The 144,179-nt window shown below is 35.9% G+C and overlaps 1 protein-coding gene across 1 annotated transcript; it reads right to left on the reverse strand.

The window, feature by feature from the left end:
* Window positions 1-41,853: 41,853 nt before the first annotated feature.
* Window positions 41,854-85,278, reverse strand: ZPLD1 (zona pellucida like domain containing 1). Its single transcript, XM_032149137.1, has 11 exons — window positions 85,239-85,278; window positions 81,819-81,932; window positions 67,277-67,497; window positions 64,060-64,241; window positions 62,515-62,587; window positions 58,017-58,114; window positions 56,170-56,250; window positions 50,371-50,542; window positions 49,009-49,117; window positions 42,431-42,460; window positions 41,854-42,029 (listed from the first exon to the last, which is right to left on the reverse strand). The coding sequence occupies exons 1-11, from the start codon at window positions 85,276-85,278 to the stop codon at window positions 41,854-41,856; spliced, it is 1,296 nt and encodes a 431-aa protein (XP_032005028.1).
* Window positions 85,279-144,179: the final 58,901 nt, after the last annotated feature.

Below are 144,179 nucleotides of genomic sequence, written 5' to 3' on the forward strand. Positions count from 1 at the left end.
CCCTACTCCCACATCTTTGTAAATTAACTATCCTCTGATTTTGACCATGCTATAGGTTTCTTGTTATGATTTTGATTGATATGCACATTCAATCAAGAATCACAAATTTGAGAAACAGCAATGCCATGAAAGAAGAAAACAAATTTAACAAAGAGAATAACTTATATCTGAGATAAACACAGTTAATAGATCAAGGAAAACAAGGTTTTTAAATATATCCTTAGAGATTTAGGCTTGAATACTACATTCTTTTTAATAATTAAGCAGAAGAATTTTGCTTCCAAATATGATGATATAACTAATACCAGTTAATCCCTCTAACATGAATAATTATAAAGCTGGACAAAATGTATGAGGCCACTGTTTTTAGATTGGATAACATGAAGTGCAATACTGCAAACCTTGAGGAAAGGGAAAGCCCATGAGATAAGTCCTATGATAACCCCAGTTTTCCTCTAGGAACAATTTCATGACCATGGCACAGTGAGCTGGAGTCCAGAGAGAATATGACAACTGCTTCAGCTACCCTACACCCTGATTTTTACCTCTTCAGCTTAGTAGGATCTTCAGAGCATCAGGAGGAAGAAGCTGTACAGTGGATGGGCAAAAGTCTGTTCGGGGGTTCCATGCAAGTCTTTCATTAAGGGATGAGTTGCACATGTGCAAGCTGAGCTCTCATCAAACTTAACAGACAAAAGCTGCTGCATGCTTCAGAGCTTGATATAAGAGACTGAATATTGCTAGAAGATGGAATTTGGCCCAGAAAGTCTCAAACACTTCAAGAACCCTGGAAATTCAGCTGAGACACTGCAAGGTTTAAGACAGACTGCTCTAGAACTGCCCAGTAAAACCAAAATCTAAGCCATGTCAAAAGTTTCAGGAGACATATAATTTGGAATAATTTGAATTCTGGCAAGTTGGAGTGACCTGGGAAACATGTTACACTGTGTCAGACCTACACTAACCAAGTGAAAACCATGTTTACACAAATTCAAGTTATTTAACAAATAATTACCTTTTTTGCTAGAATGAACACCAGGACGCTTAGAGTAAGACAGAATAATTTATATTCTTCACAATCCATTATGCAAAATGTGTAGTACACAGTAATAATTTGTGAGATATTCAAAGAAATAGGAAAATGTGATACTAATGCAATAAAGCAGTTAATAGAAATCAGCCCTGTAATAGGCATAATGTCAACTTTAACGAAGATGCTAAAGGAGCTATTATAAATACTTTCTAAGAATTCAAGGACAAGATGTTCGAAGAATTACAGAAATATATAACATTAATTAGTATACTGAAAGGGATCCTTTGCAACAAAATGGAAATTTAAAACCAAAAAATTAAAGGAGCAAATTGAAATTCTAAAACTGAAAAGTAAACGAAACTCTTTAAAAAAATTCCTGAATATCAGCAGATGGGAGATCTTGAAGAGGAACTTAGAAAATTTGATAATAGGTCTATAGAAATTATCCAGTCTCAAAAACAGTAAGAAAAAGATTGAAGAAAACGGAACAGAGCAATATTTACCTTTGAATAATATTTACATATGGTCTAGCAGATATTTAATTTGAATCCCAGCAGCAGAAGAGATTGTGAACGTAGGAAAAAGTGTCTGAGGAAATAATGGCCAAATTATTCCCAATTTTGATGGAAAAAACAAACAAACATTGACTTATAGACCTGTAAGTTCAGCAAATGCAAAATAGAATAAATACAAAGAAAGTACCCACACACATCATAAACTACTAAAAAGCTAATACAAACTCTTGAAAACAGAGAAAAGAGAAACATTACATGCATGCAGAGAGAAACCAATGTACTTGACAGCTGACAATGATACAAATTATAGCTAATTTTTCAAAAGAAATATGAAAATCAGAAGATAATGGAAGGGTATTTTTTAAACACTCAGAGGAAAATAAAAACACTATCAATCCAAAATTCTGTATCCAGTGAAAATATCCTTCAGAAACAATAATGGAATAAATACATTTAATATAAATTAAATCTATTACCAACAGGACTTTACAATAAGAAATATAAAAGGGCTGGGAGCAGTGGCTCACGCCTGTAATCCCAGCACTTTGGGAGGCCGAGGCGGGTGGATCACCTGAGGTGAGGAGTTCGAGACCAGCCTGACTAACATGGTGAAACCCCGTCTCTACTAAATACAAAAAATTAGGCAGGCGTGGTGGCGCATGGCTGTAATCCCAGGTACTCAGTAGGCTGAGTCAGGAGAATCGCTTGAATCCAGGAGGCAGAGGTTGCAGTGAGCCAAGATTGTGCAATTGCACTCCAGCCTGGGCAACAAGAGCAAAACTCCATCTCAAAAACAAAAACAAAAAAAGTACACATATATATATGAGACATATATAAATATAAATATATAAACGTAAAATATATTTATATCTACATATTTTACATGTATATGCAAAATATATTTTATATTATATAAAATAAAATATTAATATATTATAGAAAATATATTTTACATAAAAATATATATGTAAAATATATTTATATGTATATATTTCACATTATAACATATATAGGATATATATATAAAAGTATATTCTCCAGAATGAAGGAAAACAATGCCAGGAAAAAACGCAAATAGGAAGAAAGGAATAACACTATAAATGGTAGGTAAAGAGGTAAATATAAAATACTACTTTTTTTGTCATAAATTCCTTAATATACAACTGTCTTAGTCTGTTTGGATTGCTATAGCAGATTACTATAGACTTTGTGGCTTATGAGCAACAGAAATTTCCTTCGTGCAGTAATTGAGGCTGTGAATTCCAAGATCAAAGTGCCAGCAAATTCTGTGTCTGGCAAAAGTCCACTTGTTAGTTCGTACAGCACCATCTTCTCTTTGTTCCCTCACATGGCAGAAGGGGCAAAGGAGCTCTCTGGGAACTTTTTTTTTTTTTTTTTTTTGAGACGGAGTCTCGCTCTGTCGCCCAGGCTGGAGTGCAGTGGCGCGATCTCGGCTCACTGCAAACTCCGCCTCCTGGGTTCACGCCACTCTCCTGCCTCAGCCTCCCCAGTAGCTGGGACTACTGGTGCCCGCCACTAGACCCGGCTCATTTTTTTGTATTTTTAGTAGAGACAGGGTTTCACCGTGTTAGCCAGGATGGTCTCGATCTCCTGACCTCGTGATCCGCCCGTCTCAGCTTCCCAAAGTGCTGGGATTACAAGTGTGAGCTACCGCGCCCGGCCCTCTGGGAACTATTTTTAAGACACTAATTCCACTAGTGGAGGCTCCGTCCTCATGACCTAATTATCACCTCCCAAAGGTCCCACCACCAAATACCATCACACTAAGAGTTAGCATTTCAGCATATGAATTTTGGAGGGCTGCAATTACTCACACTCACCAAGAAGACTCATATGCTGGACAATAAAATATTTCTGACTATATTTCAAAAGACTTAAGTCATCAAATATGTTCCGTGACCATTAAAATGAGATACTTAATCAAAACAATAAGATATATAGAAAATGATTCCAAATTACTTGGAACTTATATTATACACTTCTAAATAACCCATAAACCAAAGCAGAAACTACAAACGAAATTAGAGAAAACTTCAAACTGAAGGATAATGAAAAAATCACCTATATCAGCATTTAGAAGAAAAATTATAATTTTAAATACCTCTATTAGATAAAAAGATTTAAAGTGATCTAACATTTCATATTAAGATGCTAGAAAAAAATTGAAATCCATAAATGAGAGGAAAGAAACAAAGATAAGAACAGAAATCAAATAAACAGAAAGCAAACATAATAGAAAATTTTAAAAGTGAAAAGTTTGTTCTTGGCAAATAATAAAACTGATAAACTCACAGTGTTAAGGGAGAAAGCCACAAATGACCAATTATCAAGAATAAAAACAGAGATATCTCTTTCACTCTTATAGATACTAAATGGATAACAAGATAATATGAACAATTTTGATAGTACATTTGATAACTTAGATTAAATAGGAAATTTAAGGAAAAAAAAATACTGATTTTACCCAAATTTTTGTTTAAAAGACAGGCAGAGAGAAATCCCACACCATTTTATGAAGTCAGCATTATCTTTATACCAAAGCTTTAAGAGATATTATAAAAAAGGAAAACTTTTGTGTCATAATGAAGACACAAAAATTCTCAAAAGTAGTAGAAAACCAATTTCAGCAATATATATATAAAGGATAATACACCATGACAAAGAATGCAAAGTTGGTTTTACATCTTAAAAATTAATTAATATAATTTGTCATACTTACAGAATAAAGATATATCATACGATAATTTCAAAAGATCCGGAAAAAGCATTTGAATTGTATTAGTCCATTTTCATACTGCTCTAAAGTACTGCCTGAGACTGGGTAATTTATAAAGTAAAGAGGTTTAATTGACTCACAGATCAGCATGGCTGGGGAGGCCTCAAGAAACTAACAATCATGGCAGAAAGCAAACGGGAAGCAAGGCACCTTCTTCCCAAAGCAACAGGAAGAAGTGCCCAGCTAAGGGGGAAGAGCCCCTTATAAAAGCATCAGATCTCGTGAGAACTCACTCACATCACGAGAACAGCATGGGGGAACTGCCCCCATGATTCAATTACCTCCACCTGGTCTAATCCTTGACAGGTGGGGATTATGGAAATAACAATTTAAGGTGAGATTTAGGTGGGGCCACAGAGCCCAACCATATCAGACTAAATCCAAACCCACTGATTAAAAAAAAAGTAGAAACAAACTTTCTCATCTAATAAAATACATTTTCTAAAAGGTCATCAAGTAACATAAAACTTAACAGTGGAAGAATAACTCCTTTCTCTTCAGATTAGGAACAAAGGCAAAAGCATCATTTCATTGTATTGGAGGCCTATCTATGTAACAAGACAAGAAAAAGTATGCATGTTGAAAACCAAGAAGTTATAAAGTTTCTATTCATAGACAGTATGATTATCTATGAGGAAAATCCTTTTTGAAAGTCTCGAAAAAGTACTACATTAATAAATAAATTTAGAGTTTACAGGATAAAGTCCAATATAAAACAATCAACTATATTCTATAGACAAGCAATAAATATCTGAAATTTGAAATTTAAAAACAACATCATCCAAAATACAAAATATTTAGGGGTCAATTTGATAAAAGATATTTGTAAACCCTACTGTAAAAACTTCACAACATTGCAGAGTGAAAGTAAAGATCTAAATAAAATGAAATACAACTTGTTCACGGATTAATCAGCTGAATATTATTAGGACGGCCATTCTCGCCAAACTCATCTATACATTCTACACAATCACAAACATAATCCCAACAGGCTTTTTATTCTGCAGACATTGACAAGTTGATTCTAAAATTCATCTAGAAATATAAAAACCTAGAATAGGCAAAATAATTTTGAGAAAGAACAAAATTGGATGATTTATTGGATTTTAAAGACATGACAACGAAGACTGTGGTAGTAGCATGAAGGCAGGAATACAGACCAATGGAAAAGAATACAGAGTTTAAAAATAGGCTGACACATACAAATCAAGTGATTACAACAAAGGTGCCAACATAATTTAATAAAATTCAGATATTCCAATTGGGAAAAGGATATTCATTGTTTTCTAAGCAGCAACAGCTACAGATAGGAGATAGAGGAACACGCCTCACAAACCCACAAGGGACAATATCACTGCCAAGAGGTCATGGATAATTAGGCAAAGCTGAGATTAATACTGCAATTACCCAGTTCCCTGTCCTTGATTTAATCCACTGAATCACTCAGTCCTTGTATTTGATTTACAGTAACATAGTCAAGTTTCTCTAATTGACTTGCAAACAACTGAGAGCCAAATTGCAGTTATAGTGGAAAAAAATGTATATGGGATGAGTATCATAAGATGGGGAGGAAATTCTTTTTTTTTTTTAATCAAACAGATTTAGGATTCACTTTTCTACTCCCTTGTTGGATGGTTGAAACTTCTTGGAAGAAAAAAAAAAATTTCCATCAATTAGATGTAATTTGCTTCTGTTATGAGTGAAGGAGCGTTAACAGCAAATTTATTTTTGTTTCATATAATGTATAAGTGAAAATAGAATATATTTTGTCAAATAAATTATCGCTAATCTAAGTTATTTTTAATTGCAGAAAGCTCATTTTGGTGGAATCATTTCTTAATGAAATTTAGCTTGATTTGAGTAAGAAAAACATTACTGCATATATGCCTCATTTGTTCCTGCTCATTTGAATTAACAGCCAAAGTAATATTGTCTCAAAGAGATATTTTTTCAAATGTGGTTTATACAGCAATAAGTTATTGATGTTAACATTTCCAGTCATTATTACTACAAACTAAATATCACCAAAATCTATTCATTTCTATTTGATACACAGGATGTGATCAAGGTTGGGAGGTCCTACATTGAACATATTATATTTTTCTCTTATCTCCTAACGAAGTCCATATAATTTAATTACATTGCATAATGTTCTGATAATATGTTAATTTTTTAAATGCCATTCTTCCCAACAAGCAAAAATACAAACCTAGTATATAGAGAAAAAGTCATGTTGTCACTGACTGCTTTTTAAACACAAAGTCTATTATTGGTGGCAGATGGATTTTTGTTCCGAAAAGCTTCATCTTCCTCCTGTTTCCCACCAACACAAAATTAAGTGGCGCTTTGGTAATCAAATATTTCAGTGAATTTGGATTGTGCAAAAGCAAATTTGGAACTTGTATCATTTAGCACTTATTGTCCATGAGAGATAAAGGTGAATGCTTTAGTCTGAACTATGCTAACCATCTATAAAGATGTTTCATGAAACAATTGTAAATCTTCCTGATTGGGCAGGAATTCCCTGCTTTAGTTACATTATTTCACCAAATACGTAAACATAAGCCTGGAAATTTTTTATTTTTATTCTCTTCATTGTGCAACTTAATTTTTTAAGGATCTAATTGCATTTACTTTTCACTATTCACTTTATTTTACTTTAAAAAAATAAATGGGCAGCAAATCATGGAGTACAGGGAACAAAGGACAATACATAGGGAGTCCATTATATATGAAATTATTTGCATACTGTTGAAATCAAGAGATCTTTACATTGTGCCTCTTAGCTTTCTCTGCCATTCTCATAATCACTTAAAGGGGATGAGTCATCATTAATGTAACCACTAAGAAGGGCAGTAAAGACCTCAGAGAAAAGGACTCAACTTGAGGAGTCATTGAATTCTAAGTTTCAAATAACACAAATATGCATTGGCATATTAATGGGCACATCACAAGGTAGTTTTATCTCGCTACAACTAGATTATACTCCATATAAATTTCCTAACTAGAGGGAACCTATTGCAAGAGAATGTCAGTGAAAATTATGCATGTCTTTCAGAAGAAAATTCTGCCCCGGAGCTTGTTTTTAAAATGACAAACTATCAGAACCTGAAATTAATCATTTGCCATGACTGTAAAAACTGCCACACCAACATGCTAAAGGGTTCTTTGAGCCAATCCTTTCAGTTGCCAATCTTTATAAATGTCTTTCTTTCTTTCTAATCCGTTCCTGGGTTCTTCTGGCTGGTAAAACTGGAATTGTGCCACAGTTTGTGACTGCATTGGACTTGCTGGGTACATAAGAAAATCCTCCCCACTTTCTTCCCCATTTGAAAGTTCCCCATTGCTAGCCTAAATATAACATTACTTAATTATAGATTGCTTTATTGTAAAGTGTTTTTTTCAGAAATTAATTACCAAAGTTGCCTAACCAGCAACTTAAATATAATTTGATGCTAGTTTCACCTTCTATAGCACAATTAAGTGCTCTAGAAATTCATGGAATTCTTATGCTTCAAATGTTTTATAAATACCATCACCTAGGGACTTTACCAAAAGCATCAAAGATTCACTTTGCCTTTTATGCCAGGAGAATTGCTTCAGTGCTGCTACTTCTTGTGTCTGGTGTTGGAAAAATTTCTTAACTCATCCTGTGTTGGAATGTGGAATTACAATTTGAGGATGGAGAGAGTTTCCATACTTACAGGTCCAGAATGAGAAAGAGCTTTGTCAGAGCAGGAATACATCAGCTTCTTGACACCAGGAGCTGGGATGTGGGTATCAGCTGTTTACAGGAGCTGTCTGAGAAGGCTAGCTGCCCAGCAGCTGGAAACCTTGTGGCGTGTAAGATGCTGGCAGAGTAAACGATTGATTAATGCCACGGGAGGTTGAGCTTGGAGGCAATGTCACCTTTCCCACCTGAAGAGAAAGAAGGCAGTCTCCCTGCTGCCTTACTGTCCAGTCAACTCGGACTCAGCCTTTGGAACCCCTTTCAAATGGTTCTGCTCAATGCTTCACACATTGTTTTAAAAAATGTCCTTACTAAAGTATTATATCACGTGGTTTGGGAAAATAAGTCAGCAAAGCTCAGGTTAATTTCCTTTCAGAACTTGGTTCCAGGAAAGTTTACTCATTGTTAAACCTTTGACAATAACAGAAAGACTCTGTTTATCTCCAAAACAAAGACAGAATGGTTTTGAACTACCAATGCTTTACCATCAAAGTAATATTGACTTACTTCTATCTGCTGACAGTTATAGAACGTAGCAGAAAATCCCTTCAAAGATGACTTTTCCCATAAAATACACTTAGTGGGCTCTATCCCATTAGATTCTACAAGAAATGTTGACTACTTTAGGGAAACATGTATTCAGTTGATTTTTATTTGCTTTGCCTTTTGATCCAAAGATTAAATTCTTTGTCAGCATCACAATTGTTACTGATTCATCTTTTGTTTTATTATGATTATCTACTTCTATGCTAGCATATATCTGTCTTCTCATCCATTGACAACTTGAACAAAGCAAGGATGAATTATTTTAGATTTTCAAGAATTCTAGGTGCGTATATTGCATGCCATTTATTCTTACCAAACCGGTTGGAAGACTCCTGGTGCCAATGTTTTCATGTTTCTGAATACTCATGAATAAATCTTATTTTATACATGTCTCCAAAGAAACTTTGAGTTTTACAAGAATTTCCTCCTCCATGCAAATAATCATGCTAGAAAGGAAATAATTACCACTTTGTTAATTTCTTTATACATTTAAAATTTAATTGCTAATATTTTCTAAAGTCAGGGTGTATGTCTCATGTCGTAAAGAAAGCAAATCATCTTTTTCAAAATGGATGCTTCTGTTTTTGAAATGGCATTTACAAAATCTTCGGGATAGGTAAGATTGAAAAAGTATCATATTAGCAGTGTTTATGACTAATAGACAGCTACATTGTATGTATTTATGCATGAGCTGTTCTGCTCCCGAACCAGCATGTTTCTGTGTGAATATACTGTAGCATGAGGCAGTGCTAAGCTGATGAGACTGTATGTTAATGTTCACAGATTTACTGAGGCATCATATTACTAGAGTGATTAGGTTTGGTATACATAATGCCATGGTGTCAGCAATGTTGATGTTGGCTCAGAAGCCTTTGAAATTAGCATTGCTCGTGGCATTTTTTATATACCAAGATGTTACTCATAATGGCAATACTGAAGAAAATACTTCTTCTGTAGGTGTCACACAACACCCCCAACTGTCAGCAAAACAGATTAAGCAGAATTTAAATTCAGCTTTTAGAAAACAAAAGGATGAAGCATTAGAAATTATGTGATCATTTACAAATGACTGTTCTAAAATTCTTATGTTTATATATTTACTGCAATTTTAGGCTGTGTTTACATTATGAAGCCATAACTCCTGTGCATGCCGTTGGGTTTTATAGAGGCTTCTTTCAGACATTTGCATTAGGAATTCAGTTTTGAAATAAAAGTCATTCCCAAATAAGGCTGATGCTTTTTATGAAAATAAAATTTATGCCCAGACCCCCAAATGGCTCTGGTGGTAATTAAGCAGAATCAAGTATTGGAATGTAGCAATTTTTAAAAACCAAGCTGACAATTTTTAAAGAGAGACAGTCACCTATTAGAGATCAAATTTTAATGCATTTTCTTCCTGCCGCCATTTCCAGAACTTTGTCAGACATTTCCTATTTTCCAAGTAGAATAAAAAGTAGCACATTAAAATGAACCTTTTTCCTTTTTACAGTGGTATTTCTTTGCTGAAACATGTACTCAGTTGAGCTTATTTACATGACCTCTTCTCTTCCAAAAGCTCATTGCATTTTATAATATAATCTAATTTTAGTAATGACAGTGTCTCTATAATACCAGGAAGTGAAAAAAGAGTATTCTCATTTTCCAGCTGAATAATTACAGAAAATTAAAAATAAAAAGGTAAGTAACTTTTCTAAGGCCACTCAAATGAGAAAGGGCATAAATATCTAAACAGAATTCATGGCCCAAACACCTGCAGTTCCTAGGATACATCCCACAACTCCCTTGAGCATTCCATTCATTTTATGATGAATGATGGTATATGATTTAATCTCATAGCACCGAAAGTTTCCGTGAAACGTTAACATATGTTGTTACATGTAATTCTTACGATGATGTGAATTTTTAATCACATTTTACTCATGATGAAAAATCCCAACTTTAAAGACATAAATTGACCTTTCTAAGGTTATATAGATGATAATTGGAAGAGCTGAAATAGGAGCTTCAAGAATAACATTCTTTCCTCTTCCTTATAACTACAGTTGCCTTTTCCTGAGTTATTTCTGTCTCTGCCTTTAAAGCATGTTTCACCCTTCAGGATCTGTCTCAATACTACCTATTCCACAAACACCCTAATGCCGCAACATTTTCACAAGGAACTTTGTACAAATACCTTGCATACAATTATAATATGTGGCTTATCTCTTTTTTCTAGACTAAAGCAGTAAAGGGAAAGGACTGATGAATCTTGCTCATACCAGGTATCAAAGAACATAGATTGGATTAATTAATGGAATGAATGAATGGATTAATGAAAAGGATGGATTAATGAGTGGAATCATTAAGAAAAACAATTTTTTTATTTTCACATAACAATAATAATAAGATGAAAGTTAAAATATTATCCTGGCCTATTCTCAAGGATCTGTGGATCTGCTATGGCCTGAGTATAGGAGAAGGCAAGGATAATGCTCAGTTGTGGAAAGAACGAGGTGAGAACTAATTCCCAGTCCCAGGATAGGTGTCCAGGAAACGTAGGAAGTTCTGGAAATTCAAGTCTAAGGAAGCAGGTAGAGATGGATCTTATATTCTGCAAAACTAGATACTAGTTACAAAAGAAGCTTGTCAAACAAGCTTTTTTTTTTTTTAATGAACCAAGAGGTGTTTCTCTAAGAAACTTATCCACACAGGTCTCAGAGCATCTCATGCATCTAAATTTGTGTTTGCAATCACAGTTGAGTCGAAATTAGGACAAAAGAAGCTTTTCTTGCTTGTTACCTCACTAGACTCTAAGCTCCTTGGTGGCCAGGACTGTGTCTTAATCATCATTATGTTACTAATGTCACTGGTACAAAGCAAAGTGCCTGACACATTTGAAATATTTAATATTTTTTAAAAAATAAATAAAATGCCAAAATCCAGAGTATTATAGAGGGGAGGTATTCCCTCTTCATCCTCTGTGTCATGACAGCATATTCTCCTCCCAAGATGTTTTTCAGGACGACATTAACTTAATAATTTTTCTAGGACAGAAAATCTGGCCCTTACCCTTGAAGAATGTGAAGCCTTATTTGTCAGCACAAATAAAGTGATCTGTCTCTCAGACGCAGATTCACATTAACTACCCACAAAACCGATGACTAATACGAGTGACAACTGATTAATTTTAGTATAAAATCTATTTGATTCAATTTCCTCATTTCTATCCAATGCATTTTCTCCCTGAAGACAAAATATATGGGAAATCCAATTATAATAAAATGTTTTTGGATGAAAATACAATTGAAAATTGGATATTCAAATAAAACCACCATCTCCTATAAAGGACAATTTTGATAAAAGAGTAGATATAGTCAAAGTCATTGGCCAAAGGTCTTCTCCACTCACCAGACTGTGCCAGCATGGGTCTTTCCTGTTTACCTCCCTAACCCTTTTTATTTGTTCTGGAGGCTCTTAGTACTTTTTTTTGATAGATTCATTCATTTTAAAAATAGTCTTTGTTAATATATTTCATTGGGTTATATCAAGTCTTGTAGGACTGGAAGCTAGACTCCTTTGTGTAGCTCTATTGATATAAAAATGTGACTGTCATAGAGAAGAGAACAAATAGATTTTCCTCATTTCAAAGTTCCTAGGAGAAACCATATTGTATTATGATGACATCACAACAATTAGATACAAGAATGATTAAGAAGAGGAAAAATTGTTTTTTTTCCTACTAAAAGAATTAAACTCTCACGATGCCAAAAAAAAAAAAAAGGAATGATGACTATTGAGTCTTACCTGGGTCCACGATGCTCTGCTGGCTTCACAGATGAAGCCTATTGACTTCATCTGCAATGCAGATTCAGCTCACCCAGGTCTGTAATCATAGGCAAACGAGATTCAAGAAGTTTTTGCCCTGCATTCTGGATATCTTCCTCAAGCCTCCTTAGAGAGCTATATCTCTACTCTTACTACAGTATGACAACTAGGCATTTTACATAAGCTGGAGACTGTATCCCCATCACGTGCTAAAGTATTAGACACTCTGAGAGAAGAGACTTGGGTAGCTTGAAATGAACCTTTAGGGAGAGATGTGGCTGAATATATACTTTGATCTCATTCCCCTCCTTCCTTCTCCTAACTCCCCTCTAATCTCCTCCTGTCAGCAAGAGTAAGGTGGAGAAGGATGCAGAGTGTATCCACAAAGCCAATAGAAGATATTTGAAACAGTAGGAAAAAGTGCAAACGGGTAGTGTGAATTTGATCAAGTCTCTTCTCTAGATCTTAATCTCCTTATTTTTGGCATATCAATAACAATAGCCACAGAATTGGTGGGAAAATTAACTAGTTCATGAAAGAATGTTTAGCAAAGCACTTGGCATCTAGTACGAGTTTTAAATCTGCCAGCTCTCATTGATGCTGGCATTATTATTATTAAAATTACTATCACAGTCCATTCTTTGGCACAAATTCACTTCAAACAATCCTGCCACCAAAATCACATCTTCCTGAGGATAATTTTGTTCCGTGAACCTTGGCTTGTGAGAAATACCTTCTTGCCTGATGATCTAAGTGATCAAGGCTGAATCCCTCCCTGCCTTCTTGCTTTACAGATTCCCCGTCACTGGTTTCCACTGACCATTATTGTTTCCCTGAAAAACATTGCCTTACTGGACTACTCACTGATGAGCAGTGCTACCCCTATTAAATATTTGTATTAGTCCATTCTCATACTGCTATTGGGAAATAATCTATAAAGTGTAATTTATAAAGGAGAGAGGTTTAAATTGACTCACAATCTGCATAGCTGAGGAGGCCTCAGGAAAGTTACAATCATGGGAAGCAAACACATCCTTCTTCAGGAGACAGGAGAGAGAAGTGCTGAGCAAAGGGGGAGAAGCTCCTTATAAAACTATCAGGACTCATGAGAACTCACTCACTATCATGAAAACAGCAGCATGAGGGTAATCACCCCCATGATTCAATTGCCTCTCACTGGGTCCCTCCCATAACTACAATTCAAGATGAGATTTGAGTGGGAACACAGACAAATCATTTCATTCCACCCCTGGCCCTTTCCAAATCTCAGGTCCTTCTCACAGTTTCAAAATACAATCATGTCTTCCCAACAGTCCTCCAAAGTCTTAGCTCATTCCAGCATTAACCCTAAAGTCCAAGTCCAAGATCTCAATTTGAGACAAGGCAAGTCCCTTCTGCCTATGAGCATGTAAAATCAAAAGCAAGTTAGTTACTTCCTAGATACAATGGGGGTACAAGCATTCATAAATGCACCTGTTCCAAACAGGAGAAATTGGCCAAAACAAAGGGGTTGTAGGCCCCATGAAAGTCTGAAATCAAATAGGGAAGTAATTAAACCTTAAAGTTCCAAAATGATCTCCTTTGACTCCACGTCTCACATTCACATCACGCTGATGAAAGAGGTGGGCTCCCATGGCCTCAGGCAGCTCCACCCCTGTGGCTTTGTAGGGTACAGTGCCTCTCCCAGCTGCTTTCATGGGTTGCCATTGTCTGAGGCTTTTCCAGGTGCATGCTGCAAGCTGTTGGTGGATCTACCATTCTGGGGTCTGGAGGATGGTGGCCCTCTTCTCACAGCTCCACTAGGCAGTGCCCCAGTGGCGACTCTGTGTGGGGGCTCCAACCACACATTTCCCTTCTGCACTGCCCTAGCAGGGGTTCTCCATGAGGGCTCCACCCAGTAGCACATCTACACCTGGACATCCATGCATTTCCCTACATCCTCTGAAATCTATGTGGAGGTCCCCAAACCTGAATTCTTGTCTTCTATGTACCCACAGGACCAAAACTACATGGAAACTTCCAAGGCTTGGGGTATGCACTGTCTGAAGCAATGGTCTGAACTATACCTTGGCCCCTTGTAGCCACTGCTGGAGCAGCTAGACACAGGGGCCGAGGCTGCACACAGTAGGGGGACCCTGGACCCATCCCAGGAAATCATTTTTCCCTCCTAGGCCTCTGGGCCTGTCATGGGAGGGGTTGCCTCAAAGGTCTGTGACATGCTCTGGAGACAGTGTCCCCATTGTTTTGGCAATTAGCATTTGGCTCCTTGTTACTTATGCAAATTTCTGCAACCAGCTTGAATTTCTTCCCCTGAAAAATTTCTTTTCTACTACATTGTCAGACTGCAAGTTTGTCAAACTTTTATGCTCTGTCACCTCTTGAATGCTTTGCTGCTTAGAAATTTCTTCTGCCAGATACTCTAAATCATCTCTCTCAAGTTCAAATTTCCGCAGATCTCTAGGGCAGGGGCAAAATGCCACCAGTCTCTTTTTTCAAGCATAGTAAGGGGCACCTTCGCTCCAGTTCCTAACAAGTTACTCATTTCTATCTGAGACCATCTCAGCCTGGACTTCATTGTCCACATCACTATCAGCCTTTTGGTCAAAGCTACCCAACAAGTCTTTAGGAAGTTCCAAACTTTCCCACATCTTCCTGTCTTCTGAGCCCTTCAAATCTCTAGGAAATTCCAAACTTTTCCACATTTTTCTATCTTCTTTTGAGCCCTCTAAACTATTCCAACCTATGCCTGTTAACCAGTTCCAAAGTGGCTTCCACATTTTCAGGTATCCTTATAGCAGCATCCACTCCTGGTACCAATTCACTGTATTAATCCATTCTCACACTGCTATAAGGACATACCCAAGACTGGGTAATTTACAAACGAAAAAGGTTTAATTGACTCACAGTTCCGCATGGCTGGAGAGGCCCCAGGAAACTTGCAATCATGGTGGAAGGGGAAGCAAACACATCCCTCTTCATATGGCAGCAGGAGAGAGAAATGCCAAGCAATGGGGGAAAAGCCCCTTATAAAACCATCAGATCTCATGAGAACTCACTCACTATTACAAAAACAGCAGCATAGAGGTAACTGCTCCCATGATTCAATTACCTCCCACTGGGTCCCTCCCATGACACGTAAGGATTATGGGAACTACAATTCAAGATGAGATTTTGGTGGGTGCACGGAGGAACCATATCAATATTACAGTCTTCTTACCACAAGGGTAGAATAGAGATAGAGATTGGCTTAGTCCCTAGGTTTTAGACCTTCTAACTCCATGTCTTTATTCTTAACTGACTACAGTTGATATAATTATATTCCATGCTATGACAAGGAAAAGAGTTTTATTTTTAATGCCTTGGTATTATTCAGAATCAAATGCATTACCATAGCATTTAAGAGTGACATTTAGAGAATGAAAGGATGCACCATTAGGAATTATGGGTCTGTACACAAATGAATACAAATGCAAACATGAAATGCCTTGGTCATCTCCTGTTTCCTTTCTGAGTCTATGGTTTATGGGAGAAAGCTTCACTGGTCACAGAAACCATTTTGGAAGGATCATTACCAATTGCATAAAAGTTTGACAGTCAAAACATATTAGGTTATCGTTGGCCATAACTTACTGAAAATATGAAAGTAAGTGAAGCAAGACTGAGACTAGGGGATTACTCTGAGACTCTGAACACCAACAATTTAGTTGAATCCAGTAATTAATGTTGCCAACTTAGTATGGCTCTCTGAAGCACTTTAAACTCTGCTGTTTGCGGGGGTGGTCAGTTGGTGGGTGAAACAGTTTTTTTTGTTGTTGTTGTTGTTTTATTTTCTAACACGTTTAGATTGTTTTTTTTCCTGGCAATGAGGTTCTAATACTGCTTCTTTTCAACCCTCGAAGCCCTACTCTTCTGCCCAGCTTGTGGTGTCAGGAAATGATATGGAAAATAATATTATTTTTACTCTAGGATTGTGCCCAAAAATCAGGTAGAAAGACTGGCTTTGTTTTCTCAAGGGCCTGGAATCACTGCCATAGGAATGAAAAAAGGATGAACTGGAGAGAGTAAGACATCTATCTCTTAAGCCGGGCACCTGTAAAATACCTAAATGGACATAATTTACACTCCAGGGTTTCTCAGCCTGATTTAATTTCTTGTGCTCTAAATGACAGGCCTATTGTGATATATTGGATATAATCTCTGTGGAAGGTAAAATTGTAATTGGGAGGACATGAATTACAATTTCTCTAATAATGGGCAATCAGAAGATGTGACATCTTCAGTCAGTGCTGCTGATTCCTGGACGAACGCCCTGCCTGTGTCTTTGCAAAGCCTCACATATGGTGTTTGAAGTATACTGACAAAAAAAAAAGAATAATTATGAGTGGTATTGATGCTGGTGCTGTGTTTAACAGTGATACAAAATCCTCTGAAAAAAATGTAAAATGGCATAATTTAAAGTTCCTTAGTATCATAAAAACAGCATGGAGGAATAAATAAATCTGAGCATTCAAACCCAGAGGAAAATAGCTATCTCAGCCATTTGTCAGGAAATTGAATGAATTCTATAATCTTTCTTTGATCTGTTGATTGGGGGTTTTAAGTAATGGAGTAATCACTTGAAAGTGGTAGGATTCCCCTAGATGCACACAGAAGTGCTGCTCACAGTGTCCTAGACAAAACAGAGAATCTAGTGGTGGGAAAATGTTTTCCAAGACCATCAAACTTGTCCCTCATAATGTGGTGCAGCACCTAAGCACTAATTAGCTGTGAGATCTTGGACCATTTACTTAGCCTTAATCTTCAAATGCAAAATAAGAGGTTTGAGAAAAATGATCTTATCTACTCTTACGATGATTCAATTATGAGATCCCAGGGTAGTTATACCTGACTTCCTCTGGAGTGGAAGGGCAAGCAAATGAGCTGATATTTATTATCACATTTCCTTTTTTTTTTTTTTTTTGAGATGGAGTCTCGCCTGTTGCCTAGGCTGGAATGCAGTGGTGCCATCTCGGTTCACTGCAGCCTCTGCCTCGCAGGTTCCAGCAATTCTCCTGCCTCAGCCTCCTTGGTAGCTGGGATTACAGGCACGTGCCACCATGCCCAGCTAATTTTTGTGTTTTTAGTAGACACAGGGTTTCTCATGTTGGCCAGGCTGGTCTCAAACTCCTGACCTCAGGTGACCTGACTGCCTTGGCCTCCCAAAGTGCTAGGATTACAGATGGGAGCCACTGCGCCTGCCCTGACCTATTATCACATTTCTAATTTTGATTCTTAAATGCTGTATTCTTGGTTGGCAATGTGATTGACAATTTCAATACCTTGGTTTCTTCAAGAGCTAAAAAATAATTCTTCCTAGAAAGTTATACTATTGTCAGTTTCAAATAAAACAAAAAGCATGCCAAGTATTACTTTAATAAACTTTTCCCAAGCCACTTGTTCCTGCTCTTCCTCCTCCCCCTTCCGTTAGTCATTTCTTTCGTTCATATCACTCATTAACTTGCTTGAATTTTCTACTCACAATTCAATGCTCATAAAAGAAATAAGTGACTTTTACATAAGCAAAGATGCTAGATTCTAATGCCTATGTGACTAAACTTTAGACCACATTACACCAACACCAAAGGCACTCAACCCTACAATGACCTACACAGCCGTTGAGGTATGTCCTAAACTTAGACATCCATTCGTTGTAGGTAGTCTATGCTGTACTATAATTATTTGCCTGACTAGATGGTTTTTCTTGAAGAACTTGAATACAAAGAATAGAGAGACTCAGAAGACATAGCAGCACAGAAGAAAAGTCATGAAGAGTTTTCAGTAAACAAGAGCCATAATATAGGAATAACTGCGAAAACAGAAGCCAGTTAGCTCAAGTCTCAGTCAATAGTAGAAACAGGTAGAAAACGAATTATAGAGAGAGATTGAAACTGAGTTGGGGGGATAATTTACTGCCAGAATTGTTGTTGGGCATCTAGAGTAGCTTGAATTCTTATTGAGTTCCAGTTCTCCATGAGACCTGATTATGTACATGCTGAGGCCTTTTTCAATGTTTCCTGGTTCTTCTGTGTGAATCCTGATCAAAACTAACATTATCTGGGAAAAAAAAAACTTGGGTACCTTTTTGTTCTTTGCCAACTGAAAGAGCCTAATATAAGGAAGTGTCAGTAAAATTAACCTGTTATTTCTGGTTCAAAATGGGCTTATTCCTGAATATGCAAAAGCGTTTCAGTAAGGGTAGGCAGAAGGGAATTACAGTAAAGCCTAGACACGTTAACCTATTTTGTTTTATATTTCAGGTTTTAGTAAAGGGATAAGTAGTCAAGGAATCTGAACCTAAAAGTTTACATGAGGTATCTATAAACTGCATGTATCCATATTATCTCTGTTCATGATTTGCAGGGATAGTCAAGGTTGAGGTGTAATAAGATTATTTTGTAAATAGAATTTGGTTAATGTTATTATTACTTTCATGAATCCCTGGTATCAGCAGTATAGTTTATCATTCCCTACCAGAGAATGGTATAAATTAGATTGCAGAATGCTTATTCTGTCTGTTAGTCATTGAAGTATTTATCAGCGTGCTAATTAGAGTCCTGTTTATGAGGCTGAAAGAGCTCAGGGCTAATTTCTCACATAGCTCCTGTTGGTGGGCATAGTTTCCAGAGAAGCATGGTTACATCTGGCGTGCATGTTGTAGCTCAGCATTGATATTTTATTCATTTTATAGCTAGCAGCAGTTTTCCAGGCAATATCTGTCTGAAATAGTGGATTCAGTAGAAACAGCAATGTAGCTATGATTTGCTCTGTTCTATCAAGTGAAAACTTTAAAGGAAAACCTGCGTGATGTGAATATCCTTGTAAATCGTGTTTAATGCATCTTTAAATTAAAGGAGAAGAGTTGATCACAGAAACAATAGCACTTAATACAAATCTCTTCCCTGTCTGATGCAAAGTAAGCCTCATATGATGTCATGAGAATGAAGCCATAATTGTAGGGCCATTTCAGGAACCAAGGAGACCAGAATAATATTTTGATCCATGGAAAAAATGGCGGTGCTTTCTCCACTTTGATTTAGTTTGTCAGTCAGGCAATAGAACGTTTACAAACTTACTTGTTTTTCTCGGCAAAAGTGTGAATTTGAGGGTGAACATACTTTCTTTTTTCCAGTCCATCTATTCTTATGTTTAAATTGAGATCCAAAACAGGAGATACTAAGATCATGCATTCCTCACAGTAAAAACTGACTAATTTTCATTGTTCATAGGTCCAGTTGAGATGCAACTTTAGCTGCTGACCAATTTCACTCATTTAGAAAAACAGGTGCCTCTAGCTGGATTTAAACATCTTTAAAGGGACAATGCTATTTATCCAAATTATTACTCTATCAAAGGTATGGCAAGTTTATAAGAGTATCTTGTCCACAGCCATCAACACTGTGGTCCCTAAATGACCCACCCAACTATATCATCGACACAGTTCACAGCAGTGTCCTGTGACTTACATGAAGCATGAAAAAACATTTGAAAAGCCTGAAGTAGTCCTCAAAATGTTACCTGCTTGATAGACATAGTAGACATTCATAAACATGCATATTTCTGGTGTTGGAAGCCAAGAAAATATTTTATAACTCTGCCCTTCTATTTTCAACATCTCACTTGGAAAAGCAAGTTAGGTCTAGAGAGAACCATAAAACATTGGGGTAAAGTTAGGATGCAGAAAATGAGAAGAATGTTCATTGATAAAATGTTATTTTGTTCTGCGATGACTTTTCTCCTTACTCTGAATATTAAACTGGCCAGGTCAGGTTAGAACAGGTTGCCATCAAATGGCAAAAAGAGAAAAAAAAAAGTCAGTGAGTTATGTATGCACTTTGTTGCAGTCGCTGGATGACAGTGGGGATTTGTTATGGGACTTTGTGAAACACTTCAGATTTTGGCCCACAGTGACGCTTTTGGCTTGGGGAGAAACTTTGTTTCTCCCTCCATCTTTTATCCATGACCTTCCCCTGACACTTTTATCCTACTGGATTCTGGTTAAAATAAATATCAAAGGAATATACAGCTTAAGAGAAATACATTTAAAAAAAGAGAAGGAGGCATCAAAGCCAACCTCTGTCCCCTATGGGTTTGGGGATTTTTTTTGAAATCCAGCTGCTGCTGTATTTTTTGTTCCTGTATTTTTTTAACTGCAGCTTAGTGTTAGTAAATACATCTAAAGAGAAAAAGACAGTATTTCCTCCCATGAATTAGCCCCTATCTTGCAAAAGATGTCCTACTCAGCATTGTAGAGAAAATGGCAACCTGATTCTTGCCCAGGCCTCTCAGATTATGTTGTGAATGAAAAACTAAGGGAGAAGGATGAATGTGAATATATTCTAGAAAATGGAAAACAGGCGAAGGAGAGATTGATTCCACCAAAGAGATCTGAGAAAGCTAAATTAAACAAAATTTAAAGGTGGAATTTGTGATTCTAGCATTTTGGGAGGCTGAGGAAGGTGGATCAATTGATCCCAGAAGTTGGAGACTAGCCTGGGCAACACGGCAAAACCTTATCTTTACAAATATAATACATAAAGTAAGCTGAGCATGGTGGCACATACCTGTAGTCCCTGCCAGTCAGGAGGCTGAGGTAGGAGAATAACCGGGGCCCAGGAAGTTGAGGCTGTAGTGAGACATGATCTTGCCACTGCACTCCAGCCTAGGTGACAGAGTAAGACCCTGTCTCAAAAATAAATAAATAGAAATAAAGGTGGGATTTGGGGGATAGAAATAGTGGAAAAGAGAAACGTTTTGGTAGAGAGAGGGGACATATGAAAAACTTCTCAATCAATATTTGTCTAATTAACTAAAGAGTTGACTAGTTATATATGTCAAGAAAAATTAGAACTAATTCAAGGAATGGCATCTTTTTGCATGCTGGAGAATAAGATGCTGGAGAGATTTCAGGAAAACATTAGAAGATGAGATAATAACAAAAGACAATGGCCACATTCAATAGAACATTATCCACTGTGCTGAGGGGCCATAGAAGTGTTTTGAGTAAGTTTTAATCTGAAAATATAGGTTTTAAAATGTACCTCTGCCAGCACCATTAAGAATGGATTAGGATGTGTAATGACTAGTAGGTAGAAAATCAGTTAATTAGTTACTATACTTCTGGTAAGTTTCAATAAAATGTTTAAAATTCTATGGTGTGTTGTAATTTACAAAGTTCTCACACACAGCAAAATTAAAAGTTTGCTCATTTGAATAGTACCTGATTTAGGGGAGGAGGATGGGACTGAAAAGAAAGCACAGATGTGAGAGATATTGTAGAGGCTGAATTGAAGTATCTGTCTGCTGTTTAAACATGGACAATACAAAAGCTATCAAAAGATTTCAGTCTTAGCTGAGAGCTACTTATCATCGTCACCACCAACAATATATTGAGGACGTCCTGAGTGTTAGGCCCTGTTCTGAGATGATAGCCTTTAATCCTCACAACTGCGTGTAGTCACTCCCATTTTAGAGATGAGGAAACTGGGCATTAAAAACTATGAGGAAATTTGTTCAAAATCACATTACTGGCAAGTGACAGAGTCAAGATTAGTTTGAATTTGAAACTGTCAACCACTTTAACATTTAGTGCCTTCTTTAATACTGGTTAGTGATGGGTATAGAAACACTCTCTTTGTTTATATTTTCCTGATTTTGTGCAAGAAATAGAGGTCTTACAAAAAATTTTAATTTGACTTTTTAAGTTATTCATTATTTGATTCAAGATAGACAGTACTTTATTTTAAATTAGCCAGAAGCCTGTCAGAATTGATTATAATGGCAACAGATCCCACTTAAAGAAACTTGGCAATCTCTTACCACACTAGATTTTAAACATGATGGTGTGCAAATAATGGGAAGCTTTTCTGCCAAGGTGCTGCAGCATCATGATAGAGTCACCTTTACTCTCAGAAACTGTTATATCAAAAATCCTCAAGGCTTAAGTGACAAAAATCATTTTCCTCTTACCACCCATATGCATATGACAATATTTGCATTCTCAAAGTTATTGTTATGCAGTCACAAAATGTATTTCCAACATGTCTCACTTTTAGCAATCCCGTATCAACTACTGTAGATTTCTTTTGGAGCCCAACTTAAATCTTTCAGGCCCCTGGGATCACTTAATAGGTTACTGCTTCAATGCACTAAGTGGGCCCTGGGTGGCATGAAGCAATTAATGAGTTGTCCAGAAATGCCTGGTAATAGCTTAAATCAAGAATACAAATGAGGCTCTCAATTGCCACATCTTCTACAATGTATTTTCATGTAAGTGTAAATGTGCACTATCTGATGGTTTCTCTATGATTTCTTTCTATGCTGTGCTTGAAATCACAGTACAACTAGCACAGATTTCTTTTCCTCTATGCACCTCATTTAATTATACAATTATACACTCACTCTCAAGAGAGGCTGCATTGGAAATGATCTGTGGAAAGAAATGTTTAAAGGTGCAAAGTCACACTATTATGAGAATGTAGGGTTCTTAATTCAAATGATAGGGCCATTTAGTCACAAATACTTTTTTAAATAGTAAGCATTTATTCACAAAGTAACCATTATTATGTTTCTTGTCTTGTCTTTCCCTTATATGGTGCATTTCTTTATTTTATTCATAAATTTGTCCTGAAGTACCGGAGAAAATACAACAGGCTGTATTAAAACTACTTCTTTCCAGAGAAAGCACTGGCAGGGGAAAATCTATTTAAAGAGCATTGTCTCTTTGGTTAAGCAGGAAATGAATTTGCTACAAAGGGCTGTGGAACCCTGCTCTGATAGAATTGAAGGTAATTAAAATCTAATGGTAGAATCTAACCATTTAAATTGCAATTTAAATTGGTCAAATAGGATTGAAATCAGAATATTTGACAACCTTAAAATGGGACTATACGAGATTCACTGTGTGCATATGAAATATTTTGCTTACTCTGGATGGAAATTAACACTGCATGGATGAAATGAAATAGTTTTTACATTTATATGATTTTTCATTAGTATAAAAATAGAGTTGTGAGCATTTTTATTTTACAATATATCATGACAAAGAACAATTGGCAGTAAATTAAAAGCTTTCAATAACAAACGAAAGATGATTAGATATTTGTTGTTTATGAGCTCTTATTATTTTAGCATGTATACTTTATAAAGTCTGAAGATGAGAAGTTTATATTATCATATTACATTTATTGCTGGTTTAACTTAAGGCTGCACGGTTAGGCCTAACAGTTTTTCTCTCCCCAAGTGTGGAAAACTTAAAGTTGCAATGCATATGTTTCCACATGTAATTTTACTATTTTTATTAAAATGTTAATATATTAAAGTGGTTTGACACATGAAATCAAGGTAAAGCTAATTTTACTTCTTACAGGAATTAATAAAACACAACAATAAAGACTAATGGAAGTTTAGAGAGATTATGATTTGCCAAAATGAATAATTCTTCCAAGTTTTTGCTCAACACTTTTTTAAAAAATTATTTTAAGTTTAGGGTTACAGGTGCAGGTTTATTTCATAGGTAAACTTGTGTCATGGGGGCTGGTAGTACAGATTATTTCATTCCTCAGGTATTAATCCTGGTACTCATTTGCTAATTTTCCTGATCCTCTCCCTCCTCCCACCCTCCCACCCACCACAGTCCAATAGACCCCAAGATGTGTTGTTCTCCTCTATGTGTTCACGTGTTCTCATCATTTAGCTCCCACTGTTCTAGTATATCACTAATTCTTACTATTTTGCACATTATATAAGGCCCTGGGTACAACTACTCTTTTTTTTTTTTTTTTTTTGAGACAGATTCTCGCTCTGTCGCCCAGGCTGGAGTGCAGTGGCGCAATCTCGGCTCGCTGCAAGCTCCGCCTCCCGGGTTCACGCCATTCTCCTGCCTCAGCCTCTCCGAGTAGCTGGGACTACAGGCGCCCGCCACCACGCCCGGCTAATTTTTTTTGTATTTTTTTAGTAGAGATGGAGTTTCACCATGGTCTCTATCTCCTGACCTCGTGATCCGCCCGCCTCGGCCTCCCAAAGTGCTGGGATTACAAGCGTGAGCCGCCGTGCCCGGCCACAACTACTCTTAATACCACACCAAACACCAGATATCCAGTGTTTTTGAGGGTATGATCCACTGCATCTACATCTGTCAGACTCCATCTTGTATCAGAGGACCATAGAGAAAGTTTTCAGGACTTATTGGCCACGTAAAACCTACATCTCTGAATAGGGCTAGGAATTGAAATACACTGATAGAAGAATGGCTAGCTAAAGTGTTAACAATAAAAGACAGATGTAGGTAAAGTCAATTTTATTTTATATTTCAATAGCTTTGTTCTTCATTAAAATTGTTTTCTAATTAAGGATTTGGGGAGGGGGACTGTAATACATTTATGCAAACAATTCTTTCATACATCCCCCAAACACACATACAGGCACATTTTTTTTTTTTTTTTTTTTTGAGATGGATTCTCGCTGTGTCGCCCAGGCTGGAGTGCAGTGGCGCGATGTCGGCTCACTGCAAGCTCCGCCTGCCGCGTTCACGCCATTCTCCTGCCTCAGCCTCCCAAGTAGCTGGGACTACAGGCGCATACAGGCACATTTTAAGAAATTTAGTTTACTGAGAATTTTGTATCTCAAGGAAATGTGTGCTTAACTCATAGTAAAAGACTCCACCACTACATAAAGTAACTACGTAATTTTAAGTGAAATCATTATTTCAAAAAGGAAACATAGGGAGGAAATAAAGTTCTAACAGCAAGAAGAAAAACTTGGTTCTCCATCCATTAGCTTCACTGAAATTATAGACAAGCAGATGTTCATGTATTTCCCCACAGAAACAATGTTAAATTTGAGAGTTCTGTTCTTGACAGGAGATTTGGCATAAAAGTAAGTCTAGCTTAGGCCAACGATGTCATAAAAACACCATAAAATTCTTCCATATATTTAATAGTAAAATTATGCTCAGAGCCCAATAAAATGAGCATGAATATCCTATACACATTGATTATACAAGAGGGCACTTTATGCTATAAAGTATACATGCTTCACATAAATAAAATTATAATATACTATAAATTAAAACTACTTAAAATTAATATGCTAGCTATAATACAGATTGAATATTTAATTAACAATATTTTTGCTTGCCTTCTTAGAAATGTTATGATGTGAACAGCTTGGGTATCTTAAAGTGCTGTCTAAGGAAGATTGAAATGACTTCTTTTCTTTGAAAGGTTCCCTGTGTTAACCCACACGATCCAGGCTGCAAGAGATGGTGAGACTGCTCAGCAGACTATAGCATAAGAGAAGTAAGCTGAGAATAGTAATGGATAAGAACACACATGCACTGGACTCTATGGCATTGGCCGACCACCTAAAATTCAAAATCAGACCTCAGACAGATTTAGACATGATTTGGGCTAGTGTGAAATTCCAAAAGGGGGAAGTGATGGAAGAGACACAAAAGAGAAATCTTGCAACATTTGTGATACTTTTGGTCAGGAAGCACTGCAGCTCATGATTCCCCTATATAGCAGGAAATACAGCTGGGGAGCAATGGACAGAGGCAGGGAAAAGGGCTATGGAGATTATCTGAAAAGTGAATAAGTCAAAGATTAGAGCTAAGGTCTAGTCCTAAGAGGTGACAGTAACAGAAAAGGATGCTACTTGATGGATATACAGATGTCCAGAGAATTCCCAGAGATCTAATGGAAGCTCAGATGTCATCCAGTGACCCTCACATGATGCTCAAAAATTGAGTTCTCATTTTCAGAACAAGAATTTTATTTTAGTCCATTCAGATGTCTATAATAAAAATGTCATAAACTGGGTGGCTTATAAACAACAGAAATTTATTTTCACAGTTCTGCAGGCTGGAAAGTCCAAGAACAAGGCACCTGCAGATTCAGTATCTGGTGAGGACCCATTTCCTTATAGACCATGCCTTCTGGCTGTCTCTTCACTTGGTGGAAGGGGCAAAAAGCTCCCTTAAGCCTCTTTTATAAGGACGCTAATCCCATTCATGAGGTCTTTGCCCTAATGACCCAATCACCTCCTAAAAGCCCTACCTCTTAGTACTATCGCTTTGGAGATTATGTTTCAACATATAAACTTGAGGGAGGGAGACACAAACATTCAGATCATAGAAATCTTGGTGACATATAAATGCTCATTCCAAAAAATAAACTTAGTAATATAGATCATATTTACAGCAGTAAATCATTTGCTTTTTCCCCTCATCTCATTCTACCAAGACCACTAAGGCTGCCAAAAAAATGCAAATAAGTTGTCTGCTTATATTATTGATTGTTTATTTTGCTGTTCATAAGTATATTTATTGGAGCACTATTTACAATAGCAAAGTCATGGTGTCAACAATGTGTCCATTGGAGAAAGAAAAATGTGGTGCATATACACCATGGAATACTATGCAGCCGTAAAAAAGAATAAAACTGTGTCCTGTACATCAAAATAGTTGGAACTGGAAGCAATTACCCTAAGGAAGTAAGTCAAAAACGGATACTCAACTATAGCATGTTCTCACTTATAAGTGATAGCTAAACAATGGGTACATATGAACATAAAGATGGAAATTATATACTCCTAGGACTTCAAAAGGAGGGAAGCTAGAATGGGAATGAGGGTTGAAAAATTGCCTTTTGGGTACAGTGTATATTATTTCGGTAATGGGTTCACTAGAAGCCCAAACTCCAGCATTAGGCAATATAGCCATGGAACAAACCTTCACATGTATACCATGAATCTGAAATAAAAGAATAAAATAAAATAGAAAATGCAAATAGCAAACTGAGGAATGTGATTTGAAATGAGTAGCTTTAGCTATCTTTCTCCGCCTTCATGTTGTATAATCTGGGGAGGTGTTGATGGTTCAATTATCTGCACATGGCCTTGGAGCTTTTTATTTCAGTTTTTTGGGTCACATTCATTACTTCATTTTATTCACAATGATCTAACATAGATACTGAGATAATTATTATTATCCCCATTTTACAGATTAGGAAACTAACTTGAAGAAGTACAAAGTAATAAATGCAAATTTGTGCTTCAATAGTATTAGGCAAAGGATCTGTCTGTGCTCAAGTCCTCTTGCAGCCCGCCATGCCTGAGCCCCCAGAGGTGGGCTCCCGCGCTGCCCAAGCCTCCCCAACAGACACCGCCCCCTGCTCTGCGGCACCTGGTCCCATTGACTGCCCAAGGGCTGAGAAGCGCAGGCATGTGGCGCGGAACTGGCGGGCAGCTCCGCCCGCGGTCCTGGCTCAGGATCCACTAGGCAAAACCAGCTGGGCTCCTGAGTTGGGTGGGGACTTGGAGAACTTTTATGTCTAGCCAGAGGATTGTATATGCACCGATCAGCACTCTGTCTAGCTTGGGGTTTGTGGATGCACCAATAAGCACCCTGTATCTAGCTAATCTGGTGGGGACTTGGAGAACCTTTATGTCTAGCTAAAGGATTGTAAATACACCAATCAGCACACTGCTTCTAGCTGAAGGTTTGTAAACACACCAATCAGTACCCTGTGTCTAGCTCAAGGTTTGTAAACACACCAATCAGTGCTCTGTGCCTAGTTAATCTAGTGGGGACTTGGAGAACTTTTACTTCTAGCTAGAGGATTGTAAATACACCAATCAGCACTCTGTGTCTAGCTCAGGGATTGTAAATGCACCAATCAGCACTCTGTCAAAATGGACCAATCAGCTCTCTGTAAAATGGGCCAATCAGCTCTCTGTAAAATGGACCAATCAGCAGGATGTGGGTGGGGGTCAGATAAGGGAACAAAAGCAGGCTGCTCCAACCAGCAGTAGCAACCCGCTGGGGTCTCCTTCCACACTGTAGAAGCTTTGTTCTTTCGATCTTTGCAATAAATATTGCTGCTGCTCACTCCTTGGGTCTGCACCACCTTCCTTTATGAGCTGTAACACTCACCGCGAAGGTCTGCAGCTTCACTCCTGAAGCCAGCAAGACCACGAACCCACCAGAAGGAAAAAACTCCGAATATGTCCCAACCTCAGAAGGAACAAACTCCGGACACACGATCTTTAAGAACTGTAACACTCACCGTGAGGGTCTGCAGCTTCGTTTTTGAAGTCAGTGAGACCAAGAACCCACCGATTTCAGACACATTCTCACGTGGTAGATTCTCGAAAATATTTATTTGCTAAATGAATGAAGTAATGGATGACTTTTTTCCACCAAAGTATTATGTTTTAAGGTACAAGCAAAGTAAGGTAGAGATGTGAAGTCATACCAACCTGATGAATGAAGATGATAGTCATAGTTAACATTAATTACATGCTTACTATATGTCAGTCATTTGATAAGCATCTTATGCTAATTTATTCCTTGGAAGAACTTACGAAGGTGGGTAGTAGTATTTTTTACATTATACACATGAGGAAACCACAGGATGTGTTTTAGAGCTGGAATTCACACTCAGGGTGACGCCACAGCCCATGCTCTTAGCTCCCACTGCTCCAGGTAGAATCAAATTTAAAAGCCAGAGGTCACAACGATGGCAAAGAGCAGCCTTTGGAATAGCAAGGGGAAGCCTGGCAAGTCGGGAGGTCCAATATCTACCATGTGCCTGGCTTTCAGCTTGCTGCTTTACATAGATTATCCCTAGTTCTCAAGTTAACCCTAAAAATTTTTATGAGAATCTTACTTCATAGACAAGGGAGCTGAAGCTCAGAGACTAAATGACTTCCTCAAGGTCATTCAACTAACAAATGACAGAACTGTGGTTCATATCAGGTCCAATTCCACACCAGGTCATTTTTTTTCCATTATATATGATAGTCTATGGAAGTAATCTGCAGAGGTATTCATATAAGTGTATTTTTCACCAAAGAGCAGTCTTTCTCAGTTTTAAAAATTCACCCCTTTTAATGGAACATATATATTAATGCCTCCCAAGAATAAACAAGGAGCTATGAGGAAAAAAACACTCTGTTGTAGACATTGCGTGGTGTGTATACTTCTTTGCATTTGAGGATATACAAATGATGCCATATATCTATGACGATCTCTTTTTAGCTTTTTGGAATTGACTTCAACTTTATTCTAGAGCAGTGGTTCTCAAACTTTAGGATCAAGTGGAGGGCTTGTTAAACAGAAAATATGGGGTTCTACCCCCAGTTTCTGATTGACAAGGTCTGAACTTGGTCCTGAGGAAGTGCATTTCCAGCAAGTTCCCAAGTAATACTTATTGTACTGGTCAGGGGACAATGCTCTGAAGACTATGGTTCTAGAGTTATTATAAGTTTCCAATTTATTCCTCTTTACCCCAGACACAATATTAGCTTTTAGAAATGAGCAATATGTTCTTTGAGCTAAGTGCTGAATTCCTTGACTTCAAGTATAACAAGACCTCTAGGAAACTAAGTACTGATTTGCAGATCTTATGCATTTCATAGTGAGTTCCACATTTTCCCTAAGCTAAAAACATGGATATAGATGATAACTAAAAGTTAAAAATAACAATGCATACAAATGCAATGTGTGCATAGGTCCTATACTTTTTAGATTACTTGAGGTAACCCTGCAAAATAAACATAATATAGAAAGCTTCACCTAATCAATATTGTAGAATTTGTTGATTTTTCTGCCAATAATCAAAAAGAAATAAGACTTTGCTCATGTTTTGCAATTTTTTTTAAAAATAGTTTTCATAGCTTCACAGCAAGCCTTGGACTTTTAGAGTTATCAACATTCAGCTAGGAAAAGCTATGACTGTTTCATTCTGACAGTTCCTTTGGAACAATTATTTAATGTGAGAATTATTTAAATATGAGGGTAGAATGAATATAGCTTGGTGTGGCTTTTAAAATTTAGTCTCAACATCTTATCTTCCATCTACATTTAAAACAGCACATTATCCTTCGCTTCCTGCCTTCCATCTAGAGTTAACCCAGAGTTTACATAATGGGAGAAGTGATTTTGATTAAAGAGCAAAGGATAAACACATTAATGTGCTCTCCTTGGCTCTGTTACTCTGTTAATCCCATATGAAGAAAAATAATGTTGATTTTAAGCTGAGAAAAAAATGTGATCCCTTTTGAACTGTACAGTTGACATCAGAAAACCACACAGTCTTCAAAGCACTATTTTAAATCCCTGGGTATGTATAAAATTACTTTTACTGGTTGCCATTTTGAGGAAAAACACTGACGTGAATAGAGTCAATGAAGGAAAGCTGCTGTAGCCTTTCTCTTCTGACATGCAGGAATTACGGTTATATTACAATGCAGTTATATTATAGTTATTTTTATAATGGAGTCCTGGCCACCCATTCTAAGATATTTAATAGGTAATGAACGAAACATTTGAGAGTTGACAAAGCAATTTTCACTGTTCTCATGGGGAGATGGGGTAAGGTGGAAATGCATAAAAAAGAGTTAGTCGTTTACTTCCAAAAAATGGGTAGTGTTCAACTGAAGGGGACAATCTGAAGAGTTGCTGTATCTTTTCCACATGCCATTTCTCTCAAAAATCGTCAGGCAGTGGTGTTATACTCATTCTGGAAATTGCCTTTATGTACAAATAGCATTCATGACATGCAGCTTTTCTCAGCTCTAAAGGGCAAGGGGAAAACAAATTATTTGTAAAATAAAAAACAATAACACTGGCATGGATTTTTTTTTCTGGATGAGCGAGAAAATGCCTGGATGTTGTTTTCAAACATTCTAGCCATCAGCTCCCGAGAGCATGGACAAACATAATTTTCATTGTTGACATAATGAAGATGATGATGCTTTTCAACCATTTCCCAAAGCATAAACTCATTTCCTGTGTGAGCTTGGCAGTGTGACCATAACAAATGCCAGTGATGTGGGAAAAACAAATGCACAAATGAAAAACAATGAGTCAGATAGCTCATTCATTGCTGTCAGTAGGAGCCACAGCTCCCCAAATCTGCTTAATATGCTGCTATTGTATAATCTGAAGTTCATTACAGACCATTTTCACATTGAGTAAAATGTTAGAACTGGTTAGGAACAAACAAAGCCATTGTGTTTTCAGTATATCTCAAAAAAGATTTGGAAATTTATTTGCTTGCTGTATGTACTCATTAGATTAGGTAAAAAATAATTTTTTTCAGTAGGCAAAACTAAATGAAGTTGAAAATTGATGTAATTATCTCAACAGTATAGATAAAACACTTTATTCTGCTTATCAATTATCAGACAACTAAAACTGTTCTGATTTAAATTACCTGAATATTTTCTCATAAAAAGATAGCATCATAGATAGTATCATAAGAAGACTAGTATTAAAACCAATTCTTTTTCCTTACTGTTCATAGTCAATATTTTTATCAACTTCCTTCGTGTCTTATTTCTGTGTGAACTCCTATTTTTTATATAGTTGTGTATCAGTCAACTTTCACACTGCTCTAAAGATACTACCTGAGACTGGATAATTTAAGAAACAAAAGGGGTTTAATTGACTCACAGTTCCACATGGCTGGGGATGCCTCAAGAAACTTACAATCACAGAGGAAGGTGAAGGAGAAGCAAATACTTTCTTCACAAGGTGACGAGAGAGAGAGAGAGAGAAGGGGGAACTGCCAAACACTTTAAAAACCAGCAGCTCTCATGAGAACTCACTCACTGTCATGACAACAGCCTGGGGAAACCGTCCCCATGATCCAATCACCTCCCACCAGGTCACTCCCTCAATACCTGGGGATTACAATTCAAGATGAGATTTATGTGGAGACACAGAGCAAAATCCTATCAAGTTGTTTATCCTGCTTTTTTCTTTTCAGACTATAGCATAAACATTTTCTTATTTGCTGAAAATTTTTATAACTGATTTTTCAATGTCTACATATTACTATATCACAGAAAAAATCCTGATCTAGCTATGAATTCTGTATTTGGGAACATGTGTTATCTAATACTTTGTTATTAAAAACCATACAGCGATAAACATCCTTGTACATGAATCAATGTGTATAACATTTTACAGCCGTGAGTAAATGATGACACTATGTGAGTAACATAGGTGTAAAACAGAGCCTCTGTTGATAGCTGGGCACAAGGACACCCACAATAAAGACTACTTTACCCAAACATCCTTGCCAGTAAGGTGACTTTATCACTAACTGCAATATGAAAATGTCCTGTGGCAGCTTCCAGGAACCTTCCTTGAACTATTGATGGTGTATACCCTTTGATTCTTTGTGGATCTTTCTACATTTTAAACCATAACACAAGGGCTACAGGCCAGAGATGGCACAGCAATGAGCCTAAAGGAACATTTGTCACTGAGGGCTTCATGGGGCAGAAATGCATGTCTGCCTGAGACATTTACATGGAACTTCTATTTTATTTAAGTTATTGCTACTTTGCATCTCTTTTACTTGCAATGGACTGTAATTCTAACCAATACAAAAATATGTACTTTAAAATGACATGAAACTAACAATCAAGTAATCTAACACAAATTAATGCTATCTATAATAATTAAAATTTTACTAAACAGCTAAGTCGTTATTAGTTTACCCAGCTGTCTATTAATGGTACAATATCTATAAAACTATATTAATGCTAACGAATTTCCCTGTAATCAATGTTCAGCTCTTCAACCTTTATCTCTCACTCACACACACTAACCCACACCTATTAATATACAAGGAACTTTGATCAACTCTGTAAACTGGAGTTCTTTATTCCCTCCACTTCTCTCACGTCCCAAGTGGTGAATGAGAACTTAGTCAAGGGAAACAATTAAAACATTAAAAGAACGATGACTCCAAAAAGTTAACTAATTAATAAAACTTAGAAGGCATATAACACCTCCAATATATTCAAATAAAATATGACTCAAATTTTTCTAAGTAAATTAGGAAAATATCATCTACTTTGTGAAGTTATTACAATATGTACTAGATATAAAAAGTATCTACAAATGATAAGTATTCCCTTCTTCTTAGTTTTCCTCTATTACATATAGATTAAAATATCACTTATATAATAGGAAAAGCTAGATGATTCAATTATAACTCACAATTTTTCTTAAAAAATCTAATTTGCAAAAAAATTATGAGATCAAATTAAACTGTATGTAGATTTTGCCTTTTGTCTTTGCCTTAGACTAAAAATAATATAAATTTAAAAACTCAGATTTAAGAGTGAAACATAATTTTTTAAAAGCTGTTGAAATATATAATTCTCTAGTAGATAAGTACTTAGATTTCAATTACACTAAGGAGATTTTATTGCCCCAAGGCTTCTGAAAAATGTGATATTGTTACTAATCCCCTAAGATAAGACTTTTAAGAGAAATTCAGTGTAATTTATTTACAGTTCCTTTATCTCTCAAGGAGGTCAGGAAATTTGGAACTTTAATGTAACCGTAAGTGTTCTTTGATAATCTGTGGGAAAAGCAATATAAGTTTTAACAACTTGTAAAATTTATCTTACAAACTGAAAAAAATGGGTGATTTGTAAGTGACTACCTCTAGATAAAAATATATAAAGGCAACCAGCCTTTTAGTATTTCCCCATGTCCTATCAACCTGAAGAGATTAAAGTGAGGGAACAAGAGTCACCATCATGTAGGCATCAAATAAAACATGACACACTGAGTCAAGCACTCACCAGCATCACTACTGGGCACCTAGTGGCCCAGTCTGTTACTTCCCAACTTTGTTGCTTCATCTGTTCCCTCAGCAAATGTGGGCTGAGAAGTCCGCCCCTGGCCATATGTGCCTGCCCTCTATTCCAACATTGCTTTCCTCATTAGAAGAGACAGATGGCTAATCTTAGTACCTTAAGTGACCCAAGTGCATGGACTGTTTCCCTATGGAACTCTTCATCCCTGTCAACATCACTTGGCTTGGGATGAGTGCTAAGGGGCAACATATGCAGCATGTAACTCATCCTCATTGGCTCATGGTACACTAATACCCACCTCTGAAAGCAAATTTTAAAACATAAGGTAAGTTTGATGAAAAAAATAATAACAATCAACATATATGTATTTACCAAATGCATCCACAAATATCATAACATTTATGACTCATGTAAGAGCTGGCAAAAATCAATGTCTTCTGATCGCTGTCATTCACCTACTTCTGCCAGGCAGAGTTTGACTTTCAGAACTAGCCTTGGGCTAATAACACTTCCAGAAGTTCCCCATGACACAAAATACTTTCCTGAATGACTAACACTATTTAGTAGCACTCCAAAAAGCCCTTTGGAGAAACCTTCATGTAAGAGATAAAGATAATAAAATGTGATTAAATAAAAAATTTGGGCTGGGTGCAGTGGCTCAGGCCTGTAATCCCAGCACTTTGGGAGGCCGAGGTGGGTGGATTGCCTGAGTCAGGAGCTCGCTCAGGACCAGCCTAACCAACATGGTGAAACCCCATCTCTACTAAAAATAAAAAGTTAGCTGGGCATGGTGGCACATGCCTGTAATCCTACCTACTCAGGAGGCTGAGGCATGAGAATCACTTGAACCCGGGAGGTGTAGGTTGCAATGAGCTGAGATCATGCCACTGAATTCCAGCGTGGGCAACAGAGCGAGAATCTGTTAAAAAAAAAAAAATTCTAAGGATGTTGCTGAGAAAAATAAATGATACTTTGAATGAAAGCGTTTGGCTCCAGGGCCTCATTGTGGCCTTTGCGTGCCCTGAACAGATCTGAGGGGATCCACAGACAAAGGGTTATAATACAAACCTGACACTCTGTCAATAGTGGTAAATAAAATATAAAAACAAAATCACTAACATTTGTATCCAACAGCAATATGTCATTAGAAAGTTTAGTTTCTAGAAAAGATTTCATTTACAATAGCTGCCAAAATGTATGATACCTACAAATAACTGTAACAAAAGTTGTATATTATGAACTTTTATAGAGAAAGTACTAGACTCGATTGAAGGTATTACAGGAAGACTTGAATAAATGGACCAATAAAACAAGATCGATTATGGAAAAATCCCTCAGTATCAAAAATGTGGCAATTTTTCCCCATTAATCTACAACTTCAATGAAATCCAATCAAAGTATTTAACATAATTTTTCTCATGATGTCAGCTTTGAATAAAAGTAAGATGCAAAAAGAGCCAAGGCAATTTTGAAGGCCAAAGAGGAGAGAGGAAGAGAAAAGGACTTTCTTATAAGATACACAAAGTAATAACTATTGGAGCATAATTCAAGCCAGAAGTTATTAAGGCAGGAATGTAAAGATGTCATGAAACTGATCTGTCTCCAGATAAAACGATTTCAGTAACATGCTGTTGACTTCAAAAATCAGCATGCAAAAGAAAACATATAGTGTGATAAGGAAGTATAAAATATGATAACATTAAAACTCTGTTGTTTGAACAATACCCACATGTAGTAATTATTTTTTAAATGGATGGAAAGAAAGCATGCAACTTACTGACAGTGATTCCTCTGGACACACAGTTAGAAGAATTAGAGTAGAGAGGAGGACAAAATGGACTTCAACTTACATGCAAATTTTTTTATAGATCTGAAACAATTAAAAAAATGCATATTTGTCAATCCAAGATAGTAAAACTTCTGTGGTTGCTACATTGCTGTCTGCAGTTTTCTATAAGTTTGAAAGTTTCAGGAATCAAAAAAAGAAGAAAATTATGGAAATTATGGAAGACAAGTTTGAGGAGAATTCCTATGGGTCTGTGGAAATACCGTCTTTGGGGAGTGGGCCGCATGGATTTGGAAACCACTGCGATGGTAACTAGGCAAAGTTCTTTACTCATCCAGCTGTTAATCCAAGGCCAAATGTGTGCACACTTATTCAGCCTGGCATATCTTTGTAAAAATAACCATAGGTCCTACTGGTTTAGTCACAATATTCATGGTAACTTTCAAAAGAGTTTCTGATCAAGTCTTAGAGGTATCAATCATCCATGTTGATGATTAATTTGTGAAATAAGAGAAACTCTCAATATATATCCATTGACAAGGTAGAAAGAATTACAGTTTTTCTTAATTTTTAAATTTTTTAAATTTTTAAATAGACACAGGGTCTCACTATGCTGCCCAGGCTGATCTTGAACTCCCGGGCTCAAGCAATCTGCCCACCTTGGCCTCCCAAAGTGCTGGGATTATAGGCATGAGCCACCATACCCCGCCTGCATTAAAGTTTTTAGTGAGCATTAGTGAATTGCCTTTGTTCCACATTGTATTTATAGAGTAAGATGAGATACCAAAGAAGTACCCATGTCTTATCTTTACAGGATTCAACAGAAGTTATTGGGTTCCATTTTCTTTACAATGAGAATCCTACATCATTTTCTGCCATCTAATTTTATCAGCCACAAAATATACATTAGCAAAACGATAGCTTTTAAATAAATGAGTTCTAATTTCCAAGTTATAAATAATTGCTAAACACAACTATATTTCCTCTAGAATAATTTTTCAGTTTAGCCAGTTGTTTACTACTATAAAAATAAATAAATAAGTTACAAAACTACATATAGGAGAAGAAATAGCTTCAGGACCTGTATAACTTTGAGTCAGGGTTGCATGAAATTGTCAAACCACAGCTCTCCCAAGATCTTCTAGTGTTAGTTGATTAGTCAAACCAGCAGGATTATTCAGTAATGGATTTTGCTCTGGGCAATGCTAACACAGCTATGCTCCTGATGAAAACTAACCTCGAAATCTGGGCCGCATTGCCTTTGACTAAAGCTCCATGTAATGATTAGCACTGCTCCTTTCTACACAGAAAATGAAAGAGAAAATTGAAGTAATTATGTTGGCAATTTAAGTAAAAAAGGAAATATCCAGATACTTGAGGCAAAGGGGAATTGGAGATTTGAACTAAGTAGATAACAACCTGAGTTCTCAATTTCACTTTGCCAAGAATATAAAGCATTTTATAAATGAAGATTACTGAGCAGAGATTTCTAAAGATTATGTCTAGTCCACATGAGCAGAAGTCCCCAAACGAATCCTCTTCTGGCTATCTCAGCAAAACGTGGCATTAATTAAGGCTATTTCAGTTTTCTTGTGTTATTCAAATTTTCAGAGACTGTGTTGGCCAATAAGCTGTCAGGCAAGATACCCTCGCAAACATGAAAATATAACTTTTTTATTCAGTTTCCACTTCCCTTTGAACTTCTGGAGGATGGGCAGCTGTCATGAGGAATGTGGGTAACAGCTGTCAGTGATTCTCATTTTGTCTCCCACCAAATAACTAGTTCCTACTAAGAAGTGGCAGAGGCCTCTTCTCCCAGAGTCCAGTGGTCCCTTGTTGCATTTGCCCCCTATTATCTCAGCTACTCTGTTTTATGTTCTTTACTGCTTCTAGCCTGTTGTCACTGCTGATGTCATTATTCTTCTTCTTGGCTGCCAGCACTCCCAATGCGAACCCTGTAGGATATGGGTCCAATAAATACCGCCTGGCCATGTATCCTTGTATTCTGTTTCTCTTGATGCTGTGGAATAATTTTGTATAACTTTAGAGTTCATCACTCCCCACCTACTCGTGGCCCTGTCTTTCTTTCATTTGATCAATATTATTCAGGTAATATAAAAGAGGACCCTCAATTCATGAACCCTTACCTCCAGACGTAAATATTTTTAAACCATTTCAATTGCACTGTCAGATTTTGTAACACTTTTATTTATTAATTGCCTAATATCACTGGACTGACCAGGAAGTTTTGTCTTTTAGCAGTATGATACCTCCAATCAGTTTGGCCCTCCTGTGATTAATAATGATTTCCTTCTGCCTACCTGCCTTTCAAACTTGGACTTTTGTTTCTCCTGCCTTTGGATTGCACGAAAATATGAACTCTTCCAGTGCCTTAAGCCTACCAGCTTTTGGACTGATACTACACCGTCAGCTTTCCTGGGTCCCGAACTTGCCAACTGCGATTCTATTCTTAGGACTTGTTTAGTCTCTAGAATTATGTGAGCCAATTCCTTATGTTACACACACACAAATACTACATATTATATATATAAGGTATATTATATATATATATCATGTATATAAAATATATATTATACACATAAATATTATATATAATATGTGACATATATACCAATATCTTATATATACTTTTTCTCTGGGGAACCCTGACTGATACACCAACACCAGCTCACTCTGATATTTGTTTTGTTTACTATCCAAGTATTTTTAAAATTTTTTTTCTAAATTATGACTTTAGATTGTTTTATTTTAAATGTTTCCCCACTTGTAAATAGTTGAAGAACCTCATTCCCAAAGGCAGTTGCTCTATAATCAGCTTTCTCTTTTTCTTATAAATATTGAATCAAAATAAATGTGTGCTGGCCCTCCAGCCTGTTGCAATTCTTCAAACTATTCTTCATACTATGTTCATGACCCGTGTTCACAAAAAAGGGTCTCCCATGAACTTCTGCTCTATTCTAACCTCTGGAAGTTTACTGTCTGTGAGGCTTCATAAAGTGGTCTTACATTTTCCACAGCTGACAATGTCCCTCATGAACCATCATGTCTTGTGATGCCCCCAAAGCTAATTGTCAATACTTAGGGCTCAAGGTAGTGCCCAGTTTTGTGAGACTGGATTATCTCTGGGTCAGGAAAAGGATTTTGCCTCAACACTGTGTCACTTGCCTACCAACCCTCCCCCAAGACAAAGGAGGACAGCCAGATCCTGCTGGCACTTAAGAGAGACTGTGAAATTCCCGGCAGAAGCCAAGCTCCTTGTCTTTCCAGTTTTTTTCTGTCCCTACCAAAGTTTTTAAAATTGTAAGTTCCATTTTAGTTAGAGCTCAAGCTCAAAGAAAAATGTACTTCCTTACCTTTAGCTAATATCAAGAATGTGTCTCCCAGCACAGGGCTCAGTACTGAGAGGGCAGACTTCATCTACCTACAGAGATCACTGACCTTCCCTGTTGCATTAGGCAGCTTATTTTAGACTAAATCTTTCTCAATACAGATGCTCCTCAATTTCCAATGGTGTTATGTCTCAAAAAACTCATCATAAATAAAAACAAAATCACAGGTCAACAATGCCATTTAATGGCCTGATAAACCCATCTTAAAGTCAAAAATTGTAAATGTAACCATCGTAAGTTGGAGACCCTCTGTATTTGTGAAAGTAGGAATAGGATGTTGAGAGCAGGAAGGAGAAAATTTAAAAAAAAGTCAACATTTTAAACAATTATTTTATTAAACGATCATCTTTTACATGTCATCAGACCTTACCCCTGAAGTGCAAAAAACAGTTTGAGGTATTAAAACTGAAGAAACATTTGCACGTATTTTGTAAGGTTTTTCACACTATAATAACTGTAAAATTCAGTATAACTAAATACTCCATATAACTGCAGATTTATAAGAACAAAGTTGTAAAAAACAGACCTGGTTTATCTCATTATAACTCTGATTCTTCCATTTATGATGAAAGGGTGGCAAAAAATAATGTGATACTTAAGTTGTTTCCCAAGTGATATGTGTCCATTATTCAATTCTATAAAATGGAGTATAGAATTGAAAAGGCCAACAGCTGAAACAGCGGCCGTTCCAAAAGCATAAAAATCAAATTGACAAAACAGCTTAAATGATATAATGTCCTATTCACAGAATTTAATTGTAGAATCAATGGCAATTCACTTTAAGTATCGGAAATAGATTTACCAGCATATTTCAATACTATCCATGTACATGTAGGGTCACATTAGTAGTATGGTCAGTTAATCATGTTAACACAGATAAAACTCAGAATAGTCACTTCAAAGTTATTTTGAAGTAACACAGGGAAGAGTAGATTGGCTTTTTATGTGATTTAAACTTTTTTTGTAAAGAAATTATCCAGAGACTTTCCAGATCCCACTTCACTTGGCGTCTATACCTTGAAATAAAAAGTTGATGCAATTATATAGCTAATTATTGTAATATAAACACTTCCTCCTGAAAAATTCAGGCAAATTGGAGAAAAAGTGTTTTTCGACTTGAGGATTGATTTAATCATTAACTCACATTGTAGACATTTCATTTGAAGCAATTGCTTGATGATTTGCATGCAGTATAGTAAATTAAGTCCCAACTAATGGGTCACAAATGTTGAATAGAAATTAGTGATTACAGCAATTGCTTATAGTTAACATGGCACTTCTAGTAACTTCACATGCTGGATTTTGGTGTTGGCTATTAAATTATTTTATTTGTTCATCACATAGGTAGCTTAAACAAAGAGAATGTTGGTTTTTTTTGTAAGAACATGGGCTGCTTAAAACTTGCTTTTTTGCAAAACTGATAAAGGATCAAATGCTTCTTGCAGTTTACTATTAGAGGAAAATATTGTTTATTCATGGCAATTATGACACCTACAAGAAGACACCTTAAAAAGAAACCCTCTCCTGATTATTTATTGCCTGGCATCAAAAATATGGGGGGAAGGAATATCTTTTTATGTAGATTCCAACAATGTTCTGCAGACTACACTTAACCTAAGTTTCCTTTATGTTTTAGGAAAAAGGGAATCTAAATTGTTAAAAACCCTTCTAGGAACAGTATGCTTATGAGCTGACGATAATGTTCTCTTTTCACAACTACGGCTTGTTTTCACATGTAATGATTCTTGAATTAAAAATAATCTTTGCATAGTTACCTCAGTGCTGGAAGCACAGCTGCAATAGCAGCTGAACTGTTTACCTGGGAGGAGCGTTAACATTTGCTGGTGTTCTCACGTGAACCAGAAGAAGAAAACTGATCACAGCTATTCCTATTCTAATGAATAATGATCTAGGGCCACTTAGTATTAGCCTTGGAAGCTAACAACTATTTTCACTATCTTCTACACAAAAGGGTGCCCCAGGTTAAGAGACATGTCCCAAGAGTTTCTTTTAAAATGATTATTGTCAGACATGAAAATCAGCCAAAAACACAGGAGGTCATAGAATGAGTAGTTAAATCTCAGGTATCCAAATTGGCCAGTCCAATTAAAACACATCCTGAAGCTGGGAATATCTGGATTAAAACAAAAAGCAACATTTATTCTAGGACCACGTGTGCAAATCTAAATGCCATTAATGCTTAAGAGGGAAATGCAACACATTTCATTTTTTGTCTACTCCCACCTTTTATCTTTTAACCAACGATCAAAAGAAAACTGAAATAAAATGAAATATTACTGATCCTGTAAGCCCTAAGTCCTGAATATTTTTCACTTATTGTCAATATAGTCATTGGTGGCATAAAAATACGGCTGGCCACGTACATAAGTGACAATAGCAATATTATAAACTTCTTTCACTATCATTATGCTGAAAAGCTACACTGTGAAATTTATCAAACTTATAAATATTGAATGTGGACTGACATGAAATTCAGATGGAACACTGACTGCATTGACACATAGTTTAGTCAGTGAAGCCTTCTCCAGAGAGCAGGGACCTGTTATAGTCAGTCAAAGACTGGGTTTCTTATGCCATTCAACACTAAACTGGTGGGTCCCTTCCTGTGCAGAAGGGCCAGTGAGCACAGAAGAAGAGAAAAGCTCGTAACTCCCAGAATGACCATTCCTGATATCAGTGCGCTGGTGATGGCGTTCAGCTGGAAGGGAGGCACACCTGGAGAACCTGCAAATAATGAAACACACCCAGTTGTAAAGGCCCCACATAATATTTATCTCACCTTAACCCAATTTTACCTGCAAAACATCTTTCATCAGCATCTCATAGAATAGCAGCATGGCACTGAATTGTGCTACAATCTATTTGACTGTAATTCAACCCAATACCAAAGGATTGTATGGTTTAGAGGCTGCCCATGGGCAGCCAAAATCAAAAATACCAAAAAGCTATCAAATGCTATAAAAATTGACCAATAGATCACATATGAGTTTGAAAACCCTCAGTGAACTGTTATCCAAAATGGACCAAGCTTGGAAAACTCAACCTCATTACACTTAGATGATTACAGCTTTGTAACTAATCACCAAAAATGTAAAAAACATCGCAAAATATGTTAATTATCTTACCAAGTTGTGAATTGTTGGTTGGAGTCTCATCTGAGGGGAAAAAACAGAAAAAGAGAAGTGACATCATCTCTCCAAATGTTTACCTTTGTTTATTCTGATTAATAATTACTTTGTACCTACATTTTTACCTGTATCTCCTCTTACTTCCACCCATAATCTCCTTGAGTAAGGCAAAAATGAATGTCCTCCTAAACCATTCTGCTTTTCCATGCCCTGTTTCATATGTCCTGGATTTCATCATCTTTCTAATCCCCAAGCCCACATCCTGCCCCTGCCCTAGGTATACAAATGTAATAGAAAAAAATATATAGTGTGCTGTTTTCTTGCCTGCCAACTTTGTTTCATCATTAGCTCTCCAGTCAGGTTAGTGGGGGCAGTAATTGTTAACAGCTATTACATTTTTTTATGGCCCTATAACCTGCTATTTGTTATTCTGTTATACAGAATATTCATTATTTAGTGCCACTCTATTTTAAGTATTGCCAATTTGCCCAACATAATCTGCAAACACATCATTTTAAGTTCCAAGAAGATAAATTTACACTTAATAACTATATGAAAGGAAAACATGACTCCTGAGCTTGGGTTGCAGTTTTATTTGCATCTGTTAAGTAAAAGATTGAAGCTGTTGATTTTTGACTTTTCCCTGCCAAACACAATAATAGATGTGATAAACATATTACTTGATTTCCCAATTTTTGTTGTCCAATTTGTCATCATGTTGCCACCAACCCTTGAGCTTGTACAAGCTCATACTTCATATTTGAAATAACAGTAATTTCATATTTGTGTTGTAATATTTGTGTTTGTTATTTGAACCATATAATGTGTACAATTGTTTATTTCTGGAATATAAATATTATTACAATCAGTATGTGTATAAAACCACATAGTTCATAAACTGCTGTTTCATATATTATCACATTTCATCCTCACAGAAGCCATATGGTTTGGATATTATTGCTACTCCCATTTTACAGATAAAGAAATTTCCATCTGTCACAGCCTTTATGACAGAGTAAACATATGCTTAAAACAAAGCTCAGTTTCAGAGTCCTTTTTCTAAAATAATATAAACTGACCAAGTATGAAAAATATTTCTGGTTATGAAGATGAATATCTCAAGCTATGAAACTCTAGGATTAGTATTTTAAACAGGTACTGGGAGAACCTGGTGAGATATTTATAAAATATCTGACACCATTTTTTTTCAGACACATGAATCTTGGCAGAAATGATGGTTTTGCTATCTGATCCTGAAGTACAATATTCAAAATTAATACAGCACTCATTCATAGGATTCTTTATAATGGTGCAATGCATCGCTATAGGACAAAAAGAAAAATAACACACATTTTTGTTATAGAACATTCAGAAAAATCCTAACCTCTAACCAACACTACTTTATAATAACACTTCCTTCTCATGGAAACAGGTGGGATGAATGGACTATGATCAATTCTTCCAAAATATCCATGTGCTCTTTTCCCAAGATGAGCTGCCTCACTGGAACATAGGAGGAGAATATATAATGCTACAAAATTTCTTTTTGAAAGTTATTCTTTTTTTTAGAAATCACACTTAATTGCTTTAAAACATTTCAACTAAAAAATAGAAAGTTCCTTCCTAATAAGTGTTCCAGATAAGACAAAAGTGCTATGACTAGATGCCCTCTCTGCTATTTTCTGCATCCTAAGGTTAACAAAAGTCAGACTGTCCCCTGCACTCCCCATATTACCACCAACACTTCCATACAAATAATATCTCAGGTGTCATTAATGAGGACTTCGCTGTGGACAAAAATCCCCGTGTGTGTGGAAAAGACACACCCTTTTCCAAATAAGACTGGAACGACAAAATCCAGGTTCCAGGACTCTGAAAAAAATGAAAGCATACTACCTTTGGCAGGTGGTTGAAATCGAAACCTGTGATATTCGAATACTATTTGGAATTGTATTTGACAGTGGATAAAGGTAGAGAGAATTGCTTTATCTAGTTGCTATTTCTGGTAGCCTCCAATTTTCGTATTATTGCAAAGAAAACAAACAAACAAGCAAAAAATCAAAGCACTGTATCGCCTTGAAAGGGAAGGTAGACATTTTTTCAGGAGACTTTTATCCCACCACACTTGTTTTTTTGCTTGAACCCACTTGGTCTTGACATGTACATATATGCTAAAAGAAACACCTGAAGCCTTCTGGAATTAGAACTGATTGGAATACCAAACTTTTGGGGCTCTCTGAGAGTATATTTATCTGTTTGAAAGCCTATAGGAGAAAGGTGGTAGCAGCAATGCCACAGCCATTTGAAAGCCAGAAGTGGCAGATAAATTGTCATTCTCTGCTTTCTCATGTAAGTAGTTGAAATAATAATTTTAAAAATGACCACCAAAGATATATGCAGAATTATTTTTTTCTCTTAGCACTAGAAAAGTATTTTTTAAAAAAACTTTAATAACCTATGTAGTAAAATGGACCACACATTTCAAGTTAATAAGCACCGACCTTCTTACTTTTCACAGTATTATGTTCGTTAATAGTCTGTTTCTACCTCTGAACTCTAAGATCCCTGAGGACAAAGTCTGCGGCCTGTTCTCTATTGTACTCCCAGTTCCTAGAAGAGTGCCAGTCCCATGAAGGGACAAACAAGTATGCTCAAATGAATTATTAACTACTCATAAAACTCGACAATTCTAATTGAACAAGAATACGGCTTGGGTCTCTCCACAGGAATTAAGTATAACAAAACAATTAGGTATTGTTTTCTGGTGTTGGTGCCTTTAGATTTCCAGAATTGTACCCTTTGATAAGCTTTTCCCTATCCAAGCACTTCTAGCATTTTGAAGTTTTAAATAAGAATGCTTCAGGAAATTTTTCTTGAGGGGTTGCATTACGAGGGTGTGAAGATTTTCCTAAGTCAAGTAACAAAACTATTAACTATGTTGGGTAAAAAATATCCAGAATGGATTTGATTTCATTAAAAAGCAAAACAAAACAGGAGTTCTGAGGTTTAACAACTTACTGAACTTGACCTAAGCTAGATGTCTAGGGAAAAGGAGTGGTTCAATGAGCAAATAGAGCAAAACTTCCAAGCATCAGAGAGCTTTGAAGAGAGCAAATCAAGCCTGAAATTGGACTTGTCTATATAAAATTGGCCACAGGACCTGAAGAGATAAATTCTAGCTGATCTAAGGTAAAAATAAAGTGAAACTAAGGAAAAAAGGTAGTTCTGGTCATGAAGTTGAACATGAAATTTGCATAGGATTTTGCATGTGGATGGATATGGCTTGAGTTCTGAGTTCTGTGTTCATGTGGAATTTTTAAAAATATATTTTTTCATGGATATCATAGTATTACAATGTAAACATCTTTATATATATGTTCCTCTAGGCAGTGAGACCATCATGATGACCAAAGAAGACCACGCCAAAATTTTATTTATCAAAATTATTTAAAAATAATTCAAGAGAGAATGAGAGAGGATTCAAGGGGACCCTGAAAGCGTGAGTGTGCTCCTCTGGGGGCTCTGCCAGTGGAGAAACCTGAGGTGACCCCGAGACAACTCTAGCATGTTGGGCAATAAGTGACATTCTTGAGGTGGAAACTGGTTGAAAATTGGAAAGAAATCCAGGCATGACATCAGAGGCATTGTGATAGCTCTTTGTGGTGTTAACATAGATATTTTGGGCAACTGGATGTGGGATGGATGAAACCTATGAACCTGGAGAGCTGGTTACTTATGTTAGAATTAGAGACTTCTACTTATTTATCTTTACTGGGATTTCGGGGGTCTTAGAATTTTTTTTGTATTTTTAAAAATTATTTTACACTAATGATATGGTTTGTGTCCCCACCCAAATCTCATCTTGAATTATAGCTCCCATACTACCCACATGTTGTGGGAGGTAATTGAATCATGGCGGTGGGTTTTTCCCATGCTGTTCTCATGATAGTGAATAAGTCTCACGAGATCTCATGGTTTTATAAAGGGCGATTCCTCTGCACATGCCCTCTTGCCTGCCATCATTTAAGATAGGACTTTGCTCTTCCTTTGCCTTCTGCCATGATTGTGAGGCCTCCCCACCCATGTGGAACTGTGAATCCATTAAATCTTTTTTTCTTTATACATTGTGCAGTCTCGGATGTGTCTTTATTAGCAGCATGAGAATGGATGAATACAGCTAACAAATTATTTAAAATTTGTAATACTTAGTTTTGCGTAGGCAAGAAGGAAGTAAGAAGGCAATTAGGGAGAAAAAGCCATCTACCCAAGATGAACAGAAGAAATGTCACTTTAAAAGTTCTTTTCTTATAACAAACTGACTCTAGATATGCTCCATGGAAATAAAAATCTCTTTTATTGTGCCTACCCAAAAGCAATCCTAATTATTTGGCAACAAGAACTGAGTTTCTATTCTATGTAATTCTATGAGCCATTTCTGAAAGCTAGATAGAGATCAAAAATGGAACTTTCACAAGCCACAAATCAGTCTTTTTTTTTTTTTTTTTTTTTTTTTGAGACAGAGTCTCACTTTGTCAGCCAGGCTGGAGTGTGGTGGCACAATCTCGGCTCACTGCAACCTCTGCCTCCCTGGCTCAAGCAATTCTCCTGCCTCAGCCTCCCGAGTAGCTGTGATTACAGGCATATGCCAGCACACCTGGCTAATTTCTGTATTTTTAGTAGAGACGGGTTTTCACCATGTTGGCCAGGCTGGTCTCGAACTCCTGACCTCAGGTAATTCGCCCTCCTCAGCCTCCCAAAGTGCTGGGATTACAGGTGTGAGCCACCACGCTCGGTCAAACCAGTCATTTTTAAACCAGTCAAAGCGCATACCAAAAATCTTCAGGGAGTATGGGCTAAGTTTGAAATTTCATATTTAATATATTTCTGCATTATTGAAAGGGCCTATTAGTTTGTTTTTAAATAATGTTAGGTCTACACAAACACAGGGAGGAAAGTAATTAAAGCAATTAATTGTCTGAATTTTTTGGGCCAAAACCACTTTTTGCTGACTTGCCTATTTCAGGCAAAACTTTCTTTTGACTGTGGGATGGGCAGCATGGAGAAAAGGTACCGAAAATGTAACTGAAGCATAATAGCAGCATTAAGGCTAATATAAAATGGAGAAAACATTATTAGCATATAATCCAAATCAGAATTCTCTTTTTTTGGGGAAAATTTAGAACTACAGAGTTATAAAAAAATCTTAAGACTTTTATTTTAAAAATGAAGAAATATTTTAAAACTTTATAAACTTGTTAAAAACTTTTACTTTAAAAATGAAGAAACATTTGCCCAAAGAAATGAAATAAAACCTCTAGTCACATAGCATGTTAGAACAAAAGCTAAACCTAGAATCAGTTTTTCCGGCTTTAGTTTCAGAGTTTTTTATGCCGCATCTGTTTTATCCAATGGACTCTGGAAGTCTCTGGGTTCACACTGACTTAAATCTACAAAATCTGTATCACTTTACATTGTGTGTGTGTGTATGTGTGTGTGTGTGTATGTGTGTAGGTACATGTATGCACATATATTTGTATACATGAGAATATGTTTATAAAGAGTTATAAAGAGTTGTGTCCATTAGATCATATAAATTCATGAGTACAAGTGAATGCAGTAGATGAGAGTATGTAATATGCAGAATTCTGAAAGGAAACAAATGGTACTCAAACTGGGCCATATATGGAGTGTTTAATAGGCTATTTATAAAGATGTAGAGAATTCACAAGAGAGAGTAGAGTGAAGGGATAAGGAGAGGGTTTTCAGAGTAGTTCTAGGGAGAGAATTGTCTGGGAGGAGCCTTGTGGACTCCACAATTTCTGTGCCCTCCCATCTGCTTACAGCACCACCTATTGGTCAAGCCCAACCAGAAACTAGAGGGCAAGGGAGCTAGAGGCTGCAGTACACTCAAATTAGTAGTCATGGGCGACAGCAGGGCAGAGGACGGTGAAGCGGATCCACAGGGTATCCAAGCGGATACACACGTCCAGCATGGGCTGGGCTCATGCCTGTAATCCCAGCACTTTGGGAGGCCGAGGTGGGCGGATCACGAGGTCAGGAGTTCCCGACCAGCCTGAGCAACATGGTGAAAGCCCATCTCTACTAAAAATACAAAAATTAGCCAGGTGTGGTGGCAGGCGCCTGTAATCTCAGCTACTCTGGAGGCTGAGGCAAGAGAATCTCTTGAACCTGGGAGGCGGAGGTTGCAGTGAGCCGAGATCACACCACTGCACCCCAGCCTGGACAACAGAGAGATACTCCGTCTCAAAAAATAAAAATAAATAAATAAATAAAACAGGTCCAGCGTGGCATACTCGTGTGTGTGTGTGTGTGTGTGTGTGTGTGTGTGTGTGTGTGTGTGTGAAAACAGGAAATGTAGTAAAGACAATATTGCCCTTTGTGTGAAAGTTGAGTAAACAGGGAAACTACTGTGAAATTAAAGTTGCTTAGTAGTTTATCTTGTCTCACAGTTAATTAGTGCTGTTTAGGAACCACTTTGAGTTCTCGTCAGAAGCCAAGTAACGAGGCATTTTGGAACCGTCTATTACTACATACAGAAGGAGGAACACAGTTACCACTCCGAGTAATGATGGGACCAGCAGAGAGCACCGCGCTGCCAGAAGAGCTCTGGGGGCTCCAAGTCGTCCTCCTCCCAGCATCTCTCCTTTCTCTGTGGCTGCAAATCTGAAGTGTTAATGAAAACAAATGAAATTCCACACCGGCGCAGAATTGTTTCTTTATGGCCGTTTGGAAAGCAGATTCTTTTGGAAGAGATACCACATGTTTAATTTTATTCATTTCATTCCGTGCATTTATTTAATTACTTTGCATGTAACTGCTACAGTGTTTCTTACCCTGGCTTGGGCCACATTTCTTATTTCCTCCCGCTGTAATTGTGCACTGCCTCATTAATTTACATAGCTCAATGGCTCTCTTGAAAAAGTGCTGTGTTTATCAAACTTTTCTACTTTTATTTCTCTCAAGCCTTTAATAAATCCTTCCCAGAAATGTTGGTCAGCATGGACTCAAGGTAATGTGGACCCTCCATTTACCCCCATCTGACATAGCTTATTAGTCCAAAGGGATCAATGAGCATGAAGAAATAGCTTCCCATTTATGCATAAGTTAAACATAAATATAAACATATTAACGGTATTTCAAATTTAAAAAGGGCATGCATTTTTCTCAGGTTGATAATGATGTGACCCTAGACAGCCGGTCAGAGTAGAATTTTTTTTATTCACTACTTTAAATGGCTCTTTATTTTAATGGTGGCCGTATGCAATTCAGATTCACACCTTTCACTGCTTTTAACTTTTAATCTCAGTGATTTCCCGACCATCTGGCCACAATCTGCCTTTCCAGCACCAGCCCAGTCCGCTCCCTGGGTTTTCCAATCATCTCTACTCTGCTCTACAACCCTACTGAAGAACTAGAAGCTCTCTGATCACACTAATTTATGTGTCTGTGTCTTTGACCATCATTTGGCCAGCAATGTCTCTCACACTCTTGATTTTGGTTCTCTGGGGCTCAGTCCGCTTCGAAGTAACAGCTGGAGTTCATTTCCACCAATCCTCTCAACCTCTCCTGCTTCATCTCTCTCACAGTGGTGAATACTGCCTGTTACTACATATATTTGTCTGCCTTTGCACCGTAAGATTTTTGTCTTGATTTCTTCTGTGACTAGCTCATGATCCTAAAGAATAATCTAATTAAATTCAGAATTTGTGCACACCTCATCTCTGTATCCTCAGTATAATGCTTGGCACAAAGTAGGATATTTAGCAGATCTTTACTAGACAAATGAATAAATCCTACTTCAAACTATTTGACCTAACACATATCCACTTTCTATGTAGAAATTAGTTTCTGACATTTGATAACCTTTCAGCTTAGATCAATTCAACAACTTAGAATGAAGTTCCTTAAAAACATACTGGCATAAGGAAAGGGCAGTCATCTGCTCTGCAGAGCTTGGTAACGCAGTGCAAGAAGACAGTGGACATTTTCTGATTCTTGTGTTTCACAAATCGGAACACTTCAAATGAAAACCGGCCCCGCTGGCTTCGGCCATTCTCAATGACGGTGGTCTGAGGGTCCTTGTCACAGCTAAATTTTAGGGAACATGAAAACAGGACATCACTGGAAAGTACCAACCTACTGGGACTTGTAAATTAATTTCTACCATATTAAGGATCCACAATAAAACAGATCAGTTTCTGATTGCAATAATGGAAGAATTATACTCTCATATAGTTCAAAAATCCAAACAATTTAAAATATATAGAAATCTGCCAGAGGTGATCTCACTTATTTTCATTCTCATTTATTTTCATTTATTTTCACATCATTCCCAGGGTATATGAAAATAGAAACAGAAGCAATGTATTCTTATTGTCCTCCCCCCTTAAACAAATGATAGCATATTGTCTACACTATGTTGTACCTCGCCTTTTAAAGATTTAGCAGTGTTAGAGATCTTTCCGTATCAATATTTAGAGAGCTTCCTCATTTTTTTCCACAGCTGTGTGGTATTTCATCATGGATATGTTTCAGAGTTTATTTAATCAGTTTCCTATTTATGTACATGCATTGTTTTTGAATCTTTTGCTTTTTAAAAACAAAGTAATAATGAATAGCCTTACAATATATCATGTTGAACATGTACAGGATTATCTACAGAATACATCCGTATAATCATTTAATAGATATTGTCACATTGCTCTATATAAATATTGTTCAATTTTGGACTTCACAAGCAATATATGAAAACAATGCTTACTTCTCCAGAGCTACATCAGCAAAATGTGTGGATAAAATTTTTTATTATTCCCAATTTGAGAGTAAAAATGAACTATCACCCTATAACTTTAACTTATATTTTTCTTATAATTAATGAGTTTGTGTATCTTCACATACCTTATAGTCATTTGCATTTCTTTATCTGAAAATGGTTTATGTCTTTTGATCAAATTCTGTTGTGTTCTTGGCCATTTTCTTTCTAATTCTTATGAGTTCTTTTATGTATTAAGAAGAGTGGTTACTGGTTGTTATGTAAGTTGCAAATTGTTTCACTTTGTTATTTGGCTTTGGACATTCCGTATGTGTGTGTGTGTGTGCGTGTGTGTGTGTGTGTGTGTGTGTGTGTACAGTTTTATTCTTATGTAGTTAAATTTTCAATATGTTATTTTGTGGCTTCTAGTATTTAGGCTGAAGACAGTTTCCTTACTCCAAAGTTTTAAAGGTATTTCTCTTGTTTTATTCTACCACTTTTAAAGTTGTAGTTTTTGCCTTTAATTTAATAATCTATTTAGGTTTTCTTATGGTATATTGAGTGAAGTATAGGTCCAATACTATTTTTTATCTTACTGTTATCCATGTCCAACACTGTTTTAAAAAATCTACTTATCCCACTGATTGGTGGTACCACACTCTACCTTACACTAAATTCCCATATGTTTGGGGATCTATTTCTCAGTTTACTATTCTGTGATTTTTGTCTGTGTGTCTAGCTTTGCATAGTATCACATTCCTTTAATAATTGCAGACATTTTATTGACTGTGATATCTGATAGAACCATACTCTGCTCATTTCCAAGTTGATTCCCCCCTTATCTTTTTGCATTTGTCATTTATCCCTTTTTCTCTTGATTTGATTAGCTTGTGATTCTCTATTAATGTATTTTTTTCAAGGAACCTACTTTTTCTTAACTTCTTCCAAAACATTGCTTCATATTTTCATTTTTGATACAAGTCTTATTTATGGGTTTTGCAACTTCCAAGTGGTGAGGACTTTCTGGTTTTTGATATTGCTATGAATTGCTGTCTCTCTGTATTTAGCTTATTGCTTATGTCATTTAGATTTTCTATATCCTTACTTCCTTACTTACTTGTTGGCCACCAGAAGTTTTGTAAGAGGTAAAATCTCTAATTTTTTTATTGTATAGCTATGTCTTTTTATATTTCCCCCGGTTTCCACTTAATGAAATCTTCAATTTCATCCAGGGCATCATTTCATTATATCAATGTAAGATTTTTTTTTTAATTTAGGAAAGTGTTCCTGGATTATATTTTTAAACATGTGTTCTATTATTTTGGCTTTTGGGGGGACAATTCTAATTATGCATATTATACATATATTGAATTCCCTTTCTCACCTTTTTATTTCTATCTTTCTTACTTAATCCTCTTTTTATTTTCCTTTACATTTGTCTATTTTTATTTGTATTTCTCATACTTATCTTCCATGTCCCACACTGTTTCTGCTGTGGTCTGCACTCCTTTGAATGCCTTCTAATTACACGTCCCTTCCTCTCATACATTTTTTATATTTCCATTTATTTTCACTCATCCCAGTTTCCTTTTCACATTTCCATAGCCATGGCTTTTACTGTCCTATCCTTACTTACCTAAGTTCTCATAATTCTATCTTCATAACCATGATGCTTTTTGCTTTTTAAAAATTAAGGTGCGAATGTATATATTATATATTCCATGGCAACATTTTTCTGGTGAGTTTAATTCATCTTTAAAATTTCTTTTCTGCCATTTTCGATATTTTTCCTGTAGAATATTGGAACACTGCAAGAAATACCTGCATCTGTTTATCATTCAAGTTTGAAAGAGCTGGATTTCCTTAAACCTAAAATTTTTAGAACCCCTAAGGCAATGTGGAATGGTAAATACCTTCCTTAAGGGTTTCCCCAACTCAAGGGCTCCCTCCTCTGTTTTTCAATAACAATTTTCATACTCTAATTTTTTCTATTTTCCTCCCTTTCTGATCCTTTATCCCACTTTCTTTTTCTTCCTCTTCCTTCTCCTTCTTCTTTGTCAAATAGAGGATTGAGTTATTATCATTGATCCATATAAAGTCCCTCTCTCATTTATTTTCTTTAATTCCCACTCCCCATTTCTATTCCCCGTCATCCCATGTGCAACCTTCCTAATATGTTTGATACGCATCTTTTTGTTTGTATGTATTTTTAGAAAATGTTTATTGTTTTGTGTGCAAAAAAAATTAATAAAAAAAGAAATCAAAAAAAGTAAATGTTAATGTTCTCTAGTAAAAGAAGATTTATAATGTGTTAAAGAAAAAAAAATTTTCTTTGAATATAGCAGAACTGTGCAGCTGACTGAACTTAAAAGATATTCACAGGGTTCTGCCATCAGCCCTGGGTTCCTGAGGTTTATTCACCAGCCTTGCCACCAAGGGCAGAGCCCCTGCCTTCCCAGGCGATTCCTTCACCTTTAGAAGGTGTACTTTTCCTGGTACTTTATGAGATCTGCCACTTCTGAGCCTCTGAGCATTCTGTACTGTTTTTTTCTTCAGATCCCCCAGCCCTGGGGATAGCAGTTTCCATTCAAAGTAGTGGGACTGTAAACTACTTCAACCATTGTGGAAGTCAGTGTGGTGATTCCTCAGGGATATAGAACTAGAAATACCATTTGACCCAGCCATCCCATTACTGGGTATATACCCAAAGGACTATAAATCATGCAACTATAAAGACACATGCACACGTATGTTTATTGCAGCACTATTCACAATAGCAAAGACTTGGAACCAACCCAAATGTCCAACAACGATAGACTGGATTAAGAAAATGTGGCACATATACACCATGGAATACTATGCAGCCATAAAAAATGATGAGTTCATGTCCTTTGTAGCAACGTGGATGAAACTGGAAACCATCATTCTCAGTAAACTATCGCAAGGACAAAAAGACTAAACACCACATGTTCTCACTCATAGGTGGGAATTGAACAATGAGAACACAAGGACACAGGAAGGGGAACACCACACTCCGGGGACTGTTGTGGGGTGGGGGGAGGGGGGAGAGACAGCATTAGGTGATATACCTAATGCTAAATGACGAGTTAATGGGTGCAGCACACCAACATGGCACATGGATACATATGTAACAAACCTGCACATTGTGCACATGTACCCTAAAACTTAAAAGTATAATAATAATAATAAATTAAAATAAAAAAAGAAAAACAAAACAAAGTAGTGCCCTTTCCTTCTAGGTGTGTATTTCTCCAGCTGCTTCTGGGAGCTGACTCCCTTAGTACCCCTCAGCACCCACTTTTCTTCCCTGCCTTTTTTACCACCTCTTCTACACTGCTTTCTACACCATTTTCTCTTGATCTTAACTGTTTTCATCAACAGTAACGTTTACTTTAGAATTTCTAGGTTTTCTTTTCCTCCTAGAGTCACAAAAAAGGACATTTGGGAAATTTTTTTCTTTAGTTATACATTTCACTCTGAATGGTTTCCAATACAAAAACTGAAAAGATTCAGAACTAAGCTGCTTCTATATTCATACCAGAAGTCTGATGGTCATATTCCAGATTATCAATATATGAAGATTATAGAAGTTTAGGAAAATAAGAGAACTGTCAAAAAAAAATCCATAATCCTACCAAGCATAAATAACCACTGTGAGCCTTTTGCTGTTTCTCTTTACAGTCTTTTCTGTTATACAAATGCAGCTCATTATATATAGAATTATATATTATGATCCTTTTCCTTGATATTTTAATACCTTTAAATGTTAAAGAATCAATTATTTTCAAAGATAGAAATACCAATAAGACAGAAAGGGAGAAGGTAAGAGAAAGCCAACCATTTTTTTTTTCTATCTAATACATAACTTTATATGATTGTAGTGCCTGTATGGACTCTCAACTTACTGGTTGTCCATAATCCACCTAGCTATTTCCTTATTGCTGAATATATAATTTGTTCCCATGTTTTACTATTTTAAATATCACTGATAGACAAGAATATCATAAATATTTTAAAATATATTTCCCAATTTGTAAAGCTAGAATCAAAGAATATGAAACTTTTAAGGCTTTTGATACATACTGACATTTTTTCCCAAAAATGTTGCCCAAATTAACATTTCCAGAAATAGGATATGTAAGAATAACAGTTTGACCATACCCTCTGAACATTATCTTGCCCTTGATTAGCCAATAAAGTGTATTCTTTTGGTTTCCCATTATATTACTTCCATCATGTGTCAATAAGCTGCAGTGAGCTGAGCCAACTGCAATTTATAAGCATGATTAGAAGACATTGCTTGACTCTCAAGTCTGTTCGGCTGTCAGATAAAAATGCTGAAAAGGAACTGAGATGATTGAATGGTTTTATGATCAATGTCCTCTTTCCTCAAATGTATATTACATTCACTCTATCACTGTCTATTGGGGAAGGAGGATGAAGTTATTGGCTCTAATAAGAAAAGGAGTGGTAGGTTATATTATAGTTTTATACCAAATACTGATAAATGAACAAAAGTATCTTGGGGTCTAAATTATCCAGACCATTACTTTAATTTTACTCTCCTTTTGACATATGAGATGGTCTAGTTGCAGATAAATAGTAACCTCTATTGCGTCTTTTCTTGCAAATAATATCCCAACTATGCTTTTCCTAAGACAGTGAAATATTCCCATATCTCCTAAACATGAATAAAACATCTTTGGTGGACCTAACTTACTTACAACTCTGATTCAACAATAGCCTTATCAGCATTTTGTGTTGAAAACTGCTCTCAAATTTTATACTTTCCGCTTTATAAGGACTCAAAGTTCAAAATGTAAAACTTGAAATTCAAAAGCTATAACACTGCTTTATAATTTATCTGACTTAGATATTCCATTTCAATTATCTACAACTGGGTCATTGGTATCAATACAATACTTAAACAGCTAAGTCTTACCTAAGGAAGAGATCATATCGAATGTCATCATTTGGGTTTCCTGATGGGGTAGTATAGCAATAATCCATTAAAACATTCCATCTGAAAGAACGTAAGCAAACATAATCTAGAGTCAGAATTTCCTTTCGGGTATTAGTTACTAATACAAGGAAAGTAAATATTGACAAACTTCTTTTTTTTTTTTTTTTTTTTTTTTTTTGAGATGGAGTCTTGCTATGTGGACCAGGCTGGAGTGCAGTGGCACGATCTCGGCTCACTGCAAGGTCTGCCTCCCGGGTTCATGCCATTCTCCTGCCTCAGCCTCCAGAGTAGCTGGGACTACAGGCGCCCACCGCTACACCTGGCTAATTTTTTTTTTTTTTGTATTTTTAGTAGAGACGGGGTTTCACTGTGTTAGCCAGGATGGTCTCGATCTCTTGACCTCTTGATCCACCCGCCTCGGCCTCCCAAAGTGCTGGGATTACAGGCGTGAGCCACTGTGCTCGGCCTGACAAACTTCTTATCTCATGGAATATAATTGTTTATTACTTGTTATTTGCAGAGGTTTATTGTTTATTAAAACTTTCTCTTATTCCATCCTGCTTATTTCACATGCATGCCTGTATCAAAACATCTCAAGTACCCCATAAATATATACACCTACTATGTACCCATACAAGTTTTTAAAAAGTAATAACTTTCTCCTAAACTCAAAGTGTTTAAAAATCTGCACCAAATTGTCAATTTCACATTAAGGGGCGTCAAGTCTAATGCCATAAAATAATTGTGTACAAGACAATGGTCAAATTCTGAGAAGTAAACTTTAAAATGAGCTACATAGATGCTTATATGTTCACTATAAACAATAGCTTTTTGTTTCTAGATATTACTGTCTCTTACAGAATCAAAGAATATTATAACACCAAATACAGCAAAGGAGTTTAGAGCATATCAGAATCAGTGGTTTGGTGATTGTGGAGTCCACAATAGACACTGTGTTAGGGTGAAGAAAGCCATGAGGCACATACACATCCACAGCCTTCCTCCACAAGGTTAGCTTTTGCTTACATTTATACATTAGTCCATTCCAACTCCGATGTTATAAAAAAAATACTAATCCATGGGAAGTGAATGCCAATGAAATGGAAAAAAACTCCTGCATTATTAAAGGACAATTTTAAAGACTCATACAAGAATAGAAATATTCCTCAGGACAGGAAGGGAGAAGGTAAAGAACTAAATTTCTGGAGTATACCAATCTCTTCAGGATGCAAAGTTTAAATAATAATACATGAGCAACCCAAAATAGGCCATTTTCACATTACATTTTTTTTAATAGGGCAGGGTTAGAGCTTCAGCTTTTGAGTTCCATTTCAGTTTGATTGCTCCGAATTTTCTTAAGTATCATCTGAAATTTAATAGCTTTTTATAGAGATGTTTCTGGAGATCATTTTATGTAATTTTGGCACACTTATGCAGAGTCCTTTCATTCTTTAATAAATTCATATTGAAGAGTAACATACATTTGGAAAAGCAAGCAAATCAAGTGTTCACAGAATGACTACATTTGGTTAATCATCTTTCCGATGAAGAAATACAACATTTCGGCATCCCAGATCTTCCCATGCCCCTTTCCAAGAACCACCCCTCTTCTTTATGGGAAGACTTGTTATTTTCCAATTAATGACAGAACATGAGTGTAACCTCTTAAACTTTGTAATTTGTTATTTCTTTTTAGTAGCATGCCTAAATGTTGTGGCCATGATAATATTTTCAAACTGAATTTAAAAATGAATGGGCCAACTTTATGACTCATGAGGGTTTAGGCAAAGTGTTTTAACCTAAAAAAGATAAGAGTTTTAAATTACCTGCCATCCAGATTAGTGGCTTGGACAGCTGCAAATACTTTGGTTTTCAAAGGTAATCCTATACTGGGGATAATTAACTGCTGGTTATAGGTTGAATCCTAATGACAAGACAATAAAAAATCTATTATTACCTCCCCAACGACAGAACACTTACTACTTAAAACAACAATGTTAGAGAGAAAAAAAAGAAAGTAAATCAACATAAATCTACAGAATCAATCCAAAAAGGATTTATGTGACCCTCTGCTTTCTTGGCAGAACTGTTATTAAGCCATATTCATGTAACAAATTGATTCCATGCATAAATCTTTTAGTTTCCATAGTGTACCATATATGGTGGCTAATGTTCAGTGTATCTAAATTATATTCATTCATCACTAGTTAATATTCAGTTTGGTTAATATTCAATGGTCAATAGTTTACTTAATGTTTCATTTATTTGATTATATTAGAGACTAATATTCAGTTTATTTAAATTACATCTGCTTCAATTTAAGCCCTTTACTATAGGCACTGTAGTTCTTATACTTCTGATAATATTTTATTTACCCAAAATCACTTACCTGGCAACTTGAAATTGTTAAAATTTAATTGAAAACCAAAGTAAGACCATTTTAAAGTCACACAAGAATAGACATTTTCTTCTAGGGAGACTAGGAGAAAGTACAGGAGAACTAAATTTCTAGAATATATCAATATCTTCAAGATGCAAACTTTAAATAATAATACACAGAAAACCAAAATGAGACATTTACACATTACATTTTTTATAGGGCAAGATTCAGCTTTTGAGACAAACAGATTCCAAGCTGCTAAAATACATGCCATATGGTTCCTGCACAAATTCCTTAGAGGTCATTTATAGAAGGCTATCTCAGGGCTTCATTTTTACTTTTCTACCCTTATTTTAGACCAATTCTAGAGAGCTTATTTGTATCATTCTCAAATACACAGTAGATTAAAGCATCAGATTGGAAATTAAGAAGTAGCAGGTATAATTTGATAATGAAGAAAACCAGAAAAAATAGAGTGCAAAAAACAAACCAAAAAAACCCTCCAAATTTAAGCAGTCACATCATTTAACATAGAGGCCAATTGTTTCCCTAAACTTAGTAATTCTGAAGACATTGCTGTTTGGCAGAAAAGTTTTTAATGTTCATTATGAAATCTTAAAATCATCGGGAAAGACAACATATCAACCATACTCTCTTTAGAAGGCTTGGAAGAAAGCAAAATATTTTGAATTTTATAATTTAAGACAGTAATAGTTTGAATGCTTCACTTTTGAAAAAAATGTTAATACGGAACATTTTATTGCCAAATAACGCCAAACAAATAAGAGATATACTTAAAAACTGATACTCTTCAGTCTTTTGTTTTCTATATTTTGGTGATAAATGATAATAGCTCCTCTAACCATGTCTGATAGGTAGTATTTTTATGTGATTATCTTTCAGGCTCCCTTTTCCAACTTCTCCAAATAATCTACACTTCATTAACTATACAGCCCTTTCATCTTATATTTGCATCAATATTGTCCAGAAGAATGCTTACTTTCCTGACAACATTATATTGCTGAGTCATTTTGCAAATGACATATGATTCAGCTGTGGTTTAACTATGAATCATCAATTTTTTCCTACTGAAATTGCTTCTAAGAGGTAGTTTTCCGACTTTAATTTGTATGGTGGCTTTTACTCATTAGTAATATATTGTTCCTAAAAACAATTATATCCATTTTAATTTTTCTCCAACATTTAAAAAATGTTCATAATTATAATAACCTTATCTAATATTTACTGACTCTCCACCCTCTCAGAAGAATCTAACATTTAGGTAGAATTCCAATATACAAAGGCATCTTTACTTTTCATTTCCACAATGAACAAAACTGACATATTTATATTGCACAAAATAAAGCCACAGTTCAACTAGTAATCTGCATATATGAAAATCACAGTTGATAGAAGTCATTGGTTTTCTAAATATAATTTCCCCTCAGTATACTTACTGAATCCCAGAGCATATAAAAATAAACTATTGTGCTGCATCGAACTGAGTACAACTTTTCCTCTCCAAATAACAAATCAGAAAATGAAAGTAGTAGGGATGTAATATAAAATTTCATTATCCTCAAGGGTTAGAAATAAAAAACTTGCCATGTGAAATAGGAATTAATGGCTTCAAAAGATTATAATATTTCATTTGGAATGCTACAATAAAATTACATCTGGCTAGCTACATGTTAATATTTCAAACAATAAGTATTATTTTGGATCAACTAATGAAAGTATATCAAAATTTTTTCTAGTGTAAATTACTGATTTTTAAATATCCTGTAACATGGCAAAATACTATGATGACACTGTGTTAAAAAATTTTTAGTTTGAGGCATTGAAACTCTTCTGTATTGTACGGTAATAATGAGCAAATGCCACTTTATATTTGTCAAAACCCATAGAATGTACAAGAGGAAGAGTAACCTAAACATAAAAGAAATGTCAACTATGGACTTTGGTTAATAATGTACCAATATTGGTTTATTAATTGTAATAAATGTATCACACTACCACAAGATGTAAATAATAGAAAAATATGTGCAAGGGGAGGGGGTATGTGTGGGAACTCTGTACTTTCTAATCAACTTTTCTGTCAAACTAAAACTGCTCTATAACTGATTTAAAAACAGAAGTATTTTGGCACCATCTATTTCACTTGCAGTCTAATATCAAAAAATTGGTTAACGTATAATTAAAATATTAAGGTTATCATCTAATTATAGGCTTTTTTAAGCATTACAATTTCAGAGATTCTTTTAAGGATTATACCTTGTTAGCAACAGAACTACAGTACCACCTCTAATGATAAAAGAAAGATCTTAACAACAAAGCTTTCCTGAAATCCACACTTCTAAATTTTGATTTTCTGCTATTTCAGTGAAAGAATAGTTTAATTTCACAGAAAATAATAGTATCATTAAATGTCATATGGATATATTTTTCACTTTTCAGCATCAGGAATTCTCTTCTTTGTGTCACTCAATTATAACAAATAATATTAAATCCAACTAGTAATCTCAACTCTACCTCAGAGAGCTTATGCATATAAATTAACAGACAGGAATTGTCCAGTTTAAAGTTATATAAATATTGTTAACAACAATAGTAATATCTGGCCATATCAAAAATGAATATTGGCACACATTTGCTGAGTATTGTAGAACCAAGTATTTTGGCAGCTTTTTTTTTTTTTTTTTTTTTTTTTTTGAGACAGAGTCTTGCTCTATCGCCCAGGCTGGAGTGCAGTGGCTCGATCTGGGCTCACTGCAAGCTCCCCCACTCAGGTTCACGCCATTCTCTTGCCTCAGCCTCCCGAGTAGCTGGGACTACAAGCGCCTGCCACCACGCCCAGCTAACTTTGTGTATTTTTTAGTAGAGACGGTGTTTCACCGTGTTAGCCAGGATGGTCTCGATCTCCTGACCTCGTGATCCACCTGCCTCAGCCTCCCACAGTGCTGGGATTACAGGCGTGAGCCACCGCACCCAGCCGACAGCTTCTCTTTGCAGAAGAAAGTTTAGAAACAACAGAAAGGCAATCTTGATTCTAACACATTTTAATTTGTTGTTTAGAACTCTGTGGTGTCAGACTACAAACTTATAAACATGATTTTTTTAAATGCCTTTGGAAAATGTCCTACTACAATATTTATAGCTCATTATATTCAAAGTATAAAGCACTGACTTTTAAATCAGTTGCATGAATTATAACTCAGTGCCATGATGGCATGAATAATAATGTAAAAATCTGATTCATAATTTATAAAAATGTTGGTTGATAGATTTAAAAATTGATATTTAAATCAGGCATTTAAAATGTAAGAATAAAAATTTTTAATCAACATGAAAATATCATTTGGGGGATTAATGTTAGAGTTATAAATAGAAATCCATGTATTTTTCACGTTTTGCTGCCACTGTCGATATTTACATGACAAAAATTTAGATAATGCTATGTAGTCAATCCAAATTATTTCAGATGTGACAGAATTGTCATCAGCCAAAACCCATATCAAAAATATTAACACATTCATCACCAAGGATGCCTCCAAGGGAAACACCATTTGTACTGTTAAAATCTTTGTATCACACATAAAAAAAAAATTTCCTAAATCTTGAAGCTAACTGTAGCTACTCACACACCCCTACCTAAATAAACAAATAAATACATGTAAATGTAGGTAGACATTTGAAGTAATTATTTAAAATCACATTTATGATATAAAATTTAAATCTTTTATCAACTTTTAGAAAATTTAATGGAGATGTTATTACACCTTTATCACTAAGATATATGAAAATGGTAGCAAAAATAGGTAAATGTTACCAAGGCATAACAGGGTTAATGTGGCTTTCAGTAGATTTTTATATAAAAGGCATTCACATAAATGACTCCTCACAACAGTGAAAGAGAAAATAACATCCTTCACGCATCAACTTACGTTATAAAGGAGCAGGTTCAAAGTGCTGACAAATGTGCCATTGTTCTCTCTCACAGAAATAGCAGCTGAGGACCTAAACACACATTTAGAAAAAGGAAAGCACTGACGAGCTTTTAAAGTAAAAGTGATACCTAGATGTTAAACTTACAGCACTAAAACTCCTGAATAATTCTGAAATACTGTTAATTATGCTTGGAGTCGCTATACTGTTTAAATCTCTGAAGAGAGAAAATAATAAAAAAGCCAGAGGAAACAAGTAAAGACAAGCTATTCTTTAATGATCATTTTATTTTTAAAGCAATCTTTTTTGTTTGTTTTGCATTACTTTTAAGAGACTTTTGGCAGATAAGGGCTTGAATCTGATGCAAATACACTTTCATCAATTCCATTAGAAGTTTCATGAAATCAGGAAATTTCTTTTACTTTGTTCATTGCTAGAACATTGGATGGTAAATAGTAGGTAAGTGATAAATTGAATAATCAATGAATTTCCATGGAATTGAAGCTCAGGAATGTGTTCAGCGTGGGGAGTGGGGGGGGGGGGGGGGTGGGCAGAGTGAGAGATGCTTCCCTGTACGCCCATATTCTTTTGACTCAAGGCCTTTCCTTTCTCATTTTCCACAACAAAGTCTTGCTTCTGCCCAAGGTGCTTATAACACTGTGCTATTAAAACCAGCTATGAATATTTTTTCAGTGAAGTAGAATGTGGCCTCCACATTTTCTCATAACTAAGATGAAGCAATAACTAAGACTTAATAATAGCAAATCCTAAAATAGGAGAAAGCGTTCGCTTACTCATCCCATTTTGTCAAAAATATTCAACAAATCCAGGTGATTATATTGTAATGTGGACATAGCCCTCTCCTGGAGTATGTGCTTTGGAAATAATGAACACATGAATATAAACAAAAGGCTACCCCCACCCCAGGCTCCTTGCCTATAGGCCATGCCATGTTTCTGGGAGAATCATGAGCACCCTTCCAGGTGACAGCTCAACAGAGGAATGGAGATCCCAGAATCTGGGGTAGCAGAGCCCAGCAGTGAAAGCATATGGCCAAGAGGGAAGCCAAGCAAAATTCAGCAATGTAGTTACCAAATGTCATACACACTGGAGACACCACAGGGCCTTCAGGGCCATGAAGCACCCAAGGCTCTTGGGCAAAGGGAGTGAAGAGAACCCAAGGCAGACAACTGGCTAGTTTGAGTCAGCTTAATTTGGGGGAAAAAATGGTTTGGGTCTGTTATGGATAATAACAATTAGAGATAGATAGATAGATAGATAGATAGATAGATAGATAGATAGATAGATAGATAGATAGATAGATATAGATAGATGATAGATGATAGATAGATAGATAGATAGATAGATAGATAGATAGATAGATAGAATAGAGATAAATATATTAGATGTAATATGCTTCCCATTACATTGTTCGAATTTAACCATTTTCAATAAATCCTGCTATCTTTCTAAGTCCCTGAAAGATATGAAACTACTGAAGCAAAAATGCAATATGAGAAAGCAGGAATAAAATGCAAACTTACGAAGCAAGCTGGGTATTATTAACCAGGTATTCCAATGGATAACTACAACTAAATTTGTAAAGAAGCCCAGGTAGATAGCTGATGATTGTTGGTGGGTCTGGAGTATCAATGTATCCTGAAATATTTCCTATTTGCACTGAAGTTGCATTTCCATAAGCACTGACTCCAGGAATTGTGGATACCTGTTAGAATGTTAGATGCAGTTTAATGATTAAATGGCTATATATATATCTAGGCACTTCATATGCAAAATAAAACGTTAAGCAAGATCAATTCTAGGGTTTAGTTCAACTATAAAATGAGAAGGTTTTGAAATTGCAAGTTTATAAGTGAGAAATGCAATTTATAAGTGACATGTAAGTAAATGAAACTTCATATTTACCAAAGACACTTTACTCATACTTTATAAAAAAGAAAGGAGATTATAGGTTCAGAGGGTTACAACAAGTAATCTGAAAACACTCATGGATGAAGCCAAAATTCTCTGGCATGGCTGAAAAAAACCCTGTTAATCTGATCCTTTTCCCTGTTAGCTTCATATCTCCAGGCTCCAACTCTTGATGACAATGCTGTCACTCTCCCCACTCCCCCATGATGTATCCTACTCCTCCCCAGGATCTCACCTTCCCTAGGAAATTCCCCATGACTCCCCATATGCAATGTTTATCTCCATCATATTAGTAGGCAGAGCAAGAGCAGCCTGCTTGCTGGGCAGTTCCCTCAGCCATCATTGACACTCTTTGTGGGCAGGGACCATCTTGTCCACCTTTGCAAACTCAGCATAGCACAGCGACCAGCATCTTGGGCCCCAGAAAGGATTTTCACACAAATGAATGAAGGTGATAAATTTTCTGAGGATTAATCTTCTCAGGGTCTTCCTCTCTAGTTCATATACTTATCTACTTCTAGGACAATAGTTTATAGATGGGTTTGGGGAGCTCATGAACTTTAAGAAGTTATGTAAAACTGTTGTCCATGTGTATTTTCTTGGGTCTGCTTAGCTTTTGTTGAATTCACCAGTCTTACTAAAATTTAAGATCCACCATTTTAGGAATAATCAATAATTTTTTGACCTTCATAATACCAGAGAGTTCTTCTAGCTTCTTCAACTTTGTCAAATACAAGAGGGCACTCAATAAATATTTTAGCAGATACTACTATATTCCTAAGATCTGTGATAATTTTCAACAATAGAGTAAACTTTATGCATGAACCTAACAGCACATGGGCAAAGCTGTGGCAATTATCTAGTTAATTTATAAATGGGACAAGAATCTTTATGAATGAAAACATCATTATTCCAATCCAGAGACTTAGTAGCCTACTTAATTTTTTTCCCATGAAGGAATGATCTTAGAGCAGTTGCCAAAGCTGGTAGCACCTAAGGCAAAAATGAAAGATAAGCAAATCTTCCCCTCCTCCCACTACTTGCTTGATTCGATAGCTAAACAAACCAATTCTGTCTATGAAAATAAAACTCATACATACATATATATAGCAACTTTTTTGTTTCTGAGACAAAGTCTCACTCTGTCACCCAGGCTGGAGTACAGTCGTGTAATCTCAGCTCACTGCAACCTCCGCCTCTTGAGCTCAAGTGATTCTCCTGCCTCAGCCTCCCAAGTAGCTGGGATTAGAGGCACACGCCACCATGCCCAGCTAATTTTTGTATTTTTAGCAGAGGTGGGGTTTCACCATGTTGGCCAGGCTGGTCTCGAACTCCTGACCTCAGGTGGTCTGCCCACCTCGGCCCCCCAAAGTGCTGGGATTACAGGAGTTAGCCACTGTGCCCAGCCTAGCAATTTTTATAGGAAACTTATTCAGCTTTTTAAAAAGGTAAACAGCACACACATTGCACACTTTTCCTGGCTTTTCTCCTGAATCATTTTTGAGGCAGCAGGGCAAGGTGATACATCCACACAAGAAAGGGAAGGGAAGGCTTCAGGGCATGGTGGGAGACGGGGAAATGCTGCTCATCTCCACACAGGCTCTTTCCTTCCACATAGAACAGGGACATGTAATAATCAACCTGCATCACCCTCCCTTAGGCCCACTTCATAACCTCTCTGCACACAACTCAGAGAGTTGAATAAACGTTTTTAATAAAAAGAGTCAACAATACTCAAGCTGCAGGCTTGGAAATGGTCATGGGCACAATATTCTAACTGCCCTCTGGGAAAAGATAAAGAACGAGATTCAAGGAAATCTATTTTCTCTGTCTTCCATCTCCCACTAAGTCTTAGAAACCCTGGCCTTGGAACAATCAATCCTTTCTCCTTAATAAAAAATAATAACTTGTGAATAGTAAAAGTCAATATCTCCTTCCCTGGGCTAAGTGATTATGTTTATTGCACTTCCTTTGCACTTCCTTTTTATATTTGCAAATTTACCAATAAGATTATATTTAAATAAGCAAAATAAAAAAAAGTACTAAGTGAATTTCAGTATAAGTATTTAACTATACTCACAATATATTCACTTCTATTAATTTTAATTCACTGGAGAGTCGATTCCTTATTCAATTCTATTTTTGGTGTTCAATGCATTAATAAACAAATGAATGCTACAAACTAGTATTTCTAATTCAGGGTGGAAATGTTTGAAGAGATGTTTCAATCTTCACAATGACTACAGAGAGTGTGCTACTGGGATTTCATGGTAAGACTGGATATGATAAACATTTTGAAATTCAAAGGACAGTCCCACACATTTAAGAATATTATACCAGAAATACTGACAGCCCCTTTTTACAAAGCACTCGTGTTGATCATTCAATAGTAAGCATGAAAGAAGATTACAAGCTTCCCATTCTATCTTTCATCTTTCTTTCTAAATGAGGTCACTGAAAGAACAGGCCAAGTGGTTCACTGCCAGACTCACTGGAACAAACATTGTTTGAATGGTCAGATACTTTCTTATAACGCCTGAGGAATATGGCTAATGCTAAACTGTAGAGACAGATCCATCAGTGTCACTCGCACAAAATAATGCTGCTTAGAGGGGCACAGCTGACTTCAGGCCCTTTGACTGCCCCACTACTATAAACATAACCATTATTGGAAGATAGAATTGTATATTTGGGAGTGCAGTCAAAGGAAAGTGATTTGTTCAATTTTTTTTTTCTTGAGAGATAGATTGGGCTTCTTATTCTTTCATGAAATGGGGAGATTTTTATTTATGACCCCAGACCTAGCACACAATGTCACACTAATCTTACCACCAAGTTGTTTCCGCAGCCCTCCAAGGTGCTGAGATTGATGATAAAAATGACCACTGCTGGAAAGGTGTTGTTATTGACGAACCCTCTGCAGTGGGAGTCCCCATGCCTTCCATTCAGTGCCAGATCTGTTTCCGAATAACCCGAGAAAAGTACCGTGCAAAAATTAATCTTCATCGTAATGGCCTGCACTCCACAATAGACACTGATGTCTCTTTCAGCTGAAATAAAAATATATAAAAAACAAACATAAGTCAGAAAAGCAAAAAGATAAATAACATTAACATCCCACTGATATATTTATTCATCTCCTTTGTCCGTTTAACTCATTTTTATATTTGATATACCATAATCCAATGTGCCAGCTATTAAGTAAAGTAGACAAGAAAAATAGCCTTTTATTTAGTTATTTAAGGAGAGATCTTTGAGTGTAGAGATTACGGTTCACCTCTGTTTCCTTGTGCTTGATGTCCAGTGGATGTACATTAAGTGTTGATCAAGTATCGCCAAATGACCAGAGAATTGAGTGGAAACCAATCAGGTTACTGAGGAAATTCAGAACTAGAGCAACTGGATTATTCAGATCACCTGTCAAGAGTAGTGAAAATCACTACAAATGATGCACTTTCCCAAGTATAAGGAGAAAGCAGTTGAAATCCACCCTAAACCAAATTGTCAAGCATCTTGGTATTTGGTAACCCATCTTATGGGTTGTATAAATAAAAGCCATCCAGCAGAATTCAATTTTATTTTGCCGAAATTAAATCACACTAGAGAGAAAGGGAATGAAAAATAGTGTTGATATTATGAACAAAAATGCCCAGCTCACTGTAAGAAAATTTTGCCAATGACTATGCAGGCCTCAGTAAAAAAAAAAAAAAAAAGATCTAAACATGGAAATGTAAAACACAATTTGCATGGCTCTCCATGACTCCATGGGTTATCTCTGATGGGGTCTAGTCCATGTCTATAGGAGTGAACACACACACACACACACGCACACACACACACACACACACACGGTCTTCATATCTCTATTTAGTTATTTTTCTACATGTAGTGTAGAAAATGTATAAAGGAAATGGGGAGAGTGGCTGGTAGGTAATTCCCTAGTGGTAGATTGTTTTATATTTGTCAGTTTTGGTAATTGCTATAGGTTGAATTATGTCCCCCCAAAAAAACATATGCTGAAGCCCTAACTCTCAGTACCTTAGGCATTATTTGGAAATAGGTTGTTGCAGATTAAATTAGGTAAGATGAGGTAATACTGGGGTAGAATGAACCTGTAATTCAATATGACTGGTGTCCTTATGAAAGAAACATCTAATGAAGAGACAGAGACACTGGGAGAGACCATGAGAAGGCAGAGGATTGGAGTGATGCATCTACAAGCCCAGGCACACCCAAGGTTGCTGCCAAACCACTGGAAGCTAGGAAGAGACAAGAAAGTATTCTTCCCAGACTTTCAGAGGGAGCATGGCCCTGCCTGGATTTTGAACTTCTGGCATCCAGAACTGTGAGGCAATGAATTTCTGTGTTTTAAATCACTCCAGAACACAAGTTTCTGTTGTCTCAAATCACATCGTTTGTGGTACTTTGTTACAGCAGCCCTAGAAAACTAAGAGAGTGACTTTACCATTTTTTATCACCCTGTTATACCAATCAGATAAAGAGCCTGAAACAAGTCTCAAGTTTTCAACATGTAGAAACAAACAAAAACTGATTATGCTTTTCTCAATGGGGAAATGATCTTGATTGTTCAAAAGAGGAAAACCAAACAAAATAACACATATTTTTGGTGAATGATGGCATGTTTACCTAAGTAGTATGTAAATTTCATTCAAGGTTTTTAGCATAGAATTAATTTGCATAAATAATTCAGTCCTAATTTAACAGTAGAAATGTTCAATAGCATTATCTCTTTAGAGTGTTTATTCTATATACATACTGGGTTTTTTTTCTAGCAAAGTGAGTCATATTTGGGGAATGTGAATAAGCAATATGGAAATGTCTATGTTTTGTAGTAAGTTTAAACTCATTAAAATTACCTATAAAGAAAGATGAAAACTCTTTTTCATGGCCAGAAGGCAAAAGGCTAGGTGTTATAGGAAAATCGATGCAATATTTCCTTTGTTGGTGGAAAAATAATGAATTAATTATGAAGTATACTTTGCCAACCTAGAAAATAATGAACACCACTTAAAATTAAGGGGCTATCTCCATAGCCTTCAGCAACATTAACTATTTAAATGCAAAGATAATTTTTAAATGATACTTTTTTCTAAAATAGTAGTTTATTTTAATAAATGTTTATGAGTATCTATGAAGTGTATCTCAAATCTACTGATTTTTCTCTATCTACATGCTATTCCTTTGCTCATGCCATCATTATCTCTCCCCTGAAATATTGCACTAGCTTCCTAACTGGTTCCTTTATTTCCAGTCTTAATGTCCTTCAATTAGTACAGCCGTTAATATATTAATCCAGTCATGTCATCCTCATGCTCAGATTTTCAACAGCTACTTTTTCACATAGGCCAAAAGCCCAAATCTTGAACTAGGTGCTCAAGTCTCTCCATAATCTGTTACCTGCCTACCTCTGCATGCTCCTCCCTCTCTCTCTCTTCTATCAACCTTGCTTCCTAAATTTGAATCTGAACATTTTTCATGTCTTTAAATGCATCACCTTGAGTGATAGAAACCAGAAAAGTAGTTACCTCCTGGGGTGGAATTGCCTACAATAGGAGCATGAGAACAATTGGGGGAAAGATAAAAATGTTCTCTATCTTGATTTGGGTGGAGGGTATATAAGTATAAACATGTGCTAACATTTCAAGCAGTACCCTGAAGATTGGCACATCTTATTATATGTAAATTATTCCTCACTAAAGTACTGTGGGCATTTTTGGAAGCATAATACAGGAACACACACAAAGTACGTGTATCAGAGCTCTTTCTTCTGTTTGGAATGCTCCGCCTACCCCAAAGCTTTGCCTAAGTAACTCCTACTCATTCTTCAGGTTTCACATTTCATTTACCCAAATACTTGACCTGATCCCAAGTCTAAGGTATGCCACTCTGTTTTATGCTGTCGTATTGCCTTAGGATCATATATGTGTTTGTATATTTTTCTTAATAAACTGTAAGTCCGATAGGCAGGAAAGGTTTTATATTAACCAATGTACTCCAGTGAGTAATTAGCTAATTAATCATATAAGGTACTGGAGCAACAGAGTGCACTGAGGATTCAAAACATAGTGGTCATATTCCCAAGCACAGGAGTCCTCTCTTATCTTCTAGGGATACATTCCAGGACTCCCAGTGGGTGCCTGAAACCACAGATTATAATGAAACTTATATATAGTATGTTCTTTCCTATACATACATACCTATGATAAAGTTGATTTTATAAATTAGACACAGTAAGAAATTAACAAGAATGCTAATAATTATTATGAGTAAAGTATTATTAAGTAAAATCAGGATTACTTGAGAACAGCAATGCAATGTTGAGACAGTCAATCTGATAACCAAGATGGCTCCTCAGTGACTAGTAGATAATGTACCATGGATAAGCTGGACAAAGGGATGACTCACATCCTGGGCAGGATGGAGCTGAATAGCATGAGATTTCTTTACACTACTCATAAGGGCATACAATTTAAAATGTGTGAATTGTTTATTTATGGTTTCCACTTAGTATTTTCTGAACACAGTTGACTGCAGTTAACTGAAACTATGAAAATGAAACTGCAGATAAAGGGAACTCCTGTATATTACAGTCCATTAGAGGAGACAGACACATTAGCGTGACCCACATTGACAGAAAGATTGCATGGAGAGCTATGGAGTAGCGTAGAAGGCCAACTTTGCCCAGACCAGCTGGTTAGGAATGGCTTCCTGGAGAAGATGGCATTAGCTCAGTCTTGAAGTATCAGTAGGAGTTAGCTAGATAGAGGAGTGGAAATTTTATAACACAGAGGGGACAAATGTGAATAATGAAATATGCTCAGGCTGGCTGGGAGCCAGGTAGTTCCCATCCATTTGTAATTAAAATGCAAAGGAGGAAATAGCAGGCAATGAGAACATGTGTTAGACACAGGTGAGATCGCAGGGAACCTTTATATATAAAATGGCCTAAGATACCATCTACCTGAATGTCAAATCAAATCCTCAGCTGTTAGAGAGTTCACTACAACTTCACTTTATGCTTGGTGAAATAGAACAAGTATCACTGCACTCCTTGATATACCGTAAATATACCAAAGTGAATACCTATTAATGAATATGTCACAAAAGAGAGGTATCATTCTTCTTAACATAAACCAACTAAAGACCAGTTTCCTCAGCTCTGTTTAAGGGGATTAATTAATGCTTAGAATATCTTAACAAATGGCAAATGATTACTGTGACCAGATGTAGTGCTCTTTTCTGTTTTCTTATAACCAATTTGTAACTCCTGCAATGAAACTGAATTTGCTACAAGCTTATCCCACTTTAAGATATGATGACAAACTAAAGGCTTTCTGCAGTGTAAGAAAAGAGATCTGTCCAAATCTTTCCTAACCCAGTTTTCTAAGGACTTTTCACTGTTGTCAGAGAAACACATTCTTTTCCTGATTGTAGGTACTAAAGACATCCATTCAGCACAACTTTACCATTTGTGAGGCTTTGAGGAGGGAAAAAGAAGGATACCTCAAGTTGCCAAAGGGCAATTTCTGCCAAAAGGAGAGAGAGTTTTTTCAGAGTTACTGAATAACAGTTGCTCTCAACAGCTACATTTTTTAAGTTTACTGTCCAATCCCTGGCCTGAATTATGATGTTCAAGACTACTAAACAACCTAATGAGTAGATATCTTTAGGGGTTTGATTTTTAATGTTTTATGGTTAAAGATACTAAGTATGTCAAATGGCAGGCCTGCAGACAGAGTTTATGTGCAGTTACATTGCCAAAACAGCAATGTTTTTTCCCCTTATATTAATCAAGCTAAGCTTTTCATAGAAATTAACAATAATTGAATATTCAATTGAATAGGGTAAAATAATGTTATGTACTCTGTCATCCATCTATCAGGCAATGGTTTTATGTATCTCAGATTTTCTAAAATTTTGCAAATTTTAAATATCCTGTCATATTGTCAGCCATCTGTCTCTCCGTGTATAAAATGTGTCCTGATTTGAGGTTCATAGAATGTGGTTACTATATAAATGGAAGTAAAGAAGGTATGGATCCAGTTCTATATATACGAATAAGGATTCATTCAACTTCTTTACCCCCAATAAAGTTCTATTCCTAGAACATCTAATTACACCTTGTCCTTTACACACAATTACTGAAAATATATTTGCATGTATTATTTACATATCTAATAATACATCTAACATTTTTCTTGTTTTAACAATTTTATACTCAACTTGCTTAAATCTAACAGCATTTAATTGAGGCTAATGGTGAGGCTTTTGATAGACTGCATCATTTTCAGATCATCTCAATACCATCGGAGCCTTCATTTCCCTTCAATAGCATCAGAATGCTTAATATTTTCCAGTTATTTTATAGAATAATGAGTACAGATTAATAAATTATTCAAAGAATTTGCACATATGTATTCTGCAATACAAAGATGGCAACACTCCAAAATTTGGCTGTAGGCTGGTACTCAGCACTGTAGTGCAATGACTCAAGATATTTCTTCATCATTGATCTGAAAAAGTAAACATCTGTATGAAAAGAAATTCTGGAGTTCAGTGTATAGTGTAAAAGAAAAAGGATGGGGAGGCTGGGTGTGGTGGCTCACGTTTGTAATCCCAGCACTTAGGAAGGCCGAAGTGGGTGGATCACGAGGTCAAGAGATCGAGACCATCCTGGCCAACATGGTGAAACCTCATCTCTACTAAAAATACAAAAATTAGCCGGGTGTGGTCACGCATGTCTGTAATCCCAGCTACTTGGGAGGCTGAGGCATGAGAATGGCTTGAACCCAGGAGGCAGAGGTTGCAGTGAACCAAGAGTGTGCCACTGCACTCCAGCCTGGCGACAGAGCGAGACTCTGTCTCAAAGGAAAAAAAAAAAAAAGATGAGATGCACAAGAATCAAGCATGAAAAATCAGTACCATAAATTTTCTACTAGTTTAGAGGCAATTGGTTTTATTTATTTTCAAGATCTAAACTACATGCCACTTCATATCAACAACGTGTTTCAGGAAAGCATTTATTGTGTACATATCATGTGCCAGTCTCTGTGCTAGACTTTGAGATAACAACATTAACAAAAGACCCCGTTTCTTTAAGGAACTTACTAAATAAAGAAGACAGAAGAAAAGTAAGCAATTACAATACAGCCTGATAATGATATACTAGAGATTTGTAAACAACATTATAAACAACCTTGTCTTGGTAGCAAAGAGGTGTTTGAAAGGGATTGTTAGGAAGAAATGAAATAGTTCCAACTGGTTAGATTCTATAAGGAAGTGATTAGAAGACTGCATGAAGAAAAAGGGATGTCACTGATGTGTAGGTTTCTAGCTTTGATGAGTGGGTGGATTATGCTCTAAGATAAAAAAAATTCAGGGAGAAAGATGATAAGCTCAGTTTTTGAAAGGCTGATTTACATATGAGACATTCAAGCAGAAATGTACAGCAGATAGTTGGAAATATGAGTCTAATATTTGGGGACAGAAAACAAGAAATACAAATTTGAGAATCACCAAATACTCAGTATATCAATAATAATAGTAATAGCTGAAATTACCAATGAGAGTATTCAGATAAGAAGAGAAATAAACTTAAAACAGAAAAATAATTTCAAAGCTGACCTTTAATGAGCCTTTCTGTAATTTTCCCAATGGAGTGTAATCATCCCCTCATGTTCTATCCTATCTCACTTTAACTGTGGGTCTACTGTCTCACTTACATTATATCTGAGAGTGGATATTTACTGTCCTGTTAAATTATAAACTAATAGAGTGTTCTGGGTTTTCCTAGAGTATATAACAAATACTCAGCAAATATTTATTAAAATATATTTATTTCAATGGTGTGTAAGTCTTTAATATCAAGTTCCAACATTTACAAACAAAATATGTGTACAGTTGATATGGGTTCATCTTGAATGTTCATCTATCTGTATTCTGCCAACTGCCTGAGATGATGCCTCTGTTTTCAGAGTTTTCAATGAACATCAAAATCCTTCATGTCTAACTTCAAATTGAGAAAATGCAACCCATTAAATAATATAAAATTAATTGATTATTGCAATTTATTTGTATTTTATCTCTTTAAGTGTATTAGCCTTGGTGACTAGTTATCTTACCCCATTAAAAATGAATTTTTAACAGTGATAGGTTTGTTGATACCTATTACTATTAATAGCAAGCAAGTGCACGATGGCCAGCTCGGGCTAGTGTAAATACTGTGTGGTTTTGTAACAACATAAAGCTAGTAGACCATCATGGGTACCATGTTCTAACCAGCACTTCTTATACTTTACTGTGCAGATGAATCACCAAAGAATCTTATAAAAATGCAGATTCTGATTCAGTAGATCTGAGCTGGGGCCTGAGTTTCTGCATTTCTTACAAGCTTCCAGGTGATGCTGATGTTACAACTTCTCAGTCAATTCAGGTGCTAAGTCACAGCTTTGTATTTTGACTGGACAGAAGATAGCTCATAGGTGGATTTCACCTGGTGAGTTTAAGCCTCCTACCAAATATCGATTTGTCTGATTTACATGCTTTCAAGAGAGAAAAGTTTGGCTGTAAAAGGGATGGGACGGAGAGAGACAAGAATCATGAAGGAGTTAGAACTGCATCTGACTCCCTTTCTCGTCTGAAGAACTGACTGGTTTTGAATCTCAATGAAAGAAGGCTCATAAAATACTCTGTAAGGCTGAATCTAAGTAAGCCTCCTTTAGTGCTCCAGTGGCAATGTGTGAAACAAAATTGGGAACAGGATCAGCCTCTTCTCTTACCCCCATCTCTGTCTCATTCTGTAAACCATAGCAGTTTAATACCCGGAGGAAGCAGAGCAGCCCACAACAAAAGGCAGCTACGCCAAGCGGGGCAGTGTTTTCATAAAAAAGCATTTCTGGCAGTGGTGGTGCCTGTAGCACTGCGGTCAAGGAGTCCAGAGCAAAGAACCTAAGTGGATCTTTCCTGAGCATGTGTGACATGCAGTCTTGGGGAATCAGAAGCAACTGGAGAGGACAGGGGTACAGTGGCTAGTCCACAGTGAGCAGGCAGGAGGCTCCGTACAGTTCAGATGCAGAGATTCCTGTGAATATCATTACATTAGTATTGATGTACTGGTTTGTATGTACTTAAAAGTAGTATTGGTTTAAAACTGATAGTATAAACAGCAATCTGTTCAATATAGTGGGAGGAACCTTTTCTGTATGCTGCAGAGTGCTTTGTGGCATGGTAAAAAATCTCACCTGAAAATAATTTACATTCTGGGCTCCAATAAATATTCCAATATTAATTTATACCATCTTTGTAGACCATAATAATAATTTATATATCAGTTCTGCTTTTATCTCTAAAACGAGAGTGGTGATATTTGGTACTACATGGGCTTACAAATTGCCTGGAGAACAGATGCTACATATGTTGTTTTAATTCATTTTTGAAAGTTAAAATTTGCTCTTACCAAGTTTTTATATAAGATTGAGGTTTTGGTGCTAAAAGAGCTAGAAGTCCTAAAGGGGTATTGATATTTCATCTACACGAAATACCAACAGCTGATGAAGAACTTAAAGTGGATTAGGAATTGAAGTTTCCTCTGTATATTGAACAGGTTTTGTGCCACCTCAGTTTTTCATCACAACATCTGTTTCTCGTTAGCAAATGCAAGCTGTTGTTTCCAGTGCTCTAGGAAATTCATATGCAGTCTGAGGCAAACTTTGCAGACTTATAATCACACTTGCTGCTCCACATTCTTTGGAACCAGAAAAGTTTGGTCATCTTTTTCAGGCAGAAAAAAAAGCAAATGGGTTTTATTTATAAAAACAGAAAAAGTGAAAATTCATGCAATGAAGAACGCTGTTATTAAAATATGGGAGAATATGGACCCTGAATTACTCATTGAACTTGCTAACTGCTATTTTCTCCACTGCACTTTATCATTGTAAATTAATCAGAATGTGATCAGCAATAACTGCCTGGATCTGTTCTTCAGCCTCATCTGTTGTAGTAATTGCAGTCACAGGTGCAAAGTGGAAAGCAGGCATCCTCTTGACAACTTGGAGACCAAAGCACTACCACTAAAAAGTAGGAATAAAGGAGAATTGGGCTTTCCTTTCTACACAGAGAACCAGAACATATTCCCTGGGATAACTATTCCACTAACCTCTCTTACTTTGTCTTTGGGCACAGAAAAATGCCATGGTTAAGCAAAGCCTAACACAAAATTAGACAGTTCATTTTACTGAACTCACTCATGAATTCTATTGATTAAATAATTGATTCTCAATTTTACCTCCTGTGGAACACTTGTGTTCATTGAATATTAAAATATTAAAAATATTACCAAATAAAAGATTTCCTTAGTCAAGCAGGTCTTGAAAAGACTAAACAAATTCCCCTAACACATGACTTTTCAGATCCTTAGACGTGGCAATTTCCATTGAGAATCTCCATACATACATCATTTTTAAAACTTACTATTCAAATTTCATTTTTAGACATCATTGTTTGATGGAAAGAATCCTAGTTTTATATCTCTATTTTGCAGATTTGCAACATTTAACAAATTTATATCCTCAGTTTTCCTACTGTAAAGGGGGTATTTAAAAAGATTTTGTAAGTTTACTGTAAGAAATGAAAGAATTCTGTGAGGTGTCTGGTACTCAAAACATGGAACTTATTGCTTGTTTCCTTAGTAGTATTATTTACAACATAATGTTACGAAACACTGACTCATATTCAGTTTCCCATGACTACTTAGTTCACCATAAGACAGTGTCAAGCCATAAAGTTTCTTGTGCTATAAGGCCATTTCTCTCCTTGGATGTGCCTTTATCATTAAAGATTTCTTTAGAGGCCAGAAAGTTTAGCCTCATCCTCATATACTTCCAAAGAAGGGGGGCTGGCTTCACAAAATATACACCAGTCACAAAGGCCAAGTATATTCATCTGTATGTTTTACTTTAACCAAATAATTCCTTGGTACTCTAAATTCAGCTGTACTTTGAGTTTTATTCTAGAATCATCACAACTGTAATTTTAGTGGCTCATGAGTCTGCTTTTTGCTATTAGCTTGGATAACCAAGAGTTAACCACCTCTAAAATTAAATGGCATTCCTTTAAATTTAAATGAATTAGACCATGGTGCGTCTCTTGGCCCCAGGATAAATGCCATGGAAATTAAAGAAAATAGTTCTAATGTCATGAAACAGCAAAGGTCAGATAGGGTGAGATGATTACTCTCATCATTATTAACATTGCTTTGCATTTAGATAGCCCCTTTCCTTTGCCAGACTCATTCTCATTCCATCCCATTGCTTAGGCTCTGAGCAGCTTGTGGAGCTCCTGATGACATCAAGGGTGATCATGATGTGGAAGAGATACTGAGAGTCAAGAGGGCAGTAAGCAATTAATCTTTAGGCTTTATTTGCTCACTCTGATCTTTTTGCAAACAACCTCCAAAAAAATGGGTTAAATAATACCCATCTAAATACAAAGTCTCTCCTGGGACTTCAGCATTATTTAGATTTTATTAACATTTGTGTTATTAAAATACAAATTTAGTGTTTTTTAAATACAAATTTTAAAATTGTAACTGTGTGTGTGTGTGTGTGTGTGTGTGTGTGTGTGTGTGTGTGTGTGTATGGGTGTATGTGTTTATGAATATACATCTGGAAAGTTTGGGTGTTTGTTGCCTAACCCAGATAATACCTAAAGTGCTAATGTGTGTAAGAAAAAATACAAACAAAACAAAAATAAAATTGAAAATAGAGGAAGAGACTTCTCCCTCCCTTTTTCTGACAGCATTTACTTTAGAAAACTTGTAATTAGAAGTACTTTCTCCTCTCTTTTAAGTGTGTATTAATCCACTTGAAAACTAGATAGGATTCTTGTAAGCTTTATGACCCAGGAATGTCTTTCTCAAGGATCTGAGAGCCATCTCTTTGAAATGTAAACATCAAGGGAGATGGTAGCCTTATGTCCCTGTTTCTGCGCTTAGGGTAGGAGCCTAATTTTGATGTGAGCCTTGCTCCAAATTGCAAAATTACCTCCTGTCATAAAGATATGAGAAGTTACTTTTTCCTCTGGATAAAACAAATCAGCTAACACAGATGGTCACCCTACTTACCAGGTAAAGTGAGGATTCATATGTGTGATAAATGGTCCTGTCAAGTCCTCTTACTTGAGGACTAGTTATTGTCTATATTGAAAACATATGTAATGAGTTGTCTCTGCTTGGCTATATAAATGGGTGAGGTTTCTTTCTGTTTTTGTAATCTCTTACTGATTACCTGTGATGTGCATCACATTCTGGTTTAATGCTTATTTAATGATAAAAGTGTTTTTTATTTCTCTACTACCTAGGCAGAGAGGATTTCTAGGTTGGGAGAAGATTCTGTTTTTAGTTATATTTCCGCAACAAATAATTGTGCTTTTAATTGGAATAATTGGCTCAAGAAAATGATAGAATACACTATCAGTTGTTCTTAACCATAAATGTACATTAGGTTCATCTGCAGGGTTTAAGATACAGATTCCCAAGACCCCATTCAGAGATTCTAACATCACTTATTTGAGGTGAAACAGATTGAGTCCCACTTTCAACAACTAACCCATATGATTTTGATACAGGTGGTCAGTAGATGCCATTGTAAACAGACTTTTTAACATGATTTTTTAAAAATTCACCATATGATAAATACTTCGTTTTCCTGTCATAGTTATTTCACGGCTCTTTAACATGTCTTATTCACCTTTACAAGTATATAACTACCACACCAGTCAGATCTTCTCTGTTGAGCAACCATTTTATTACTTGGCCTTCTTATCCATCCATAACAGGGTCATGGCTTGATGAGACCCTCATCTCTCTGATGAGAGCCACTGCTGCCCACTACACTGAGGGAGTGAACACAATTAGTGTTTCTCGCCTTCTCCAACTGTGTCTTTATCTCCCCTTCTCTCTTAAATCAAACAAACAGCTACTACTTTTCCAAGGTTAACTCCTTCATCTGTACCACTGATCACTTCGGTATTTTCTTTTCTCATTTCATCAATTGTTCTTTATTAGAATTTCCATTTTTTTAATACTCCCCTTTACTCATGTATGCTCGGGCCTCTATAGTCCCAGGAACTGATTTCAACTCCTGCCTCAGGTTGCTCCTTTCTTTTGTTTCAATTCCTGGCTCAGGTTGCTCCTTTTTTTTTTTTTTTTTTTTTCCAACCACGAAACTTACCTAAATCGTAGTCTATTTTCATACTTTTTATTTTCCTACTCCCTACTCATTGCTTATCCACTGCACAGGGAATCAACTCTCATATAGCAATCTTCAGTTTTGATCTCTCTTCTCAGACCCAGGTCCATATTTCCTACTACTGAATAGAAAGAAACTGCCACTATATATTCTGAAAATGCCTCAAGCCCATTATTTCCAAACTTGAACTTCCTTTCTAAAACATGCAAGTGTCCTGTGTTTTTCTTGTCAGTTAACAGCATCAACATCCAGCTGTTCCAGTTAAAAACACCCTTTAATCTTCTCTTTCTCACCTCCCAAATCAAATCAATTTTCCATTTCTGCTGAGTCTACCAAAAAAATATCTCTTAATAACTGTCCCCTTGTAGTGCTTCCACTGCCACTGCCTTCAGGATGTTTCTCTCTGCCTCTAATCTATTCTAACTTGATTCTATCTTGCACACTTCTCCTAATGTCTCTTCCTAAAACAATGTGACCACATCAAACCTCTTAAAAGGCATGTTTAAAAAGACTCAGTGACTCTTGATTGCATTCAAAATTAAGAGAAAACACTTTTATTACACTACATAACACACGTTCTCGCCAAAATAATTGTACTTGAATTTACTTAAACTTCTAGCTCTCATTGGTTTACGAGATAGACAGGAAAGAGGAGCCTGTTCAATGACAACTGAGATTTGCAGTTGGCCAAATCCGGTGTCAGAACTCTACAAGACAAATGACCAAACTGCTCAAAGAGATAAACAGCATTTTGTAAAAGCAAAGGACAGAGGAGAACGGTTATAAAACAAAATGAAATAAAAGATATATCAACAAATACTCTATGTGAAGATTTTAGAGGCAACTTGGCTGAATTTAATGATATTAAGAAATTACTGTTGGGCTTATTAGACGTATACGTAAAAGATAATGATTTTTAAGTTCTTTTCCATCACATATAAACACCAAAGCATGAATAATACATTTATTTTATATATGCCAGAGATGGGAGTGGTAAGGACAAAGATCAAACAAAATTTATAAATGTTAATAATTGATAATGCTAGATAATCAATATGAGTGCTCTTTCTACTAACCTCTACTTTTGTATATATTTGAAATTTTCCATAATAATAAATGTAAAAAAAGCTCATTTTTGATATTCAAAGCCATTAACAACTCTGCCTTAGCATACTTTTCTCGAATTCCTTTGGTCATTCCCACCATGACCTTCATATTTTACTAACAAACCAAGTGCTTACATCCTAGGTCTATGTTCATGAAGACATTCAGACAATTTCTGATGTAGGCTCTGTTGTAGAAATCGCACTTTATCTGCGTAACTACCTACTGATTGCTCTATGCAGGTGTGCTGTTTCATAGCATGCTCCAAACACAGGAGGACTGGCAGGTTTTGAGAATGTAAACCACGGCCAAAGAGATTCCATTTGCATGGCAGGCTTGGAAAAGTGTTTCGAATTATCTAATATTTATTTTGTAAATGTTGAACTGTGGTTCCATTACTTTAGCTAATATAAAATGATGAATACCTAGGTAAAACCTTGAGTAACTTCTCATTGGGTGCAGGTTTTAGAAACCTGTGGGACATGCCCATCAATGTTGCCAAATCTCGTATTTGTCATAATGTTGATGGGTTTCTGTGAAATTCATTCTGAAGCTCACCTGTGTACTTTGGTGGTAATCATCATTTCATTGAAATAGCATTTTTTTGTATTGCACAATATTTCACAATCATTTTCTTAAGATTATTCCTAAATAAATATATTAGCATTTAAGAGCAGTTTTTTTAAGTCTGAATTAATTTATGAGAAAAAAAGACATAAATTTTTAATGAAATTAGTCTCTCCCAATTTTTTACACAGTAGGCAATATTTTTCATATCTGTGACCAGCCATTATAATAATATTAACTATGATGAACACTTTGTATGTTAATATGGATGTAAATTACAGCTCCAGAAAAATGACTTGTCATTTGCCATTTGTTAATATCCACTTAATGTAAAGAGATAGCCCCCTGTTCTCCATATATATTTAAATGACTTGCTCTTCAAATATAATCACTCTTCCAGAAGCAATTAGAGAATAGATTAGGCTTACACTTACCAGGAAATCTACTGTGGAGGTTGGCATCACAGTTGTAGCCGTTGAACTGGGCAGACCCTGGAAGCACTCTAATTGTTAGAAGCAGCAGCAACCATATTTGTTCCATTGCAAAACCTGGAAAAGAGATATCTATCATGTGGACACTCCCACTTACTCCTTCACTCCTACTTACTGGAAAAACTGAGGCTGATCTCAGCTCACTGTTGAATAAGCAGTCTACATCCATGCAGCCAAAGCTCACGAAATAACTGAGGATTATCGGTAGCAAAGGCAGATATTTGGGTTATAACATTTCAATATTGTTTTCATCGTTGCCTTCTGTTGGCTAAGGGTGATGAAGCTAGATTTTCACAGTAGAAGAGCTAAGGTATAAATCATAAAGTTTACAAAAGGAAAATTATGCACAGGAAGAACTTAAACCAAGTATCTAGCAGATTGGAACAGCATAACTAGGCAGACTAACTAATTTGGAGATGAGTCTACTTTTTATAATACCAACAAATATATAGTCAGAGGAATTTAAATGTTGAATACTTGATTCTAAGAGGAATCTCAATAATCTTAATGACCAAATAACAACTTTCCCTCAACAGAAAAAAATTTCCCCCAACAGAAGAATTCCAGACTACTGCCACTTTTCAAAATCAATGGTTTGTGTGTCATTTTCTTAGGAAACATAGTAATAAAGCAAAAGGAAGAACAGGAAAATACTGTGTGTGTGAACAACATTGCGGTTCCTCCCACGACTGCTCCTTGGTGGGTATTAAGGACTGATACAGACATAAGAAAACATTGAATTCTCAGGATAAGAATTTTTAAAATATGTCAGTGTGGGTTGAACAGTTAAATAGAAATGGACTTTAATACTTAAACACTGGTCAGTCTTGTGTTTAATAATTCTTTTTCCTGGATGCCCATTCATTGGCTTGATAGAGTTAAAATATCTTTCAGGAATACCTAACTTATTCTCAGGGCATAGTTTGTACACTGAAAAGAATCTTTTGGGTTGGTGGTTTTGGTCTATGCATAAAAAGCAAAAAGAAAATAAAATTGCAAATGGTTTACTCAAATAATTTAGTGCATTTTAAAAGCTTGGGTTTTGGAGGGAAAATGGTGTTTTAGCTGTCCTTAAAGATCTGCCCTTAGATAATTAATCAAGTCTTTAGGAAAAGGAAGGAAACACATCTTGCTTTTGAATCATCATTTCAGAATAACAAGTTTACAGTGAATAAAGTCACTTTGGTGAGGATGTGGGAAAGAAAGGCATGCTTACTCTCAAAAATAGACTGAAAAAAATATTAATTCAGCAGGCACTTCCTTCCTTTGGCACTATCACATAGTACTCAGGCACAGATCTAAAGACTTTGGAGAGAACAGCCGTATGCCTAGTTAGTTCTGATTGCCTGTGACAATCCATAAGCAAAAGACTCACACCAGTGGCTGACCCAGACCCTAGGCGCTCTTGGCCATACCTGTGCCATCATTATCTAGCTCCTCAAGATACTTCAAATAGAATAAGACAGTCTTGCTCTTTTGGAGTCTTTGGAAGACACTAGAAAAGAAAGAAGCCTGAATAAGCAATACACTCCACTGCACCCACATTTATTCCATGCCCCACCACTTCCTTCTCATGATGGGTCCCAAGAACTCCTGGAATTCATTGGAAACTCTAGACCCACACTGTTGTCCCCAACATAGAGGTGTATCCTAAGAAATTACAGAATCAGGAATTTAAGTTGGTGAGTTATTTTGTGGTTCTGAAATGCTTTCTAGCTACTATATTTTTTCACAGGAGAAAATAACATTTATTGAATGTACACTTTGCACAAAGAAGGCACTTTGTGCCAGATAACTTTCTTATAGCTGCTCATTAATGTTTTTTATAATGATGGGTGAGGTTACAATTATTACTACATGTACAGAGAAAAGAATGAGTCTCAGGAGGTTTAAATGACATGAAAATGAAGTGGAAGAACTAGAATTCAACCCTAAGTCTTTCTGATAGTAAAGTTTGTTGAACAAGCTACCTAAATTTCATCTGTTATTAAATTTAAGATTTTCTTTATTGCCGTTTATCATCAGCTGTTTTCTTTAGCTTTTTACTTTGTGTATCTTTTAATAGATCTGTTCATTTATAATGAGTAAACAATTTTTATGTAATTAATACAATTTTCTTTATAGATATATTTTATAATGGGCTTTATGAGAAATAAAATTATTTTTAAAAAAGAGACAGACTTGTTTATTTCTCATTGTGAAAACAGCAAAAAAAATTATTGTTAACTAAACTAGACACATTTGTGTTGACCAAAAATAAATGAAAAACTCATGTTAATTGAAAAAGCTCACTGAGAACAAGTAGTAAACTCTTAGCCTTAAAGATTTAAATCACATCTCAGGTTGTCCCAAAAAGGCATGACACTATCCTACTCTCTTTAACAAAACCTACAGCACTTTCATAGTGATTAATACCCTAACCATTTTTTAATGAATAAGAGGTGGAAGTAGAAGGCAGCTTTCTTTAACAGAAACTATATTGATTTTTATGTTAGCAGGTATAGATTCAGATAAATCCCTTCTCAGCCATTCTCTAGATTTGTCATTTAAAAATCAAGATAATGGCCGGGCGCCGTGGCTCACGCCTGTAATCCCAGCACTCTGGGAGGCCGAGGCGGGAGGATCATGAGGTCAGGAGATCAAGACCATCCTGGCTAATACGGTGAAACACCATCTCTAGTAAAAATACAAAAAATTAGCCAGGCGTGGTGGCGGGAGCCTGTAGTCCCAGCTACTTGGGAGGCTGAGGCAGAAGAATGGGGTGAACCCAGGAGGCAGAGCTTACGGTGAGCTGAGATCGCGCCACTGCACTCCAGCCTGAGCTACAGAGCAAGACTCCGTCTCAGAAAAAAAAAAAAAAAAAAAAAAAAATCAAGATGATGATCATAGACTTTACAAAGTATAAGTGCATAAAGAATAGTATAGTTTGGACATACAGAAGGCATTGAAAGCTTAGTTTCAAGGCCACCACATATTGATGTGCAGGTCGTACCCTCCACAAGGGCATCTAATGCAGGAAAACAATGTCTAGGTCTGAACTTCTTTGGACTAGCCATGTACTCTAGAGCTAAGCTACAAAACAAAGTGTCTCATGGGCTAGTGACATCCCTAATTGGTTGAATCTCTATTTGAGTCACAATGATATTTATGCTGATCTGTGTTTTAATATTAAGGCACATTAGGCAAGGAATTTTAAAAGGACACCCATATCTCTTATAAAGGCAGTATCCCCATTTTGAATCTCTATACTCTTGGCAGGGCTTACGACATTTTCAAGCCTTCTGGAGGTTCTTTATAGTTCAACTACAAGTTAAAACAAACTGATGAAATATTATCTTGCAAATTTCCCATCCTCAACCTTACCTTCATCATTTCCCCTGCACATGGAAAACCTGAGCATCATCTTGCCATAGCAAGCTTGGAGATGCTATTTTAGCACAGTTCCTAAATACTTTTCTGAAATTGAATTGTATGGGATTGGGGGTTTATGTTAACACCCTTCACATTCCTCAGAAACATATCATCCTGGCTGCTCAGTCTCCCTAGATCTTAGACAGGTGCAATTCCAGACGTGTGTATTTTAGCTCTGATCTGGTTATAAAGGTTTAGTGGAGTTTCTTTTCAGAATGTAGAACCTGATTCCTGTGGTTTACTCTGGAATAATCTAAGGTGCTTGCTGCCCCACTGTGGCTCCAGCAAACTCTTGACAGAGAATCTGAGCAGAAGCATTTTTCACCTTCTCCACCACATCTAAGTGCAGCAACCAATGTCTCTGCTTGGATTTTAATAGCAAGAAGAATAGTAGGAAGTTCTAAGGTGGAAGGGAAGAAATATTGAAGTTTTAAATAAAGTGGTCAGAGATATATAACTAATCCATATAAATGAAGCTTACTGGGGGCAACATTGATTATGAACAACCCAGATCTATGTGTCTATAATGTATACCTCACTCGCTTTTTTTTTTTTCTTGCCATTTAGGTACTTTTCAAATAAAATAGACTTTCCTAGTGCACAAATTACTCTTTGGGAATAACTTGGATACTTTAAAAATCTGCATTAACCTTTTCAGATGAATAAAGGTGGCTCTTAGTGCCTGAGAAAAGTAATTTATTAAATAGCACCCCTGTGACCTGAAAAAAAAAAAGTGCACATGTTCGAAAGTGCCTTTATCTGCTCTCAAGAAATAACTTTTACAGAGACAAATGAGCTCAACGATTTATCAAACTTTTAAATTTCCTTAATTTCATTGCCTTGATATAGGCTGATCTGTTGTTACAGTTTGAAATAAAAATAGAAAATTCAAACTAAATATCATCTCTTCAAATGTTAAACATCAATCTGAGATTTATGCACTTTTCCCCACTAAACTAAAGCTAATTTTTTATCATACAGATTCACAAAAATATGAAACGAGTTCTTTGGCATCGTGATGCCGCAATCCTCTCATTCTTGGCTCTCCACTGCATTTACTGAGCAGCTACTCTCCACAGGCTGCCGTTCCTGCAGGGGCATGGCCTCATACCTGGTGCTTCTGTATCACTCACTCAAACCTGCTCTGCAGAAAAGATCACAACAGTTCATTAAGGCTTAAAGTACTGGAAACATTAAAAGTTCTCAGGAAAAAGGAGAAAAACATGTGCGTATTTTAACGGGGATCAAAGTTGAAGTTAAAGGATGAAACTCTAGTCCAGCATTGGACACCTAATAGATCCTAGGTAAACAGGCACTGAAGCCACACAGGTAGGCAACTGTATTGCCCAGTTAAGAATCATGATGTTACACAGTCTTCTCTCCAGGAAAAGTACATATTAACTCGCCCTCCAAAATCATTAGTGTTTTTTGTTTGTGAGACAGAGTTTCATTCCTGTCACCCAGGCTGGAGTGCAATGGCACAATCTTGGCTCACTGCAGTCTCTGCCTCTTGGGTTCAAGCGATTCTCCTGCCTCAGCCTACTGAGTAGCTGGGATTACAGGCACCCGCCACCATGCCCAGCTAATTTTTGTATTTTGAGTAGAGACAGGGTTTCACCATGTTGGCCAGGCTGGTCACGAACTCCTGACCTCAGGTGATCCACACACCCTGGCCTCCCAAAGTGCTGGGATTACAGGCATGAGCCATCACACCCGGCCCTAAATCATTAGTTTTAAAGTGCTAAGGATCACAACTCCTTAATAAAGAAACATGTTTTCTGATGGGGTGTCTAGACTGAAGCTCTATATTCTTTATCTTGCACTTGGACATTAGAGTCAACATATACATTAAAAGAAAAATGAAAATATATGACCTTCATTGGAAATATTCACTATTATGTACATATACATTCATTAATGTAGAATGTCCTTGTCTTGCTAACCAAAGAAAAAAACACACCAGGTACCTTCAGAATAATGCCTCAAACAAAGAAGGAAATATGTTTAGCCATCAAGAAGACATTCAGAAATTTTATGGCTCTTAAGATGCTGATGTATACCATAAGGAAATATGAATGCTAAAGGCTGCTCCTAAGAGAAAAACCTACTCCAATTTTCTCTGACACAAAGTGACTGTTCATTTATTTCCCTTTGCCTGCCTTCCTCATTTGTCTTTCTGTTGAGGGTTTTCTCAAGTAATCTACAGCATTTAAATGATCTACAGTGTTGTGTTTAGAACATTTTTTGTAGTACCTTAGTTTTGGGGGAGTAAGTGAAATGATAGGTGGAACTAAGTCACTTTAAAAGCTTTCCCTTAATAATTCACCAGGTTCCTTTTCAAGATATTTGCACATTTTATTCTTCTGAAGCAGCTTTGAAGATACGCTAGCATATTGACTTCCTTCCTCCTTTCATGAAGTGTAATCATAACAAATTGACAATAAAATAATAATTTTACTAGTTAATTGCTCATTTCCCTCCAATTAAAACTTGACTATTGGTATTATTACTTCAGAATAAAAATATTTCTTTCTCAATAGAGATGATAGGCAAAGTATTTATGAGAAGGCACAGCACAGGAATCAATCACAAGGGACACAATGCCAGTATCTTTTGCCTGAATATAAACCCACTCCCCAGTATTCAAAAGTATGTTCATGGGTACCAACAATGAATAATGGCAATATAATTTCACATCTTTGTCAACCCTTTCCTAAGAATAAAGCAGCTCTTTTTCCTATAGTACTCCTGTCTTTGAGATTTCTGTTAATTAATTAACTTATTTATTTCACATATTTTTGGTGAGCAGTTTCTAAGCATTGGACTCAAGGTCTTGGGAAGTTAGTAGTAAGCAAAACAAACATAAGCTTTACCCACACAGAGCTTATAGACTAAAGACAGAGAGAGTTAGTAAATTAATAACCAAGCACATTAAAAAATGTTTGCAAAATGAGTTAGGCAAGTGCTATGAAAGAAAAGTAAAGCACAGTAGATCCTGATTTAGATGGCAGGTGTCAAGAAAAGACTTTCTGAGAAATGCGATAGTTGAAAAGTATTGGACTGAGTCAAGTTAGTCAGATGAAGCCTGGAGCAAGGTGAACTAGGTAACATTCATCACATGACCATAGGTCCTCAAATGTCAAAACGGTCGATACTTTGTGAAACTTTTTTGGAAGAAAGTCCATCATCCTGAGCTAGGAGGAGAGGGCCAGAAGTTAAGTCTCCCTGTAGGCAGCAGGGTGGGGCTGCACATTTTCTCCTAAGTGGAATGGAAAATCATTGAAGACCTTTGAATTGAGTGCTAGTGTTATAATACTAGGGGGGCATTAAAGTAAACATATTTAAAATATTATTTTGAAAAGGAAATAACAGGACTTGTTGCATTCTAGGTTCAGAGCGAGTATGAAAAAGGAATCAAGAATGACTCACAAGTTATATTCTCAGAAACTAGGACTATAACAGAGTCTAATACAGCCTTGAGATATGGAGATTCCAATCAGATACTGTATTTCTCATCTTTTTTACCTATGTATTTATCCAAACACATATACATCTATCTATCTATCCATCCATCTATCTGTTGTGATGGTGGTAGATACTGAGTCATTTGGAAGTTAGATTTAGACATTTTGATCCATATTCCTGCACACATCTCATAAGAATAAGGCCCTTCTCCACATAACCACAATGGCATTATCAAGCTCAAGAAAGTTACAATTAATTCATAATTGCATCTAATATCAAGTCATAGTCAAACTTTCTCAATTCATAAAAAATATATTATATAGCTTTCCCCCCCAATCCAGTAAACCCTAAAAAGAGTCCAAGGGGATAATACAACTAAGTGAAAAGGATGATGTATTACATTTGGTTGTTATATTCCTTTAGTCTCTTGTAATATAGAAATTCCCCCTCCTCAGATAACATTTTAAATCTGTAAGAATTCCATGGTCCTACCAGACCAGAAGAATGGGAGAAAATGCAAGATTCTGTTAAATCAGAAATAAAGTGGCTTGACAAGTTATTCAAATATGTTAAGAATCAAGAAATGCAAAGTTTTAATCAAATATTAAAAGCTGCATGGTTGCAGAGGGAATTGGGTAATGTGTCATTTGCATCTAAGGGATGTTAGACACTTAGATTACATGAGTTAGATGAGTTGTGTGGGCTATAACAACAATGACATGAACTTCCCTAATTTATTAAGCCCTTACATAGACTATAAATAGGATTATGTTGCATGATGGCTGCAAATAAGAATCTAGCCATAGTCCCAGCCAAAACCTTTGACTAATTTCAGTTAGTTTAGAAGATAAACGCGTTTCAAGTAGATAAGTATCACTTAACCCCAGGCATGTATACGCACATGTTTAAAATAACAATTAGATAAATGTTTTAATGTTAAAGAATCTATGCATGTTGGTTTTTTTAGCAGTTCAAATGTGTTAAAGAATTTGACCTACTTAAGTAACTGGTTAGTCTTTTTATTATGACTTAAAATGTGTAACAAGTAAACAACGTACACTTCTTATGTAAAACTGAAATGCTACCAAGGTTATATATACATATATATGTTATATATATGTGTGTGTATATATATGTGTGTGTATATATATATATATATATATATACACATATACATATATATGTGCACAATGTGCAGGTTTGTTACATATGTATACATGTGCCATGTTGGTGTGCTGCACCCATTAACTCGTCATTTAGCATTAGTATATATCCTAATGCTATCCCTCCCCCCAAAACTTTCACTACCCCTAGATCATAAAGATAGTTTCCCATATTAACTTCTGCAAGTTTTACTGTTCTTAATGCAATTGTTATAGAGCTGAAGTGCTTCCCTTTTAAACCTAATATTAAACAAATGCATTTTTTAAATTTTTAAGCATTAGTTAAATGCTTGAGATTTTTTAATAGCAGATAATTAAACTCTGGTAAACATATGAAACTGCCCCTACTAAAAATGTAGTATATTTTATTTCCTTTTCAGTACATCAATCAAATGCTTTCGCATATAAGATGAAACATTTTTCAAAGGCCACTTAAAAATTAAAATTAAAAATTATTATTGAATTTTTTTAAGTCAGAATTTAAGTCAGAATTCGAACTTAAAATCTTGAGGAATGACTAGATTTGGGCCTAGCTATTTTATTTGAATATTAATTCTTAAAACTTTAGAATATATTTTTAAATAATTCAATGTAGGAGATCAAAAACATCATAGTGAACACACAAAAAAAGTGGTTGTTTTGCTTCAGAAGCCATGTTAGATGTAAGATTCACATCTTTAAACTGTAAAATCATAGACTACAAGGTGAGATGCTCACACTAAGAGAGTTATATGGGAACTAAAACCAGTGGAAGAAAATCAGTTTGAAATTGTCTCTCATATTTATACAGGGTCATAAATAAATTCATGGACCGAAACAACAGAAAGACTACACATACTATTTTTATTAATTGCACGTCCCTCTTTTTTTCTGAGAATATATAGTTGAGTTTGTTAATAAAAATGCCAGTTTGATGTGACTTTACTAATTGCATAGAATATCTGTTTCTGGCCGGGCGCGGTGGCTCACGCTTGTAATCCCAGCACTTTGGGAGGCCGAGGCGGGCGAATCACGAGGTCAGGAGATCGAGACCACGGTGAAACCCCGTCTCTACTAAAAAATATAAAAAATTAGCCGGGCGTGGTGGCAGGCGCCTGTAGTCCCAGCTACTCGGAGAGGCTGGGGCAGGAGAATGGCGTGAACCCAGAGGCGGAACTTGCAGTGAGCCGAGATTGCGCCACTGAACTCCAGCCTGGGTGACAGAGCGAGACTCTGTCTCAAAAAAAAAAAAAAAAAAAAGAATATCTGTTTCTTCCTCAAAAACTTTTTAATCAAAGGGAAGCACTTCAGCTTTATAATAATTGCATTAAAAACAGTAAAACTTGCAGAAGTTAATATGGGAAACTATCTTTATGATCTAAGGGTAGTGAAAGTTTTGGGGGGAGGGACAGCATTAGGAGATATACATAATGCTAAATGACGAGTTAATAGGTGCAGCACACCAACATGGCACATGTATACATATGTAACAAACCTGCACATTGTGCACATGTACCCTAAAACTTAAAGTATAATAATAATAAAATTTTAAAAAAAAGAAAAAAGTGCTTTACCTCCACAAGTAGTGGGCTGAGCCTGCCAACAACTTCTGGAGGCTCACCGAGATATTTGTATTTTCATGTTGTCTGTGTATTTCATGTGACATGTCATTTATGCCACATACTAGGGCACACCCTTGAATAAATATAAATATAGGCTTGGGCTCTGGTTCTCATTCTGTCACTAATTGTGTGTGTGCTCTTGGTGATGTCACATGCCAGGCCTTACTGCCAAGTACTTCATATGTGAAATGAAGTATTGCCCTAGAGATAAAGTACCTATGAAACTATGATGTTTTAACAACTGAGGGATAAAGTAGTAATACATCCCTGGGACCTGCCTTCAAATATCACCTCCTTTATTAGAATGTAGGCTTTACTATTCCAAAAGGATTTAGAGATCTTCCATTGTCTTCCTGCTTTATCCATGACAATTGAAGAGGTGGCAAGTGATGTGTCCCCAAAACCCTCATATCTACCTCTGGTCATTGTATAAGAGATAAAATCAGCAAGAGATCTTACAGCCTAATCTCCCTGTTGCTAAAGAAAAACACTAGCCCTTCTGCTTTGGGATGATTTTGTCCTTCCTTCCAGACAAAAATGGTAAAATTAAAATTACATGAAAAAAATAAGTCGCTATTGGTGGTATACTTTTATTTTATTTCTTTTTCAGTCTACATTTTTGTTTCTCAATGGCCTTTAGGAAGCAATAATCACGAAATAAAATAGACTGCTGGTAATTTATAATAGTACTTTATTCTGCCCAAAACACATTTTCAACCCTGTTCTCATTAACATTCATGATTTTTTAAAATTATTTGTTGACCTGTTTGGGAGGATGTAATATTAAATTTCATGACATCACTCACGAAGGTGTTGAAGCAAACAGAGCTGCCTTTGCTCTTTAGATCTGGAAATTGATGTCAAGTGGCTAAATGTTTTTCTTAGATAGTTGCATTATTGCCATAAGTAATATAAAAGAAGACAACTGAAAACATCTCCTGAAATAATTTCTAAAATTTATAGCTTAGCTGCTTGTGAACAATACAACTGCATCCACAAAATATGATATTTGTGGACATGATGAAATCACATCCACAAAAGTTTTAGCCAGTTCGATCAAGTAGCACATATATTCAAAACTATTACTTAACCATCATTATTGAAATCTAAGAGAACCTAAAATTTAAGCCCTTAAATTTAAACACTTCAATCAGCACCATATTAATTGCTTCTATTTTATGGATTTCATAAAATCACTCATAGACAAATGAAGATAACCATTATACAAATCTTTACATTGGAAATTAATAATTAAAAGGAAAGAATTAAGCATGAATTACGATTTTTTTTTTTTTTTTTTGAGACGGAGTTTCACTCTTGTCTCCCAGGCTGGAGTGCAGTGGCACGATCTTGGCTCACTGCAACCCCTGCCTCCCGGGTTCAAGCGATTCTCCTGCCTCAGCCTCTTGACCCTAGCTGGGATTACGGGCATGCACCACCTCACCTGGCTAATTTTTGTATTTTTAGTAGAGACGGGATTTCACTATGTTGGCCAGGCTGGTCTCGAACTACTGACCTCAGGTGAACTACCTGCCTCAGCCTCCCGAAGTGCTGGGATTACAGGCGTGAGCCACCGCACCCGGCCCAATTCTAACTTTTAAGTAGTGGCAGTATTTCTGTTTTGAAACGGCTCTTTAAAAAATGTTCGTGTGTGTGTGTGTGTGTGTGTGTGTGTGTGTGTAGGAAATATGTCAAAATGTTAAAGGTTATACTAATTATACTATTTCAATGTTTGTATATTTGAAATTTATCATAGTAGAAATTTAAAAACAGGTGACCTATAGATAATTTGTTCTGTGGTACCTTGAATAACTCACTTTACCTCCCTTGCTATCTGTAAAATAAGGACCTACATCATCTAAGTGACTAAATAACTATAACTAAGTTATAGAACTTTGCAAAGGATATTTCATCTAGTAGGCTTAACGCATAGAAATAAAAATAAGACTAACTTATTTAAAGGATCAAAGTAAATGGTGTCAAGATATTGGAGAATGAAAGCATTGAAAGGAAGGAAAATTATTATTTAAGATAGCTAACACGCTTTTGTGTCTCGGATGAGATGGACATAATCTAAGAAAATTATATCCCTACCATAGTCAAAGTTGGGGATGTAAGACATAATGCTACACAACTTTCAGCTCCTATCTCAATAACCAAAATGTTCTTTGGGATCTGAAACACCAGGCAAGCTCTAGAAATAGCTGTGAGCCACAGTAGGCAAGGTAAGCTGTTCTAGCAATGGATCTCTGTCAAAAGAAAAGTTATTTTAGTGAGGCTGGGACCAGGGACAGGGAGGAGGTGAGCAGAAGGATGTGTATTATTTTGGTTGAGATTGCAGATGATGTTGCATTATAACTAGTAAATCAGGATTTTTGGCAAATTTGAACATAAACATTTACAGGCATGAAGACCCCCACCTTTTCTGTATATTATAATATATAATACATTTCATAGTATTTTGGTAAAAGTTCTATCTAAAATAGTATGAAAACCAAGATTCATCATGGCAAAACTGTCTCTACCCAAAAACTTACACAAAAGATGTCACCCAGAAATACATAACTAGTTGCCAATTGAATGACAATAGCTGTTTAGTTTGGTCTATTCCTTGGTCAGTGCCATAAAACGAAGATGAAATATAAATGAGGCTTGAAGAAGAGCAGGGATTAGGTATTTGAAAAACATAAAATAGTCGAATTTCCTCCTGTATGTGATATTTGAACTTCTAAATAAATTAGCTTTCGTCACTAAAAAGAAATCAAAGTAATGGAACAACAACAACAACAACAACAAAAACCCAGCTATTTTTCAAACTACCTACACAGCCCTGGAGAGTTTTACTAATTCCCTGTTCCACAGGCCCTGCTGAAAATCATGGGTTTAGATTAGAACAATAATTTGCAAAGAATAATGTGCTAGAATATTTGGTTAATGAGTCAAGAGCAGCATTTTTCATGAAATAGAATAGGATTGCATAGTATAGGAGCAAATAGAAAGTATTGGAATGGAAGGGAACATCTTAGAGAGCACTGTGTATGTACTGCATTCATAAAATGTATGTGTGTTTTGTATGCATTTATAGGTGTGTACATATTAGATCACTATGTAACATATCTTACTGTGAGTCATAGTCAAAAAGTTTAAAAGCTACTGGTTTAGAACAAGACAGCAACGTGGTACCCATGGGCCGAATCTCCCCACCCACAGACAAGTTTTGACTGGGTTCACAGAAGTAGCAAGCAAGAGAAAATTAGCATTCCAAGACAACACTCACAAGAACAATGTTGAGAGAAAACGTGTTTCCCAAGTTCTAGGTAAAGACCCAAAGTTACATTATAGAGTTTGATTGATTCTTCATTTGTGTGTGTCTTGGGAGGATGCTTGTTATAAATATATAGTATGGTAAGGAAGTAGAGGCAATAGATATAGGACATTCATTTCTGAATGAAAGGAGAAAAATATGAAGGTACCTAGAAGGAAATTTGTATCTAGAGGAAATTTTCTCACAAAGGGAAAACTGGATGGCAGAGAAAGGAAATGCAAAAAATATGTATATTCAAGAGACTGCAGAGACGAGGACAATTTATAACAATAGTGTTTTCTCTTTTGCTCATTGATGCAATGTTGTAATTAATGTTCATAGGGAACAAAGACTGAGCCATCGTTTCCTTTCTGTTTCCTGATGGATAAAAGAAAACCATCCCCTTACATAGAGCAGATAATTAATGACTATTTGTAAACAAAGGATTAAGACTGACATCTTTGGTTACTTTTTACAAGGATGAATTAGCACTGGTACACAGTTTCTCCTGTAGCACTCTAGTAAGAAAACCCCCATTTCCAAAGCAGCTACCTAGAATGGAGTATGTGATCTATAACTGAAGAGTAGACAATGGGCTACAGGAAAAGCAAACTCCTGGCCTTTCCTTGGCTAGCACACTGCTTACTGGTCATGTTAACCAATCAATTACAGAGTTGAGCAGCACAAAATAAGACTTTTTAAGAGTATGCATGCCACCATTGAAAAACTCCACGTTGAAATCTCTAGTTATCTCTCTGCTACTTGAAGGAGACTCACCTAACTCATGAACATTAGGTGAGAAATCATAGTCGAGGTCCCTCTTGTACTGTAACAATGTCAGAAAGCTACTCTTTGAAAGTTGATGTATGCTTAGAAAATGCAAATTTATTTTAATTTTTAATGGAAATAAGAAGGTAAATTTTACTGGAGAAAAAATATTTTAAAAAATCATTATGGAGCCAAAATAAAATTGGAAGATTAATATTCTGTGTTTATAGGAGAGTTCCTTGAGTTAAGATAATATAATGGTCTGCATCCTAACTGCTAAATTGAATTACCTGAGCAGTTTTAAGAAATATGAATGCCCAAATTTCTTCCGCAGTGATTCTAACAAGTTTTTGAGACTACGAACTACTGAGAAAGAGGAATAAGGTTTTGCTATACTTGAGATTCCATTTCTAGTTGTCTTTTGTCAGTGGTAAGCATATTTTCTTTTTCCTCACCATGACTCCAGAGCTGGAATCTGAAAACAGAACTTCCAAGAAGTTCCAAGAACTTCCAATGCTCCCTGATGCTACAACATGGCAGTTTAAGCCTGAAGGAGTTAGCCAATCAGCAACATAATGCATTTATGAACCCATTGAAAATGAATTCAGTTTGCATTTCTTTGATAGAGTCCTTACAAATAAAGTGAAAAGTTTCGGACCAAAAGTAAAACAACTATAGGGAAAAAAGGAGGGATCCTTCTTCCCACCGACAGACTTGTTCTCCCTGCGGCTCTTTCCTGATCAAATGATATAAAATTTTGTGCTTTCTTAAATAACCATGACATTTCACACCAAGGTTGATGAATCCTATAAATAGACTGCCTGATAATGTCATGTCCCTCCTTGAAACCCTTTATTATTTTCAACACCACTCAGGAGAAAGCTCTAATTTCATGACACGGCAAAAAACAACAACAAAAAGTTCTTAACTGCCCAATCTCATGTTTCTATTCCCTATGCCCACCGTATCCACTCTAGACTTGCTACAGTTCCCAAATTCAATAAGTTGTTTTATATATCCATATCTTTGCTCACTTTACTGTTTCCAGCTATAAAGCAGCTCTTCCCAAGCCCACCAACCCTCCACAAAGACATCTTTCCATTCAGCATTTCAAAAATCTTCCCACGCTCTTCTTTCAAAACACTCTTCTATCAAAACAACCCCTTCTTGCTCATAGAATTCACCACTTCTTCTGTATTTTCCTCAGAGTCTATGCATCATTCTATAATAGCAGTTCTAAAAATGCTATGCATTTAGATCAGCATTTCTCAAAGCTGGCACTATTGATGTTTTGGGCCAGATAATTCTTTGTTGTAGGATGCCGTAACAGCATTGTAGGATATCTAACGGCATCCTTGGCTTCTATCCACTATATACCAGGAATAGTTCCCCACAAGTCATGACACCCTACAATATCTTCAGACATTGCCAAATGTCTCCTAGGGGGCAAAATCACCCTTTGGATGTACAACTTTGGTCTTTCCTAGTAAATCTCTAAGCTTCATGACAGCAAGAATATTATATTCATCTTTGTATTTAGGAGCTACTAGAGTGCCAGATCCACTGCAGATTTTCAAGTAATGTTTGTTAAATGAATGATTATCTTGCTACAAAGGGTATAGTGCCATATCATCAAAATGTAGAAAATTAAGTGTGTCAACATTTAGTCCTCAAGATAATGCTTTACTGTTTAAACATTCCATTACTAATTAAATTAAACTTTTCAATTTCATCTAAATATCAATCAAACTAAAATCATCAAATCAATCTATCCATCACTAGAAATAATTTATATTTATTTTTGCATGTTTTTAATACAAAAGAAAATGGGACTTGGGTTCTAGAAATTGATTTGAAATTATACCTACATATATAAAACTCACATTAAAAATTGCTTGAATTTAGTGAGTTCATTTGTTCAGGTTTATTTAAGTCTCACTAGTATTTTTATGTTCTGTAACTAGCTTTAATTAATTGGTTCACTTTTTAAAACAAGGTTCAGCTGTACTTTTTATGCCCTGTAAGTAACTTTGATTTTTATAAACTAAAAAAAGTAAAACAATACAATCTTTTACCAAGTCTTCTTTTCACTTCACTGACAGTTATGGCACACATTTTAATAGAATTGATAAATAATTTTAGAAAATAGAAATATATTACCTTAATTTTAAATATTTATTCAAGAGGTTTCTAATTAGAATTGCTCTGCCAGAATTCAAATACATGAGCACAAATACATAATACACAAATGCACAAAAGTTTTTTAAATGTGTGTACTCTATGGATAACAATTTTAAATCTCTAAAAGATGAGTAGTTTTAAAAAATTATTCAATTATTATAACTTATTACATGAAAATCGTGATAAATTAATTTGAAATAGAAAGAAAAGTTGGTCACAAATTATTTCCAATTCCATAATATTTATTATATCAAGAAAAATGATTTAATTTCAAAGTACAACTCATGTAATATAAACAATATTTATATTCTGTCGTGTAATGATGGTGTGTTCAATTGAGAGATAGTGTAGTGGTAACTCTGGCTTTTCTCAGATAAGCGCATATGAGAAAATAGAATACTTTAAATTCTAATAGATGACAATAAGTGGTCTTCAGTCTCTCTTACTTTTTGAATGGTTAAATTTTAGATTCAAGAACTTACAATGTTAGTAAAAGGTTCAAGTTAATCTCATTTTATAGAGAATCCTAACTTTACAAACAAAGCCATTGACATTTTCATTTGGCCTTAGGTGACTTTTATCAAACTAAATATACTTTTTGAATTTAGCATCTGTATTTTTCACAGATACAGCAATAGAAATAACAAAATTATTATATTAGTATAACTTTATTGTTTCTGTGGCTGAGCCACTTTAAAAAATTTTGGTTTCATAATTTTTAAAATATTTTTGTCACTTTCCAAGAACAAATCCATAAAGCTCCATGTATAAAATTTGTTTTTTAAATATATTTCTTGATGTTCTAGGATATCTTATTGTGAGTTCCAGAAAATTAAAATGTAAACCAAGGGATTGGTAAACTACAGCCGGCAAGCCAAATTCTGCCAATCACCTATTTTTGTATGGTCCATGTGCTAAAAATAGTTTTCACATTTTTCAAATGGTTGAAAAAAATCAAAGGAAGAATAACCTTGCATGAAAAGTGAAAATTATAGGAAATTCAAAGTATAGTATCTATAAATGAAATGTTATTGTAACCCAGCTTATCTGTGTTCAAATTTTCTTTGGCAGCTTTTGAGATACAGTGATGTATTTTAGTAATCATAACAGACACCAACAAAAACTAAGATATTTGTGATCTGGCCCTTTACGGAAAAGTTTGCTGATCCTGCTATAAACAATTAGAATATGACCATAAACCACAAAACATAAATCTGGGGGACAGGACACAATATATTTCTAAGGAAATTCCTTTCAGCAAATATTGTCTTTCAGTACTTTCTCATTAATATATTTTTCTGCAAGCCTTGACAAAGGCTATTGTCCATTAGCAATAAAATATCATGTTCATTCAAACTGGTAGAATTGATCAGCTGCTTTTTTAAGGTGTACCTTTCTTTGCCTCATCATTGAAGTCTTGAGAGTTTGAAATTCCTATAATTTCCCACTTGAAATCAACTTAGACATCTAATAATAATCAGCAGTGACTCTGAATCTGTAATATTCAGTCTAGTGCTTTATCATATCTTGGTAAAGCTGTTGTGTCTGGCTTCCAGCTACACCATTTTATAATGAAGACAAAGACAGCAAACCAGATAAAGCTTAATTAATAGCCTTGACCTACTTTACATTCCAGCTTAAATACAGAAAAAAAAAATAAAGCACAAATTTGGTAAATTTAACCAAAAAAAAAAAATGAGTTCCTTGTAAGCAACCATTTATAATAGGTACTTAAATGATACAAAAGATTATTATTCTGTACTCATGAACTTAAAGCTATTCAAGCTATTGAAAAAGCTATGAAAACATGTATCTTTAGTCATTTACTGTTTGATATCATAACTGAATAGACTACAATCTGAGCATCTGCTCACAGTTCAGTGGTTCAAAAGTTACGTTTTAAAAGGGATTCCTTGCAAAAAAAAAAATCAGTGGTTTATTACCTCTGCATTATTATAGGCCCTTTTAAGGGGAAAAGAAGCTTTAAATGTCTTGAGAGAAATGTAGAATTTTCCCTTAGTTCCCAGAATCATGAAAAACAAGAGAGAGAGAAACAAAGAAATGTAGAATTTGTTATAATGTCTACCATGATCTTGTTACTATGTTATGAGGCTATTAACAATAATGATAACTTTTTTTTGAGGATGTTTCTGAAAATCTCTAAAACGAAAATATATACAACACATTTTTAGATTTTTATATTTAGCTAAGTATTATAATGGTAAAGAAAAATAAAAACTTACATAGGGAAAGTTAAAAATACAAAACTAGGTGCAATTATTCAAATGAAAACTTCTGAAATGTGTCACATGAGAGAAAGCTAGTGACTGAAAAATGAAATAATAGAGATTTTCAATTATGTATTAAGAGAAATATTATGTTTAACTAAATTCAACCTCTTTGTTGTTGCTACCAAATTTATTTACACTGACAGTTTAGAACTGTTTTTGATTTTCCTTTTTATTTGACCCTTAAAGTGAATTATAAGAATCCAATTCAAAGGAGCAAAATGAATAATGTCATAACCCTGAAAACCAAAAAGATTATTATCTCAAATACATGAACATAGTGTCTTCCTTAACACCAAAAAGTAACTGGTTGCACCAAAGGCAAAATAGAAGAAGCCATGAAAATGGAAGGAACCTTAGAGATCACCCAAGAAATGGAAATCACAGTGTTTCCCCTTATTCATAGATAACTTCTCCCAGGTTGTGGGAGATTCCGTGTCAATTTTAACAATACTAGGCTAATCATTAGAATAATTTTTATTTAAAAGAAAATCACCCATAATTATTTTCAATTATCATATCATCATTGTAATTAGAGATGATGCCACACATATCTAGCCAGCTTCTCTGGTGCAATAGAACCCTAATAAGAAAGCTAAAATATATACTGTTTGCTTCCACTCATGGAGCATCTGTGGGCTGTAGCTGGCTGGCAAAGTCTGTGGCTGGAATTCATGTCTGAAACACAATGGTGTGGCAAGTCCTGCACAACTTTTGACCTCAAGTCTGAACCTCAAGATTGAAGAAATTGCCGAAAGACTCGGTCTTTTCTCCAAATATAATAAAAATATTTGGGATAAATTGAAGTTTACAAAATACAATTTTGTTTCTATCTTCCTGCACCCAAATAGGGAAAGACATTTTTAACCTCCTTTTGCTATATTTAAGATACTTCCCAGGCCCAACATTACCCATCACTGGAACCACAACAACAAGTACAGGAGTTTTACAGGAGGTTGTCTTGCATGTTAAGAAGAAAACATTATTATACTAAACTGAGTCTCCATGCTTAGTAAAAAGGCAGCATTTTTAGTCACTTCAGGTGGCTTCAGTGCTGGGCACTTACCCAAGTCCCTGGTTCTGTGGAGTCAGCTGTCCTCCATGTGCTAGGTTCTGCCGCATGTGACTGAGTGTTCAAATGCCTGACCTTACCAAACTTTTTCAGAAAAGAGTCAAGCCTTCAAATGAGAGAAGAGCTGCTCCTTTTGAAATGTCTTTTTAAAAAAAAAAAAAAAGAAAGAAAGAAAAAACTGAATTTTAGACAAGCAAATGCTTCCACAGGTCTCACAAGGTTTTACAAAACTAATCATCACCACCATGAAACCTGAGCTCATCTTTTAGGGACCTTTGTTTCCTTCTATTTCTCTTTGTTTTCATTTCATTCCCTTTCTCTTTTTTTCTCCTACCTGCATTTGATCTTGTATTTTATACTGTACAGATGTCGTGAGTGGTATATGTGAAGTGAGCTATCATCAGCCTGATGAGGGAAAGCCTGCTGGAAAAAAATCACAAAGTAAGAAACAAGGCCTGGGATTGGAAGGAGAGCTAATCTGCACAGTTATCAATGTCCTGTTGTGCTTCGTGAAAGATGCCGGGCCCTTTCAATACTACATTTCATGTAGTGATGAAAACGGGATATGGAATATCACCGTGAAAACTTGTTTGATTGGAATAATAATAACTAAGAGGCTGACAATGCAAGCAAACCCAGTGCAAGGACCCAATTGTCAAGAGGAAGCTAGACACTGAAACTGCTTCATAACCTCGGCTTTTGTTTAGGGGCCTCCAAGCAACTCCCACCTCCAACCAGCCTTTGGAGCCTGGGACCCAATTTGGAAGTCATCTAAGCATTCCACTCCGTAAGCTATTATGATTCCTCTTTGGAAAGAAGAGTGGGAAGCTGCGATACAGGCACCACAGCGAACACTTTTCAAGATGTTTTGGCCGTAGTGAAGTAGTGAAATAGTTTGCTACTATTTTAGTACTGAAATGCACTACTGTGCTTAGGGATAATTGTGTGGAAGATTGAAGCCTTTTGTATTGATTTATATTACTCCGTCTGCCATTTAATAATGATGGCTACCCTGAAAAAAGCACATTGCGCTAACAGTAATTCCACTGGCCTACACCTTTATAAGATTTCATTTTATTCTATTGGCTCAGGGTACTTTAACAACATTTACGTTCTCAATTACCTCTGGGATAGAGGCAAGTTGCCTATGGCTACTGTGAACTGAGATTAAAATCTAAGAGTTCAGCCTCTTAAAATTTCTAGTCAACCCCCTGGACCAAACTCTTTCCCTAAATGGTAAGTGATTTTAAATCTAATGTAACCACTAAAAATATAATAGCCAGAAGCAATTCACATTGCCTTCTATCTTCTGTTTAGTGTTGAGCGAGAGCTTGGTACTTTCTACACCAAACAAATCCAGGCTCATGTTCTGCAGGGAAGTGTCAGCTTCACGAAAAAGCATACTTATAATACTATTCTACCCACGAATAAATGTGAGGTACATGAGTCTACTGATTTTTCAAATACCTTTAATATCATCTGTCTTGTATTTGAGGGGGTTAAGCACTCATTAAAAACATAAATCATTAATGTATCAAATTATTGCATGTACCCTCAAATATGTACATTTATTATGTATCAATAATAAATAAGTAAATAAATAATTTAAGTGATCATGATAAACTTTTTTTAGGTCTTCCTAATTATGTTGACAGTAACTGCAACTTTTTCTCATTCTCCAGAGACTCATGTGTGTTCTACTCTATAATGAACATCAAGCTAGATGTTTTCAAGCAGTGTTTCAGGTTTCGCTTTGAGCGCATATCCATCATGCCTTCTACTATTTTAAAACTTAAAATGAAAATGCAACAGGTTCAAGTAGCAATTAATAAATTCTGTCATTTATGGAAAAAAATCAGTAGCTCTGTCCTGTGAGAAAATGAGCATTTCATAAATATTGAATACCTCTACCCATATACTCTACAAGTTGGTTAGCTAAAAAGACAGTAGTAATTCCATTACAGGCTTTCAGCAAGGAAAATATAAAATAGTTGAGATGAAGTAGCTGACATTATTTGTACTATTTTACTTTTAAAATGTGATGAACAACAATGTCATACATCCCACAAAATTTCAAAGGAAATTTTACCAGTTATTGGAAAACATTGAGCCCCTTATCAGGGAGATTTCTTGTCTTACAAGCTGGGTGATTTGGCTGAATATTTGATTAGTTGTACATGCAGCATATGCTTCTATCAGGGAATAATTTTAGGCATATGAAATATTCATCAGTATCTGATAGCACCAGAAGTGGAAAGCTGATGAGTTATCTTGTCCAGAAAAGGACTTAATGTTTCACAATCAGAGAAAAGTGACCAGTGCCCTTTAGTTCCTAAAGAAGGTTGAATTTAGATTAAGAAGGCATTCTGACTGGTAACTATTTCTTCAAACCAAATGGCTCGTTCCTGTCATCCTTTAAAAGTCATATAACTAAACTCTCAATGGCTGAATTACTCCAGTTACAAAACGAAAGTTAAAAGCCCTCTTTGTCACAGGGAGCTGTAAATTAAGCCTCGTTAGTAAGTCAGTACTTTAGGATCTTGCTTATGGAAGAATTATGTCCTTTATATTATTCAATATAAGCACCTTTTCAATATGGGAAAAGCAGATTACATTTTTTCTTTAAAGCAAAGTTTTAGCTTCACACTAAAACATTTCATTATAAAACAAACATAAGAATTTTTTATCTCTAGACCCCTATGCTTCATGAAGTTTGTAGCATCCATCCAAATGTTTAGCCTCATTTTCAGAGTTCCTTTTTTTGCTTTCCAATGGGCCTAAACTGAGCAACATAAATACATATGTATATTGATTTTTCACTTGGATTGAAATATCAGTTAATCCAGCAGCCAGAAAGTAGTTTTGAACATCAAAGATCCCACCCCTATTCCCCCACCAGCCCAGCTCACTTTACCTTTTATTTTTAACTAGTATGTTGGCATCTCATAGACACAGTGTAATGGCTTTCTTACTGCAGAGCTAAATTATAGGAGAGCTATAGGTTTTTCAGTTACTTACAAAATGAGTTGTAGTCGAGATACTCTTATTATACACAAATAAATTGGCTCTATGTCCTAATGGGATTTCAGGCCACACAGCATTGTAGACGAATTATAAGAACAGACTCAGCCACACTTGAAAGAAGGCCCAAACAAGCTTCATACATAAGTACAATCGATTTCCCAGCTCAACAAGTAATTTACCCAAATATTTCTAATCTCAGGAGTCTAAAAGCTGAATAAATTAGCCTTACTTTTGATCAGCATGACCTGTTAGTTGATAAGTTAGCAAGCAGCTATAAGGCTAAAGTTTTATTGTATTGTACATATTATTTTACCACAAAAAGAGAAAATGTTATTTTTAAAATGCTGAATTTATTACTTTAAGACCATTAGTGGAAATACTGATATATTGTTCATATATGGCATGATACTTAAACCTCTGTTTGTTTTTTGGGTATTTTTAAATAATTCCCCTTATGTATAAGATTTACTGATATATTCTCGATGGTTTCAATGAAGAATTCATGGTGAATACAGTATTCATTGTACTATAATTTCTTCACAGTTATTTATTTACACATGATCAATTCCAGGAACTAGCTTTACTAGGTAACTGATATTGAATAACTTTTAAGAAAGCTTTTAAATCATTCCCAGATTTGTAAGGCATTTCCTTGTTTCTTGGATTACTTAAGCTTACTTATTTCTGGAAATGCCTAATCAAAAGCATTAAATTTAAAATAATTGTAAATTGGAGTGCTGATGGCTATTAAAGTGCAATTACTGTATCAGCTCACCAATACTGTCCTATTTGACAATAAAAGCACTGAAATTGTGGTTTGTATTTCCAGCAAATCTTTGTTGAAAGCCACAAACTGGATAATGGTAGGAAAAATTGTTCTAATCATATTTCTATTGTCATAGATAGTGCTATTCCTTTTAAAACCAACAATTCTAAGCAACATGCAAGCTAGAAATAGGCTACTGCAATACTTTCAATACACATTATAGAATTGTGGGAGTTTGTCCTGAACCCAGTAGTTAAGTTGAGAATCCCTTCTTCTCTAGAACAGGAAACAAACTTCAAGGACTACCAAGGCTGGAAGGTGATATAAATAAGTGATAAGAGCCACCTGGTGAATGGGCATGTGAACACATTCAGCAAGTAGCAGGAATCATGTCCAACTGGAAAGCACACAGCTTGCCTCCTCGCCTCAAGGCAGCAATGGTTGGCTATACTCTTCCAGAAGATTACTGACATCCAGGAATACATTATCCAACATTGCCAGAAACTTCATTTTTTTTACAAAACAAAAGCAATCAAGGTTTTTATTTGAAATCACCCAAATTTTATATGAATTTTATATAGAAATCACCCAAATTTTATATGCTGCTCATGTTTTTTAATCATTTGCACATATTTGGACTGGATTAAACTTTTGAGCTTCCAGTTTTCCACCTTATCTAGAAGTTTGACAAGTCAATAATACGTTCTTACTATGGGATCATTTTCTACTGAAATCTCATTGCTTTTGGACAGCACTACCCAGCTGGCCAGTACTGGCATTCTCTTGAGTTAAAGAGTAGATTTTGTATGCCAATTTATAGGGAATGTCCATGGGGCCCAGCATCAAAGTTGCATGTATATATTTTCAGCATATGAAAAGTACCATATACTTAATTTTTTTGTTTCAGGATAGTCATTGTCTAACAGATTTTATAAAATCATTGTCCATAAAGGAGTTTTCTAAAAAATTAAAATACAGACATTTTATAAGAAAGAAAATAAATCATTTAATAATATAAAATAAGCACTACCCTATTGATAAGTAGCAATGAGGCTACTAAATGAATATGAATAAGTTTCCAACACAAATAATTAACTTTTCAAATTGATTTGGAGAAAGTGTCTATGACCATCTTAAGATCATTGCCCACACTGTGAACCCACACCCAGAAACAAACACAACATGGTCTTAGTGATTTAATTTTACTGTTAAGAAATAGCCTTTTTAAAAATTTTATGACTTAGTGTGAACTGTAGAATAAGGACATTTAATTTTAATCATTAATTAATTTTTTTGTTTATTTCTATATTTATTCTTGATAAAAACTAAGTGTAATAAACACCAAAGGACAGATGACTGAGGTGTAGTCTAGCAGAAGTCAAACCAGTTTCTATTCTAGCTCTGCATAGCCATGTAAAATTTTAGGCTTCAAATTTTTCAAATGTCAAGTAAAATTCATAGAATTATTTCAAAAATCATTTGAATAATGATAGCGGCCACATAATTAATCCAATATGCCCCCGATGCTTGAATCTCTTCTAACCATTCATGTACATAGTCTCATAGTGTCTCTCCCTCTCTTGCACACACACACACTCATATATATACATATGTCCCTATCAAATGAAACCAGCCAGTCTGTGCTTGTAAACCTGCTACAGAGCTCATAGTTCCTGATAAGGGGTAGTCCATTTTATCTTTGGAGCAACTATGACTATCAGCAAATTCATCTTTATGTTGAAGTAAACTCTATCTTTCTGTTATAGTTACTTATTCTTCCTCCTTGGAACAATACAAATTATGTGTGACAGCATTATATATTTCAATACAGCAAATTGAATACAGCTAATACATCATCTCCAACTTTTCCATTTTTCAGGCAAAACAACTTAAGTTCCTTCAATCATTCTTATGATAGGTTAAATCCTCCCTAATATCATGTTCACTTCTAAATATCCTACAGCTAGTGTAGCAGCATCCTCTTCTCTATGTCTGGTTCTAGAATCAAACATAATCCTCTAGGTGGGAGCTAGTGAGCATACTGCACAGAATTGAAAAGTACTACTACTGAAGTATTCCAAATCCTATGCCTCCCAAAACATATTTTTGTTAAGCAAGTATGATGATTAATTTTATGTGTCAACTTGGCTAGGCTATAATGCCCAGTTGTTTGTTCAAACACCAATCTAGATGTTGCTATGAAGATGGTTTTTAGATATGATTGTTATTTACAATCAGTAGATTTTGAGTGAAGTAGATTGCCCTCCATTATGTAAATAGGCCTCATCCAATGTGAACGCTTTAAGAATAAAGACAGAGGTTTCCCAAGGAATAAGCAATTCTGCAACATAGAAGCCCTACCTGAGGTTCCCACCTGCTGCAATTTCAAGTGCAAGAATGCATCAACCCCTCACTGGATTTCCAGCCTGCCAGCCCACCCTACAGATTTTGGACTTCCTAGCCCCCACAATTGCATAAGCCAATTTCTTTCTTAAAAATTCCCTAGGTAGATATATAGATAAATTGATAGAAATTAAGACAATAGAGATAGAGATCAACAGAGATATATCCTATTGGTTCTGTTTTTCTGGAGAATCCTGACCAATACAGCAAGCCAATTTTATACATGCTGCTGCTAAACTCCATCTCTCCTATCGTATAATTAATTTTATTTTTAGTTTTTATTTGTGCATACCCAAAATGAAAGAAATTATATTTATTCACAATAAACTTCATTCTACTTGAGTTGACTCATTATTCTTGGGGGAAGGATTCTTTTGGAGACCTAAATCTGGTCTCCCACATATTCACTATCTGTCCAGCTTTATCTCAAATACAGATGATAGAATCATACTTGCTTCACCAAGTCCAGTTCCTGAAGTTCAATCCATATAGGAGTTAACTCTGTAAGAAAATAGTTTAACACAAGCAATAACAAATGTGAGTGTTATTCTTGTTTTTCCAAAGCATAAATAACTCTTTTTAAATCATACTAGACAAATTATAAAGCTCAAATTTAGTAATAAAGTTTATTCCTACCCAGCCTACTAAATTTTCAGAAGAGATCATACCCTTTGAATGAATAATCTCAAATAAGTATTGAATTGAGCCTGTGTACCCCAAGGGGATTTAGACCATCTGCTAATTTTGCTGGGCAAAGGGTTTTTTGGTACAGTTTTACATACTTTCAGCTTTGGAAAAATAGAATCCAATTTGCCTCCAGCTCTCATCTTTTTTTCCCACAGTTAAATATTTTGTCTATTTAAAACAAACTTTTGAAACCACTTCATGTTATTTAAAACCCAATGTATTTCTTCCCCACAATGAACACAGCTGGGGATATTAAGGCCACTAAAAGACTATTTTGCAGGCAGACACAATTCTTTCTTAGGAACTGGTGTCCTTTAAAAATTATTTCCTGAAACATTTTTAACCTTTACATAAACAATTATTAGGTCAAATAATATTTTTATTTAGTCTAATAAATATTTTGGAAGGTGAACAATATTATATTTTGAAGCATGACACAAATCTGTTGGAATTTTTATCTGACCACCGTTCCCATCTCCCTACCCTCTCTGTGAACACAGGCATGTGTAGCAAGCTTTTCATGAACAAGAAATCCATTCAAGATTTGGATTCCTGGGCCAGTTCTCAGTCAGCAGGTTTCCTATGCCCTTGTAGGTGCCAAACAGCAACTCTCCTGTTTCTCCAAAAGAATTCTTAATAGAGAGGGGAAATAAACTTTAAGTGGCTTCCTGATTTCACCATTTCTAAAGTCCAATGTTAGGTTGCTGAAAGACTACCTCATTTGTGCCTTCAGGTGTCTAACAAGCTTTAGAACAGAGTAAATGATGTAATGATTTTTTTCTTTCTTTTTTTGGTGGAATAAATATTAGAGTAGCTAGCAATCTGTTGCATTTTTGTGCATAAAAATTTTTGAACAGCATTTTTTTGAAAACAGCACTTCTACGGTGTTCTAATTTTCAGAATTTCAGGCTTTCATGAGAAATTAGAGATTAATATTATAGTAATTTTAATAATAATCTGCGTAGTAATAGAAAAACAAAAGTAAAGAAATGCATGTGTTTGCCCAATACTGACTCTGAACTCCACTCTAAGCAAATATTTACTCATTATCTGAATACAAAAAGTAAAATGTCCTCAGGGTGGGAGTGCATCCATAAACTCCCAGTCTACAGATGTCAAAAGCCAGATTGCAGCAATAGTTCCACATATTCATGTTCAATCAGATCAATATGCAATCAAGATGAAAAAGGAAATATAATTCACACTGAAAGGAAGACTCTCCAAATGATCAAATATGAAATTAAAACAGGAGGTAAAACACTAAAACTATTACTTTTATGAATATGATCAGTAGTCTGGAAAATGAGTTTCATACAGATATAATGACCCCTCAAGAATAATTTGTGCAAAACCTAATCAATGTTGTTAGCCTTGTGTAAATCATACCTAGTGCCCTCTTGGTTATGATTTCTTCTCCTAAAGAATGTCTATTATCCCCTATGCTTTCTAAGGCACAAGACTACCAAATATCCACATTTGAATCATGTGATCCTGCAAGTTTATTTGTAAAGATTTATTTGACTTGGATCCAAAGTTGAGCTCTCACCTTGAAATCAAGGTACGGCATTACTAAAATAAACAGCTTTACAGAAGTCAGCTTTTAATCACTGTTTCAGCAAGAAATGGAAACTCCATAGGTAGTTGTGTTTCCTGATATTCATCCGAAGGAATTTTCCTTCTTTTCAGAGGAGGTGTGCCTTCCTCAAGTTTTAAGAAGTATAAGCCAAAAGGATTTAGAAGGATTTGGAAACAAATACTCCATATAATGCTGAAATTAAGGAATCAGATTATATCTTTGATAGTTTAACATGTTTTTAACATAATTTTATTTTGTATAATTCCTACATTATACAGGAAATATTCTGGGCAATGATACGTGTGGGTATGTGCTATGGTTTGAATGTCTCTTCCAAAACCCATGTTGAAATTTAATTGCCACTGTAACAGTATTAAGAGGTGGTATTTATCAGAGGCGACCAAACTATGAGGGCTCTGCCCTCATAAATGGATTAATGCCACATTATCTCGAGAACAGGGAGTGTTCTCCTATACTTTATCTTAGCCAAAAGGTGGAAAAACGATGGAGTACACTCCTGATAAACACATAAATTTGACCCCTATTTTTCTCTCTGTCTCTTGCGCCTACTCTTCCTCACCATGTGATTGTCCTTCTGCCATGTTATGATGCAGCCAGAAGGTCTTCACCAGATGTGACTCCTTGATCTTGAACTTTCCAGCCTCCAGAACGATAAGCCAAATAAACTCCTATTGTGTATAAATTGACCTGTCTGCCATATTCTGTTGTAGCAGCAGAAAACAAAGGCAGTATGTTTTTGTCAACATTTGTGTATTCTGTTTATTGAGGATCTCAAGGTCCATTGTACTAGATATCTAGTTAAGAAAATATTTTAAGAATCAAGTATGTTTCCTCAAGCTCACCATGCTATCACATTTGTTTGTTTAGATTATTATTATACTTCCAAACTGATTTAAAGGATCTTATAAATAAGAAGAGTAGATATAATAAAGGTTTTGTGAAGTTTAAAGGACAAATGTCAAACAGTAAAAAGGGGATTTAGTGTACAAGAGTATATAAAGGACCATTGACTAAGATATGAACAGTATTTTTAATAGCAACTCACAGAAAACAAAGAACACAGCCATTCTTTTTTTAGACCGTTTCTTATCATTGTTTCTTCAAAAAAAAAAAGTTTGAGAAGCAAAGTTAAACGACAAGAAATCTCTCTTTCCTGTAAGTCTCTAGATGGTCTGCTAAGAATTTTTCTTTCTTTCATTCTCAGTTTCTGCAGAAATCATCCCTGTGCTAGACATTTTTCAGTGCCCTCTTAATATCTATTTGCTTAATTTTTCTTTCTAATAGAATAGAAAATAACTTAATGGCTAATGTTTCCGTTTGAAAATACTTAGCTTTCCACAATCCCATGAATCTGAGAATGGACGTGTGATCCAGTTCTGGCAATTACAGGGTTGGGATTTCCAGTGTTACTGTCTTCCTGAGAAATGGAGCAAACCTAGTCAGTGTATCTTTTGCCCTTCACTTTTTCCCTTTTTCTCCTTCTAGAATTGAAACATAAGGTCTAGAAGGGTAATAGGTTTTTTTGTGTTCGTGAGCATGAGGAAAACAACATTGCTCTAAGGATGACAAAACTAAAAGCTAGAGGGCTTCTGGGACTTCGATGTGATCATATCACCATAACAACCCTGGACTTTCTGCCTGCAGACTATTACATAAAGAATAAGATAAAATAATAACATAAAGCACTTTCGTTAAGTTTCTGTGACATACAGCTAAAAACAAGCTTAATTCTTGAACTTCCTTCATGTGTCCCAGTCCCAGTCTGGTTTAGGTGCTCCTTCTTGCCTCTGTGACACTTCATACAAATCCAGTATATTCAGAGTGGCACCTGAGTCTCATTGCATCGTGCTGAAAGGTGGATACTGGAGGATAGGAAAACCAGCATTTTATTATTTGCTATAAATAAATAATCATAACTCTGCTCTGCTCCAGAACACTTATGTTGGCATTCAGGACAATAAACACAGTATTAAAAAAAATAATGCCTCCCTTATTTTTCATAGCTCTTATCATTGCCTGATGGTACTGGGTATCTGCATCACTCTATGGCAGTTCATGAGTACAGAGCCATGACTGTGTTCATGACTACTGCCTAAAAGGGTTTCTAGTAAATAGTTAAATATCAATAAATACTAGTCAAATATATAAATCAATCATTGAAATGAAATTTTTTGAGAACTGAATAACGTAGCTTTCTACTGATTTAATTTAAAGCAGAGAATAGATTGTAAATTTTAAAAAATTGATTGTTTATCCCAGGTGGACTCATAAAGGATGGCATATGTACATATATTTGAAAATCAAGGCTTCTATAAATGCCTGAAATAAAAATTTTAAATGACTTACCTATTAGTTATAGAGTTGGTGAGATTTGAGATTTATTTTATATAAATATTGAATAACTTATCTGTATTCCTACCCAGGTGCAGAACAATAGAGTTGGGAAGGATCAAGACTTTTCAGCAATTTTAGTTCTTTCCAAGGTATGTTCAATAATGCAGTTAAATTCCTGGAGCACAGCTTCATCCATTAACTAAAAAACAACTTTAAGAGTACACTTTAATAATTTTCAATTTCTAACATGTGAGTGCTGAGAAAAATTTAAATTTGAGGAGAATCACACCTTAATGGCATTTCAAGATGAGTTACTCCCACAGAACCTGCAGAATAAACTTGTTAAGCATCATCCACTTGGATATGTAATCATAACTTCAAAAATGATAACTTTCATTTTGTTGAAGTTGATATTGAGCTCTTACTTCTGATAACATTTGCACAATATGTTCAAGCTGACCACCTCATTGTATAAATAAAAGAAACATGTTGACACCATAAATAATTGGAAAATGCAATTCTGAACGATTTCACTCAAAGAGAAAGATAGGCTCTGAATTATAGCAGTGGATTAGAGGATGGCTAGAGGTAGTCATTCTTTTTAAAACATTTTAAACTGTGGTTTAGAATAAAAATCATTTATTTTTTAAGAACTTCTGAATGTAGCAGGTATTTTTAAAGTTCTAACATAAGAAATTAGTAAAAATTACCTAGAATTTGAGGAGAAAGTAAGCAAAATATAAACTTCTACAAGTGAAGTTAACCATAACCAATATATTTGATCAACCATTTAGAGAAGTGTCCATCCTAAAAGATTATATATAAATGTGTTGGTACTGAGGAAAAGGGTGTATAGACAAATTCCACAGAGGAAGGGACCCCAAAATTATAAGTAATAGAAGATCAATTACATATCTAAAGTTGCAATACCCAAGGTCTTCAGAAGGGTGAAATCCTGGTGAACAAGAGTTGAGAATTACATATTGCAATTACAGGTTGAGTTGAGGGTAACTTGTGTAGTTGTGTGTCAAGCTTATGCCATAGAAAAGGGTGCCCTTCTAGGTTTAGAAACCTAGCCTTCTCAGCAGGTTTATTTCTATAGTCAAGAAGGATGCATAGCAATCTATTAGCATGGTTTCAAAGTTAATCTAGACTTTTGTCTGAGTTTTCTGAGAATCATCTGATTTTCCAAATAGACATCTCTTCTGTGAAGAGATCCTTAGTGTACAACTGTATGACTGCCATGCCTGGTCATATTAATTATAAAAGTAATATATTTTGAAAGCAAGTATTTCTGTCAGATCCCATCACAGACTTACATTTCCAAAGACAGTTAATTGTCATTGATTAGTATTATATAATTAAATAAAAACAAAATGGTTTTTAAATGATGTAAAATAGAGAATTGTAGAGCTGGGAGGAATCTCGGGAAGCATACAGCCCAACTCTTTCACTTAACAAAGAGAAAACCAAGGCCCAAAGGGGCGAAAGATCCAAGGTCACCAGCTGGTTAGCCCAGGGGCAAGAAATGGAGCCAAAACCATCTCACCCCCAACCCAGGCCTCTTTTAAAGACATTGAACGGGACAAAGAAGAAATTGTCTTTTACCAATGATTCAGACATTTAAAAAAATCGAAATTAAAAACAACTGGTCTACCTGGTTATAGCTGACACTGATGGAACATGCTAGTATAAGTTTAGAAGATAATTTGGCGCCACAATGAGTAGGCAGTTACCACTTTGATGAAATTTCTTTAGGTTTCATTTAACACACTTTACGTTCATGCATTCGAATTCAAAGCCACCTGGAAGAGGTGGACCGGTTCCTCCCAAATTTTAGGTTCTTGTTCCTTATACCACATGACTTCAAGCCTTCTGTTAGTTATCTTGCTTTCCTTTCTGCTATTGATAGTCAACATGTCTATCTGATTTAAATGAAATATTTAAGCAACTAACATAAACATTCTACTTCTATGAGGCATAGATTTGGAACAATAAAAATTGAGAAATCATCTTTCTCTTTAGATTCTTAGGTAAGTATAAATAGGGCAAGGTAACTCAAAATGGAATCTTGTGGGTGTTGGATAAAGAAAAGGAAAGGAAATTCATCTTTTCCCCTCCAAATCTACTTATTTGGAGAAATGTATGGATTATTAAGTGCACTTATTATGACTCTTGCTTTGGGATTATCATAAAACAAATGCTTTCCTCATGACTCTACTCCACTTTATAATACTTGTAATATAGCAAATAGTCATCTATTAATCATAATTTTCAGGTAAAGGAATATCACAGCAGCTGTTACAAGCTCAAAGATACTAATATCTTCCTAAAAATCTGTTGTTGTTTCAAGGACTGGAAAAGTGTATAGCACTATGCTGAGTAACTCTTTGGGGAATGTCTCTGAGAATATTACAGCTTTGATATGGCTTTTCTGTTATATAATATGTAACCTTGTGTCCCAGTAAACCACTTGGCTGATGGAGTTATTCTCATTTGCACATTTTGATCCTGAGTGATTCTCTAGGAAGAAAATAAGTAGAGGACAACTTTCTAGTGTCCAAGCACTTAGAGTTAAACTGGAAATACAGCCCATACACAAGAGATAGCCGAAGAGCTAATACATCTTGCTCTGCATTGGCTCTGGCCTCTACTTACAGTTGTGCTGCTTAGAAGTAGATCAATTGAGTTTTGTTTATACAGGAAGGGAAAAATTCACCATCATATGTTACATCGAATCCTAATAGAAACACCTGCAGTACAAAAGCAAAAGCAGATTTACTATTCACTCACTCTCACCTGAAACATTCATCTCAATTCGAACTTAGATTAACACATAGGCACTGGTTTTGTCCTCTGGGACAGTTCACACATCCTCTAAAATTTAGAATTTTGAAATGAATGTCTAGGTGAAGGCAGAGTATCAGGCAGCCTACATTTTAAAGGCTCAAAACGAAAAAAGGCACAGTAAAATAAATCAGCGGGACTACTTAGTGGTAAATACCTCATTTTCTTGTTGTGTTTACCCTTCTGACCCAACAGAACAGTAATGTATATCCTCTTATTGCATTCTTAATAAGGTTATTTACACTGCATATCCAATGAGTTTATGCTGAATGCAATAAATTCTCGGCTCTGAAATGTGGGTGAGATTGTAGACATCATTACTGGAGGAATTAACCTTGCAGATGAGGAGCACTCTTATTGAAGCTCTGGATTTTGATTATTCAAGAGTGACACGGGAATATAGGCAGTTTTCTGCAGAATTATAATGATCAGCCTCACATAATACCACTCACTATGAATAAGTAATAACATCTGGGCAGCTAGTGAAGAATTCTGACTTCATTTTTTAAACGTCTAGGTACTACTTTGCAATTTTCCATGCCAACAGAGGAAAGAAATATTGTCAATATTTCTGGTACATGGAATTAAGGTCTTGTTCATCTGTAGTGATCTGTATCATCAACTGGTTGCGCCTGACAAAGTTAGGAAGAGGAAATCTAAGTAGAGCAGAACCTTCTCAATTCACACTGCCTGTTACTCACATCCCCCAATATGCCCCAGAGATTCCTTTATGGCCCACCTACCGCTCAACCATACCTATGTGACTTCAACTTCCACAGTTAAGACACATCAGGATAAACTAGAAGTTTATTAATTTCCTGATTTGTGAAGAAGTTATAGGAATCTAAGGGTATGATTAAGCTATTGAATTAAAGCCCAAAAATGGGTTACTGGGATCAAAAGGAAAAACTAATATTTTCTCACTTAGGTAAAAGCCTCAGATAATGTTATGTGAATTTAATTCCAGCCAGTTTTCTAACAAAGAAAAGCCTCTGAGGATTAACATGGGACTGAAGATTCTTCCACTGATTCTTTCTCCACCAATTCATGATAGTTATATATATGTTGAAGATGTACAAGAAGAGGATATGTCAGAGAGTCTGTAATTCAGATGAATATTAAATTTTTTCCTAGTAACTTGGAAACAAAAGCTCATCTATCTGATGTCTTTTGAGCCCATGTATAAAACCTAACCACCATGCCTAAGAATCAGGGAGTAGATGGATGGAGAACTTTTTTTTTCTCTCTCTCATATGAATACCTACAGAATATATAGCATCCACAATAGTAAATATAAATCCCATTGCGCATTATGGTATAGGCAGCGTTACAGAATGCATGTATTTGTGAAAATTGCAAAGCTGCTATTTGTGCACTTTAATATCTGTAAATTATATCTCACAAAATAGAACTGTAAAGAATAATAATAATAAAGTAGGGGTGGGAAGTGGGCAGAAGCAAAGATAAAACAAGAATGGCTGAATATTGATACATTTTGAAGCAGGATGATGGGTGCATGGGGTACATTATGCTATTTTGTTTACTTCGAATAGGTTTGAGGTTTCCCGTAAGAAAAGGTTTTTAAAACACTAATAGTTTTAGTTTCATTATCCCACAGTCACAACTTTTATCGATATAAGGACCGTGATTAAAATCCACTAATATCTTTGACATTTAACAATGCAGACTGAAGACATCACCTTCACACAGCCCTACCTGAAGGAAACAGCTTGACATTTTCTAACCTCTGGGTTTTTGCTTGAATAAAGGTGGGATATTTAAAAAGCATTCTCATTGTCATCAAATATTGTTCTATTGCCTTGGAAAGTCAGGGATACCCAAGCAACTCTACAGAATTAGGATTTTTAGGCCTGCAATATTGTCTCCATTTCTTTCCACTACCTTAAATAGACTGAGCCTACTTGGACTTACCAATGTACTCTCACTGCCGACTTAGCCTTTATTAATTCTACTACTGTATTTCTGAGATCCTCAGATTAAAAATACTCTGTACTATCACACTGCATCCTACTTAAAGTACTGATATATCAATACTGAAGTCTTTATAAAAATGTTTAGTTGATGTTCAATCTTTGGTACAATTAAAAGTGAAGGTAAAACTGCTTTATAAGCACAGATGTCTTCAAATTATTACATAAGAAATGGTTAGTGCTCAATAAATGTGTAGTGAATGAGTGAATGGTAGAAGAGAGATATTTAAATGATTTAAAATTTTTTCTAATCGACTTCGAAGACAGAAGTAAAAAAGAGCAGTAAAATACTTAAACTAAAAAAAGCATTTCAAATATTTCATATTTAGTATCACTAGGAAGCATTTAGGTACTTACTGTGGGCTAAGAAATGCCTCATTTTACTGAGGCTTTTTAAAAAATACATATAGCATTTTTTAATTATAGAAAGGACTATTGATCTAACAGCTGCTAAGAGAAGCAGTCAAATCTCTAGGAGAAAAAATGCCTTTACTTACAACGCATTTATTATGAGGATAGCCTTAGCTTGCTAAGTTTAACTTTGGTGAAAACTGGTTTTAAAAGCTCTAACCATTGAAATCTAAAATGAGACAAAAAGCTCTGTGGAGTCTAAATTAGCTGAATAGTTACTTTTTCTCTCTTCTTTGCTACAATTTTTGTGCCAAATACTAAGTAGCAACAGCTTAAGAATTTAAATAATCCTAACCCCTCTTCAACAAAAGGGCTATACTAAATCTGCACTAAGCATTCTATACAATGGTTTTCTTTTTGTAACAAAGAGTAGCAAGTCAGTCATTATCAACATCAAAAGCCAAAACTAGTAAATTAAAATTTAGACAAAATCAGCTGGTTTTTCTCCTGCCATATTGCAGTGCCTAAGTGCCCAATCCTTCATTTCAAAGAACATTAGACAGTCAATGCTCTTCTTTCTCGAAGCAGGCCAAAAGATGTACATGCAAACTTCTAAGGTATCGTGTGAAGACATAGCACCAATCCAATTGACTGAGTGCCCATAATCTCTGAAAAATTCGGAAGAGATCAGAACAAACACTTCACATTGTATGCACTTCATACACAGCCTTTGAAACACTAAGCTTTGCGCAGCAAAAGCACAAAATTGTGCAGTCCTGTCAAATGTTACATTGCCAGAGCATGAAAATATCAATAACGACTGCATCTAGAAATTGTATTTTAGCAGTCTTTTGAGATGCACGCAATGCACATACACACACGCACACATATACACACACATACATATACATATGTGTCTATATGAGAGGGAAAGAGATCTCTCTGCATAGCTCATTATAGAGCAGGAATATTGTAGCTGACATGTCATACATATGACTAACGATATAATCCCAATTTTCTCTCACTGGCAACTTTTTGATGCTTTTTTCCTTCAGGGCTACAGCTTGTTTTCTTCTTAGAGTCAGCTTAACAATGAGTTGTGATGGAAATTTTGTCCTAAAAATGTTTAGTCATGGGTGCAATGGGTTAGAAAATGCTAAGAAAGCAGAGGAAATGACTCATATTGGTTTGAAATTCATGTGGACTGAAAATATTCCACACCTGTGGTCAGTTCCTGGTCTGGGTTAGTAGCCTCATTCTGAATATCATAGGCCAAAGGGAGACTAGTCTGAAGAGTGGTGAGAGGTCCAGTGCTACGAGGCAGTAATGGAAAGTCAGCAGGATGACCATTCTTCCTCTTTGTATTTTTTTACTAGTGTATGGGTTGCTGCATCAGGTGTGGAAATAGGAAGAAGTGTGGGACAATATCTCTACTCTTGAGCATCACACTAAGTGAGGGAAACAAGACATATAAATTAGATAAATAATAAATGATCAAGTACAGTACATTTTAAGGACCAAGTAAATAGTGCAGTCAGTAAGTGTGGAAAGAGTAAAGAAAAGGGAGAGATATAGTCAGGGGAAACTTCTGAAAGAGACCACCATGGTGCTAGCCCTTCTGAGCATGGAGAAGGCAGAGGGTGGGTATTCAGCAAAGGGATCCCCTGGCTTATCCCCATAGAGAAGCCTGGGATCCTCCAGCCAGGCAAAAACACAGCTCAGACTTTCCAATGTGCATAGGAGGAGATCAACTCTTGTTTTTATTCCAGTACTTCTAAGCCTACAACTCATCGTTTAGTTAGCAACAGGAAATGTGAGAGGCTATGTTCAATATAAAATTTCCTACATAAAACCCTGCTGAGAAAAGTGCACATCAAGGAAAATCATTCAAGACATTTACTCCTCAAGGATTTATAAGCTCTATCCTTGGATCAGGTTAGATCTTCATAAAGCTACATATCATGACTAGTTTAGCTTGGACTAAAAGGACTAAAAACCTTCTTTACTGAGTTATGCTTTAAAATTAAATTCTCTGGCTGGGCGTGGTGGCTGACACCTGTAATCCCAGCATTTTGGAAGGCCGAGGTGGGTCAATCACTTGAGCCCAGGAGTTCAGGACCAGCCTGGCCAACATGGCAAAACCCCATCTCTACTAAAAATACAAAAATTAGCAGGGCATGGTGGTGCACGCCTGTAATCCCAGCTACGCAGGATACTGAGGCACGAGAATCGCTTGAACCTGGGATGCAAAGGTTACAGTGAACCGAGATCATGCCACTGCATTCCAGCCTGGGCAACAGAGAGAGACTCTATCGCAAAATAAATAAACAAACAAACAAACAAACTCTCTGACTTGGAAAAATCTATCAAAAATAATAATCCCATAGTCTTTGATCCAGTAATTCTAATTCAGAAAATGATTCCTAAAAACAATTTCCCTTGAGTACATTAAAGTGTATACATGATCATTTGGGTATTTTTTATTTTTTATTTTTTTTCTTCGTAGTTGAGAAAGGCTGGGCAAATAGATACACCTTAATTCAGTTAACCCATCCTCTGAAAATATGCATTTACCATGCAGACATTTAAAAAAGAATAATTTATCTGTCAATATACTGACTGAGAGCTAGCAAACTAGGAGCTGATATCTACATGATGAGAAGGGACCATTCATATGATGATCTTGGATTAGAACATAAAAGGCTTAGGTGACAACAAAAGCAAAACTCTCTAGACAAGATGTCCTGAAGGATCATAATGAAGGCCACCTATGACTAAAGTGAGGTAGATAAGGAACGAGAAGCGATGACGATTCATATCTGGGCATGGAGAAGATCACATATAGCCCTGAAGATTGTGACAAAGAATGACATTGTAACCTAAAAATAATGGAGCCAGCACAGTATTTTAAGCAAATACCATGGTTTGTCTTTTAAAATAGTCACTCTACCCTCTGTATGAACATGAACTATAAAGGTGTAACAGCAGAGTGGGGTTATGAGATAGGTGGCCATTGCAGCAGTCCACGCAAGAAACTGAGTGTGATCACAGGGCAAATGTGGTGGAGTAAATGGTGTGGGGAAATATTCTGGAGATAAAATGCTTGCTTCCTCTTCCTTTTCATAGCTCTTGTTTTGCTTCATTACTAATATACTAGCGTTGTTATACATGTGAATTTTATTGTTCCATCTTGTATCCTTTTGGAAGACAAGTGGGGCATGAATGTAAAGTTATAAATAAAAGTGTGTGCGTGCATGTGTGTGTGTGTGTGTGTGTGCGCGCGCACGCATAAAAGCACAAGCTAAGTAGCAGCAGTATAAATATGCATGTGGGAAGAACATGAGCCAAGAATCCAATAGACATGCCTTCAAACTTGTGCTTTTAAAGATTTTATTTTCTTTACATTTAAAAGGCATGATCTTTACTAAATATGCTCATGGTGGTATGAAGGTTAAGAGTTAATATTAAAAATGCACAGCACAGGTCACATTTAAGATGGTAAGTAATTGCTTGGGATTAAAAATGGGAGGAACCCTGGATATTATGCCACAGAAAAGATCTAGGGATTTTTGCACAGAGGGCTAGAGTGCAAAACAGTGTTTTAGGAAGATGTCTCTGGAGGTAGTATATAAAGGGGTAAGGCCAGGTAGGAGATTATTGCATTCTTCACAACATCTATATTAGAAAGAGAAAGAAGAGATCTCATTATCACCCTTGACAGACAAAGAAGAGAATGACTCACCTTAGGTCAAACAACAAATCAGGGGTAGAAATGAGACTGGGCTGGAACTCACACTTCCTGATCTAAGTACGCTAATTCCCTAGACCTCTGCTGCCTACATTATTCAAATATGGTATGTGAATTTGGCTATTCATACGACCTTTTTCAAATATTAAAGCTTGCTGCAACCCACTAGATAAATAATATACCAAAGGTCAAGAGAATATAGAAAATAGTGGTTTTCCCTAAGTTCAAAAAAAAAAAAAAAATCCCCTTCCTTGAGATTTGTCTCTACTAATTTTCAATTTTTTCTAAAATCAAAGCTTTTATTTAAATGGCATCAAACCTCCTCTTTGCTACTGCTGAATCTATGTGTATATATGAGTGTATATAGTATGTGGGTGTACATTCACACACACATTTATCTTAAGTGTTAAAGTTATCTGTCTTCATTAACTCAGCTATGCAGAAAACACTTTTAAAGAGAAATTATTACTTAGTTCACCACATCTTTAGAACAAGTAAAGGTTTTACAAATACCTCAAGGAAGTATTATACTCAGTTAATGTGGGAATTTGAAAGCCCTGATGATTAGTGAAGGCAGCGGCCTAGACTATGAGAACAAAGCACAAAGTCACGTAAGATCCTTCATTAGTAATAAACTGCGATAATTGCATTAAGATCCAGTGTATATTCAGAACAGGGAAAGGTGAGTGAGGTGGTATCCTGAACAGGTGGCAGATAATGTCATCTTCTAAATTCGCGCAGGAGTAGCAATGCACAGGACTCCCTGTCGTAGAGAGGCACCTTCTGAAATAGAATACAAGGGACTGACATAACACAGACCAAATATCACTACTTGTCAAAATTTAAGGCTTTAATTTTTAAAATACCTCATCAGAGTTCTACTCACTTCCAATTTATAGCTGAGAAAGGCACCTAGATTATTTTTGAGCAGCAGGGCAAGACTGGTTGATGTGTTGATTGAAGAGTCTCCCATCAACCCTCCTTCTCCAAGCAGCATTCAGTGGCAAAGATGGGGCTTTACATAAGTCTACCCAATAAAGGTATTCCAAAAATATTACATTAACTGAAGAAGTAGGAGGAAAGAGAGAGCGAGAAAAAGAGGACCATTGCTCACAGTCTGTCTCCCATTGATTCTGGTGTGGGAGCTCTCCCCATTGCACAGCATTCCTACATTTCTTGTATTCCCTTAACTCCCTTGATGATAGTGAAGCTGGCACTGAGTATGCACAAAGTAGATGATCCAGAAATTTTTTTCTGACTGTAATCAAATTGAAGGATATGAAAAAATTGCTGTAACGAGTGGTGGAATTTATTCAAAAGCAACTAACATAAGCATCAGTCCTTATTTTCTTCCTCTCCTCCTTTTTATTAAGTAGAATTTATTGTGTGCCTGCAATTAATGCTAAGCACTTTACCTGTATTATTTTATATAATCCTCACTGCAAACCTATGACATATGTACCAAGAAATCTGCATTTTAGAAAAGAGGATACCGAGGCATGGTTAGTAAGTAGTGGGGCCAGGACTCTAATCACTTAACTTTTGAGCACATATTTTTAACCACTCTGTTTAGAGAAATTGCCAGGTGTGGAAGTTGAGGCTAGAAAGAGAAGAGCATGTTCATACACCAGCGAGCTGTGCAGTATAGCTGGTGGAAACAGCAAAGAGCGTAACAGAGTGCAGTGGTCAAAGGCTCAGGCTTTAGCCAGCACCACTCCATCTGAATGCTGCCTCTGCCACCGGCTAACCCTGAAATCTCGGAAAAGTTACTTATCTTCTCCCAGCCTTAGTGTCCTCATCTGGACTGTGCTGTATTAGCTATCATTCACAGTATTACCATATCTTCTTGATGGTGATGGGCACGTTTTTTCACAGTCTTATGTAGCTAAAAATCAAGATGTATTATGTAATCAATACCAAATAATCTTTTCAGCTGAAAGATGTTACCCATTTGTTTTTGTTCTGAGTGTAGAAAACTAGCCTGCATGAAAGGTGTTTGTTCATTAACTTGTCTGAGTTCGGTGTGTTGGTAGCATCACTCAATTTAATTTTCACTGAAATATGAATACCCAATTGTCACTTAAATGTCTTCAGAAAAGATTACTCTATGAGACTTATGAAGCAGCTTGCATATGAACAAGACTGTTACAAATAGGTAATGCAATTAGAGGCAGAAGACATAGACGATGTTTTAGAATACATCACAAGACTTTTAAAAGTAGTGAAGCATAGCATGGCTGATTCATGCATTGTGATGGACTATCACTGAGACACCAACATCTGCCTGACAAATGCTTCTCCTAGGTTTTCAAAAGAAACTATTAAACTTCCAACAACATGTAATTCAATTAAAGAAAAAATTGAACCATGAATTAACAAGTAGGAAATGCAAACAAAACATCTTGAAATGACAGTATCTGTCTCTAAAGAAGTCATGAACATGTATTATTAAAAGCAGCATGTCAAGACCAAACTATATAATTTCTAATAGCCTGAGGAAAGCCAGAAGAATCATTAAACTGTGACTGTAAAGGAAACTTGAGCTCCAAGTTTAATTATTCTATTTAAAAGGATAGGGATATGTAATTGATATAAATTATTATTAGTTCACAAAAGAAATGTTTGTGTTTGTGTTTCCAAGTCTTATGAAATTAGTTTTGTGTCTTAAAATAGATGACACCTTCGAGACGAAGTAATATGATGTAACCGTTATGAATGTGCACAGGTGCATTGGTTTTCTTTTTTTTTTTTTTTTTTTTTTTGAGACGGAGTCTTGCTCTATCACCCAGGCTGGAGTGCGGTGGCCCGATCTCGGCTCACTGCAAGCTCCCGGGTTCACGCCATTCTCCTGCCTCAGCCTCTCCGAGTAGCTGGGACTACAGGCGCCTGCCACCACGCCCGGCTAATTTTTTTTGTATTTTTAGTAGAGACGGGGTTTCACTGTGGTCTCCATCTCCTGACCTCATGATCCGCCCGCCTCGGCCTCCCAAAGTGCTGGGATTACAAGCGTGAGCCACCGCGCCCGGCATTGGTTTTCTATTACAAATTACTCCAAATATAGTAGCTTAAAACAACACAAATTTGTTCTTACAGTTCCAGAGTTCAGAAGCTCAAAATGGTCTTATGGGGCTAAAATCAAGGTGTCAGCAACGAATGCATTCCTTCAGGAGGCTCTGGGACAGAATTCATTCCTTGCCTTTTCCAGCTCCTAGAGGCTGCCTGCATTCCTTAGCCTGTGGCCCCTTTCCATCATCAAAGGTAGCATTCATGTAACTCCAACTTCTGCATCTTTCATCGGGTATCCTCTCTGATTCTCCTTATCAAGACCCACATGACTACATTGGACCTACTGGGATATTCCAAAATCATCTCCCTATGTCAAGATTTTTAAATGAATCACATCTGCTAATTGTATATATACATATATATACACATATATATGTATATATATTTATATATATGTATATATGTATGTATGTGTATATATATATATTTGCTAAGTAAAGCAACATAGTCATAGGTTATGGCGATTAGGACATGGACATTTTTGGAGTCTGTTATTTGCCTACCACTGGAGATAAACAGGTGGTAAATTGGGGTGGGGGAGATTTTGTCTGCCTTGTCAAGCATTTAGACCTTAAGCAATGAAGTAGCAGTAAAGGTTATCATCTACATCCTGATCCCTCCGTCCACTACCCCACTGATGTATTTGCCATCTTCAAATCTCCGATTTATGTTTATATTCAGTTTCTAATCTCAAAACCCAGGTATATTTTTTGCTGCTGTGCTTTGCACCTATAATGGCTTTACCTTTTTCCTTCATTTTAGTGGCCCTAATTAAGAATAATCTTTTGAAAAGGAGAGTCTACCCTCTTAAAAAGACTTCTTCAAATCAAAATTTATCAGATGTGGTTACATCACCACTCTCAATTTGTTTCCATATTGTACTTTGTAAGATTTAGAAATTTACAAAGATGACACCAAATCAATTTGTTTAGGGAAGACAGTTCCATGCTTAAATGAAAGGGTCAAACCACAGCACCAGGTGATGTTCAGAGACATAGATGACCGCATCCTAAGGAATGTAGGCCATAATTCTGGCTAATTTTACCAGCCCCATTTTAAAATAACTTCTTTGGAAAGCTATATGGAGGCTGAGGGTAATTCTTAACATTGTTAACATCAGTGATCAATGGAAACATTTTTTTTCATTTTTTTAAATAAAGGAAGGAAACAAAAAAAGAAAATCTATGTCAATGAAACTTTTAAAGTTACCAATTTAAACATAAAAGCCAGGACATTTAAGTATCCCAAGGGAACATTAGCTTGTTCATATTTCATGTACTTCATTTTAAGGCATAACACTTAACAGTATAATTAGCAATCAAAAATATTTTATCTGTGTACTGTGGGTGTTTGATGTTATTATGAGATCCTTGAATTTTGCATTTCCTGACTTCTGTGTTTAAATGTATAACCTTAATGTTGCATTATTGTCATGTCTTACATTAGTTATTGATAGCTTGTAAATGAAATAGATGCCCTAGCAGGTCTTTTCTACCTCTAACTTCCGTAGGTAATTTCTGCAGACACACATTTTATGAACCAATATTACAGAGGCTCTATAAAAACTGTAATAGAAAACAACACAATTCTTGCTGAAATGTATGGGGGGTTCTAAAAGGTTTTTCACTTTGTAACAATTATGTTGAATCTCTTTGAAAGGTTGTTACTTGTTTTGCTTCTTTATGTCGTTACATCAATTTTACCTTGCACTGAAAACCTATTTCAAAAAATTAAAGCTCCACAGCAATTTTCAACCTATCAAAGATTTAATGTAGCTTTATAAAGCCTGTATTATGTTGTTTTCCCTAAAAATCACCAAGATCTCAGGTAAAGGACAGAGTGAGTCAGTACTTAAATGTATTCTAATTGTGAAAGTCATTTCTTTCTTTGATATTCAGGATTTTCCATTGCCACTTTTAATTGGCAATTGGCAAAGTGATAGTGGCTTAAATGCCAAAGATATTTCTAATAAAATTTTTACCAACTCAAAACTAGCTTTCAAACCTAAGTGTTTTATCCAAAGTTTTTTTTTTTTTAATCTACAAAGCAAATGTAATGTGGGAGTATGAATCAATCTCAGCATACATCAGGTTAGGTAGATTTCTGCCATGCCTTCTTGTCCTCAGAATGTCACCCCACTCCCCAATTCACTGAGAAGTAAGCAGAATTCAAAACTGCAAACTCTGTTAGTTCCTTGTCTAAATCCAAACACTATTATACCAAAATACTCTTATTCTTTATACTGCACTGGTAAAAGTTTGGATATCCGGAGTTGTTGAATCTGCAATTGAAGATAAGATTTTTACAAATCTGTTTAATGGAAGAACAACTTTGAGAAAGTGATTTTTCTAGACAAAACCCTGTGATTTCACTGGTACAACGAACCCATGCAACAGCACAGTTAAGCGCTTAATATACTTCTGGGCTTGTAGTTGACTTTGACATGGTGTCTTAAAATTTAACCAATTCAGTCACCTAAGGAAAAAAAAATGCTAAAATTTTTGGTGTTGTATCTTCACACCCTCTAGCTCAATTTCCACCTTGGAAAAATTTAGTTCCAATATATAATTATAACATACATTACATATGAATACAAAATATTTGTGTTGACAAATTCATTTTGTTTAGGCCTTAGATAAGAAATTATAGACGTACCAGATATATGTGTTTGAAGGAAGAGGAAAGAAGATAGTATGCATGTATACAGATATCAAGAAAATGTTTTCAAATTTCAATTTCCTGCTATTATTTTTAATTCTGTTATATAACATCCAAAATATATTTTCTTGAACTATAGTCTATTATATCTTAATAGGGAAATCAACATGTTTGCATGAAGGTACTCAATAAAAAGTGCAACTGTTTTTGAAACTCAGTTTGGTTGCTATGGTTTGAATATTTGTCCCCTCCAAAATTTATGTTGTAAATTAATCCCCAATGTGGCAATATTGAGAGGTGGGACCTTTAACAGGTAATTAGATTATGAGGACTCTGCCCTCTTAAATGGATTAAATCATTCATAGATTGATGGATTTACAGGTTAAGGAATTAAATGAGTTATCATGGCAGGGGAACTGGTGGCAGAAGAAGAAGGAGGAAGGAGGAAGGAAGGAAGGAAGGAAGGAAGGAAGGAAGGAAGGAAGGAAGGAGGAAGGAAGGAAGGAAGGAAGGAAGGAAGGAAGGAAGGAAGGAAGGATCTCAGGAAGATCCACCTGAGGTAACATATTAGCACATGTGATACCCTGCACCACCTTGGAACTCTATAGAGGGTTCCCACCAGCGAGAAGGCTCTCATCATTTATGGTCCCTTGACCTTGGACTTCCTAGCCTCCAGAACTGTAAGAAATGAATCCCTTTTCTTTACAAATTACCTGGTTTCAGTTATTTTGTTGCAAGCAACAGAAAATGTATTAACACATTGGTTGTAGAAGGACAGTTATGACAAGGCCTTAAGAAAAAGTCCTGAGAGTTCTTATCGTTGCTAAACTTGTCTTCCAGCACAAAACCAGCTGCACCGATTTATACTAAGTGCCTAAAAGAAGAGGGTATTGTGGAACAACATCATTATAAAGCAGAAGTCAGCAAACTTTTTCCGTAAAGGGCCAGATAAAAAAAAAATTTCATCTTTGTAAGCCACATATAGTTTCTGTCACATATTCTTTGCTGTTTGTTTGGTTGATTGGTTTGTTGGTTGGTTGGTTGGTTAGTTGATTAGGGTTTTCCTTTTCAATGGCCCTTTAGAAATGTAAAACTCATTCTTAGCTATGAACTCTAAAAAGCAGGTTGCAGGGCCTATTTAGCCTGCATATTGCCCACCCCTGTTACAGAGGAATGGAAAACACTACCAAATTGAGTCCCCATAAGCTGAAGTCTGATTCCCTGATACCATTATCCTTTGCTGCCTGACAAAGCACCCCAAACCTTAAAACTACAATTCTAATCACTTATTTTGCTCACAAATCTGCAATTTATATAGGTCTCAGCGGGGATATCTGACTGCTGCATCATAAAATAGTGAGTTGGAGTGGTTCAGTTGGGGCTGGAAGATCAACTTCCAAGATGGCTAACTTAGGGCTAGTGAGAAGGTTCTGGCTATTGGATCCTTCCCAGTGGCTTCTCCACGGGGTTGCTTTGGTTTCCTTACAACATGTTCCCGATAACATGACTGTGTTCTCTCCCAAGAAAACCAAGCAGAAGCTGTATCACTTTTTATATCTAGATTCAGAAATCACATCATATCATTTCTGCTATAGTCGCAATCCCATTGAGATTCAAGAGGAAGGAACATAGACACCCCACATCTTGATAACAGGAACATCAAGGAAGGGAATGGGAGACGGGAGACATTGTTGTGGCAATTTGGAGGATATACAACCTGCCACCCAAAAATTAAGTTTTCTCTCTTTGCTTTTAGTATGGGGCAGGTTTGGACAGAGTTTAGTAGATAAAATATACTTTTATAGTTTAGCCTTAGAGAATCTTTTTAAATACTTCATAAAACTTTCTGCAAGTGCGATGTGTTTAGTTGCAGAATTTAAGTTTGGAAGCTAGAATCCATAAGCTCTGTCTCCAAAGAAACTGGCAGGAGGTCAGCTCTTTGGGTTGTATAAAATGAGTTAAGAAAGCCAAAATATATCAGCATACCAAAAGCAAAGCATGTGTTAAACATATCATTTCCCTTTCTGGATAGTTTTCTAAGGAGACTAAAAATTTACTTAGTCTACAACTTAAAAAGGACATGGGGTCCTTTTCCGACATTTTTTTTTTCTTGGGAGCCTAGAATATCACTGGGCTTACATGCTAATTATTTGAGGTGCTTTCCAATTTCAGCAGCTTAAACCTACCTGGAAATTGTTTCAGTTTGCAACATTCCAATAATCTCTCACATGTTGGGATGTTGATCTAGATACATGGCTATGAGTGGCCAGTTAAGCAAAGTGTGGCAAGGAAAAGACAGGCTGTGTTGTGCACCACTGCTCATCTCAGCAATCAATTTCAAGCGCCACAACTTTATCAGTTGTTTAGAGATCTATAATCATTGTGAAGACTCACAGCAGCAAACCACGCACTTCATGTTTGTCGAGCTTTGATTTGATTTTCTCTGCTATAGGGAGGAACTGACAGGCTTAATAGAGGCATCTGCATCGTGTTGAATTGATAGGGTGAGGCAATACCTTCAAAACATAGTCTTTGCTCTAAATACCTGAGTAAGCCAGACTTAACTGAATAAAATATTTTAGGATATGTTTTTATGGATTTTAAAGCACATATGCCCTATTTCTCAGCAAATCTTGTGAACGCAGATAGAAGTATAAAATGTGGTTACATGCTGTTTTCATATTTCCATTGATAGTATGGTGGTATTAACAGAGATTCTAAAAAGGAGAGACTTAAGGGTAGAAATCCGGTTGGGGGTAAAAGTTGGGAGGCTGCTTTGAAGTTAGTTAGAGTAGAAAGCACACAGTGTGTTTATTTGTTAGGGCCTAAAATTACCTTTTTGAGTAAAGCACATGGTTTTAATATAGATTGTATGTTTATTTGAGGTGCCTTGGAGAAATCTCACCGAAACTACTGAGACCTAACTCTCTTGCCTCCATCAAGTCGTATCTGGTCATTAACTCTGATAAACTCACCAAAATCACAAGGAGGGTGTAACACATTAAGTATTTCTTTTTAGCCTACTTTACAAGTATCCCTTCAAAGGTCTTCCTCCAGTCCAAAAATCCATTTATATTTTTTCAATATCCAATATGTTATCAACCCTACCACCATCACATATCCAAAGCAAATAATTCTTAGTAATTCTTCTTTCAATCAGCATCAGTAAACCATGACACTCAGGATCTCATCTGAGAATAAAATCGTTAACTCTCTGTTGCATTAGCTAATGGCCTGAAAAGACAAATGATATTAAAAGTGACCATCTAAGAATATGCCATCCATCTGATCCTCAGGTTATATATTATAACTCAGACCTATCTTTGGATAAAGCTATAGGACCAGAAAGCTGTATAAATGAACCACATTAACCTAGACCCATATAAAATCACTTTCTCTGAGTTATGTCTCAATATTCAGCCTTAATTTATATCTAGAGTCCAAATGAGAAAGAAACATGAAGCATGCTGCCATGGTACTATAAAATCAAGGTAGAATTACTGCCTTTTAGATTATTCAGGGCCTTCTACATTGAAGTTTTTTTAATAAAAAATACAACGTTTCATTTTTGTTATGCCTTGAGGTTGCCTGTGCATGGCAAATACATACTTTTACCTAGAACCTTTGTTCATTTAAGGTAGCTTAGAGGAGTCTGACAGAAAGTAATGACTTAAAGCCCCCCCACCAAGAAGTAATGAATTCATTTTAGAGTTTAGTACTTAGGACAACTCCTGAGTCAAGATGACATGTCAACCATATGTGTTGATCTTTTTCTCCTCTGAAAATTTCACCAAATTAATTGTAAAAGAATAAATCGTAGTTGAAACAAGTAGTAGCACTCTCTCCAGCACCAGGGCATACTTAGTCCATTTTTATTTTTTAAGGACCAGCCTTCCTCATTTACTTAATTACCTGTCTGGGCCATATGGGCATTTGAGTGTGCAAACATTATGCACATCCTTGAAGTGAACAACAAAGGAAAGATAGTACAACAAAAATGATGATGTGGGGATAAAGAATAAACAGCCCAGGAGAGTTAAACTGAAGTTATACAACTGAGGGTGAAGGTTGGGGTTTCTTAACACCAACACAAGATAAAAATTGAGGGAAAAATAGGAATATTGATTAAAAGTCAAACTCTTGCCTTTCTGTATCACCATGTAGCACCCAGACATCTATCACTTGGGCAAAAAAATCAGAAGTCTCTTCTCTAAAGGATTTCCTGATTCTTCCCCCAGAAATATTTTTTAACTGTGATATTTTTAACAGTTGTAATAGTCACATGCCTGCCCAATTGCTCTAAAACAAACCTATCAAAAACCACTGTGCAGAGAACTACTGAAGTGCTTAATGTTGCTTTATTTTTAAATATATTAGGCAGCAAAACATCGTGAAGTATTGGAGGCAAGACTGCACCACGGAATAGAGAAACTAGTGGTAAATAGGAAAATGTCATTCCGGAGGAAACTGACATAATTTAGGGAGTAGAGGAGAACATTAAAATAATGAAAATAACATCCTCAGAGATAAATTACTATTATATACATATAACAGAAAGACACACACACACACACACACACACAGAGAGAGAGAGAGAGAGAGAGAGACTCTAGGAGAGAAAATCCAATAATACAGCTTAATACGTTTTAAAAATTGTAGCCTAAATAATAAGTTATAAAATAATTGAAGATAAAAATTTTAAAACATTGCCAAAAATTACAAATATGAGAGAAAATATACGAGGGAGTATACTCTCGCAGTATATCCTCCAGGAGGTCCAATATCTAACCTACAGTAGTTCGGATGATCAGAGCAGAGTGGAAAAAGATGTGAAAATCACGACAGAAAAAACGAGAAAGAATTTCTCAGAAAAGCCAGGCGCGGTGGCTCACGTCTGTAATCCCAGCACTTTGGGAGGCCGAGGCAGGTGGATCACGAGGTCCGGAGATGGAGACCATCCTGGCTAACACGGTGAAACCCCGTCTCTACTAAAAATACAAAAAATTAGCTGGGCGTGGCGGCGGGCGCCTGTAGTTCCAGCTACTCAGGAGGCTGAGGCAGGAGAATGGCCTGAACCCGGCAGGCAGAGCTTGCAGTGATCGAAGATCACGCCACTGCACTCCAGCCTGGGCGACAGAGCGAGACTCCGTCTCAAAAAAAAAAAAAAAAAAAAAAAAGAATTTCTCAGAACTGAAGGACATGAATCTTAAGATTGAAATAGTGGATGAGTGCTTAGAATAATTAATGAAAAATTACAACTAGACACTTTATCGTAAAATTTTGTAGTGCCAAATATAAAAAAGAAAATTCAAAAAGTTTCAGAAGGGATTAAAATTTACCAGGTCAGGAAAAATGACCAACAGAAGACTTAACCATAAATACTGGATGCTAAAAAGCAATACAATAATGCCTTTGAAATATGAGAGAAAATGATTCTTAACCTAGAAGGAAGTCCCAGGATTTCAACTTTGATCCAAGAGCCAGTCCTGATTGTTAGAGTATGAAAAAGGGCCCATGATTGAGTGTAGTGGTCTCTGACAAAGAAAGTCAAGAAAAAATACCTAATATAAATTTTTTTAAATGATGGCAGAATACAAAAGAGGTGAAGAAATGGGAGAGCATCTCAATATACAAATGTCTGATAGGCTTTACAATGTGTAATTCTCTATAGCAAGATGAATGTGAATACTATATATTAGCTATCACATTTTAAAACTAATCTACATGTAAAATACAGAAGGCATGTAAAATGGAACGTGTTTTTATCAACTGTGATGACGTAAAAGTAAAAATGGTAGATTTGGGGAGACTTGGAACAATGGAAGAGAAGGCCCCAGGCAGTCACATCCTCATCTTATAAAGTGAAGAGTCAAGAGACCCAGCTCACAGTTAAGGTACAGGAAAGAATGATGGAGCTATATAATAAAAATTAGAAAAGTAACCAGTACACAACTGAAAAATAATAATGTCATTTAATGGAAGGATGGAGGAAATTATGGAGGAGAATAGACAGCTAAATCTTTGCTATGAAAGCACAAAAGAAATAGACATCAAAGAATATTCCATCAAGAAATAACAGCATAATCATCTTATTAAAAATGCTAAGATAACAACTGGGACAGCCAAAAGGATTAAAAATGGATACTTCTGGGCTGGGCACAGTGGCTCACACCTGTAATCACAACACTTTGGGAGGCCGAGACGGGTGGATTACCTGAGGTCAGCAGTTCGAGACCAGCCTGGCCAACATGGTGAAACCCCGTCTCTACTAAAAATACAAAAATTAGCCCGGTGTGGTGGCACATGCCTGTAATCCCAGCTACTCGGGAGGCTGAGGCAGGAAAATTGCTTGAGCCCAGGAGACAGAGGTTGCAGTGAGCGGAGATTGCGCCACTGCACTCCAGCCTGGCTGACAGAGCAAGACTCTGTCTCAAAAAAAAAAAAAAAAAAAAAAAAAAGGATACTTCTGGAGAGGGAGTCTAGGGTTGGTAAGTTTTGTTTTTATTATAAATAATTGTTCGTGACTTGACTTTCTAAATTGGCATATATATTTCTTTAATAACTAAAAATATGTTTGAGTAAAACCTGTAACTACCAAAATGTAATAATAAATGTACTAACATTTAATATACTAACCTCCTAAATATTATGATTTCAATTTGTCTCTAATATATTCACTTGCTTCAGAAGCCTAACTTTGGGGTGGTGAGACACATACACTATTTTTAGATAACATTTTATCTTACTTATTTTCAAAATATCTGGGAAGCCACAAACAACCTCTTAGGTTCTGAAATTACTGATTAAATTTGGAAATTACTGATCAAGAATACATTTTCAACAGTAAATTAATTTTCTCATAAAAACTTTACAAACTATTTAGGAGAATACAAAAATAAATTTGCCTATGATGAAAGAATTAAAAAATGCTTTTAAGTGTATGCTTAGAAATGTAGAATTTATAGAATGGAGAGTAACCCACTGGGGCATTCCTGGAGGAAAAGTTCTCAAACATGGCTACACAACAGAGCCACCTGTATTTGAAAAAAAAAAAAGACCCCACTTACATCAATTTTCTAGGGGTGGAGGCCCAGGCATAGGTATTTTTTAAAAGTATCCAGGTGAATCTGAAGTGACACCAAGGGTTGAAAACTACTGTCCTAAATGAGGCTATTTCCTAGTATCATGAGGAATCTCTTTCCAGCATTTCTTGGGTACTTTATGTGTTTTGCATTGGGAGAAAAAAATCAGTCAAGGAGTGGAGAAAATGAGATGTGATGATTTCTTGCAAGAGATAAAAACATAACAATCAACACAGAGACACTACTGGTTTGAAGAAACCCACTAGTCAAGTTTACTAGTCCAGTGGAGAGCAGAGAGGTTGAGGTTGACATTTCTGGGAACCAGACAAGAGGAAGGAGGAGAGAAGTTTCATGATCTAATCAGGTGTCTTGCTTGTGGCTATTGCCCTGTTTTAAATGTATGTTCATGGCCCGGTTTACTACTAAAACTAAATCACGCTTATAACTAAAATTTATATTAATAAATTAAATGCAGAGCATAATTCAAACAAATCCTATGAGTGATGTCCCAAGAAATAAGTTTAGAAAGCAAAATAAACCTTAACATTGGCGATTTTGGCACATGATTCTGTGTAGTGCTGTTAACTTTGTAAGGTTCAGAATATTACATTATTTAGCTATAACTCAGTAGTCTTCACTGGTGTATATACAAGCATTTAAATATGCACCAGAAGCTACAGCCCTTTGTAAATATACAAAATGTAACATTTCACTTATCTTTTTAATAATGTGTTTAGATATTCATAAATACTACAAGGAATGTATTTCAAGGATTATTTATGTTTTGTAGAATTCCTGAAAATCCCCAGGAATTCCAATTGCTCATTGAAAAATTCCAAAGATTAATATATGTCAGAAAGTTTAAAACATTACACCTTTCTTTATAATTGTAGTACCAGTTGTGGGTGAGTGCTGTCAAAATCAAAAGTCTTCACACTTACTTATTTCACGTGGAGAGGACTCCATGACTGATGTGGGCTTTTGGAAGAGGCAGAATGGGGGTGGCAATAGTATTGACGGAACGTTGGCATTGGACCAAGGAGGAAACAACTGGACAGATGTGGAGACTTTTAGAAAAAGGTCTATGTGGGTGCAGTCACTAATGGAGTTACTGAGTCCCGAATTCACTGAACTGAAAGAAAAGAAGCATCAGCTGATCATACGTTCTTCATTTAGTCAGCTTTTCTTTTTCTATCGTTTCTACAATAGAATAAGCTTCAGTGCAAACCTTGCAAACATCTTCTACCAAGATTCCCTTTATTTGCTAGCAGTGCATTTTTTAAAGAAAGAGGTGGGGCCAGCGCAGTGGCTCACACCTGTAATCCTAGCACTTTGGGAGGCTGAGGCGAGCAGATTGCCTGAGCTCAGGAGTTTGAGACCAGCCTGGACAACATGGCAAAACCCCTTCTCTACTAAAAATGTAAAAAAAAAAAAAAAAAAAAGCCAGGCATGGTGGTACATGCCGGTAGTCCCAACTACTCAGGAGGCTGAGGCACAAGAATCGCTTGAAACCAGGAGGCAGAGGTTGCAATGAGCTGAGATCGAGCCACTCACTGCACTCCAGCCTGGGTGACAGAGCGAGACTCTATCTCAAAAAAAAAAAAAAAAAAAAAAAAAAAAGAGGTGCCCATATTTGTATCACAGGAATATCTATCTTCAACTTTTAAGTAAAAACTTAATGAAATCTGAGATACAAAATAAAAGTAAAAGTACTTAATATTGAATTTTAAATATGTTGGTGCAGAAAAAAAAAGCTGCCTTATTTTTTTCTCAACTAGTGGCAATAATATAGCCTAGTGTGTTTCTCTTGTCCCCTTGTCCATCAAGAACCTGATAGCTAAGTACTACAATTAGTCACAGTAAACAAGATTACGCATTTCTTTAGCCTAATTATTTTATCTTTCTTTTTATTATTCTTATTTTGATAGTTCTGCTGCAATGTTGTTTTTTTCATATTCCTGTGTTTGTGGTAAGCCACGTCAATGGAATACAAAGAAGCAGAAGAGAACACAACTTATTAAAAGCATGTAATATTCCACATACTTTACATACTTAATATTTACAACAACCCCATGAGGTTTGTATTATTCCCATTTTACAGATAAGAAAACAAATTCAGATAGGTTTAGTGAATTTGCAAAGCAAATAAAAGTTAATTATCTGTGAATCCACAGCTGGAATTTTAACTCAAATGTTCTCAATACCAAGCCCATATCCTTTTTACTATAGCACAACACAGTCTTCCCTTCCACAGGAACTGCAGTTACTCTATGAGAGCTGATGAAGGATGTTTTACTTGGTCGTGATTATAATATAATTACAGTACACACATACACACACACACGCACACACACACATGCACACACCTACCCACATTTGATGAAAAAACACAAGGCAAGAAAAACTTAAAAATATTCACATGACTAGGCTCTAAGCCCCTTCTTGACTCCTGCTACAGTGACTTTTTTTTCACCCTCAAATCAACCAAGGAAAGTTGCACAAATAAGTATCAGCTCCAAGGGACCATCCAAAGCAAGAGAAAAAGTGAGGGCTGTCCCCATTTATAACCTCTGAAACCAGAGCTGGAAGACTGGAGTGCCAGGTCAGCTCAGAGGTTTCCCCAACATTCTTGTATATGAGAAGACTGAAATCTTTTAAAATTATCTCTACACTGCAGTGGATTTACCAAAAAAGAAGAAAAAATTGAAAATTTATCTCTACTGCTATACTGGCAAAGAAAAGTGTAATCATTAAAATTTGTGAGGGAAGGCCGGGCGCGGTGGCTCACGCTTGTAATCCCAGCACTTTGGGAGGCCAAGGCGGGCGGATCACGAGGTCAGGAGATCGAGACCATCCTGGCTAACACAGTGAAACCCCGTCTCTACTAAAAATACAAAAAATTAGCCGGATGTGGTGGCAGGCGCCTGTAGTCCCAGCTACTCGGAGAGGCTGAGGCAGGAGAATGTTGTGAACCCGGGAGGCGGAGCTTGCAGTGAGCCGAGATTGAGCCACTGCACTCCAGCCTGGGCGACAGAGCAAGACTCAGTCTCAAAAAAAAAAAAAAAAAAAAAATTGTGAGGGAGCAATTAGAATGGGTGGATGTGTAATATTAAACTTAATAGATAAATCTTAAATGTTTTGAGTGGGGTAAGGTACTTATGAAATATAAATTTTCTACAAGTGGAACTTCTCCAGATTTCTGACTATTATGATCTCCTTCTAGGGACAGAAAAGAAAAGCATATTCACGTAGATCCAATTATCCTTCACATTACTGGAAAGATACTGTAAGGTAGATATTGGAGCAACTTGTTAATTGTGATAATAATACAATCAAAACAAATGCTATTAAACAAAATGAAACATTATCAGCTATTGTAATTAGAGAGCACAATTTAAATAATCCATAAAACTTTTTTTAAATAATAAAGCTGTTCTTATAGGATTTACAGCTTCATTTGCTCCTTTTCCCTCCTAGCTGGTAAATTCATCTAGCTATTACTTATTCATTAAAGTGCTTTAATCAAGGGAACTGCTCTATCGTCACATTTTATTAAAGTTGTCCTGAGCTGAGCACAACAGGAGGAGGTTATAATTGTGCTATGGAGCTCCCCTACAATTAGACACTAAAGTAAAATCACTCCATCACTGATTAAATTGATTTTTATAATTAAATAGTCTTTACTTAAAATAGTAAAATTGACACAAAAACATGTTCTGCCTTGTTCAGCCTTAGCAGATCCCTATTTGCATCCTGAGTTTTTCATCCAGTTATGCTTAAACATGTCTTTAGAATTTGTTATTTGCTTTGCCTATATCCAAAGCAATTATATATTTTAATGTACTCTATAAGGCTCAATTAATTTTTTTTTTTTTTTTTTGAGACAGAGTTTCACTCTTGTCGTCCAGGCTGGAGTGCAATGGCATGATCTTGGCTCACTGCAAGATCTGCCTCCCGGGTTCAAACAATTCTCCTGCTTCAGCCTCCTGAGTAGCTGGGATTACAGGTGTGTACCACCACACCCAGCTAATTTTTTTTTTTTTTTTTGTATTTTTAGTAGAGGTGGGGTTTCACCATGTTGGCCAGGCTAGTCTCTAACTCCTGACCTCAGGTGATCCGCCCTCCTTGGCCTCTCAAAGTGCTGAGATTACAGGCATGAGCCACCGTGCCTGGCCTCAATTAATCATTTTTGTTGACTGCTCTGAAAAGGGGATCAAGACTGTCACTTCATTTGCAAATGGAGAAGAGGGCACACTAAGCATAAGTGAATTATCAAGGTCAGATCCCAAGAATAATTATAAGTACTATCTTAAAATTTTAACATATTCATTTTAACATTTGTCTTTAAATTTTAAGTGCTATCGAAGTGTTTAAAAGAAAGAACTGTGTAAAATGAAGCCATTTCATTATTCTTTTAATGAACGTGGTTAGCATGATGTCTCAGAACCAAGAAGTTGAAGATGGCCAAAATGTATAAAAATTTAGCAAGTTATAGGATTAATAATCAAATCAAGTTTTAGGATTAGTTTAGGATTAATTGAGTTATAGGATTAATAATCAACAGAATACAGAGATCAGAACTAAAATACAGTTTGTACCACATGGCCATGGTTTGGTTGAGGAGTCACAGACTGGCATGACTTTCATATGTACTACTCATTAAGTAGCTTTGCAACTCACCCTATGAGCATATTTCATGTAACTCACATAGTTCCATCAGTGTTGTCAGCTTTGACAACATACAACAAGAGATTATTTTTTGAAATTATTCTCACTGCCAGAAATTATTTTAAAAATAGTATACAGTAAAGGATCTTACAGAAGCAGTGAAAATTATGACTCATCTAGCTAGATATGGATTCCACATTTCAGTGTGCCCCTAATTACACACCTTAGAGGAGTCTGGTTGATGATATCCCATAAGGAAAATACTCTCTTAATTGATTCGTCACCCAACCAACCCCAATCTGCTGTTGGCAATGACAGCCACAGAAGGCTGTGTGAGTTATTGACAAGGATTATTAAATTACTCTAATCCAGATACTTTTTAGTTCTTTACAGTAAATTAAAATAAGGTCACACAAGTTGACAAGAACAAGACAAAAAAAAAAAAGAATGAAGGTCACATAAGAAAAAGCAACTAAAAGTTTTTACGTCATTCATTCATCTCACAAATATTTATAGAGTATGTATTTGGTACTAGATGTAGACTAGGTGTCTCAGATACCATGGAGAGAGTAAACAGGCATGACCTTTGTGCTGGTTAGCATTATCATTTGAATGAGAGAGAAATATTTTTTAATTCTACTTTTCTGCTTTTGAAAGTAACACTAGAGAACAAAATAAAATGAAGGCAAACTTCACTCCTCTTCTTTCTCCTTTCTTGCTAGTCATCAGACGCTGAGGCTCTGAATCTAGTTAGTGTGAGCTTGAATTCATTATTTAATTTCCGTGTGCCCATGTCTTTGTTAGTAAAATGAGGGAAATAATGGTACCCATGTTAAAAAATTATTGCAAAGATTAAATGAGTTAATCAATGTAAAATGCAATGTAGAACCATGTAGGGCCTACAGTAGGAAAACAAATGTTAGCATTTGCTATTATAATAAAATTTTTGTTACAATTAATCTGACTTGTAGCCTTAAGTGTTAAAGTAAAAATCTTCATAGGTAGTGACAATGTTGATGTTACAAAGCCGTGGTAAGTTAAGAGCTAGCTTATTAATGGAAACCACTATATCAAGGGTCAGGTTGTTTTGTCCAGGATTGGGCATGTCTGCTCCAGATAACTGGTGGTACAGAACAGCCAGGGTTCACATTGAGGATATTTGTCCAGGGGGTTTAGAAGTCCTTTCAGGGAGAAGAAGTAACTCATCATTAAAAGATCAAAGCTATGAATCCAGGATGAGGATGGCAAGGTGAGGCTGAGCATTGAAAATGTCACTCAAATTGATGTGCAGCCTAGTCCTTGTGCTCTCGCTCCAGGCCTAGAATGGGGCTTTACCAAAGAAAGAATGCAAAGTAAGTTTTCTTCCTCCCAACTGAATCTCCTTAAGAAGTTTAAGGTGTCAGCAATGGCAATATCAGCAATCCCTGTGAGACTTGAGTGAGCACTAGGAACAGTAGCCAGGCACTCCACAGACTTGACTGGTCCAGCTGCCACTTTTGCTTCTAGCACGCATAGAAGCTTTCCCACAACAAGCCAGAGCTGGACAGGACACCAATAACAGGTACCACAGGATGATCAAGAGCACTAATTTATGAAGGTCATATGAAACATCCTTGTTAGGAAATTCAATACATTTGGGTGAAGAAACAGAATTTTTAGATTTTCTGCAAAATGGGCATTAGCTTATCCAGAGAAATACTGATTGTGTGTCTTATTTTGACACTGTTGTTAACTCTCAATTTGTGCTATTTAGGGTATTCTAGTTCTGCTACTCTAAAAAGCACTTTAGAATTTTTTAATAGGTAAACATTTTTTAGATGTGTTGTTAAAGTGTTTAATCCTACCTGTAGTTTGGAAGCAGCAATATTTTTCTTATTTTCAACACAGAATAAACCTGACTTCCTTTCCTGGGAAGTAAAAAGTGCTCAGTATCATTTTTATAAAAGATTAGGTTTATTCTCATGAGCAATCATTGCATCCTGCAATGATTTTTGGCACACTGATACTACCTTTAATTTGACTTGAAGTTTACTAACTATAAGCACAAAAGATGCTGCTTTCTAACACATAGCTCCAGGGTAATATGAATTAATCCAGGAGACAGACTTCATCCCTGAGCAAAAGATCACTAGTTCTAGATTAGGGAAAGTTTGAAAGTTCATATCAGACAGCCTCAGCTCAATGCCTAACTTTTGGTTTCCTGCTACACTGAATAATTTTTAGGTAAGTGAATTTTTAGCTAACATACTGAAAAATGGTTCTCAGTTAGTGCTGTTCTTCAAAAATGAATTCATATATTTGAGAACTAACAGCTTATTCCAATGAAGGTTGCCGTTACTCAAAACTTGATTAGAATTCATTCTGGAAAATTTTTCAGAGCTACTTTACAAACTGTACAAAACACCAGATCTATCAGTATAAATTATATGGTCCTATCTATCCGGATCCTCAATTTAATATCAGGTTTGGTTCAGAATTCCTTCTGTCCTCTTCAGAAGCATCAAACCCAACAAAGTGAAAATAACCTCTGCTGAAGTTTTTCAGAAGGAAATTCTCTAAAGGTTATATCTCATGAGAGTTGTAACAGCATCTTGAGCAATAACAGGGTAGTTACAATATGTTTATAATCTCCTCAAAAGCTGTAAGAGGAAAGATTCTTATTTGTATACAATTAAAAATGTGCATTGTAGAATACATGTAATTTGCATACTTCCACTCAAAACATGAGTTTCAGCAAGGCTGAAGCAAAAAATTGTATTTTGGAGTTGGCGACTTTGAAAATTAAGTAGAAAGCAATTACCTAATACCAGTTCTTCATAAATTATTTTCTATGATTAAGTTTTATTTTGGGGTATTTTCTGATTTTTTTTTAAAAACAGGTTAAATCAGTGCCATTCCACTACATCTAAGTTCAGCTCTGCATTCCCCCAGGACTTCAGGTTTGCTATGCTGTATTTTACTAGTGTATGGTGTATATGTTGTGGGCTGTGTATGGATGGAATTGTTGTTATTTCCTGGATAGCTCGAGTTAGTTTTATGTTTGAAAGTTTTTGTTTACTTTCAAAAACCTTGACACAAATCGACCTAAGTAGGCTAAAAAGCTGACTGTGGAAGTTATATTTTCTCAATATATTAGATCAACAACTGAATCACTCTTACAGGTAAAATGATCTCCTCAACTCCTGGAACACAATATATGTACTGACCTGTGTCAGTCAGGAAATTCAGAATGCCAGATTTCTGATGAAAGGCACATTTTCTTAGAAAGGGGCCCACTCCTATATAATGAAAGCAGGGAATAATAGCATGAGCATCTGGTACAGTCTGCAGATCAGTTTGTTTGGCCCAGAGGTCTGATGCATAATAGCATTATCGCAAATCCCAGACTCACCACCATTTGCCCATGAATGTTCGTGGATTCTGGCTGCACAAACAAAAACAAAAGCAGAGGATGGCCATGTCAGGACCAGTCGACTGTTGACATACAGTAGATGTATGAATGCAGCCTCTTGATGATCAAGACGTCAGCAAGCATTGGAAGACTACCAAAAGTAAACAGCTTTCCTTGTCCCTGCAGGCATACGTGCAAAATAAATCATTCCTGAGATGGTGATTAATGTTTTCTACTTTTCTACTTCTCCTTCCAATTAAATTAAATTAACATACATCTAGTTACTTATGAGACTGAGTTCTTATGGCCTTCTCGAAGGCTAGTTTACTATTTATGAATGTGGTTTGCTGTTGTGCTTTTTACATCTCTTTAATGGCCTTGATAATGGTGAAGACATTCAATGTTATTGTGTTTCCTCCATTTAGTGGGTTTCATCTTAGACTCCCCTGGGCTAGGGTGAATTTTGATTTAGCAAATAGACCCATTCTTTGTGCTCCCCACTCTTTTCTTCTCATGTCTGGTAGATGCATAATTGCTGCTGCTTTTGACACAGCAGCCCCATGTGAACTGTAATGTTTGTGGGCTGATGCTTTGATCTAGAGTGAAATTTTATGAGATTTAGTGCTGTGTTGTTGGATATTCTTCCTCATACCTTTAGGTAGCTTCATATGCTGTCATTTTACCTATTTGATACTCGTATTGATTGATAAATCACTTCTATTGAATACTTAACCAGGATTGGATCCTGTTTTCATATTTCTAACATGAACTGGTGTTGTGTAGGTGTCCTAAATGTTAATGAGCTATCAGCAACACTTCCTTCTTGTCTCTGTGTTTAGAATGTTCGAGGTTCACATGATGTGAAAATCATAGGAGTCAATGTCCAGCACCCCTGAAAAGATCTGGGGGATCCGTTCAAGATCTTTAATCTAAGTCTCAATTTCCTCACCTGCAAAATATTTTATTAATGCCTTATTTTATTAATTTTTTTAATGGCTTACTTTTAATATTTATATTGATATGGAATATTTGTACACATTTGTGGGGTACATGGACTATATTGATATATGTCTACAATGTGTAATAATCAAATCAGGGTAACTGAGATATCCATTATCTCAAACATTTATCTTTTCTTTGTGTTGGGAACATTGCAATTCTTCTAGCTATTTTGAAACATACAATAATAAACAATATATTGTTAATCAGAATTCTCCCCCATACTATCAAATACTCGAACTTATTCCTTCTAGCTGACTGTATTTTTGTATCCATAAACCAAGCTCTCTTCATCCTCTCCTCCCCCTTTCCCTGCCCCGCCTCTGATAACCACCATTCTAATCCTCACTTACATGAGATGCACTTATTTAGCTCCCACCTATGAGTGAGAACATGCAATCATTGTCTTTCTGTGCTTGGCTTATTTCACTTAATATAATCACCTCCAGTTTCATCCATGTTGCTTCAAACGACATGATTTCATTCCTTTTCACAACTGAATTGTAGTCCATTGTGTATACATATCACATTTTCTTTATTCATTCTTCCATTGATGGACACTTAGGTTGCTTCTGTATCTTGACTATTGTAAATAGTGCTGCAGTAAACATAGGAGTGCAGATATGTCTTTGATATGTTGCTTTTCTTTCTTTTCATATATACTCAGCAACGAGATCACTGGATCATATGGTAGTTCTACTTGTACATTTCTGAGGACCTTGCATACTGTTTTTCATAGTGGCTGAACAACTTTATATTCCCACCAACAGTGTGTGATCATTCCCCTTTTTCCATATTCTCAACAACATTTTTTTTGTCTTTTTGATAACAGCCATGAAAAGTACTTAAAGTAATTGATTGTCTCATAGTGTGGTCATAGAAATGAAACAATTTTATAGTGCTAAAACACCTAATGCCTGTTAAACACTTAAAAAATGCTAGCCACCGTTAAATATTTTTAATTTTAATTTTACAACTATTGATATAACAATGTTGACAAATTCTACACAATTAATTTTAGAATTACTAATATATTGATTTATTAGAAAACCTTATAACTTTTATTCTTTATCTGACTACATATATATGATATATGAATTTATTATATGATTCCTTAACATTTACCTAGTTCAAATAATGCATAAATATGATTGCATATTCTTGAATGTACTTTGAGAAGATTGCTGGTGATAGGTATAATGTAGAAGAGAATAGAAATAGTTCAGATTAGATGTAGGTCACAGATATGTCTAAGTGTTATCAACACATTAATCCTACAAATTAGCAATTTTATAAAAGACCAACCATATAGCTTAGAACCCATTATAGTGACAATACAGACACAGCCATTGTCTAGACAGGATGAAGCTTCTAATTTCAGAATATGTTTACTTCTGTAACTTCTTAAATACCATTATGTCTTCAGGTATGAAATTTCA

Source organism: Hylobates moloch, unplaced genomic scaffold, assembly GCF_009828535.3.
Source record: "Hylobates moloch isolate HMO894 unplaced genomic scaffold, HMol_V3 SCAFFOLD_4, whole genome shotgun sequence".
Taxonomy (NCBI): Eukaryota; Metazoa; Chordata; class Mammalia; order Primates; family Hylobatidae; genus Hylobates; species Hylobates moloch.

Coding starts and splice junctions, on each gene's coding strand:
- ZPLD1 (XM_032149137.1), bottom strand. CDS start 85,278: ATGATGCTCAGGTTTTCCATGTGCAGGGGAAATGATGAAG. Junction 49,118..50,370: donor ACTGCCCTTTCCTTATGCCA/GTATGTTTTTAA, acceptor TTAACACTTCAG/ATTTGCAGCCACAGAGAAAG. Junction 42,461..49,008: donor TCCCATCATTACTCGGAGTG/GTAACTGTGTTC, acceptor TTTTCCCCTCAG/ATGAGACTCCAACCAACAAT.